Below are 134946 nucleotides of genomic sequence, written 5' to 3' on the forward strand. Positions count from 1 at the left end.
GGTTATGTAAATGCTCCATTAGAATCATTTAAAATTCAATCTATTAAGTCAGTCATTTTTCCATAGTTAGAGAAAAATGGAAAAGCATGTGAAAACCATTGTCAAAGGAGTTGAAACATACAACATAAGCATTTTTTCTTCTTTGACTTATATAAGCATAAAAATTTTATAAACATATTTTAATTAAATTTTATTGAAAATGAATGCGTGAAAGCAATTACAAATCATTTTAAATTATCTTTTTATAAATAGGATAATTTTAAAGGCAGTCTTTTCAAGTGATATAAACTTACTAGTAAGATAATAAAATTAGGATAATTACTAATAGTTGAAGTATAATGTCTTTAAAAACAATTTTTATTCAAAAGAGCTAAAGTGCAAAAAGTAAAGACAATGAGACTACATTTTATTAAATAAAAATGAAATATACTAATTTACTATTAATGATAACATGATGTCAACATTATCTCCACAGAAAGTTGACTTTTAATCATTAGATTTTCTGTTTCCACCTCCTGTACCAGATAATCCATTCCTAAAGATGAATTCCAAATATTTATAACACTAACAACTTATATTAACTTTTTGAAACTTGACAGGATATAGTACATATCATAATACTTTTATCCCTTCAAATCCCTAATTGAATTTTAACTGATTAATCAAAATGGAATAAAGGACAATAGATATAATTAATTAAAAATTTAAGACCATGTAGATTTTGAGATACATTTATTTTGAAAAAAAATACCTATTAAAAAATGATAACCATTAGAAGTTGTACAATTATATCTTTAAAATAACTAAATTTTAAATATTAGTTATTTGCCTTGTATATTTCTTCTGAGGAACTCAGGTATGTTATTAGATGCATAATATAAATCAACAATTTTTTTTGAGACAATAGATACTGAGTGCTCAGAAATAAAATAATTGAAGTGAATAATTCTATTAAGGAGAGTCCTCAAGAAATTTTCTCGAAGTTTTGCACGAAACCTGTAGTAGAATGCAGTAAAAGAACATAGCAGTAGCTTGGTGAGTGATCAACCCTGTTTTCTAAACTTTACCTTCTCCACTTTGGGGGCTGGGAAGTGGAAAACTCTAACCATTGGCTCAGTGGTGAAAGAATTCTCCAGAATGTAATCTGAGATCTTTTAACTAGTACCTTTTCCACAAGCAGTATATGAGCACGTCACGACCCTTGGAGCTCATTCTTCCTTCTCCCTTGTATATTTATATGTGTCACTCAGCACCCTCCTCCTGCTTGGACGGCCATCAAGAACTTTTATCTTAGGAGTGAGTTGCCAGTTCTGTTTAATGAACCAGTCAGCAGGATTCTTGAGAACCGTGAGTGTTAGCCTGTCCGAGCCCTTTTTCTCAGATCAAGAATGCCATTACCTCAAAAGCTAGCCTTTGGGAAATAATCTTAGAACAGCTCACTGGAGGTTATGTAGCCTGAGTCCAACCTAACAGCCTACTTCTGGTACCCAGACTTTCTGTTTTAACTAAGTCTATTCACACTTACTATAGGTTTATCAATATAAGAAAAGTCATTGAAAATGTCTCTTTTCATTCTTATATTCTCTTATCCAGTATGTGGATACTGGAGACATTAAAAAGCTTTGGTTTGCATCACAAAAGCTGTTAAAATTCCCAGGGTCTTCTGACATCTTCTGTCATTTCATTCCTTTCTCATTCCCTCCTCCAGGATATTATCATACTTGGCAAGATAGGGTTCAATTCCACTTAAAATGATAGAATTAAACAGCCAGCCCATATAATATGTGGAATCTATACACTCTTAGAAGCATAGTTAAATTTAATCAGATATTAGGCCATAAAATTAATAGTTCGTACATTCAGAACACAACAGATTTTTGAGTTTCATTTGACATTTTAAGAGTAAGTTAACATAAATATATAGCAGAACACCAAGCCCATTAAACCAAAATATTTAGTGATCATATTTTATATTTTATGGCTTTACAGTAATTCCACTTCAATTTTTGTTTATCTGCATATTATATACAAAACTATGGGAAACAAAGTAAGGAAAGCATTTGGAATATAGGAAGAAGTGTTTATACCACAAATGAAATTTACTACCAGGGAATTAGAGAAAATACATGCAGTATGTAGTTGATATTGTAGTGAATCTTTTTGCAGATCGGTCATGCCTTAAATTGTAATAGCAAATTTCAGATGTTCTATATCAACTTTTTAACAAATAGGATATGCATGTATTCAGGTGGTCTATAACTCTTAATGCTTCCTACACAAGTTAACTATACTGCATAGTACAAACTTCAGAGTCTTGATCTTATCACTTAATCATTTCTTTGACTATTACATATATACTTTGGAAAAGTTGTCCCTATTCAAACTACCCCGAGTCCTCCCATTGCCTGGTCTTACACCTAAGTACACTTTTGTTTTTTTTTTTTTTTTTTTTTTTTTTTTTTTTGGACAATTTCATATATTTTTAGAAAAAAAAAAAAAAACCTGCAAATTTCTGAGACAAAATAGTCCCCTAACTAGTTCATGAAACCCTTCTTGCCAATTTTGATAAATAAATATAAAAATATAAGCTAGCTTGTCTGAAGTATTTTTTAGTACAACTCTCAATTCCAAGAGTCAAAATATGGCTTTCACTCAAACATCACCAGTCATGGTTTTTTATAGAAAAAAGAAAATTTTGTTTTCAGTCATCCATCAAAATAGTAGACATCCATATCACTGCTGTCAACAGAACCTCATTCATAACTTCACAGTTTTGTTTTTGGGCAACATGAATTCAACCTTACATTTCTCCACATTCTTTGAGTTAACATTTCGCCAGTCTGATAGGACCTAATTTTATCTATAAACATATTGGACTCGTTAAAGCAAGTTGGAGGGAATTCAGCAGAGGACAGGTCACCACTAACAAAGGGAGAAGCAACAGCACGACATAAGGCAAATGTCTTTAAATCACAGTCGAAAATTTTGTATCTAGAAGTCATTAAAGGTGATATTCTTTACATTTCTCAGCTATCATGAAAAACCTATGAACTCCATACACATACTACTTACCAAAATAACACTCAGAGGATGACAAACAGCTTATATTCATTTCACAGATAAAGGGACTGAGATTCTGAAAGCTGAAAAGACTTTCCAGTATCTTACCACTGCATCCCAGCAGACCAAGAATGACAATTACTACAGGCACAATATGATTCCCAAGGCCATACACAAGAATGATGTTGCTTTATATACAACATGAGGTAGAATGTAGACCATGGTACAATTTGTTATTTTATCAATGAGAATCTCTTCTAGCTAGCACAGTAATAAGTAGTAACTGACTGACAATGAACAATTGCTAGAACATTAACTTCTGTTCTTTCTAAACGGTTTTTAGATTTGTATGTGTTTGATATTATATGTATTTTGTTCTAATTATTTGAAATTAATCATAGGTGTATGTTAGACTTGGAAATCAGAATATCAATTTCCAAAGCCACACCCGACTTTCCCAGACGCAAAAGGAATATTGTAGAAATGCTGATGGAAGCAGGAAGGGAGGGAGAACAGAAAGGAGCCAGGATTAGGAACCAGAATTCCGTCTTATTTGAACAGGGTATATATGACTATATGAACTCTGTATTCTCATTTTTTACTATAGCACAAGAATTTTTTGATGTTGTTAAATATTCTTTCCATACTTAATTTCTGCAAATAAATGTATTACTCTATTAAATTTCCTTTTGGATTATTTCCACTTCGATATATCATAAATAATGCTGCAACAAATAATCTTATATTGAATTCCTTGGTCCCCTCACCCACACTGAGGATTAAACCCAGGGCCTTAGGCATACCAGGCAAGTGTTCTACCACTGAGCTACACATCAACCATCATATATAAATCGTGTCTGTATTTCTAATGATTATCTTAGCAGGAATTCTTAGGAGTAGACTTATTAGACCCATGGATACAAGGTGTTTTTAAGAATCCAAATGACTTTCTGGAAAGAGTAGTCATAAATAAAACACCTACTAAGTACAAATACTGAGCGCTATTACCTCCAAACACTGAGCACTAGTACCATTACACTGAAGAATCTTTGAAAGAGATCACCTTGGATAATGGTATCATAGTCTTTCCACCCCATTTCCCTCTGTCATGTTCCAAATTTTATATTCTGATATTTCACTGTTACATTTAAGCAGTTTAATGGATTTGATTGGGCATGTGTGACCAAGACATGCAACAATTTGACATCCATGAAGTAAGCTGTGTGATCCTAGTGCTGTAGCAGGAAATCAAGGAAGATATGGTGTAATGATAGGCTTCCTGGAAGGAGAGCTCTGACTGTACTCTGAAGGACTAGTAGCATTCAGGTTGGTGACAGTCTAGAGCAGGAATAGCACAGCAGAAGTCCATGAGGTTCAAATAAGCATTATATCTATTGTTCAAGAACAATTATGTTATTAAACTGAGTTAAGTCAGACAGGGCTGATTTCATTCTAAAATTTCCTTGGTGGTTTTCCACTCTCATCTTGCATTTGGCAGACCTTTGACTCGGCAGAGAACTTTCATAACCTGTTAAGCCGTGCCTGCTGATTTAAAGAAAATCCAATATATTCATGCTTTGTCAATTTGTTTTTCTTAATCAACATACCACTAGGCAAAACCTTTCTTAGGTTGCAGAATCTGAGCAGATAGCTTTCAATTTGGTGCTTCCAATAAAATTCTTATGCTAAATATAAGTTTTTTTCCTAAGTGAACAGAGGGAAGAAAAGTTTTTACAAGCCTGTTTTTAGAATTATGTTTTAATGAGCTAGCTCAAGTACAGAGTACCCCCAATCCATCTGTAAACTAGTATTCAAATCTGACCACCAAATTATGTGCAAACAGTTAGATTAAAAAATGGAAAATAAAAGACAGCCATCTGGATATCTGATATAACACCAAAAGTGAGAGTCCTTAAAACACTTCATGTTTACATTCAGTTTCCTCTTACTTATTTATTCATTCATTTTTGCACTTTTATAGTCTACATCCAGAAAGGATTTGTGGTTTTGCATGATCGGGTCCCCAACAAACCTCCTTTTGTGAGCCAGAATTGCCTTTTTCTCATTTCTTAAAATGCATTAAGGTGCACAAATGTTCATTGTGGCTTTGTAATAGCCACAAACTGAAACTAACCCAACTATCTTTCAAAATGTGAGTGGTTCAGTGCTGAAGTATCTATGGGATAGAGTACTACTCAACAATAAAGAGGAGCAAATTGATGGGTGTGGTGGTGTGCACCTGTAATCCCAGAAGTTCAGCAGCTCGGGAGGCTGAGGCAAAAGGATTACAATTTTAAGGCCAGCCTCAGCAACCTCAGCAACTTGGAGAGATCCTATCTCATAATAACAAAAAGGACTAGGGATATGACTCAGGGGCTAAGTGCCCCTGAGTTCAAACCCCAATACCAAAAAAAAAAAGGGAACAAACTATTCATAACACAACTTGGATGAGGTTTAAGGGCATCATGCTTAGTGAAAAAAGCCAATCTTTTTTCATACCATATTATTTTAGTTATATAACTTTCTCAAAATTAAAAACTATAGAGATAGAGAACAGATTAGTGGTTACCAGAGGATGTGAGGGTCCTCTCTGCCATGTCTTGCGTGGAGGGGAAAAGGGTTAACTGCTGGAGAAGAACGTTGGCAGTTTTTCTATTACCCCAAAAACTTATCTGTTCAATGAACACACAAGAGCCAATACTCTTTTGATATGAGAGGAGGTGTGACGGGTCTGGCCATACCAACTCTGACCTCTTACAACAACATGGAGTTGCCTAACTAGCCTTTATTTATAATATGCAGGTAAAGGGAGCAAGGACCAGGAGGAGTTTCTTTTGTGATGGACAGGATAGGGTAGAGTTAGGGAAGCCATTCTCTTAAGGGAAAATTCCAGAAGGAGACAGGGAACCACTCCCATGCAGCGCCACATGCTTCGAGGCAGTTCCTAAAAGCCAGGCCTCTGCATCCCATGGCTCAACCTAGTCTGATTCCGCTAAATAAAGACGACTCCCCACAAGTGGATAAGGGACAGGGGTGAGGTATTGGTGTGATGATGGAGATTCTTTGTGGTGATGGAACAGTTTCACATTCTGATTGTGATCGTAAGTACATGAATCTTTGAGGGACGCCAGATTGTATAGAATGGCAACACCTGCACACATGTACACACACACTCACACATAACTGCATGTCAAAGACAGTGGAAACAGAACTAGGACCATAGTCTAATTACTAGTATTGTACCCATGTCAGTTTTCTGGTTTTAATATTATACCACAGTTATACAAGATTCCACCATTGGGAGAGACTGGCAAAGACTTCTCTGAAGTACTACTGTTGCCACTAAGAGTATATAGTAATGTCAAAGTTCAAGTTCAAAAAGAGCACATCAGGGTCTTCACCCATGTCCTTCCCTCTGGTGGCATTGATGAATGCCATGTCTCATCCTTTGATTCTTGCCAGGAAAGTCTGATTGGTTCCCCAGATTAGCTTCTTCTCTCACTGTTACACGTTTTCATGGCACGTCCAATTTATTCTTCAAGACTATCAGCATGGCCATTAAATAATTTTACTGGTGTAACATAGGGTTTAACTGGCCTTCCCCATTCTATATACTTTTAAAAGGCACCACTCCGTGTTCAGCAGAGCGTCTTTAGCCTTGGAAATATCCCCCAAAACACACAGGTGCCCAGTCAATATTTACAAGAATGACACAGCACATGAGCAAGCATTTCTAGAGTCATAGGTGGGAACTTAAGTGGCAATGTGAAGACGAGGTCATGGTTAACTCAATCCAGAGCCAAGAAGGAGCACATCATATTTCACACATGTATTTAGGACCACTAGAAATACCAATTCACACCCCTCAAGACAGTTCACATAAAACCAATCAAAACTGGTTATTGGATTACTTTCATCTTGTCAAGAAGAACATTTTGGTCATTTTGTTTGGCCTTGGTACAAGGCACTTTCTACTCACATTCTTTATTCTCTGGGTAATTCTCCCAACAAAACATGTTGGAACAAATTCTCATATAGAGGGCATTACATGTAAAGGTAGTAGGAGTTTTGGTTTTTAGGGACTTTCAAAACTATTACTGCTCCCAGGGCCTAGATAAAACATCAAAGAGATAAGAGATCATTGAAACTATCATACCACCTTTTTTCAACCCTGCTCTGATCTTGGGGAAACTTCATTCTCTCAACTCAAAATATTTCACTTCTTCTTGCTGGTTGTCAAATACCCACACTGTGGCATGTATGTGCATGCTTTCTTGCTGTCTGTCTGTCTGTCTGTCTGTCTGTCTCTACCACACCCTTTTCTTATATCTCCACCAAGTCTCAATTCCTCAGTGTTCAGGTAAACCTATAAAAGGAAAGAAACTGACTATACAGATTAAAGTGATAAACAAGCATAAACTCCTAAAACAATATAGAGAAGACATTTTGGAACAGGAGTGGTGGTTCTCCAATCCTGACTACTATCCCCACTCCCTCATAAGACACAAGAAGAACAGGGATGGGAATGTGGCAGCTCATTTCTGAAAGTTTTCCAATCCTTAAAGTATAAATCAAATGAAAAGTGTAGGAGACATCTGGACCTCCAAAATTTTGCAATGCTAATGTGCATGTTCTGGAAGCAACTACAAAAAGACGAGTATGAGATCCCAGTCTCTTTCACAAAATTAGTTCAGGCTACATAGTGAGGAAGTCTAGTAGCAGAAAACAAATGCCAAGCAGCACCAGGGAAATTCTATAGAAAGCCAAGGGTGGCACTGAAATATTTCTAAAATAAGTTCTTATGTAAGAAAACTTGATATTACTTTATTGGTAGTTTAGTCTGGAGTAGCTAGATAGATATCCTTATTGTAACTTTGCAAATTGAACATTTCATGATACTTTTTGGTTTGCATGTGAAAATTTCAAATATTTTCATTTTCTGCTACTTGAATCATCAGTTTGGACATTGGTGATCCAGGTAAAGGCTAATTTTGGATTAACAACAAAGTTACTCCAAACGTTGGGAAAAAAAAAAAAAAATCAAAGCCAATTTTTTAATTAGAATTTTCCAGACAATTCTTTTCTCATAGAATAGCAATTAGCCTTTTGTGTTTCATTTCTCACTTGGCAATTTTCTTTTGAACGAGACAAGGATTATATTTTAATGTGTTGCCATGTACTAACCCATTGTGGTAGCAAATTATCAAGAAAGGAATAGACCACTTTCCAACTCTCTTTTGTTCTTCAGTTTAGATTATATGCAAACCTCTTTACTACAATTTGAAACCATGTACTGTTCTAGCAAATTAGTTTATTTTCAAGTATAAACCACCCATCTGTCCCTTTTGTTCTCCTTTAAGACATTTTGGAACTCACTATTGAAAATAAAGTTACTAGCTTAAACCTATATAATAACTATCCAGGAAAAAAAAAATGAGTGTAAGGCACATAAAGAAAATGAAATTTTCAACATCTGTTCCATTGCATTCATGACACTCATTATCGGAAGGAGAAAACTATGACAACAATAATACAAATACAACTCCAACCGGCAAATGAATTGTGTTCCCATATTGTTATTTGCAAGAGGGTTGTTTAGAACATTAACACTTATCATAGAAATAATGTTCTACATCATAGTTAGGACCCTCAGGCATTCGCTGAATGTATATTTTAGTCCACCTAGGATGGAGTCATGGAGATCATATTAGATAAATGCATAGTGGGTCCCAGAAGAAGGGAAGGGAAAGAAGGAGTGGATCAGAAAAATCTTATTCCCATCTATGTTACAGGTTATTATTTCAAAATCAGAAGACTCAGCTATGGCCTCCTCCCTTCTCCCCTGTTGCATTCCTTACCTCCTTTTTGCGATGGTTAATTTTCAGTTTGTAGGTTTTTGCACTTTATACTCCCCTAAAACCTACATTATAAAAATCCAGCTGAGTACTGTGGCACACACCTATAATCCCAGTGGCTCAGGAGGCTGAGGCAGGAGAATCTCGAGTTCAAAGCCAGCCTCAGCAACAGTGAGGCACTGAGAAACTCAGTGAGACCCTGTCTCTAAATAAAATAGAAAATAGGGCTGGGGATGTGACTCAGTGGTTGAGTGCCATCCGGAACCCACCAAAAAAAATTCAGACAATTTGTTTACATGGGCCACACGCTCCATAGTGAAAAAACTACCTTATGATTTCACAAAAGGTCATTCTTTCAGGTAATGTTTATTGACTATTATGTCCCTTGCACCTAGAAAAAGCCTGGTATACATTAGGTGGGCAATAAATGCTTGGCTTGTTCAGTGAATAAATAAGGAGTTATAGCCAATATATCATCTCCAAATGAAAGAAGAATTTCTACAGTAAGGAGAACCTACATTTGCATTGGTTCAGAATTCTTAGATCTGTTGGAATTCATCCGTAATTAACTTTGTTCTTGCTGCAGTGTGACGAACTAGCATAAAAACTGATTCTATTCTCCATGTGTTAAAATGGAAGCCTAGTGTCTTTCTCAAATTCTCTTATCACAATATTAACAATAATAAAAGGTAATGATCCATATACCATTTTCTTTGTGTCAGGCACTTGAAGTGCTCCTCTTAATTTATTTAACCCTCTCATTAACCCTAGGATCATGTGTTAGCATTACTCTCATTTTAGAGATTAGCAAACTGAGTCACAGAGAATTTTAACAACTTCCACAACATCACAGAACTACAATGTCTACCACACAGCTACCATGGCTAACAGTTAAGCTCAGTTTGAGTTTTGAGCTCCTTTGCCATCTTTGTGGTGGTCCGGTCTCCTGGTTACCTGGTTCATTCCTAAAATAAAAGTTTCTTCATGTTTTTGTTTCTTTGTTTTTGTACTAGGGATTAGAGCCAGGAAGGTTTTTCCACTGAGTTATGTCCCCACCCCTGTCTTTTATTTTTTATTTTGAGACAGGGTCTCACTAAATTACCTGGGTCGGCCTCAAATTTGCACTCCTCCTGTCTCACCTCCCAAGTTGCTGGAATTACAATCTCCTACCGCACATGGCTATGGAAAAGGGATCATTTTAGATCAATCTGTCTGAGGAATTGATGACATTATACATGCATGGTCAATCCCAAAACGATAAGAAAAAGGGAGAGTGGAGTCACATGTGAAGGGACCATGTCATGCCTTTTTTTTTTTTTTTTTTTTTTAGGTTTCTCAACATTGTTCTCAACACTCAAGAGAATTAACAATTTCTTGCCTTTAAAATTGGTAATTGATATAGGAAGTTTTTCTTTTCAAATGATTTCTTTAATACTGCATCACAACAGGCAGTCTGGTGTGGTGACTAAATATTTTCTATACCAGTTTTATCTCTATTATTGAATTCATAACATTGAGATAACTGGTTAACTTTGGACTTGACTATCAAGACAAAATCCAAACCTGCATATGCAGTTACTACAGATTTACAATACATTGTTTCTTTTGTTTTACTCTTTGATTACTTTTGTGCTACAAAAAGAAACAGAATAATAGTGTAGTGGAAACTCTCTTGAAAACACAATGATTTGGTCTCAAAATCTAGAAACCATAGAAGTTATTTTCTCATTAGCAATACATTCCTTTATATTATCTAACTCACAAAATATTATCTGAGTCAACATTTTGATAATCTTTTGATAGCATCCATAATCCTCTTACTGCTAGCTATGTCTTTATTTTGATATTCTGCATTCTCTCTCTATTAAAGAGAAACAGACATCTATTCAAGCCCAGTTTTCTGTCAAACATATGGAATTTCATCTGTTGGTTCAATAATTAGCCTTAGTGATTGGTACTTGACACTTTTTAAAGTCATAAATCAATTTCACGTCACCCCTCATCTCCCCTGAGAGATTCTCACCAGTCTACTGATTTTATTTATTTGTTTTTTTTAGAGTATAATTGTCCTTTATGTCATGAAACAAACTGACTTGGGGATTTTTTTAAGCAATACCAAAAAGCAGCAATAAACAGAAAAAAACATTTTCATAAGAGAAATGACCCTGCATAAGGAATTGTGAACCCAATTCACAGAACTAAAGAAGAGATTGCATAAGTTCACGATGAATTCAGAGTCAAAGAACTTCCAGTACTCACTCTTGAGTGATACTAGCAGAATATTCCACATGAATGGCATCTCATTTATCTTTTTTGCCAGTATAATATGAAAACCAAAACTGTGACAAACACCTTCCAAAATAAAAAAGAGAAAGGAAGACTCATGCTAAGATAAGTAAAGGAAAAATTCTATCATGCCCTCTTTCTGTTACCTTCTACTTCTTAAAAGCCAAGGAAAGATACATAGAATCCATTTTATACACTAAAGACCAAGCCTAAAGCTACACATAGTACAATATAGATATTTGACATTTAGTTGATTAAATTAGTATAGATAGATAACCTAGATAAGTTCAGTGGTTCTCATTCAAGATATTTATCATCCAGAAATTTGCAAACTCACCACTTCACCTAGTCTAAAGGGAAATCAAGTGGGATCCTCATATATTTTATTTACTCTTTGGACTCATGGGTCTTTGAGCCTTTCTCTGATGGTACTTAGCTGGTAGCATTTTTGCATCAGTTCTGAGTGTCAATATTTATTGCATATTCACCACGACAAATGAACAAGTGAAAGATTAACTATGGACAGATCACAGCATAAGACTCATATGGCTCTGTGAAGGGGCTTAAAAAATAAATCATTGAGAAGAGTTTGCTTTGTCAAATGCAGGATGTAAGTTCTAACTATGGTTTTCTGATTAATCAACTCTGTACCTTTTATCCATAGAATGATATGTTGGGTACTTTCTACTGCAGTGAATGAATCCCTGGTATGTTCAATGTCCTGTCTGTTTCATTATTAAGCAGTGACAAAGAGACTATCATTGACAGAGGGTACTGTGGCATTTCTTCAATTTAGTCCACAAGAACTAAAGAACTACATGCTTCTAAAGAGCAATTTAAAAACTCATAGAATTTAAAAATCAAACTGGAAATTTCTGTGTCACTAAAAGGTTACCTTGTAAGAGCATTAACTCAAAGATATCAGACCTTTAAATAGGTGTGAGCACTGGATATTACAACAGGCATTGAGTTTTTATTGATGCCATGTGGACAACAGCACCAATCTGTTGGCCTGGACTTTGACCCTGGTCCCTAGGGACTCATATTCTAAATGTACAATTCTTATAGGAAAGTTTGAGATTAGAAGCCAAACACAGTAAATGAAAGTCACAAACTGGGTGTTAAAGAAAAGAGATGTAATTTCTGAGGCATTGACTTTATAAAGTTGACTTTTTATCCCTCTTCACTACGACCTCAGGCCATAAAAGAAAAAACAAATATCATTTTCTTACAAGATACTGTGTAATTCAGCTTTTTACTTTGGAAATTCTGACAATAATATGCTGTATTAAAGCAAGTGTTTTAGTACCCAAAAGAGTGCAAGCGAAACATGAATAGTTTATAGGAATTCATAAATTTCACATTAAATATAAAAAAGTCACCAACTTTTGAATGCCAGTATTTGAAATTGTTAGCTGGTATATACAGTAAATCTTTTTTCTGTCTTTTGGGTTTTACTTCTTAGACCTGGTTATAAAATATAAACTGGGCAATTTAGAAATACCCAAGATTATTTTTCTGATTTTTTACCACCCCACAATCTCTGTGTTCTTATGCTTCAATCATAAAATGGAAAAGATTAATGGGGAGTCTAATCAAAGATACAGCACAAAAAGTTTCCCTAAATTGATATCCATAAAATTCATTTCATTTGCTATCGTATAATTCGTTAAGCATTTCCATTGGAATCTTGGGTCAGTCTCCTCACTAATTTGATCTAATGGAAGGCATTGGGCAGATATTTGATCCTGCAAAGACCAGAAACTTAGTTCCACAGCAAGAGATTGCATCATGTATCCAAGTTTTATAAACGAGTGCTGTTGTTTGCACGATGGGGCTCAGAGAATGTGCATGGCTCAAAGTGGTCCTCAGCCTGGTTGTCAGGGTGATGCATCCACCGGGCAGCCTCCACAGGTATGCGTGTTGGTAAGTATTTGTTCATATCTCACTACCCAAGTGTCAGTTGAAGACAAGGTGCCTTTTTCTAACTTATTCCACAGAAGAGCAACCTCTTTTTTGAATGGTCTGTTCAGGGGTCAGATGTGATATCTTTAATAATACAAAGATATCCTGTCAATCATAACCATGGCTAGGTACAAATAACCATTTCACTAGAAAACAATTCAAAATGCATGTCCTGAAAATGAGAGCAGCTTCTCTTTTGCACTTAAAATATGCTGAATTTTAATTATTGTTGAAAATTTAAATAATTAAAAATTTTTCCAATGTACTTAATTGTCTATTACATTTGCCTATATAAAATATATGAAACTAACAACATATTAAATGTTAGGAAATGTAACTTTATATCTATATAAAGATAGGCAGCACCTGAAATATTACTGCTCAAGGTTATCTCAGCACAGGGAAGAGCTAACCTGTTTTTGTTTGTTTTGTTTTTGTTTCTTCGTTTTCTTGTTTTTAGTAACTGCTATATATGACACTGTCTTTCTTCAAGGAGTTGACTTTTGCATCATGCTGGCCAATCAGAATACCCTGAAATTCTATACTATGTTTATTGATTCTATGCATAATGATTGGTTCAGAGGTTCAGAGCTCTTATAGGAGCAAACCGCTGTCAATGTGTGTGTGTGTGTGTGTGTGTGTGTGTGTGAGAAAGAGAGAGAGAGAGAGAGAGAGAGAGAGAGAGAGAGAGAGAGAGAGAAACAAGAAATACCCCTGATCTCTGTGGGTAAAGTTTGAGCGAATTAAAACATCGAATTGCTTCATACATATATTATAAACTGGTTTATCTAAATTTTAGTTTCTATTCTTTCTGCAGTTTTTAGGATTTTAATAAACATATTCATTTTATAACCTTCTTCTAAGGTAGAGAAAAGGATGGAAAAAAGGCAAATGTACAGTTTTTACAGAGCCACTTTTAGAGATTGGTAGTTTGGGAAGAGATAATTTGGGAAGTAACTCGTTATTATTCTTTCATCTCATTTCCAGGTAACCAGAACTTGCCAGTCCACCCTTCACTTAAGAGAAAGCTTCTTCAAATTACATATATTCCAGGAAACAAAAGCTTGGGGTTCAGTATCTCTCTGTAGGGTGTGATTTGGTCACAAGTGAGGTGACTAGCTAATTTGGCAAATTGCTGTTTGAGCTGATTTTGAGTTGAACTTCTGCTGAGAGAAGAAAGAACAAGCAGGCGAGCAGAGAACATACTATATGCATCACTGAAACTTATTGCTTATCTTTATTGCATTTGAGTAAATGCTCTTTTTTTGCTGTTGCCAAGTAAGTCATCATATTTTAGTTCTGCACTGAATCCCTCGGTAGGAGACGAGATTTGAATAGATCCAGAGTGCAGGAAATAAAAAGAATGCACATTTTGGCTAAAATGCTCTCTTCCACCTCCTTCACTGGGAATTTGCACAATTCATACTAAACTGCATGAACTATTTTATAGAAACAATAGTGGGGTTTTATGTTAAGGTTTTCAGCTAGTCACAATTATCATTTATTATTTCATTGAAAAATAACACAAGCTTGTTATTTAAAAAAATACAAAAGCCTTTAAGGAAAAGAGTAGGGTTTACCTGAAGTACCATCTCTCAGAAACCTATTAACATTTCCGTAATCATCTGTTAAAGCTTCCCCATTTATATAGACCTATAAACTACCATTTAAATATGATCATATTATTTTTAAATCCCATGAACAATTATTATATTTGATTCACCTCCTCTCTTTTTTCCTTCTTTCTTTCATCCACATCTTTTTCCTAATCAAACATATGTACTCATATAAAGACTGCTATTATACTCCCCAAATGGATTCATTTTTCTTATACTTCTCTACATCTTAATTTTCCCACCTAGCCACACACTATTGAAATCATTCAAGGGGCAAAATTAACACATTCTTTTGAATGACTGTGTAATAAACCCCATTATGAAGCTACCACAATTTACCCAATAGTTCCCCTTTTTATAGGCATTCAGCATGTTTCCAGTCTTCTTGCTAGTTCAAATAATGATGCAATAGACACCTTTATATGTTGGTGCTTTTACTTTTATAGAAATGTGTCTTGAAGCAGGATTGTCGAAACAGAAGTACAAATGTGTATGTATAAACACATACATATTTGATGTTAATAGATACTGCCAAAGTGCTTCATAAGGGAGCCTAACAGTTCACACGTCTACAGCGATGTATAAGGGCATTCTTTCCCCCATATCCCAAACCAGCAACTGAACATGAACCATTTGTTTTTATAATTTGGTGAGTGAGTAGTGGTATCCCATTGTTGCTTTGTATTCTGTTTCCCTTACTGCTAATGAGACCTATGCAATATACTTTCCCATGTACTCACTGGCCATTTTGGAGTTGTAATCTGTAAAATGCCTACTCATTTCCCTTGCCCATCTTTCTCTGGCTTGTCTTTATTTGACATTACCATTAAAAACCACAAGGATGGTTATTTGAGGAGCCTGAAGGATCCTGTCTGTGAGCCCCATGTTTGTCTTTGCTGACATTACCCCAAGTTCTCATCTCTCCTTACATGTGGCACCATTGACCAAATGCTATCTCTTTAATTATGTTTACTGCCTCTCTGAGGGTCCTGAAAATACTCATATTGGGACAGCTTGATTGTGTTAAAATGGTTTACACTCTCCTTGGCTTTGGAGAATACTACTAATGTACCAATTATCACAAGTAGATTATAAGTCTTTGGGGAAGAAAAGGACTAATTGCAGTTTTTAACATGTTATTTCTTATTTACCCAACTTCTATTTATAGTACAACATAAAAAAATTTTTTTTTCCCCAAAGTCCTAGAATTAGCTGTGAATATTTCCTTGATCCATTCATACCTGGCCTGGGCTGGTGGTCTTCAGGGCTGTTATTTGTAAGTGGGTTGCCTTGAGGATATTGCATGACCTCATTCTTTTAATTTATTCTAGGTCATTGCTAACCTGATGAATTCTAGTCATGTAGAATGGTTAGTTTCTGTGTAGACATGGGTTATGTATGAGATCTGTAGCTTTATTTGGAAGCCCTGAGTTTCTCAGTAAAGCACGTAAAGGTTTGAGGGTTTATGGGCAACAGAAATATGTGCATATTTAGTTCTGTTTGTTCTGGAAAACTTCAGAGCACAGGCCTGGCTATCCCAGCTCCCAGAAACGTGTAGCCAGACTTTACTATGTGTTTGATAAGATTTGACTTTTCGCTTACCTGGCAGATGCCTCATTCTCATTATTTCACTCAAGATGGGCCTCATACGCAATTCCTTACCGACAGAACTGACAAGGTGGCCGATAAATCGTCAGTGTAAATGGCAGATTCCAAACAATATAGCCAAAAGAAGTACGTCAGAGCTGGAAATATAATCTGCTCTCTCATTCTTAGTGCTCGCTTGTAAAAGGTGGTTCGCACATGCTGACAGCAGGAGAACTTTTAAGAAACTTGGAGCCTGCTTGAAAAATCAAAAGGGACTCTGGGTTTCCTCAGAGGCACTCAGGTACACCCAGCTACATGCAGCATGTGGCACCTGAATTGTGAAGCTCTCCTAATTTACTCATAAATCTTGTTTTTTTCTTGAAGCAATTCTTTGCCTTGAAGGGATCTTTTAATTACCATCCTCCGGACTAACCAACCAAGCTGTAAAACCCTTAAAGCAGCTGAGAGAGTCCTCCTTCCAGTAGTCCTGCAGCCTCAGCAGGTTTCCTTGCCTATGGAAGCAATTTCTATCAACCACTTCCTGCCAAAGCACCCAACTGAATGGAGTAAGTTGTTTCAGATGCCACTTCATTATCCATGAGAAAAGAAAACTCAAAAGGGAACATTATCAGAATGTGAAAATTAGCATAAGTCTCTATTTAAACTAAAACAAAAGATCCCACAGGCTGCTTTGGGGTTAATAATACCCAATTCTTTTGAGAGGACATTTTCCCCCCTTTTCTAGTGTGGCAAGATGTTATCATAATAAAAGTCAAATATGATTTGTTATGCAGAAACAACCATGAATTTTCCCTCTCTGTCCCCACAGTGGCTGTGCAGCCTATCTTAAGTAAAGGCATAATACAATTGTAAATGGCAATGAAATAAAGTCACACTGCTCTAATATTAAACTTACGTTCATTAGTACCCTACTGTAACCATTTGAGCAACCACCATGTTGCTGCTAAATATAGGCAAAGAAAACATTTGTAAATGAATTTGGATTATGCATTTTTTCAGGTTTTTGTCAGTATACATTAATATAAGCCACATTATCTATCAATGAGATACAGTCAGCTGGATCCAAGACCCATCTTCATTAACAAAGTTGTACTAATGGCTTGTAGGTTTAAGCTTAATGAAAGGTTGTGATTAGAGTGTGTAATAATATGAGTCACTGCACCAAACTTAGTCATGAAATAGTAGAGCTAGAAGAGGCTTGTAGACAAGACCCAGCATTTCTTTCTGTCTCCATATTAGGTTAATGAAACCATCTAAGGCTTGGTTTTCCAAAAGGTATTTCACAAAACACAAGCCAAGTGATATACTCTGCCAGAAGAAGAACAAAGAGGTGAAGGAGAAGGAGGGGTGGGGGCAGGGGAGAAGAATCTGGGACAAATGGAGAGTCACAATAAATATCACAATGTTTAAAGTTTTGTTATGACCTTCAGCCTAGAATATGATTTAACTTGGTTTAACCTAGTGTTTCTTGAGAGAATTTGACCACAGAACCTTTTTTTATGTGATCCTGTTTAACACCCCATGGAACCATGACTGCACAGAAACACACTCTGAGCAATGTTGATTAAGTGATCACAATTGCTAGAGCTCCAGAAAATTATAAACTGTCCTTCAGAGAGCTCCATCATTCTCTTGGAAATAGCTTCATTCTTGGTTTCAGAAGAAGTTTTCCTTTTGGTAAATTGGCTTATGTCTTAAGGAATGAGGATCTCCTGGCCCTTACACTTGAGGGGAAGCAATCACGCTCATGACTCAACCCCCTATAATTCTCTACAGACAGCAGAACCCTGGAGCCACCCTTCCTGGGAAAAAGCACTAGAGGGGGACACTTCCAATCTGTCTCTCTATGTGTCTATCTTCCTGTCTGTCTTTCTCTTTCTCTTTCTTTATTTCTGGTTATCTTATTGGTTACAACTGTCATAAAATCAGTGCTCTGGTCTCTCCTGGTCTCTTGGTTCTCTATTCATTGAACTACAAGTGAGGTTCACATAAACATTCATGGGCCTGCAGATGTCTTGCCTGGTAGACTCAACTCTCTTTGATTGAGCCTTGGGTTAAGATGTGTGGAGTTGAGTAGTGAACATGGGGTTGAGAGTGGAAGGAAGAAAGTAAGCAAAATAATAGAAAACCTTACTTGAGTCTCAAGCCCAAGTCACACCCTCTAACATGAGAAACCATATCTGTTAAAAATAAAAAAGCTGGTTCTATCCGTGAATTTTCACCCTGTTGTTCTGATCCATTCTCAACTGGGTTCTGGAAATTTGGAAACCGGAAATAAGAAGAAAAATAATTAGTTGGCACCCTCAGTCCCTGGCACCTTTTATCCTTATGATACCCCTTCATCAGTTGAAAATGATTATGAGGTCACCCTGCAGCAATTTCTTCTCCAGATCAAATAATTCCAAGTTCTTTTCCTTTTTGTTCCCCATAAGTCCATTTGCCAATACTAATTATTTTTGTTGCTCTTTCCTGGTTCATTTCCAACTCTCTAAATCACTTAAAAAATATATAGCCCCAAATGGGACAAAGTCTTCTGTGGACCTGGCTTCCTCTGAGCTTCTAGATGGTCTGCTGGCCACTGTAACATTTTACGCTTCATAGTGGATGCAAGTGTATCCATGTTATATTAGCTTTCTTAACAATAGACCGACACCAGTGACCCTATTCCAAAACAAACACTTAATTTTTTAAAATCTAAACTTTGACAGTCTATCATTTTACAGCAGACTTTTAGGATAAATATTTAAGACGTGTAAAAATAATGAAACATTCAGATATGCATAAAAACAGAGATTAGTATAATAAATAAAGTGGTTTCTCAGTATCTTCAGGGATTGGTTCCAGGAACCCTACACCACTCCCTCATACCAAAATCCACAGATGCACAAGTCTCATATAAAATGACATAGTATTTGCATATAACCTACTCACATCCTCTCATGTACTTTAAATCATTCCTAGATTCATTATAATACCTAATCCAAAAATAAACTACACATAATGTGAAGTGTATATGTACATATATATGCAAATAGATAAATGAATAGATTTAAGATAGGCAGGCAGGAGTTGTTCTGTATTTGTGTGTGTGCATTGATGTTTATGTCTTAGAAAAAGGTTAGAATAAACAACAAACTAAAATATAGTTACTTAAGTAAGAGTTACAATTAAATTTTGTTTTTCTTAAACTTTCAAAAATTTTGTATAAAGTTGTAAAAATGTCACTTTAACTTTAAATGTGTGTATGTGTATATGTATGTATGTGTAAGAAAGAAACAAAGCTAGAGATTAGTTGAGTGTTTGAATGTAATTCAATTATAAATGGAATTTTTCATTTCTTTGGCAATCTGAGAATTCCTGGTCTGTGGTCATAAAATCCAAAAAAGTTTTGGCAAGTTTAAAAGAACGGATGCAAAGTGGACCTTTGTCCTGCATTCATGTGGAGGATACCCTGTGTATGTAAAACAGCTACTTTGGGGATTTTAATGGTTTTTCCACTGAATCAGGCTGAATAGGTTACCAATGTGATCAACTGTACATAACTAAATGATCTAGATGGCAAAAAAAAAAAAAAAGATTCAACTAAAAGTAATTGATCCAGTGGCCACATGTAGACAGAATCAATTTCAGGATCAAGATAATGAGAAAATCAAGGTAAATACTTGTTTATAAAATTTATTCAAATACACTTTAAATCAGTAATGGATAGTCCTGATTTTTTAGGACAGCAATTATTCTAATTACTTAATACTATTTATTTATAATGCTTAATGGCTGATCATATATTGTTATAATTGTCATTTTGACAGGTTTCTGAAACTTCGTTTATTCAGTTTTGAATGGCTGTCAACTGTAAAACAGCAGAGAACCAGCATCCCACCTTTCATTCTTTCCTCGCCATACAAACTGTCAGATTTTGAAGCCAGGCCAGAAATGTCGTGTCCTAAAAATTTCATGTGAACAGAATAGAAACTACATTCATTCATTGGGTGAAAGAATCATTCATAAAATGAAACAGGCTGAAAGTCATAACCAAAGTGATCTCACCTTAAGTAAAAATGCGAATACCTCAGTAGATGAACACAAACACATTGCCACTACTAACATATTAACAGACATTAGTGTGCGTTCATAAAATCATAGCTTCTTCAAGGTGAGAAGGGAATTAAACATTGTCCAATTCAATTTCCTTCTCATCTTTTCAGATAAGAAAAACAAGGCCAAAAAAAGTGACATGCTCATACTGTGGCCAAAGATTCTTGAATTTCAATCTACTCTCCCCAACGCCCCAAAACAAACAAACAAAACACTCTTCCAAACAGTTGTGTGTGGTCATTCTTTATATTCAATTGGCTACTGAATCCTAGGGAGGCAATGCCAAGCAGATGCCACATTATAGGAGCCAGCATCTTATGTGAAACAGACACCTCTCTTCAAGCTCCTCTAACCAGAGAACCTTCCAGTCATCCAGTCCACATTGCAATTGACTGAGAAAATTTAGAGTGGACAGTAGGTGAATATGATGATGTAAAAAAAAAGAGATCACTTAAAATCCAATTGCTTTCAGAAGGGCTTCTTTAATATTGAAGTCCACTATAAAATTGGTGATTACTGTATGTCATTATAAGGACACCAACTTTTATGTGAAAGATCTATTTTGTTGATTAAATGAAACTCTTTTGTGTGCCATTGGGTCACACATAACATATGTCCAGTCAATTATTTTAGGAGGAGTTGGAGATTTCTCTTTTCACAGTAATAGTTTTTTTGGCAATCAATAGGGCTTTGAAGAATCATTTTTCTTGATAATGACCTACATCTTTTCTATAGAAGTTTTTTTTTCCCCTAAGATAGATAGAGCTGGGTCATAGGAAGGGGTGATCAAAAATGCTTTATTGTAATTTTTCCAGAAAGATCAATGGTTTTGCATCCTGAAATGATAGCATAAAACAATAGTTTTTTAATAACTTAGAATGACTAAAAACAAATGTGGGTTTGACTTGATAGATGTCAAATAAAAATGTTGATACTAAAGAAATAGCCATTCCTTTTCTAGGAAATTTCATCTCTTTTTATCTTACTAGATCAATAAGATAAATGTAAGCTATATGGTGGTCAATAATCTAGCCAGGTAAAAGACTCAATATTGGATGCTTGAGAATTTAGTTTCAGGTTTAATTCTGATGCACTACTATTCTGTGAAGCAATCTCTAACTTTGAATCCTTTCACGAGTAAACTGTTGGTCTTTAGATACCGTTTATATTTTATGAAAAAAAACCCACAAGTTTACTGAAAGAAATACTTATATTTATAGATGATTTGTGCTCAAATTAAAATAAATAGTTCAGGAAGTTTGTTGATCTGCTCCTCAGTCTGTATAGGCAATTTACAAGAGTAACACTTTTTCCCCTAACGGTTGAAGCTCTTGCACTAAATAACTATCAGGCCCTTGTTGACATGAACAATACTATTTACAATTTGGTTAAACAAGTCTGTCAATCTTTTTTGAATATCACTACCCATTCTGTCTATGATCTAGGGAAGCTTGTTGACCTTGTTCTACCTTGGACCCTTCCTCCTTATTCTTCAAGCAACTTACTTAAGGTTGTAGCTGATCTTCATACTTGGTATGTAGGGACCGAGACACTATAGAACAAAGTTAAAAAGTTCAAGATTGTTGGCTACAATCACTCCTAGAACAGAAGTGGTCAAACTAAAATAATGGGCTATTTTGTGTGCATGCAGCCAATCCAAAAGCCACCCAGCCTACTGAGGAAGGGAGCAGTCCAGGCCCTGCTTTATACCTCATCACAGCCCAAGTGGGGAGGAGAGGTACATGTTCCGCATCCCATGGAATTAAAGCTAAAGGGGTGCCACATCCAATTTTAATCCTTGATGCATGAAATAGCTACTTTGGGCAAGCATTGATCCAATGGACCTAACAACTTTTCTAAAACAAATCCATTTCCAAGTGACTAGGCAATGCTATGGGGATCCAGGTTGGGAAATCTGGTAGCACAAACTTGCATGGGATCACTCTATGCAGGTGATTTTGCTCCTCATGCAAGTCCCACCTCAGCAAGTATATCCATTTTACATATTCAAAGGCATACAGAAAGCTCATGAGATCTCATGGTACTCCTTTTTTGGGAGGTGAGGGGTACTGGGGATTGAACTCAGGGGCACTCCATCACTGAACCACATCCTCAGTCCTATTTTGTATTTTATTTAGAGACAGGGTCTCACTGAGTTGCATAGAACCTTGCTTTTGCTGAGGCTGGCTTTGAACTCCTGATTCTCTGGCCTCAACCTCCTGAGCTGGTGGGATTACAGGCATGCACCACCTCACACGGCCCATGGTACTCCTTTTGAAAAAGAAAAATCTGCTCATTTACCACAAGTTGCCATAATGAAATCCTTACCTATATACTAGGACCAGCTCTATGGTAGTTGGGGGTCATTTGGTTCCATTTGACTCCTGAGTTTTTAATAGCCAAACCTTTGATCTGGGAGAATGACAAAAGGATGACAAGTTTTCAAACTTTTAAATGTTCTGCAATTCCGTGAAGTGTTTCAACAGTTGATTCTAAGAATTCTGGACCAAACAGAATCACAAAAGTTGACACCTTTTGGATGCATATCACTGAGTTCCTTTCTTCAGGTTTCTGATTGGGACTGTTGCAAACATTATGTGAGTATACCATCTCTGCACTAATATCAATAACACAAATTGAGAAGTTCGGCGGTGGAATTCCTAGAATGGCACAAGAATAACTAACTACTCCCAGAGAGGAAGAACAGTTGAGGGTCTTACACTTTCTGTGATTTTTATAAGGACAAACAGTGGTTCACGCCCTACCTTTATGCTCTAACAAACTCAGTACAGATCTCTTCACAAACTGAAATGGATGAACCTGCCACATTCCAACAGGTGTAAACTCTGACTTTCATGATGATATCATCTAACCTTCCCCTGACACTGCAGCTGATGCTACAAGAGCATCCTAACAAAAGACATCTCCTTGCCCACATCTCTAGAAACATTCCTGTCTGAAATCAACACTGCTCATAAAATAGGACATGGTAGCAACAGATGCCAAGTTTCAGCCAAATCTCCCGGCAAGTGATGACAAGGCACCTAAACATTGTTGCTTAGGAAACCCAAGGCAAGCAGGATTCTGTAGATAGGTGAAGGGGCTACATTCTTTAAATGTTTCTACCTGCATATTGTCTCACTAGTGAGTAATCAGCACCAAGCAGACACCAGGTTTCACAAATAAGGTCACACAAAATCTCTCTAAATACTCCTCAGACCTGAGGACCTTCTGCCCAGTGAGACCTTACTGCAACTAACCAGTTCAAATCAGTTTGGAGAACATATAAATGATGGATCACATCAGTGCCTAACCAAGGTACTACCCAGAGTCTTTCCCAGACATTACAGGATCCCTATTATCTTAGAAAAGTGGCAGCATATCCCAGCAGAACCATTAACAACAGCTCCTTATTCTAGGCATGTCCTGGATTCATGCCCAACCCCTGATCTATTGCTCTGCTCTTTGTCTCTCTGGCTCCATTTTCTAGCTCTGGTATCTGTAACCCTTATCATTTGGCAACTTTCCTTTCGGCATTTTGGGCCTTAGGTTCATTCTCATTGTAGCAAAATGAGGGAAAGAAATCAAAAGTGAAAATAATCCTACTTTTCCTTTCAGAGATAATAACTGTAAGCATTTTAGTCATATATACTTCTAGACATATTCCAGGTCTGTTGGTCACACACACACACATACACACAACACATCTAATTGTGTGTATGTGTGTGTGTATGAGATCACACCTGACAGGTGTGTATTACAGTGACTGGCACACACAAAACATTCAGTAAACATACCCTGTTATTATATTTCTGATTTGTAACTTGGTTGCATCACTCAGTAACCTATAGTGCATAGTCTCCATGTTGGCAAATATTTCTCTATGTCCTTATGTATTAATGGATACATGTGCTAAAAACTAACACTTACTTGTTAGACACAGGCTGTTGACACTATTTTGCTGTTGTAAACACAGCTACACTAAACATTACTCTAGTTAAATTTCTATATTCCAGGATAGATTCCTAACAATGAAATTGCTGGTTCAAAGAGTTTGTGTAGTAAAAGTGATAGAGTATAGAGAAAGTGATAGAGTAAAAGAGAGAGCATGGAGTTTGATGTAAAAGTGATAAGCTTACAATGAGTTATACCAGTTTATACTCTCTTCTCAGCAGCACATCCAGAATATCAATTCATTTATTTATTCCCTTATTTCAGGATTATGAAAAGTACTATCAATATTTTTGGAACAAAACACACAAGATTCTTGCTCTCTTGATATTCATTTTAAAAGGGGAGAAAACAGACATCAAATCAATAACAGAATAATCAATGAAAAAGTTCAAAAGATACCATGATTGCATATTTTTGGCACCTTTGTCTAGTATGAGAAAATTGTATTTATTTGGGTTTGTGTCCATGTCCTCTATTCTGTACCATTGATCTACCTGTCTATTTTGGTACCATTACCATGCTGTTTTTGTTACTATTGCTTTGTAATAGAGTTGAAGATCTGGTATCACGATACCCCCTGCTTCGCTCTTTCTACTGAGGATTGCTTTAGCTATTCTGGGTTTCTTATTCTTCCAGATGAATTTCATAATTGCTTGCTCTATTTCTATAAGGTACACTATTGGGATTTTAATTGGAATTGCGTTGAACCTATATAGCACTTTTGGTAGTATGGCCATTTTGACAATATTAATTCTGCCTATCCAAGAACATGGGAGATCTTTCCATCTTCTAAGGTTTTCTTTAATTTCTTTCTTTAGTGTTGTATAGTTCTCATTGTAGAAATCTTTCACCTCTTTTGTGAGACTGATGCCCAAGTATTTTATTTTTTTCGATGCTATTGTGAATGGGATAGTTTTCCTAATTTCTCTTTCTGAAGATTCATCACTTATGTATAAAAATGCATTGGATTTATGAGCATTGATCTTGTAACCTGCTACTTTACTGAATTCACTTATGAGTTCTAAGAGTTTTCTGGTGGAATTTCCAGGTTCCTCTAAATATATAATCATGTCATCAGCGAACAGGGATAGTTTGAGTTCTTCTTTTCCAATTCATATCCCTTTAATATCTTTGGTTTGTCTGATTGCTCTGGCTAGAGTCTCAAGGACAATGTTGAATAGAAGTGGTGAAAGAGGGCATCCCTGCCTTGTTCCAGTTTTTAGGGGGAATGCTTTCAGTTTTTCACCATTTAGAATGATATTGGCCATGGGCTTAGAGTAGATGGCCTTTACAATGTTAAGGAATGTTCCCAGTACCCTAATTTTCTCTAGTGTTTTGAGCATGAAGGGATGTTGTATTTTATCAAATGCTTTTTCTGCATCTATTGAAATAATCATGTGATTCTTAACTTTTAGTCTGTTGATATGATGAATGACATTTATTGATTTCCAGATGTTGAACCAACCTTGCATCCCTGGGATAAAACCCACTTGATCATGGTGCACTATCTTTTTAATATATTGTTGTATGCAATTTGCTAAAATTTTGTTGAGAATTTTTGCGTCGATGTTCATTAAGGATATTGGTCTGAAATTTTCTTTCCTCGATGTGTCTCTGTCTGGTTTAGGTATCAGGGTGATATGGGCTTCATACAATGAGTTTGGGAGGGTTCCCTCCTCTTCTATTTAGCACAAGAAATAAAAGCAAGAATCAACAACTGGGATAGATTCAAACTAAAAAGCTTTCTTTCAGCAAAGGAAACTATCAGTAATGTGAAAAGAGAGCCTACAGAGTGGGAGAATATCTTTGCCGCTTATACTGTAGATAGAGCACTAATTTCCAGAATCTATAAAGAACTCAAAAAACTCTACACCAAGAATACAAATAATCCAATCAACAAATGGGAAATGAACAGACACTTCACAGAAGAAGATGTACAAGCAATCAACAGATATATAAAAAAAATGTTCAACATCTCTAGTAATAAGAGAAATGCAAATCAAAACTACCCTAAGATTTCATCTCACCCCAATTAGAATGGCAATTATCAAGAACACAAGCAACAGTAGGTGTTGGCGAGGATGTGGGGAAAAAGGTACACTCATACATTTCTGGTGGGGTTGCAAATTAGTGCAGCCACTCTGGAAAGCAGTGTGAAGATTTCTCAGAAAGCTTGGAATGGAACCACCATTTGACCCAGCTATCCCACTCCTTGGCCTATACCCAAAGGACTTAAAATCATCATACTACAGAGATACAGCCACATCAATGTTCATAGCTGCTCAATTCACCATAGCCAGATTGTTGAACCAACCTAGATGCCCTTCAGTTGATGAATGGATAAAGAAACTGTGGCATATATATACAATGGAATATTACTCTGCCATGAAGAATGATAAAATTATGGCATTTGCAGGCAAATGGATGAAATTGGAGGATATCATGCTAAGTGAAATAAGCCAATCTCAAAAAACTAAAGGATGAATGATCTTGCTGATAAGCGGATGAGGACATATAATGGGGGGTAAGAAGGGTTAGCATTAGGGTTAGGGTTAGATTTAGGGTTAGGGATAAGGAGGGTGGTAAGAATGGAGGAAGGAAGGACTGTATAGAGGGAAAAGCAGGGGCGGGGATGAAAGGAAAAAAAATAACAGAATGAATCAAACAACATTGCCCTATGTAAATTTATGATTACACAAATGGTATGCCTTGACTGCATGTACAAATAGAGAAACAACATGAATCCCATTTGCTTAAATAATAACAAAAAAAAAAGATACCATGATTATCAAAAACAAGTTCCTATTGGATGGGTATTGTATATATATCTCTATGTAACAAATTACCCCAAAGCATAATGATTTAAAACGAAAATTATTTTCTTACCATTTTTGCGAGTCAGGAATCAGGTGCAACACCGCCACGTCCTCTGGAAAGATATTTTATAAATTTATAATATAATATATATATAAATTATATACATATATAATTATATTTATTATATATACATATTACAGAATAACATGGTGAGAATTAAGGAAAGATTAAATGTAGGTGAAGCATAAAAATCATAAATGATCTCAGGTTTCAGATTTCAGCAATTGACTACAGGCATTATAGACTATTTTCTTGATGTTATTAAAATGCATCAAGCTTATTTGATAGCTAACAATGATTTCTTACTGGGTTTTAAATTTGTATTCCTTTTCATATGTTTATTACTCAAGGGAGTGTTTTGGTTTAATTATTTTATGCCTACTATCATAGTAAGTGTAATGTTATTTTTCCAAATTTTCGAATTCATATTAGCAACTTGGTCTTTGTTAGTAATTTAACCATTAGAAAATTTTAATATATACTAATAAGAAAGTAAAGTATCATAGTGTGTTTATAAATACATATGTAATAATAAATTTGTGTTTGCAAATGCTTAGATTATTTGTAGCAGGGTACTTAAGAAACAGGTATATATATATTTTCCTTAGATAACTCGTTAACTGGGAGACAGATTTACTTTTCTTATATACCTAGTCTATATTTGAATATAATATTACATGCAGATATGATGTTTCAAAAACTGTATCTTACTAATAATAGGTATATATGATGGTTTGTTTAAATGAATATGACAGACTTTGTACCCATTTTATTCTCATCTAATGGGTATTTTAACAAGTGAAAAGGATATCCAAAGGTTTCCAGAAGAATTCATTTCATGCAGTCTCAGAACCATGGATTGTATTATTGTAAGAATTGAATATAAAAAGTCATTATTGGTAGATGGTAGCAGGTAACCAGAAACCGTTAGGCAACAAAAGCATTTTGCTGTGTGTATCAGTGTCCTCTGTTTGTGTATTGTATATACCCATGTATCAATTATTTAGCACTCACTATTGAGCTTGTGCATTATCTAGACTCTTTGCTTCCCATCCTTAGCTCCTCTGCCACCTGCCACTTAATCATTTTCCTACTCATTAACAGCTCCAGTGGGCATGGTCATAAAGGGGAGGCAAAACTCAAATAAATTTATTTGTTATTTTTAATTGCACATATAAAAAAGGCTTTATGAAAAGGTTGAGTATAGTGATAAAAATGAGTTGTTCTAATAAGTATAAATAATTATTATTCTTTTCATTCTAATTCTTTTACATTGATGCATTCTACTTACTAATAAGCACAGGCTTTTCTCCTTTGCTATCCCCCCAAATTATTATCTTCAAAAAAGCCTACTTAGATGCTTACTAGCCACTCATTCAACTTTCTAACCTTTATTTTCAAATATGGACAATAAAAAATGAAGAAACAAATGCAGTAGCAGGTGTTGAAATGTGGTCAGGACTCAGGATGTTAACCAAATAAACCAATGGCATCAAAATTTAATAATACATAAAAAAAAATGCAAATTGGTATGAGCTTATCCAGGAATGAATATAGAAAGGCCAGATGTAAGATGACTGCTCAGAAGCAAACCGTCCCAAAGAAAAACAGAGACAATTGTTTAATGTGCTTTTAAAGAGAATTGGAAAGAGAAAGAGAAAACATTCAAAGATATAAATGAATACAATGGATAACTGAAATGGTATGACAACGGGCACCTATTGTTTAGTAGGTGCTCGGTATTTGTTAACCCATTTTGATTCCTGTTTCCTCCTTGGGTAATCTGCTCCTTCACGTCTTCCTTATGGTCTCAGTGGAGAAAATGCAACCCTGACTGCTGAAGTGGCATGTGACCCAAAACTGGCCTTTCAGAGCATCACATTTTCTTTTCTTTCCTTACCATTTTATTTTTCTTTATAGGATTTTTATTAGTGTGGGGTGGAGAGGAGGGGGGACCTAGGGCATCACGGATGGAGTCTTTGTTTAAGCTCTGCCCTCCAGGCATCCAGGAGAAAGTAGCTTTGAGTTTCTCCTTCACTTTGTTTAGTGTCTTGGAAAACCAATTCCAGGTCTTAGCAGGAATGTTGCTGTTTGATGAGGTCCAAGGTGCCTGGGCCTTGTCTTCAGGGTATTTCCAAACTTCTTCAGCCTCTTCAGCAAGTGCTCCACGGTGCTGGAGAAACCTAGGGGAACCTGGGCTAGGGCTGGGCCTTCCAAAACCATAGACAGGACTACCAGAACCAAGAGTGACAGGATGAGCCTTATGGTGGCCGGAGGGGCACTCTAGATCTGTGGATCTGAGGAGGGATGGCTGGGGTGCCAGAGTATCACATTTTCCCACCAACAGGAAACAGTTCTCAGTGAGCTCATAGCACAAGTAGGCCAATCAAAGCTAGTTATACAAATTTTGGAAAATTTCTCTTGAAATTTAAGGAATCAGATTAGCTCTTTTCTGCCGGACTAGGAATTTGGAGAATTTTAAGTTGGACCACGTTTCTTTCACCTTGTCTCTCTGAATGAAGCCGAAAATGAAGCTAACACGATGAAGAGCAGGGTTCTGCCAAGTGCACCAGAAGGAAGTAAGACCTGCAGAACTCGACTTGAGATTTTTTGCTGAAACCAGTCCTTCCTGAGCAAATCCCTACTCCTGGACTTCTCGGTTACATAAACCAATTAATTCAAGGTTTTTTTTTTTTTGTTTCCCCTCTCTTCATCTAGTTTTGATTGAGTTTTTATTGTACAAAGAAGAGTCCTAATTAATAGGTTTTATTCACAGAAGGCACTGAGGGAAAGAAAGATGGTTTCATTTTTGTTCAACAAACTAGTAGATGCAGGTAGGTTAGTGTCTTAAGGAGGTAATTTGCCATTCACACCCTACACAAACTCAGTCTAACTCTGTTAGGGACATGGGGAACAGCCCCTTATATTGGGCAATAAATATTAGTGGTTTTACTTTCAACTTTATTTATTTGGGATCTCTAAAAAATATCTGACACTGACTTACTTAAAATTTAGAAATGGAAACATATAGACCTGTGAAAGAATGTAGATTCAGGACAAAATAAACAGATGAATGAAGTTGAGGTGGTGCAATAAGACGTGACAATGAAATTCCATGTAGAAGTGTGGGGAATGCCAAATTATTTCTATCCCTAATTTTATTGAAATCTCTGTACAGGCAGTGTAACTGATGCCTGGAAAACATGGTAAATTTCACTGTGACATTGAAACTTGCTGAACTGAAGCACTTTGTTTCCATCACACTTTGAAATCACCATCCTAAACTTGAACTCTTGGGAAAAGTTGAACAAGATCAAAAACTCTGAGTCACTCGTGTGATAACTCAATGCCAGGAAGCGATGACCTCTTCAGAAAAATGGGATGGTGACATCAGTTTGCAATGGGTCACTAAGTATTGCGCAGGGTGGCAAGTTTTTGTGCACTATCCTGTAAGATGCTTCTTACATGAAATATGAGACCTCTAATTTTAACAATGTTATAAACAAACCTGTGCAATTAAGGCGTAGAGCATGACTGGAAACAGAGATAAGCTAATAAGATTATAAACCAACTAAATAGATCCCGAAGTCATATGATGACATCATGAAATTTTAGAAGATACAGCTGGCTTCTAGTGATATTTTTGCAGTTGAAAATATGTAGCATCTGGTGTTTCGCTTATCATTCTTTGCTGAAGTAGTCGTCATCTTAAGTTTCTTTTTATCATGTAGATGTGTTAAGTTTAAAAATAATGTTGGAAAATTTTGATAGAGCCTGTCATCCGATTTCAAGTAAAAATAAGCAAAAATTAGTTAGTTTCATTAACAAATTGTTTATAAGAATAGACTGTACCCTAAGCCCTGGTTTTTTGCACTAAATAGCTTTGTGTCCTTGAAACACCATTAACCTAGAGAATGATTGCCACTTATCAAGTGTGGGACATTCAATCATTCATTTTTGTGTGTTCTTAGTATAAGGAGGTAATATAATATATACGCTAAGGGCTCTGGCACTGGGTATAGGTTTCTTTGGTTCAAATCCCAATTTCACCAACTACTTGCTTTTTAACTTTAAACTATTCAGTCTCTCAAGTTCAAGTTTACTTATCCATAAAATAGGAATAATAGTAACAGCTCTTAAATTATACAATATTTATAAAGTATTTTGCACCATGTCTGACATGTATAAAATAAACCCAAAGTAAATATTTCTTGTTATTAGTCAGTCACTTAACAAATATTTATTAAAGTTTATATGGGTGCTGGGCACTGTGCTAATCCCTAGGAATACTTGGCCAAAAGGAAAGAAATAGTCATTTAACAATTAACTGGTGTGTAGGGATATTCTGTGACATTTTAATTGTTAGAGTTCCTGTTACTCAACTAAATAAATAATTTCTTGGGAAATTATTTTTCTAGTCGGGATGAGGACAGATTGATACAAGCAAATAATGTTATTAAGGTGTAAACTTTAGTAATGCCTCTATGATAGTATATATAGATAGATATAGATATAAATATATATGTATATGTATGTGTATATATGTGTGTATATATATCTGCATATTTATATACATATATATATTCTAAAGATACATAATTGCATGCTGTAATCCAAAGTCTATTATAGAAATGATGTGGGAGGAGACATGGGAATGTATTCTATAGTCTGAGTATGTTCTTAATGCTGGGACCTAAACCAGTCTCACTGACCACTCCTCTGACTCCACTTCTCTTACATCTTCTCTGTTTGATATTCAACCCTACCACCTCTGCCATGGGCCATCTCATCTCCATATGACACCTCAAATATTGCCTTCACTATTTTAGTTTCTTCCACATCTATTAAAGTTCCTGCCTTAGGAGGAATGCAAGTTCAAAATCAGCCTCAGCAACTTAGTGAAGCCCTAAGCAACTTAGCAAGACCCTGTCTCAAAATAAAAAAAAATTTAAAAAAGTCTGGGGATGTTGCTCAGTGGTTAGTGCCCCTGGGTTCAATACTTGCTATCAAAAAGAAAAAAGAAAAAAAGTCCCTGCCTTCTATGAGCTTGCACTCCAACAAGACAAAGGGCATATGGAAATGTGACCATATTCAGACCAAGATGAACCTGACAAAGAAGCTTAGGAGGTATTATACAGAAAGGAAAATCTTATTTAGAGATATTATTTGCACTGACTCTCCAAGTAGAAAAGATCTTTAGAGGCAAAGAATAAAAGGAAGATCATCTGAGGCTATCATAATGGCAAATGCTCCCAAAAAGGTCACCTTTTAGTAGTACAAAAACCCAAAAGCAATGAAGGCTTTCAACATGACACCCGAGCTGCTCTATCTTCTGGATGGGCAGATGCAGGTCAGTTTTTTCACACTTGTTTATGCGAATGAAGCTTTTTTGGTATTACAGAGTACCAGAAAAGCTCAAGGTATGGCTTTTTATTTTTGTATTATTTGTGTATACTAGCTACTTTCCTAACTTGATAGTATACACAAAGCACATTCCAATATGTGCGTGGGGGTATGCTGTGTATATATACATAGATACACTCAAACAAATACATACATAAACTGTAAACAGTAGCTAAGAAATGGGAACCAATTTGATTTCTAAAGCAGTCTAATTTTTACAAAATAATAGCATATTGTGATAATGTAGGTTATTTCTAATTTCTACTGTTTGTTTTCTTTTCCCCAGGGGTTCTCTACCAGCAAGCTACCTCCCCAATCCCTTTTTATCTTGAGACAGGGTCTTGCTAAATTTCCCAGACTGAACTTGAACATGTGATCCTCTTGCCTCAGCTTCCCAAGTAGCTGGGATTATAGGCTCTACTAGTATTATTTCCTGGATTTATTTTGTTTCACATCCTAGAAGTATCGTGTTTGTATATGAACTACCACAGGCTAATTTGAAGAGCATTTACACAGTATTTGAACATTAATAACCAACTTTTCTGAAGGCTTGATTAATATCACTAATACTCATTACTCACCTGAGTCATGGTGCCTTTGATCCAGATAATATTTGGAAACAGAGCATGATGAAATAGGACAGTGCAGGCTCATGATATCAATAAGAAACCTTAAATGCCTCGACAATGATGTCACCTATCTATCTTCACCAGAGTAGAACATAACAGAGCATTTGAAATGCATATGCCCAGGTTTCAGCATTACCATATTAGACTTAGTTGTGCTCAGTTAACTCTGAAGGCTCAAAATACAGGCAAATGATCCACTGAGTGCACTTTATTTCCAAATGTTGTCCAAATTAAAGAGATTATTTTAGCAAATGTTTCATTAGCGTTTGACTTAACAGACAAACCACTATTTTCCCTGTGAGCATGTTTTCATCAAAATGGAGAAGGCAACAGATGCTGTTTGATAGTTTCCAAATCTATACTAAAATTTCTCCCACCATCAAATACATTTCAAGTTCCTTTAAAGGTGATATTAAGAATGCTTATGCTTAAATTATATAGCTCAGTTCACTTCAGAGCTTTCTTGCTATTTTATGTCAATTCTTTTTCACACATCATTCTAATAGGATTAAATTATACATACTTTAAACATACAATGCGTTGAAGTAATGAGAGTCAGCCTGGCTTCCTGGAAAGATTAATTAAGTGTATCAGCTCTTTCCTGGATAGAAAGAAGTTGTAAATTTGGTTCTTTGATACAGTATTGAGCTACTCCCTCCAAAATGGGCTGAGAAAAGTATTGATCAAGGTAGGCCAATCCTGAAAGTAGAATGTCTTGTTCATATTATGTAATTGAGGAAATTTGAAAAAAAAAAAATGGTTGGCAAGAAATAACCCCCCATTGTCTTATGGAATATCTCAAATTTCCACTTTTTAATTCACTCCTTGTGAATTTTCTAAGGACTCTTAATAAGAACTCTAGCACAATAACTTGCAATTATTAGCAGGTATTAGTATATCTGAGCCATTGGTATATCTGTTAACCTAGAAAAGAGCAAGCTTCTCAAAGAGTGAATGAAAGAAAGCGTTTTTATTTGTTCAAGAAATAAAACACTTGTAGCAAAGTTTCTTCTATAATACCCTGAATTGTTGCTCTAGTCAACCAAAAATGACTATATGTTTTTTTGGTAAATCTGATAACAAGTGAAACAAGGTTCTATTATCATAAAACGATAACATAAACTAGGATTAGAGAAAAAAAATATGAGAAAAGTTTGATTTAGAAAACTGATAACTGATTCTTTTTTCCTGCAAATTGGAAGAACATAACTATCATTGTTCTTAAAAAGCAGAAAAATCTTGAAACATTTATTTACAGCATAGTTTGTGGACTGTTGGAGTGCATTTTTGAGTAGGTAGGAAGTTGAGAACTACAATGTAGCTCTACGAATTTCTAAGATGTATAATGATAAGTATCACAATGAAAAGTACTTCATGGTGGATAAAGGCTGGGGATGAATAAAATGCCCCAATATTAAACAGAAAAGTTCCAACTCTATACACTTACTCTGCATCTGTCATTGGGGCTAGTTACTTACTTGGGGAACATTCAGCACTTCATTTGTAAAATGATAATCAATGTCCATCTGATTTATCTTACACTATTATATTGAGACTGAAGAGACACAATGTACACAATAACACTTGGGAAGTATTATCAGATGTCTCTCTTTGATTCTATGTTGCACATCATTGATTTATCTTCTTTTTTGGGGGATGGGAACTGGGAGTGAACTCGGAGGTGCTCCACCACCAAGCTATATCCCCAATACCTTTTATTTTTTGAGAAAAGATTTCAGTAAGTTGCCCAAACTGGCTTCAAACTTGCAATTGTCCTGCCTCAGTCTTCTGAGTAGCTAGAATTATAGGAGTGAGCCACCACACCAGGCTATCATTTTATATTTTAACATCTTTGAAATAGGAATGAATATTATCCTCACTGTCTGGGAGGGGACATTTCGTGTGCATCTACAAAACATGACCAATGGAGGTCAGAGCTTGGGAAAATTAAAATTTCAGAAATAACAACAGAACATTGTTAAGAAAAGCTCTACCAACAGCATTTTTTTTTTTTGATGGCACAAAAAATACAATTATGTTTAAAAACAGTAGATATTAATGGCTAAGTCAAAAAGTGATGCTTAGGAGACAGACTCCATGTGAAAATATTTTAATAATGCCTTAAAGACTGTATTTCACTTATATTGTCTTTTTATTTATACATTAGAGTGACATAAGATTAAAAATCTCTCTATAAATAAGTTTAAATGAACTTTTCCAGTAAGTATAAAAGTACATATGTGACAAGAAAATACTGTGTCATTGTCTAAATGATTGCAATCTTCTTTCTTAGGAGTCCAATTGGTGATGTGTTAGCATCAAAGAAATTTGGTGCATAGATGTACAATGTTATGAAGTCTCTGGGCATCTAAAAGAGTGTTACACTAACAATGAGTTATAAAAAGGTATGTATTGCTATTGAAGATCAGGTTGGCACATTTTTGCAGGTTTGTCTAAGGCTAATTTTGATAACAAGGAAGAGACCATGGACATAACAACCACCACTACCACTAAAGACACCCAGAAAGTTCAAATGTGCATTCAAGTCATTGGGATATTAGAAAATCAGGCTGTATCCAATAGGAGGGTTCTGAATGGACTGAGAACCATGAAACTTCCTGGAAGGGTAAAATATGATTTGACAATGAGTTATTATACTTCGTGTATGAAGGCTAATCAGCAATGATAAAGAGAAGAGACTTGTGGGTAAATTCATCATTCATGATCTTGTTCAAGGAAGAAACCTTTCCTTGAATTCCCAAAATATAAATGATGCTTTCTTTCTCTATAATATCCATCTTTACTATATCTTCATTAAAAAACAAATCAAACCAAATATTAGCTATCTCCACTTGCAGGTGCCACAAAAGTCACCATGGTTTGTTTATTTGATATCAGGAGAACTTGATCTAGTGTGTTTAGTAGACAATTAGTAAATAACTGGTGAAAGAATGGGTATGTTTAATGTATTTTGTATATAAAAACAAAAGCATTAATTTGCACACAGTTTGTAAATAAGATTAATAATGCTGTAACAGTGTCACAGTTTTTAATTGATGTGGTGCAGAAGGTAATGACTGTACTCTAGACATGGGTTTATTGATCTCCCACACCCATCTTACCCTTCTAGTTTTACTGGCCTTATTCACAGGCTTGTGAATGTCAATCCTTTGTACTAAGTGAACTTTTCCTCACCTCCACTGGGAATGGCTGATGAGATCAGCCTGAAAACCTGCCCATAAAATAAGTAGTCCATTGGCTGGTCCACAGTCAAATTTTCTTTTTGAATAACTAACCAATAGACAAGGGTCTGAGTAAATAAAGAACCAAGGCACATTATTGGTGGAACGCCAGGGTGAAAAGCTATGGTCTCCTGAGTACTGAGGGGGTAGCATTTCCTTCAATTCTATCAGTTTTATACCTTAGAAATACTTTTTTTTTTTTTAAAGTAAATTGGCATTAGCCTCTCTTTCTTACAACCCACAGAGCCTAAGAATAAGTATATTTTTCGTATTCCAACAAGATCAATAGATAGGATACTGGCTAACAGTGTTAGTCAACTTTCCAAGAGCTAGAATACAATGAAATAAATTTAATGCAACATTTACCCAAGTTTAATGGTCTTTGGATGACTTACTATTCATTTTACAACCTAAAATAATACTTCCTGTGCTTTAGAAACCTTAGGTCTTATTCTTCCTACTGGACACTTGATTTTGCATTCTCCCTTAATTTTGACCCATGTTTAGCTTCAAATGAGATTTTTCTCTTGCCCTCAGACAGTCCTGATCCTCAGCACACATACCAGCTCCACTATGGTTCCATGCCATCGTCTACTCCTTATGTGTCCCCTGGTAAAAGGATTGGAAAAAAAAGGAGTGCCCCTCATTAGAATAGAAAAGTGTGGGAGTTAACTAAACAGTTTATTCATCTGCAGGAGGGAACATATATTAAATATTTTTGAAACGTTATTAATGACTTTAAGATGTAAAGATAGGTCAAACAAACTACATCAGCAATACAAAGAAAATGAAAGAATGAAATGAATCCTAGATAAAAGGTGAGCTATAATAAGCCAACTTATTTCATGCTATATATTAATTTTACTATAAATGTTTTCATTATTTCTTCAGATTTTAGTATATTAAGTAAAATATTATTAAAACTCAGAAAAAAACCTTTGGCCACTGTGACGGATACTGCAGAATGACAAACTGAACAACTATCAAATCCCTTATTGTGCTTTCCTGATTTCTAGAGGCTAGAAAGCTGAGTGTTACATATAATTCTCATACTTAGTTGAAACTAAAGTTTTTCAGGGAAACTGATTTCCTTCAATCAGAGGCACATACATAACACACTGTGAAGAAGAATCTACAAGTAGCATGGTTGAAGATTTTGGTTCTATAGAGTTGGAATGCAGGTCCTAGTGTCATTTGTTCTAAGTGACAGATGTTGGGTGGAGTTTCCATTTGTCAGACCCTTTCTGTAGTTAGACCTTTCTCCCATGTCTAGTACAAGCCTGGTAGTTGAGTCTCAGAAGAAGTTATATATCCACGATGTCATAATAATCCCATTTCTGCTTAACTAGCAAGAAGGAATTTTGTTTCTTGCAACCAAGAACCATTACCAATGTAGTAATTGGTACCAGAGATGGGATGAAAGCTTCATGTTACCGATACCACTGATTTAGTGGAAGCAGTAGGGCAGTGTGTGACGAAAGTCCACTTTTTAATGTGGTAGGTAGTAAAATATTTGGTTAGGCTGTTAATTGCTTACTTTGAAAAACAGGCTGTAAGATACTATAGTGCTAAGGGAAATAGTAGACAAAATTCATGATGTTGGTAGGTGGTAGTTCACATTTGCTATTTTCAGCAGAATCTTCTGACTTGGATGAACTCTGACTACAAACAAGTATCCTGAAAGCAGAGATGGAAGGAAGCAAATTGACCAAAGAAGGTATTCTCTGCATATGCCTACTAACCATTCTGATGAAGAGTCCAGTGATTTGGGCCTTGGAGTGTTAAAAGTTATCTGCTCCGTACCTAAAATTGAAGACATTTTAAGCTGTGGCCATGAAACTGCAGGCTTAGCAGGAGGTAAGACTCTTGCCTTGTCATAAAGCAGCAGTGATATTGCTGGCAGGAGGTGATAAATTGTATTGCCTCCCCTCCAAAGCCTATTATTTCAGATGATCTCAAGGTAGCCACCATTAATTTAAGGGCCAGAAGGATGGGCAGAGTACAGAGACTATTAAATAAAAACAGAATCTGCAGGCTTGAAAACCATTTCTGGCAACACTTTCAACAATGGTAGCTTTTACATGGAATGAAATGGAAACAAATCAAGCTTGCTACATGTTTGAAGATATTGGTTTCTCAGAGAAATCTCAAACTTTGTCTGCAACAGTTGGTGATTGTTAAAACAATCCTGTGTTGTGATATTTCAAAATCCTTCAGGAAAGTTATCCTCTCCTGTGTCTACCTTCAATATATTTACTGAGGAAAACTGTCATGTTGAACTTCCCAAGGGCAGATCCAGGAATGACAATGGCAAGGCAGAAAGAGAACATTCAAGAGAAAAAAATCAAGGGCTACCAGTTTGGTCAACCAAAGAAATTCCTACAATGCTAGGACAGGGAGTCCTGGCTGTTCCTGCTTAGTAGGTTTTGATAATTACTATGGAATGGTGATTTGTTCTCCCTTTTCTAAATAGACAGGTTTAATGCAATGATTCTATTCCTTCTTCACAACTGAAAATCTAAATGTGCTCATGGTTAAAAACATGTCTGCCATTTATTGGTCACCAGTCTACAAGGAACCCCAATCTGGACCTCTTGAAGAAGACTGCATAACAATCAGGAAACTTCGGCAGTGAACCTCTTCCAAGTATGAAAACATGGGCACGCATTTTCATTTGGGAAACCAAAGAGGGAGTGCAGGGCAGCAAATGCTAAATAGCCTTCTGTTTTGTTGTTTTGCTTTGTTGGTATGGGGGATTGAACCCAGGGGTGCTTTACCATTGAATCACATCCCCAGGTTTTATTTTTTATTTTGAAACAGGGTCTCGCTAAGTTGCTTAGGGACTCGCTAAGTTGCTGAGGCTGACTTTGAACTCGAGATCCTCCTGCCTCAGACTCCCAAGTTGATGGGATTACAGGTACGTGCCGTGCCACCGTGCCTGGCCTTTTCATATTCTTGATGGTATCCATTGTTTGATCTAAGTTCAATATACCTATTTTTTCTTTTGCCACTTGTGCTTTTGATGTCATATCACAGAAAATTTTGTTCACGAAGTCATGAGGACTTCCAGCTATATTTTCTTCAAAGAGTTTTCTAGTTTATTTCTTATTTTTGAATCTCTGCTCCATTTTGAGTGAGTGTATATGGTAGGAAGAAGGATCATAGTTTGATTCTTTTATATGCATATAACCAATTGTCCCTGCGTCATTTTTTATAAAGCCTACTTTTTCCTCATTGAATTATATGAAAGTTAGGGATGTGTGAGTGCATGGTCCCATGTGCTCAAGAATATGTATATGTGTATTGAGGGTGAAGATAACTTTGGTTTCATGTTGTGAAAAGATATGTACAATTTTTGTGTTTATTAAGTAAACAAATCTGAAAGAGGCATGTCAAACAATTGCACAAATAATAAACATGTACATCATGTTTCTTTATAGCTCTCTTCCTTACAGAACCCTGAGTAATTTAGAAACACAGATATGTACTTTGCATTAGTTGAAGACGATCTGAAAATAAAATCTTCAAATATTAACAGGGTCACATTATTTTACTGAATTGATTCATAATGTGTATGTATGTTGGTGAAATCACAAAACAGAACTTTGGTATTCATTTTTGACAAGACCACTTAAGGAAAGCTACATGCCCCATTTCTACATAGAAGGTTAAGATCCATGTAATATTTATATTCAGTCGTTTGGACATATTAAACTGATGTGTCATCAGAACTGACAGGTTTTCCTTGCTTCATTGGGATTTCTTGACTTTTTGGACTCCTTATCCATTCTGAATATTTTCTTGCTTTGAGAAGGAATGAGAAGGCATCATCCACATTTGTGTTTCATTGAAATATTTGCCTTTTTTTTTTTTTTTGCACACTTTCAGCTGCTTGTATGCAATCATTTTCAGACTTTTTTTCTTTAGATCTAGTTTTAAAGGATTCATTTTAGTGTAGAAATTGAATGCCTTGGTTTTGCCTGTCCTTGGCACTCAAGTCCCACTGAAAATAAAAAGGCTCCAATCTCATTAGGGGAAATTGCACAGTAACCTGCAGATGGTGTGTCTAAATATCACTTTAGTTCCTCAGACCTTTCTTAGTATTGAGGGAGCTGCTGCACAGTCTTTCTGCTGTAGCTTCAGAGAGGTGATTGCCTCAAACAAAGGCCGGGTGGATTTTGTTGTCCACAGGAAGTGGCATGAAGGAATTAGGAAGCTATTCCCTGGGCCTCTACAACTTGGAAGATGCTTGACAGTAACTAGCATAGACGTAGTTTTGTGCTTTAGAACTTTTTTTTTAAAGTTTATTCAATCCAAAATTTATAGCATTTTATTTCTGCCATAAAAACAGTTTACATTTACAGTCCACCACCAGAGTTAATAGAGATGGGAGCAGTTGTAACTACAGTATGGTTAATGAAGACAGTACATAAAATGTAAACTTTGCTGATTCTCTAATTGGTATAAAAACCTAGACATACAAAAGTGCGCTTTTTAACATAGCATAGTTAAACACTGGTAATTGACACAAAATTTATTTCCTAAGATTCAGATTTTCATTTTAAGAAAATTTTCTTTGACTATCCCATTACAGATTTCATACATTATATTTATCTGGAGCTGCCCTACTCAGTGTGGTAGTCAGCAACAACATGTAGCTTTTGAGCACTTGCATACTAGTCTTAACTAAGATGTTCTGAGTATAAAAGACACTGGATTTTGGAGGTTTTGTCTTTTAAAGAATAAAATATTGTAAAATATACAATTAACTATTTTTATTTTTATGTTATACACACATTGAAATATTTTGGATATATTGGATAAATTCAAATACACTATTCAAATTAACACTACCTATTTCTTTGGACTTTTTAAAATGTGGCAACTAGAAAAATTTTAAATGATGCATGTAGCTCACACTTGTTCACCTTTTTTTTTTTTTTTTTTTTTTTTTTAACACAGTACTGGGGATTGAACCCAGGGCCTTGTGCTTGCAAGGCAAGCACTTTACCAACTGAGCTATATCCCCAGCCCTCACTTTGTTTTTATTGAACAGCACTGCTCAAGAGACATTAATAGCATAACTATTCTGGGGTTACTGGGGTTCCATTTGCATATGACTAATTATACACATCTTTTCCTCTCAGGTGTCATAGTTCATTGTACAGTGTATAATGTAGGGTCAACCAATTTCAATTCATATTTTTGTTTTCTCACACCTCTCTACTGTTAAATGGTCTATATTCTCTCCAGAGAACCCCCTTTCCCACGTTGCATACTTGGCAAATTCTTACCTTTTAATAGTCAGCTAAAGCTTTATTTTCCCTGTAAATTGTTTTCTGAATTCCTTTTCCCCACATCCATACCCCGAATAGAAATACTCTGTCCTCAGGGCTGAGAGTATCTTGGTGGATATCTACTGATGCCTCCTGTTTCCTGACTAGAGGGATAGGTGGTTGGAGATATCCAAAAGTGAATAAGAGAGAAACGGACATTGTGCCTGTACTGCTCACATTTTAGAGTAGGATGGGATACTGACAAGTAAATACACAGTTTCAAAATGGTCAGGAAAATGCCATACAGGAGAGATTTAGAAAACACATCAAAAGTATATCTTTCCCAGACTATTTATGACAGGCATACTGAGCCTGAAGTAAAAAGATCTGATCCCATAGAAACCATCAGCTAATAACAATACTTACATGTTTAAGTATACAAACTGAATGACATCTTTTTCACATCACAAATCGTTCAAATGGGAGCTGGTTTCAAAATACAAACTACTGTATAGACATTCTTATATTACATATATGTCTCAATATCTTTGCAAAGATTCTCTTAGGCTGGAAATTTAGGTATTAATTTTTTAAAAACAAAGAACAACAACAAAAGAGTCTACACAATCAACATGATTAAGAACTCTGCAATAGATATAAAATTGACTTAAAATTAATGTACTATCAAAAAGAGTTCAGGATTTCAATGACTCTTTTTCTGTGAGGTTGAGCAAATAAATTAATAAGTGTCAGCTTTGGTAAGCCATCTAACATATGGCAATGGATTTTAACACTAATGTTGGAAGGCAGTACCAATACTTGGCTTGGTGGGCAATCTCAATGATTCAAAGTTGGTTAAGAGGCAACAATGTTCTTAAAATCAACATTTGAGAGTTCAAATAGCCATCCTAAAGTCTATGTACCAAGGTGCATGAGCCTTACTCTTTTGGTGAGCACTTCATTCCCCTATATGAAACCCATTCATTTTACTTTAGATAGAATCTTGACAAGTGAGGCTATTTGTATTACCAGTCTATACCAGACTAGAAACTGCCAATACTAAATGCAATAATACAGTTAACAGATAAAGGACACCAGAGTGTCAGTCAAGGGGTAGGGGTGGTGGTGAGGAAGAACTACAAAAGGCAGAGATCATCACTTAAGTTACAGCATCCTAGAATTCTTTAATGCAGCAAATTATAGCTTATGTACCTCCTGGGAAAGTCCTTAACTCTTGGGAAGGAATAGAAAATTAAAGTATTTCTTGAGTCCACTACAACCTTTAATTGCTTTTAATGAAACTGATACTGACTTTTCAAGAAATGCTAAATTAATCCAATACACTGTGTAAGAAAATAGAAACATTTATAATATTTTAGAAAATCTTTTATAACACAGTTTTTCAAAAAGAGAAATCTGACACCCCCACCCCAAAGGGCCAAGCTCCAATTATGCTGATCATTTAATTGGACTAGTTTGCTTTGTATCAATCCTGGATAATGATGCACCATAGAATAGCAGCCTTTACTAATTTGCCTTAAGCAGATTTTGAACTGTGGTATATGCAAATAATATGCTTTTATATGAGGTTTAAATTATATTAGATGGCAACAGATTGCATAGTTGAATCACTAGGGTGATGTAAAGTGTTTAAAAATGTGCCATCACCATTAAGTAAACTGTAACTACCATGTGCCCAGGACTGTGCTAGAAGCTGAATTTATTAAGAATTAATTTGAAAAAATGCTTTCAAGACTGAGAAGGCACTCCAAAAGTCATTCATATTTTCAAAGGTTAAAGGAAATTTTAAATGCACAATACAGCCATTACATAACAGGCACAGAATACAGTTTTATGACTTGGATAATTTTTGTTTTTTAAGTGCACTAGCAACTCTATTTCTGAGTGCCATCAAATGCTTAAGCATATGAACACCTACATATTAAGAATGGAGTACCTCATCCACTCGTTTATCTCATCTAGTAAGTGTTTTAACACAGGCATGCCATTTCAGAGTTTAGGGTGAGATTAATCCACACTTTAGCATTTTTGTGTCAAGCAAAAACCAATTTCGGCAACGGAACTCATTTCCCCGGGTAATTTTTTTTTTTTTTTTTTTCATGGCGAGCTACCAAATGGTAGATGCTACAGTCAAAAAGAAAACTGACATCTGGGAGGTGTTGAGGGGGTGTTAATGGTTCTACTTGGATGTTTGGGGGGCGCTGAGGATACGATTTTCAAAACTGCAAATAGAAGGAGAAGAGGAAATTAGTGTTTCGTAAGATTCTCTCCTCCCTCCACTTTCTTGCCTCACCAATCCGTAGCCCCCTCCCCCCCAATTTAGAGGCGGGTTCAGCGAGACCAAGCTGCAGGAAACCGAGAGGCTTCGCAGCGCAGCCGCCCCGGCCTCGTGATGTAATTGTTATTTCTTACTCGGATACCGAACCGAGGAGAGCTGCTGAAAAAGTGGCAGCCCTGTTCCTTTTGCCTTGTCTAGTTGGGTCAGATCCTTCCCGGGATTGGTGTAGATTGGCTGGCGGACTCCGCTGGAGGTTTCGCAGTGACAAAGCAGCAGAAGATAAACCCTGCTCCTGGGTCCTACGTCCGTCCAGGGAGCTTGAGCGGGCGCTCCTCAGGTCTCCTTCCTAGTTTTCCTCGCCGAGTACTCCACGTTTATTACTGGGTGCCTACCAGGTGCTGTGCATGGGGCCGAAGTGACCTAGCGTTATAGTGCCCGTGCACCCCAAGATTAAAGCAGGACACAGATCACAAGGAGGGGGATTTGGGGCTGGGTGAAAGGGAGCCAAGTGAACGCGTGTTGTGGGGTGAAAAGGGAGGAGGGAGACACTTAAGGCGCCAGCACCCAGGCGGGGACCCTGGAGCGTCTAGGGAGCCCGGATCCCATGCCGTGGCCCAAACGCGTGCCTTGGGGCTTGGGTAAGGAGAACGATCCCCCGGCCCCCAGGGAGGAGCTGTCCAGGCGGCTGGACAGAGCCGGGACCCAGAGAGGACAGCTCGGGCGCGCCAAGCACCCACCTCTCCCGGCCAGCGCGATCCTCCCCCTGCCTCTGGGCCCTGAAGCCCTCGCCCGCCATCCAAGGGGCGGGCGAGGAAGAAGGAAAAAAAAAAAAAAAAAAAAAAAAAAAAACCAGAAGGAACAGAAGGGGTTCCCCACCTCACGCGAGCGCTGGGACCCGAGAGGCTTCCTCCGGCCTGGGTGACAATGGGAGGGAGGGGAAAAAAAGGGTTAAGAAACTTGGCTGAAGAGCTGAATGGCGTGGAGCGGCGAGGGGAGGGACTGGGCCGCGGCGGACTCAGCGGCGGAGGGAGGAGCGCGGCTGCGGGCGGGCGGCGAGCGAGGCGCTCAAAGTCAGCCTCGCAGACATTGCAGCAGAGCCCCGAACTCGGGAGGCGGCGGCGGCGGAGGAGGAGGCGGCGGCGAAGGCGGAGGGACGACCCGGCCCCACGCCCGCCCGCCCGCGCGCACCCGCCAGTGGCCTCGCGTCCGCCGCTGCGCTCGGCAGCGCTGCTGGTCGGAGGGAAGAGCTAGCCGGGCGGCGGGGAAGGACGGGGCGGCGGGGCGCCTTCGTGGAGTGAGCCTGACGGAGCCGGGGGCTCGGAGCCGCGGCGGCCTCGGGTGAGTGGCGACCGCAGCCGGGGGGACTCGGCGGAGCGGCCGCCGGCGCCGCCGGAAACGGCCTCCGAGCGCGGCCCGCGGCAGCGCTGGCGTTGGCCGGCAGGGCCGCGGGGGCGTCGGGGCGGCGAGGGCAGCGCGGCCCGCCAGGGGAGCGAACGCTGGCTGCAGGGAGGGCTCGGCGGCGGCGAGGAGTCCTAGTCGGGGAAATCCCGCCTCTGCTCCTGGGTCTTAACCCCCCCGGGAACTCGGGGTCGGGGCAGCGGCGCCGCAAGTTGTGGAGTTAGCCCGGGGCTCGCCCGCCGTGCGTGCCAGCTCTGGGCCGAGGGGCGGCCGCCGAGGGTCGTGTGCGCCCTGCGTCTGGACGACTGGGGTAGCCGCGTCGCTGGGCTGGGGTCTTGCCCCGCTAGGCTTGTCCCTTTGGCCCCAAGTCCGGGGCGCTTCTCGCCGCGCGGCTGCCGGTCCTGCTGCCCAGCAGCTCCTGGGTGGCGCCGGGCACAGCTCCCCGCCTTTCGCTGGGGTGCCTCCCTGCTCTGTGCCAACCGATTCCCGACTAGGAAAAGTGAATTGGAAAAGGGACAGCGCTCTCAGCCTCAGGCCCGGCCTGCCGGCACTTGTACGTCGCCTCCCGAGGGCGAGGCTCCCTGGACCCGAGGCCTCGGCCCTCGTTCTCCCCCGGAGCCAGGAACCGGCTGGCGTGTAGGGTGAGCCCGGTGGAAGTCCGGGAGGCTGCTTCTCTCTTCTGTGTCCTCACTACTATTGAGTGTGGTAGTTTTAGGAAGGGTTTAATGGAAATATTTCTACGGACTTTCCATCCTTTCCAAAGTAGTTCTCAAATTTTAATCAAGAGTTGGTGTCCAGTCTGGACGAACAAAGGAATCGACTGTGTTTTAGAGACGGATAAGCTGGGAGTCTGTGACACATGTTGATCTCGGAAGCATTCCAGGAGTTTCTATGTTCTATCACGTTAGTAATTTACTTGGATGCCGAAGGTAGTTAGGAAAAAAAAGTGCAGAATTACGGATACTTTTTACGTTAAAAAAGTTTTTAATGGGACGTTTTATTGGGAAAAATTAGGACTTTGTTAGGTTCAAGAACTTTTTAACTCGGTGGAACTGGGTTGGAGTTTGTCTCGGGTAATGTAAGTGTTTAAGTGTGGGATTGTGAGGGAAAAACTAGAGAAAGGCTATCTATAGGTGTCCAAAGTAAAATTAATTATGGGGTTACATACGTGTACGGTGAATATACTTTCTATTTCTTGGGGGAACTCGTGAAGCCAGGGGCTTTGGTAATTCATTCTTTATAAATTGCACTCAACCTGCTTATTAGTGAATCATAGGTTTAGCAAGTGGGTGGCATCTTCCAGATGAGATTATTCAATGTTTAATCATCAGTTTGCTACCTTTGTTGAAGAGACAGTGAACTAAGTACACTTTTTAAACAAATGGTGCTTCATCTGCCTGGCCTCTAAGTGTGAGTTGCTGCCTGGAGTGTGTTGAAATGTTTTTCAACTTCCAAGTCAGTTGTTCTGGTTTTGCCCAGCGGTTTGGTAATGTCCATAGAGTTTAAATGTTTTCAGGGAGCAGTGGCTACATCACCAGTAGTTAACTTTCTATGTCTGGATTTAGTTCCTAGAGACAAAGAAGGAGAATCAATCAATGAAGCAGCTACTACCTTGCAGGCTGTGGGATTGGTTACTTGAAGCTGTTTCATACTTTGGTGGAGAAAAACTGCTTTCCAAATTTACCCTTAGAAGCTCCCTAGATGTGTGAGTAAAGTACATGTATGTATATATTTTTAAAAAAGGACTTTTCCTGTTTTTGCACAAATGAATTCCTTACAGTGCCTTTGAGGTAGCGAAAAGTCAGGCTTAATGCCTATGAGAAGACTTGACTGACTTAAAAACCACTTCTTACATGCATCTTCAAACTTTGTGGAACTTGGATTTTCCTGATTTAAACATCTTAAAACATTGTGAGTTCACAACAAAGATGTGTGTAGAAGAGACTAAAGGCCCTTCTATCTCTTGCAGAAAACATTGTGATAAAAAAATAACCTATACCACCACCTAGAGTCTGTTTGTTAGTTTATTGCTCCTGAAGTTTGCTTAAGTTGACATGTCTCTTGTGGTCTGATATAGTAAAAAAATGATTAGGAAGTGCAGGCTTTTGAAAGGCCATCCAAGAGAACAATTATTTAAGTAATAAATAGCAAGTGCCAATTTAAATTATACGTGCCACCTTTAGAATAGAAAATCATGACATACCAAGTTGAGTGGGCTATTCTCCAAAAGATATTAATTCAAAAGAATTTAAAACGGAATTTTTAGCTCATGCTCCAGGATGGCTCTGACTGCTTTGTTATTAGGTATTCAAGAAATCTTACAAATTAAATGCCATTAGATCTATTTGAAGTCCAGGTAGAACAAAATCTATGATAAAAATATAGGAGAGCATTAAAACTACAGAAATTCTGGAATCTGAGGAGGTTAGAGAAAATGTAAGCTATACTAGAGTTATGGTTCAGAGATGTCAGAGGGAAACCTGTATTAAATAAAATGGTTATCTATTTTGCTGGTAGTTTATGTAGTTTATGTAGTTTCTGTCTGCTAAATGGAAGACCTTAGGGAGGCAGCTTTGTTGCCATGTGGCTTATCATAGTGTCCAAAGAGGAAGTAATGTTCCTTCTTTAAAGGGTAGTCTGAGAGAAAGATGGCCTCCAAGATCTTTAATTAAATACCAGTTGAACAGAGAGAACTAGAGCACTGTATTAATTCTGTCAAACATCACTATTTTAGAACATTGAGGACAACTAAAAATGAATTAACTCATCTCTGAAAGCAGAGTTTTATGAAAGGTGACAGATGAGGCAAAATATGTCATTCTAATGGAACAAATAGGAAGATAAGGAGATACGCCATCCTTGGCTTGCTATGCTAGGAAGAAGGTTGTTTATTGATTGTGCAAATTCCATGCATACTAGCCCTAGGAGACCATGATGGACAAGTAATTTTAAATCATGGTGGCTTAGGATATATGAACTTAAAGGAATTAGGTTTTTAATTTTAAAACATAAAGATTGTTTTGAGTGTTCTAGAAAGGCAATAATAGTTATGTGTATCAAGTTAAAAGATAATTCTGTTCGAATTAAGTTTGAAACATCTAATTTTCATCAAGAAAACGGTTTAAATTGTGATAGGGTTAATTTTGCTTTTCAGACTTTAGATTGTTTGACACAGACTTTAAAGTGTAGTTTCATAGAGAAGAGTTTGATTTCTTTTCCCCCTTCCCTCTCTCACCTTCCCCTTCTCTAAAGTAAACAGCTTCTACATCTTTGAATGTTTTCTTCTCTTCCATGAAAATTGGCTTAGTTTGTAACTTCGCTTTTTGTCTGTGGTGAAATGAAGTGTCTTATGTACTTTCTTTATCTACCCTTTGAGGTGATTGATACACAATCAAGTGGATTTTGTTTTTTAATAATTTACTTTTGCATAGGTAATGACTGAAGAGAAAGCATTTGCTCTTCTTAACAAAGCCCAATGTGCTATTTCTTCCAACTGGAGAAATGTTTTTATTTAAAAAAAAAAAATGTTGACTACTATGGAAAAGAAAAGAACATTTTCAGGAGAATAGGTTGAGTTTCAGGATGTCAGAGTTTTAGTCTGATTTAAATTGTTCAGGATTCATTTCCTTAAGTTGTAGTCCTTTCAGGGGACAGTGAGGGTGGGAGAGGAGCAAACTCATTCAGTAGGATTTAGATAACACAACAATCAGAAATACAATACTAGAATGGTCACCAAGACTTGAGAAGGTGAAAACCAGGGCGTCAGATGATGAAGCCAGTGGACTGGAGCTGAGGATTATGTCCAGAGGTTGGACTAAACAAAAAGCAAATGGAGAAGAGAGATCTTGTTTCCCTATTCTGTTTGCATCTAATGCTGAAGCAGGGACATGAATTGTAGATGGTAATGGATTCCCTTTTATGAGGCCAGCAATATTATATAAATGTTATATGTGTAATATTATATAAATAATTATATTTTATGAGGCCGGTAATATTATATAAATAGTGGTCGTTTGAGGGAGAGAAGTGACAAGTACCCCATTTGTGCATGTGCACACTGTGTTTTCGAATGTCTCAAGTGTATCCAACATAGCGGATAAAAAATGGGCACCATAATGGAGCCCAGAGTTGGAAAAAAAATGAATGAATATTAGGTCACTTTTTCTTTAATCCATTCTTTTAAGATCTGTAGTTTTTCAGGGCTGTTTGTCAACATGGAAAACTATTGGGAGTTTTGAGGTTTGGGTAGTAAACTGGATCATTCTTTTATGGGAACTCTAATAAAGATAATTTGATAAACAACTACAGAAAGAAGTTTTCTCTAAGCACACTGTCTTATTATTCAAGGTAGGGGGAAAATTGAGACCAAACAGACCTGTGATTTTACTGTGTTTCCTTGAAAATTATTATATCGCTGTACATCTTTTTTTTATTCCTTGAAATTTAAGCTTCAATCTGATGGATGCTGAAATATGTAGGGTTCTAAAGATTGGAGTTTATTTAGAAGAACATTTTTCTTTCATTTGCTACAGCTGTGAAAGGTAGTTTTAAGTTTTCTTTCAGTCCCTGAGAGGAGTAGAGAGTTACACTAATTTTTAAAACTGTTATGAATACTCTATCATAGAACTTTGAAATTCAACTTGAACTCATGCTTTCTTGCAACTATTACAAGCAAAGCATTACAAAACTTGTAGTATTATAGGTTATCAATACAAATGAAACAATTTTCCTTAAAGTCATAAAACAACTCAAAGAGTAATAATTTTTCTCCACATTTGAGTTACCAGCCTTTGAAATTCTTCAAATCTGTTTCATTATAATACTGCTAGAGTTCTAAGCTAAATATCCTTTGCGTGGTTCAAGGTATTGATTTCAATAAAATTCTAATACAATGGTAAAAGGTTATCACATTTTTAAAATGTCCTTCTGTTTTATGACTTTAAGGAAAATTGTTTCATTTGAATTTTTTAAAAAAACTATGCCAGGTTTTATGAGGTGTGTTCTTGAAGATGATGGTAAAGATAATTATTTGTTAAAGAAATTAGGATTCATCTTATTTGTTTTGGTTTAAATTATTTTAAGAAGAACATCAGCGTGTGTTGAAACTTGACTGGAAAGATGAATATGACATTCATCCATTCATCTGTTCTCCCTCTCTCCTTCCCACTCTTACTTCTCTAAGTTAATAGAGCTAGGTTAAAAAAGGGTTTTGTTAAGACAGTTGGAAATAGAAATGCTTCTTTTATAGGATTAATAGTTGTGTTTGAAACTACAAGCTTACCGTGGTTCACTGTCCCCAGAAAAATTTTAATTTTTCATACCTCAGGGAATAAAAGCTCTAAATTAAAATCCATCTTGCCTCTAACTTTGTGTTGTTTAGCAGATATACCTTTAAGGATGAAAAGAAGAGATCCTTATTTATCTTATATTCTGTGTGACTAAGCCTAGGGTTTCAAGAAATATTAAACTAGAAGCCTGCTAGGAATTTGAGTCATCAGCTTAAGACACCACTGGGACAGGACAACTCTGATTGACCTGATGCTGGTGTTTATTCAGAGCTTTGGGGGAAAGGAGTCTTTCACCCTTGGACTTTTAATTAAGAAAGTCATTTCTCAGTCACCTGTTAAATGATAGTCAGGGCTACTCCTTGTTTTCAAACCTGTAGTTTTCATCTCCGTAAGGCATTGAGGGCAACTCAGGAACTAAGGAATTTGGAGCTTATGTTGTTAGTAGTTTACTTTGGTTATTTTACTTATATTCTTTATTAGCTGTGTAAGGGGACTGAATAAAGGCTGGTGATCAGCTTTAGACAATAAGAGAAAAGTTTAGTTAAGTCACATAGTGGCTAAAGTAGCTTATGGTTATATGCTTTTAATTATTGAATTTGCCTAAACATGTGTAAAAATGTTCAATGTTTACTGCATTAAAAAAGTCAGATGCTAATTTAGCATTGCAGTAGTAAGATAGTAAATTATAACCAGTCTTAAAATGAGAATAGTATTATGATATTGTGGTGCTTAATGACCCAGTGTGGGTATGTCACAGGGCACTATCAAAATTTGAGAATTAGAAGTTCAGAATAAAAATGGGATTTCTCTCTTGAGGATTTTCTAGAAATGGAGAGAGATGAAATGTTTAAGGGATGGTAACTGGATGGTGAAAAGCACACTTCCTTAAGTTTTTTTAATTCCTGAATTTATGAGTTTATAGTAAGTCTTTAATGGAGGTGAGGACAGAAAAAGGTGGAGGATATCAATAAAATGTATTTGGAAATATGTGAAACACTCCAAATGAGAAGTTAGAAATATCCTCAAAAGGAATTAATCACTGTTGCAGTAACCCCCCCCCCCCGCCCCCAAGGGAATATTTGCACAAAGGGTCATGTAGGCTTAGGTTTGATTATTGAAAAACATAGTATTTGTGTTTTGTTATTTCATGTTTATTTTCCTAGTTTAGGTTCTGCTACTAAATCAGTATATGACATAGGTAAATAGAAAGTCCTTTTATCTCTTTCTTTATCTGTAGAAAGGGGTATATTTTCTTCAATTCTAAAATTCTGATTTTATACATCAATAAAATCAATTTTTATAATAAAAATAATGATTTCAAACCTGTGATTTTTTTTTTTTAAAGTAGAGATGATTGGGTAAGAACTTGGAATGTAAGTTGTTTATTGGAATGTAAGTTGTTTAGTTACTTGCCTTTTGCCTTTCCTTTTTTTTTTTTTTTTTTTTTTTTTGAAAGGAGGAGCAGGAAAAGGAAGAGAAGTGGTATTCTGGGGGCAAAGCATGTGAGCCAGACATAGTGCTGGCTAGTTTGCACGGATTTCCTCTTTTAATCCTTACAATTCCCCTGAGACATTTAAGTATCATTTTCTCTAGTTTGTAGATAAACCCATTCTGAAAGATGCCAGAGTAACTTGCCTGAGGTCACAAAGCTAATTTCATTAATTTGATTTTCTATGAGAATACGCCATCCTTTGAGAAGAAAAGCAGTTCACCATCTGATTTTCAGGAAGTCATTAAAAACCTTGCTTCCCACCTGGTAGCCATGAATCTCAGGCATCAGATCCAAGCCTCCCAGCCTGGGTTCTCAAAGATCAGTTTTACTGGGAAGGCACATTGTTGCCAATTGATTCTGCAGCAGTTTTTATTAGTTCTGTCATCTGTGTGTCACTAGAGAAAAACGTGGTCACCAAGGGCAGCTGTAGGGTGCTTTTTCCTTCAGTGCTAGCTCTTGTGACGTGTACTACAAAATTATTGTAAAAGCAACTATGTTTCTTGATATAATTCATTAAAATAGCTTGTTATGGTCTTAATCCAGGTGTTTCCAAACACTTGAAGTTGTCCACTTCAAGGAACAGTTACAGCAAATTCAGAGCCGACTATTACCATTCTCAAGGTGATTTTTTTGTTATCCTGTCTTCACCTATAATAATTTTGTTAAAAACTATGCTATCCTAATAAACTAGTCTCTCTATTAGAAAGAAGAAATCAATAGTGCATTTGTGAATTATTGGAAGGAAGCACAAATAGAGAAATGAGGAGTAGCTGGCTTCATTTTGGGAACAGACCACAGTGAGGAAGGAGACTTTTGAGTTTTAAGGAGGTGAGTGGTACATACTGTATCTTTAAGTGCACACCAGGCATGTGTTTTTATTGTTGAGGCCATGAGAAGTGGAGTTATGAACCTCCCCATCTCTTTTTACTTGCCTTATTTAAAATTTATGGAATTTAGAACCCCAAAACCACTGTTGCTGAATGACTCCCGGTATCCTAAAAAGTACAAATTAAAACTATATTGTAGACACAGGTTGAATAATCAGATACAGATAAGTAATATTTTCCAGTATGCTTTAGATTTTGATTTGCCAAGTAAATTTTGGAAAAAAAAAAGAAGGGTTTGTATAAAAGCTGCAAAGGAAATGTTTTGCTTCTATCTTTTAATAAGAGAATGTATTGTATTTTTGCCAAATAAGAGAGATACTGACAAAGTGAACAATCTGGGGTGGGGGGAGTCTTCTTTTTCAGATATGTATTTATATTAATCCCCTAACCCATCCATGCCTTTTAAAAAATTATTCAAAATAAACTGAATCTACATAATGCCAAACATAAGGGTTGAAATGAGAGTTTTAATTTACCATCTGGTTCTTTCCCAGTGTCTGGTTGTTTATTACTGAGGCAGAACCAAGGTAATACATAGCTTTGTTGAAAAACTACTCTCACCTCTCCTGGTAATATTTGGCTAATGTGGATCAATGTCTCATTTTCTTTATTTCCTTTTTTAAAAAAAAAAAAAAAAAAAAAACCTTGAATTTCTTTTGCTTGGACTTTCATACATTGAAGTAATTTCTTAGAATCTTTTAGATTTTTCCTGCTGGAAGAGAATTTGATAAAAGCTCTAGGTCTATGAATTTAAGCATACTGGTCTTAAGGCCTCCTGTCCTACTTCCCCAATATCAAACAAGTTATTTTTTAGAGCCATCTTGCTTATGGAAAAGCACCATCAGTATACACGGTAAATCAAATAGTGCTAAAATGTACTGAGCACTTAATGCACCAATTTTTTTCTCTTGATCCTCTTTTGTGTATTTTTGTTTCTTTTTTTACCCTGTTTTCCCTTATAATATGATTTCTCACCGGTCTTTTTAAATTGTTTTTAATTGCCAGGGGAATTCATGTGATATAATTGGGTAAACAATTCATTATCTTCCAGTAGTTTTTGTTATTGTTGTTAATCTAAAATTTCCAAAACAATTATTATATGCATTTTACAGAGGAGAAAATTAAAAGTCATTCATCTAAGCAGTTGGGTATACCCAAAATGAGAAGTCAAATCTTGATTGATTTCATATTTGTTTGTTTTGATTAAGGCTGTTCTAGAAAGAAGGGTTTGTGTACCAGGTGTTAAGAAATAATTAATAACCTTTCCAAGGATCCAGCAGTAAATCCAAGTTAAGCCCAAGGAAAGATCTGTAATAATTGGTACTGAGTCTTGAGAAGTAGTGAGAAGGAGTCTACTACATCATCCCTGTTCTGGTACCTAATTTCTTCTCCTGGTCCCAAGAAGTCCTACGGTTCATTCGTAATTCTAGTACCTAGAACTAGCAATATAACTTCCAGGCTGAGAATTTTAAAGAGGATTTTTATAGTACAGGTGTGTATACAAACTGTTTATGTGTTCTGTACCTTTTGAGTTCTATTTAGAAAGCAGTGGGGAAACTTCCTATTTGTTGATTAATTCAGTCAGGCACTTACAGTTTATTGGTGTGACCAGAACACTTGCAGCCAACTCTACTTTTTTACTGATAAGTAATTTTCTACAACTATCAATGGAGGTGCTTGTTTCTTTTTGTTCAGTTGGGAACATAATGCAAAGGTTATGGACCCCTTGCCTGCATTCTCTTATGGAAAGGTAATAAATAAGATTGAGGGGACACCACTGTGTAGAAGAGTGGTGATAATGTGCCTTGAACCAAGTGTACCTGGGTCCATACCCCTAAGAAGAGAGCAAAAGGAAGGAAACCTAATTGCAGCCTTTTGTATGGGCCACTGACTGGACGTGTGTCCAACCTTGGTAAAGCAGAATGGACAGGAATATTATTATTCTCATGAGGCACTGGGCAAGCGTTTAGAGGCTTACTACAGTCTCCAGTCCTCTTAACAAGATCATGTTTTTCTCTCAGCTTCATGTGCTCCCTGATTGTAATAGTCACAGTTGTTGTATGTCTGATTTCCACAGTGGACTGTAAGCAGGGTGAATAGGAGCTTATTCAGCAGCGTAGTGTCAGCGCCCAGTGCCTGGTACGTACAAGACTGTCTATAAACATTTGTTGAATTGAACTCTACCAATCCCACTTATTGGTAAAACCTGGCTCATTTAGGTCAGGCATAGAACCTTTATATTTTTTTATATAATAGCTATTGATATTATGTGTAACTTACGAATAATAGCTGTTGTACCTTTTTCTTTAGTCTACTTAACACTTCTAAAAGGAATAATAATGCTTTCTTAAAATTTATTATTTTCTTTCTGGTCATTAATTTTGAGGGAAAAAGTGAAACTGTTGATAATTGGCACTTAAAATAATTTGTTTTTTATTATACTGAATTTCTTCAAAAATAAACCAGTTATAATATATTTGGGGGCAATATTCATTTCTTTCTTCCTTTTTTTTTTTTTTTTTTTTTTTTTGATAAGGAAATAAAACAAAGCATTTCAGAATCTTCCAGGTAGTTTCCTTAGTTTCACTTCCAGTAGTCAAAAGGACCCATCAGTTTGGTCCATTTAATTGCATTGGATTTGACTGCTTTGGTGGGTGGAAACATCTTAAAATTTCCTGTCTAGAATTTATTTTTGTGGTCAATAACCTTAGAAGTTAGAGGGTATCAAGAACAACTGATGTTTCAAAATCTGTAAGTTGTAGGACTTAAAGCAGTAAATGAAGCCCTTTAGTTATATTTTAAAATTCAGAATTTGGTCCTCACTAGAGGTGAATTTCTTCACTGTTAGAATGTCATCATTTTCAACTACATTAATATTTAGTTGGTAGGAGGCAGAAAATAAAATTTATATTGAAATGGAGCTCAGAATTTTCTAGATGAAAAATTTCTTTTCAAATGCCAAAAATATAAATTATCTGGATAAATATTTATAGCATTGATTTCAACAAATGCTTTTAAAATAACTTTAACCTAGTTCTCTGTTTTGTGAAGACAAAGATTTTCACCAGACATTACCTTAAATGTCTGTGTAAACTAGAAAAACATCTCTCTTGGCTCACATATTATTCTATGTGTTTACATGCTTATAGGTTATAGCAAAAGAAGAGAAAGCTAATGAACCAATGTTCAAAGTAAAAGGGTAGAAAAATGAGCATATTTATATCTTCTGGTATATTCTACCTTGTGCTTTTACCAGCTCTTGTCCTGAGTACTTTCCCTTCATTGTTCGTTAGGTCAGGTCATATGTTAGAAAGTACATGAGCTTTCGTGTGGTAGCGTAAAGTTCCCATTGTTGGATTCCTCAGCAGATACCCACACTTAATTTCTATTTTATAAACTAAAACTTATAACTAAGACGTGATGCCTCATTTAATTTCGATTGTAGTGAAAAAGGCAAATGAGACTGGATTTCCTGGTTGCCCCTGCTACAAGTGTTTGTTTAGTTCTGACCAGTTATCTACCTCCATCTTTTACATTTTACACATCTTTGTGTTTTCCTTCTCATGATGCCAGAGAATGCTTTTTTTTTTCTAAAGGTATCATTCTAATAACATGAATTCATTCACCTTGATTTTAAACTCTTATGCCATATTCTTTCAGACGCTGTCCACACTAAAAAAGTAGTACATTCTCTCTTTGGGCTTATTCATTGTTTTAGCACAATTCTGGATGATCTTGCTTTTGCAAAATTATATGTTCCATGTAATGGCAGGTTACTTTAAACCTGTAAGGTTTGGGGTTGTTAAAGGCAGAAGCTGGCAATAGAGGTTAATATTGAGCATAGGTAAAAATGAGCCTTTGGGCAGTCGACCAAAAAAGATAAAATCTTACTTTAAACCTTTTGAAAATTTAAATTTAATATGCATTTCCTCACAGCATCTATATAATTTTTAAATTTTATGTTACTGATTCTTAAGTTGTTTCTTGTGGCATAGTGAGAGTGGTAAGAATTTTTTACTAGTTGCATGAAGTAAATGGAAAGAGAAAAGATAACATACAGTATTATATGATAACACTATCATTGTGATGATTACATGTTTGGACTATATTTTATTTTGAATGTTAAATTTTTTAGTTTTTTTTTTTTTTTTTTTGTAAAAGTAAACAGCAGTGCATGTGTATATAGGTATAAAGAAGACATCTTGGAAATATGAACCTGTGAAATCGCCCTATGAGAATAAGTAACAAGCTGTAGTTGCTTTCTGTGGCTTTAGTCATTGACTGTGTTGAATACTTCAGTGAAACATCAGAAAGAAAATAATTCTATTTGTATATATTGCTTTATTACCTTGTGAATGTTGTAGGATTTAGCAGTTTTTAATGGTCATGACTATTTTTAAAAAGGGACAAAAGTAGTAGTGTGGGGATAGGAAGTTTTGGTGTGTAGGAGGAGGAAGGAAAATTTATTTCTAAACTGTATTGAAGTCACCATTTATTTTGTTTTAGGCCTATTTGTGTAATATATTCTAGAGGATGCTGAAAGGTAATAATTTGTGGTAAAAATATTAGTATCCTTAATGCTGGGTGGTTGAACTATTAATCTAGAGATACCGTGGAGAATAAAGAATTAGAGCTAGGGATTAGATAGGTTTTAGCATGGCTTTGTTGTGGGAAAGCTGTGAAATGGACAAGTAATTTTATGTTTTCTGGCCTCACTTTCTTTTGTAAAATAAGGGGGTTGGACTAGAATGACAATTTGATTCCCCTTAACTTAATACAAATCAGCATTACTTTAAAAGTGAGGTTTTATTTTCAATTGCATTGAGTATCAGAGTGCATAGAACTTAAGGCTGGGGGATATCCCTTTTGATTTTTTGAGCTTGGCATTTAATATTTTACAGCAAAGTTTTTAGTTTAACATAATTGAACTTGTACTAGATAGGGTTAATAGGCTAGAACAAAAGGTCAAAGCATAAGGCATTAGGCTTAATTAAGGGAGAGCAGGAGTGGCAGGAGTGTGTGACAGTTAAATGGGTTTCCCACAGACTAATGTCGGTTACAGTGCAACCATGCCTCAACTTAAGTGGGTTATTTTGTGCAAAGGGCAGCAGTGATTAGCAGTTTGACATGCCAGACACTTCTGGCCAATCCCATCTGTTTTAGAGGTTAAAAAAGCACACCTTTATGAGCTGATGGATTGATTTGTGTGCCCGTCTGGTAAAGATTAGAAGTCCAAGGCCAATGCAGTAAATGTCAGTTATAGAATATTGTACTTTCTTGGTTGGCTCATTGTTGTAACCGCCAACTGTTTTATAATGGGGGATAACTGCTGTTTATAGAGTTGAGTGCAAGATGGGTGGGGGAACAGGTGAGGGAGGAAGAAATATATTTCCCAGATGAAATTGTACATTAATATATTCTGTAGCAGGTACTTCAAATTCTGTGGAATCTTTTTGACCAGTTCCTTACAGTTTGAGTCACTTTGTTCTTTTATGTTATCTGAGCAACATTGTCAGTCCAAGACTTAATTGTGTATACAGAATTGATAGATTTCTTTATTTAGGCATCTTTTTTTCAAGCTAATTGATACTTTGTCTTCATATCCTTATATATATTTTTAAAAGTGTAGTATTTTGTTCAGCTACCATCTGGGGAAGGGAAAAGAGGAAATGAAGACAGGCTTGCACACACAGGCTCACATTTATGTGCTTAGTCAGGTGCAATCACAAAAGGAGACACAGAAACTCAAAAAACAAGATTATTATACTCACTCATCCCAGAAGCTATGCCATGTCATGCTATACAGGCTGACATGGGAAAGCACTGGTCAGGAGGCACTACAGAAGAGCCCAGGCTGTGTCCTTTATTGGAATCTCCTAGAAGGGTAAGGCAGTGCAGGGTCACCAAATTTAGGTTTGACTAGTTTGAATAAGCTATAGGTAGATGATAATAGTAATAAACTATAATAGTAATAGTTTAAATATAATAGTAATAGTTTTGAATAACTAACAGTTAACTAATAACTTACAGGTCCCTATTTTACTTGGTTCTTGATCCTTGGGTGATGTGAAGGCAAAGGAATATTGCCCTCTAAGGTGTGTGAGCCAGAAGAAGGAGATATGGTTTGAACTGGTTAGTTTGCATACCAAAGGCATGGTGGGCTGAGCCCTTTGCACAATCTCTTAAGAATTGTCTTGCCCCCAAAGAGATAGTCTACCCAGCCAGTAAGATCTTTCAATTGTCAGAACATCATAATATACAGAAAATAAGAAATAAAATATATGAACAACACACACATGCATACCTGCTTTGTAGGTGGGGTTTACAATAGTCTCCTGAGATTGAAATGTAGCTAAACCTAAATTTAGGCTTGTTTCTTTCTTCATTGAAAGCTGTGTGATGCCATTAATACAGTTATTTCAGTTCAAGATTGTAGCCCATTTAAATATACACAGAGACTAGGTTGTGGTTATAAAAATTGACTTCAACATCTTCTGATCTGTAAGGAAAAGAAAATTGTGATATTTTGTGGTTGAAGTAGAACTTCAGAATTATCGTAAGAATTCAGGAATATAAAGCACTCAGTACCTTGGGGTGGGCAAAGAAATGTTTGCAGGAAAAAGAATGTGATCTTTATCAGAAGTGTGTCTTCAATGTGAGACTTCAGTTCAAATAAAAGTGTAAGCAGAAACATTGAAAACAGCAGAGGAAGCTTCTAGTTGGCCCCACATGTTCTTATCCTTTTCAAAAAAGGTGAGCTGGGAGTTTCCTCATACAGTTACAAAGTTCCTTGTCTGATCCTGAATTGCTTCTTGTAAATTAAAATACCTAAAGAAGATGTGTTCACTGAAAGTCGTATGTAGATAATAATAGTAACTAGTATTTTATAAACTACATGTATACATTTACTTTAAAACTAAGCTAATTCAGAGTGCATTGGTTTGATTTATAGGTAGAAATTGAGAGATTTGGGTTTTAATTTTAAAAGGACAAAGTAACATGGTGTTGGAGTTTATTTAGGAACATGGTCCTTAAATATGTGTTCATACTTGTTCTCTGGGGAGAAGCATCAATTGAAATGGTTTTGATCTAATACATAGTTACCTGAAAAAAAATCTTGCCCTTTTCTGTAGGGAGAGAAGATGAAGATGCATAAATTTTATAATATCATTACTTCTCTTTGACTAAATCATTTTTAAATTGCAAAAGATTGGGTTGAGTAGTCTAAAAAGTGCTTGGGTAGTAAATTAAATAAGGAAGATGTATCTAATTTAATGGACAGAAGCTTCTTCAATGAATCTCCTGGTGATGTTATATTAAACCTAAAATAAATACTTGAAGTTCTATTGTTCTAATACTATAAACATTTTTAAAGTACTGAAGATCGTAGATCCTGTTCTTTTGGTTTCCTTCTTTTTTCTCCAGTTTAAATGCCAATAATATCTAGTTTGTGTTAGAATTGTATTTTACTAATGGTAACTGTTTTATAGGGTTAACTTGTTTTTATGCATTTTAATATATTTTGAGATTTTGAATACACATTATCCTCTGTGATACATGGTAATTTCTGTCAATCCATTGTACTTCCTTTCTTTTTACTAAGGCGGTATTATTGAATTTGAGACAAACATGTAAAGTATGTTTCTCTAAGCCAGTTCATGGAACATAGGATTCTGTAGGTTTTATAAAATGAAAGCAGAAATTCTTAATATATTTAACATCCTGTGTTTGTAGTTGTTTCCCTAAAACTATAGCCTTATAATCTGAGTTTTAGTTTTTAGAAATTTTTTTATGTGACAGTGGAAAAAATAATAGTTCTATTTTGTGTTTTGATCTTAAATGCTGATAGGGTATATTCTTTTCTTCCTTTAGGCAGATTAATAAGAATGCCATAATGTATATTTATATACTTATTGAAATATATAGTCTTAGTATACATGTTAGTTATATTTCTTAGATGTGTGTGTATATATTTTTTTTGCATGTGATATGTTTCAAAGAGAGATGTCTGCACCTGTTGATTGCATTAAGCATTTGATATCTCCTAATGAGGGATGGAAAAAGGTGCTTCACAGTGTTTTAAGTGGATCATTCTTCCTCTGCAAATTGCATACATTCTACTTTTTTGTATTCAGTGACCTTGTAGTCAGTGACTTCAGCCCAGAATAGTTTCAAAGTCATGTAAATGAATGCAATTAAGGTATTGCTTATCATCTTACATAGTTCAGATGGAACCTTATTGGATAGAGAGAGTTGTTTGCTTTATGAGGAAGGTCAAAATAAGGTTAAATTTTATTACATAAAATGATTTGGTAATGTTTTTATTTAGCTGCTGAAAAAGTAGTGTCCTAATAGGAAACGATAATGCTTCCCCCCACCCCCAAACACCTGGATGTCTTTTCAGAGTTGCGTTTGTTTTTTCTCTCTAGTTCTAAACACCATTTTAAGGAGATACCCTTTGTCTACTTCTAAGATCTTGGGAATAGTCTGCTCTTGGTTATGATTTTAGGAGTCTTTGATTTATATATATAGGGGACATCCCCTGCTGCTGATGAAAGGTGGCTTTGGCATTGCTGATGTATGTACTTAGAGGATTTGTGTTAATGTCCAGTTGCCAGCCAGTTGGTACAGGACCTCAGAGTGGTACTAGAGTCCAGCATCATGTACAGAAGGGAGACCTGCCACATATTCAGGGTTGGGAGAGCACTGATGTATATACTTAAAGTCTTACTGATGAAGAACTGTGAGGATGTACAGGAATAAAGTAATTAAAATAAAAACAGTATTCTTCATTGTTATTGGTCCATATACCTCCTTCCTTTCCTTTTGTGGTAATTGTTTTTACTTGAGCGTGTTCTGTTAATTGAATTTAGCAGACATTTAGTAAGCACTAGCTATGATGTTTTGTACCACAGAAGGTATTGGGGGGGAATCAAAGAATAATAAGGGCTCAGCAGTCACGGGGAGAATAACATTCAGCATGATACAGAGAAGGCAATTTAGGTTGAAAAGCCTACTTGACTGGGATGTTCAGGGAGCATAACTCTAAAAAAACTGGTACTTCTGTGTGGTTTCAAGGAGGCTGAAGGACCCTGGTAAAATGAAGTGGTAATAAAAAATAACTATTTTGGGAGGTTAGAATTCAGGTTTATGGGTTTATTTTAGTTGAAGCTATAGTCCTAGAGAACTGATCATGAGTTATGGGCTAGGATTTTAAGAGTTCTAGCAGTGTTTAAGAGTTCTAGCAGTGTAGTTAGTACAGAGCGGATGCAGGTGGAGTGTGCTGTGGTGGGATCTGGGAGTGAATATCACACCTTCCTTGTCACCAGCTAGCTTTGCTGTCCATTGGTCTTTGATCAAGTCAAAGACTCCTCAGACACCATAGTATTAAAGTATAGACACTGTCTCTGGCTGGACAGAAACTTTCACCCACTCTTTTTTTCTGAAAGTGTAAACTTTCCTACATGTCAGTGTCGTTCTTTATCTAGGGTGGTTCTCATTCTGAGTTTGACATTTTCTGTTCTTTTTGGTCTAGAGAAGAAATGTGTTTCAAACACTGTGATGTCAGATAATCCTGAGACTCTTTCTCCAAAAATCCTTGAGGGAAATTTCTCTTTATTCTTGACATTAGTTTCTTGTATCCTTAGGAACAGGTGACAATTTTTACATTAAGGTTAAGTCATGTAGTATATTTTTATGAATAATTCTGTAATACAGTTTGTTTCATCAGATTCAGTCAATAACTATGCTTAAGGAAAGCACATATAAGAATACTTTATATTTTGAAATACATCTTTTTTGTTTTTTTCCATAATGGTTTGAGTAATTAAAATTCCATTTTAAAACAAGCTGTTAATTCTTTGAGGTAAGATATACTAAAGTAATGCACATTTCTCTTCTTTTTCAGGGAATAGTTGGATTGTGAGCTCTTTCAGAACTCTGTTCTCAGGACCTATTATTTTAACATTTGGGAGAAACACATCCAGAGGTATTGTATTTTGTCTTATTGTTCCATTTTTAAAATCTAATCAAGCCTTTCCAATGATAGGAAAGTTAAGACTTTTATGCCATATTGTGTTATTTATTTTTCTTTAGCTTTCAGTTCCGGATAAACTAGTTTGACATTTGTCAAAGAGAAGAGAAATGTATTTTAGTCTTGACAAACTGAATTTTGTGAAGGCAAGTAAAAAAAATCTGATTTAGATCAAACCAGTTTTATCTATTTTAATCATCTCAGTTGTTACCATTTTACCTACACTGAAAAAAGTATAGCACTATTTTAAAGAATGCCTTGATTTGAAAATGAAATATATAAAGCTCCTGTTTTTAAGACAGTATGGAGTATGCATTAAACATTTACACAATATTAGAGCCTTCCTGCCCACAACAGCTCTACCTTCTAGTGTAGGGATCAGCTGCCATCTATATTTCTGTGGATCTATGGATAAGATCTGTGGATGTATTCAACCAGGCCACATGTGTCTGCCTCTGAGGATCCATCTGATAAGTTCTGCCTTGCATTTTCACTGTTTTTATACTGGTGTAGTCTTATAATTGATCTTCTTGCAGACCCAGTAGTAGGTGACATATAAGTGGGAAGAAAGATTATTAAGCAGATTGCTGCTGGGGTGTGGTGGTGCACGCCTGTAATCCCAGTGACTCTGGACGCTGAGGCAGGAGGATCACAATTTTAAAACCAGCCTCAGCAGTTTAGCAAGGCCCTAAGCAACTTGATGAAATCCTGTCTAAAAATAAAAACTAAATGACTTGGCTCTTTTAATGTGAAATAGAGGTTATCATGGACTTACTTTTATAGCATAATTCATGAAATGAATATAGTAGTCCCTCCTTATCCATGGGAAATACATTCCAAGACCCCCTTGGCTCTTCACATAGACTATTAGCAAATCATTTAACTTAGGTTTTAGTTTCCTGATCTGTAAAATAACATACAACCTACATCTTAGGAACATTGTACTGAATAAATAAGGAAATACATAAAGTGTATTATTATCATGGTACTCTTAGAAAGATAACATGTTAATCACAATATTTTTAATTTGAATGCAGTTTTAAGAGAACCAAAATAGGTTTTCAAACTCAATAGCATATTCTTCTGTAAGTTAGGACCTTTTCTTCTGCTCATGTTTTGTTTTTCTTTCTTTGCCTCTGCTTTTTAAGAGTTTTCACATACCCCTAGTCCATGCTTTTGAATTCAAGTTTGAACTAGTTATGATCTGCCACCTACTGACCCAGTTCTCCACTTCCTCCAATTCTTCTCTCCTCATATATACTTGCCTGTTATGTTTGTTGGGTGATTAAACTGACTTTCATTTCATTTTTACAAAGATCTAGATCAGTACAGGGTTAGGAACAAGAATTTCTGGGTTTCTTTGCACTACCAAGCAAGGTAGGGCATCAGTCAGTAATACTATGCATCCCCCATCCCCACCCCAGAAAATGGTTTTCAGAGAAAACAATTAGTAAAATCTCACACAGACTCATTTTTCTTCTCATGGTATGGCAGTTAATAGGTTTTAAAAGCAATTTCTACCCACATATTGAGGTTTTAAAAAGTTTTTAATATAAAGAATGAGTTTGGAAGTGACTCACCACATATGGAACTACTTCAAAATGCATGCCCTTAACTACTATTTGAATTTTTATAGATTTGTAGTTTTGCTGACTGCAGGAAAATAAGAGGCCCAGTGCCAGTTCTTACTGGGTCAGGATTTATTTTGAAGTATCAACATTTCCTCCGCTTTTTGATACTTAGAGTCCTGAAGATTTTCCTGCAAAAGGTTTTTATAGGCTTTATTCCAGTAAGGAAATTCCATGGTGTTTATGCCCTAATAGTAACACAAGTGATATGTTTGGAGAATTTGGCAATAGAAATTGCCAGAGGCTAGACTACCCTAGGAATATATTTTTATTCAGAGAGTCTAGTGAGGTCAGCAAGGACTTGTAATTAAAAACACAAGTCTTTAGCATAGCTCTAGGCACAGAGTATTTAACCAATGATATTAAAAGAGACTATCCATCTCTCATGAAATGATCAGGAGTCTGACTGCCAAGGCAATTAGTGTGACACTGTGGAGGCTTTATTGAGTAGTATTTGTAGAACGTGTTAAAAAAAACAGAATGACCTCAATTTGGATCCCAGATCTACCTGCAAGTTACTCAACTTCTCTGAACCTCATCTGTGAAATTGGATAATATCTGATTTATATATAATGATTTGATGCAATAATGTTTGACTTAGTACTAATGTCAGTAACTGGTATTTACTTGCATCTGCTTTATAAATGCTAATTATAAAAACTGGAAATAATCTACCACATAGTTGTTTTTAAACTATATGCCATGTTGCATCATCATTAGAGTACAGAAGTATATTTGAGGCTACTTAGGCTTTAGGACAACACATTTGAGTCAAAGCAATGTTATGGGTAAGTGGACTAAAGTTGACAAGGACTGAGACATTGTGGTGTGGTGGAATTGAACAAGACTAGATAGTCTAGGTGTGAACTTAACACTACCACTTACTTATTGTTGATAATGGGCAAATCACTTTACCTAATACTCAGGGTTCTCCTCGGTAAAATGGGGACAACTTCCTAGGATTGTTTTGAGAAGTTCTTGGCACATAACATGTAGTACAATTTAATTATTTTTGTTATCCCCACCTCTTGCACATGCATGGCTTTGACTACTTGTGGGAAATATAGTTATGATTTTTTTAATGTCATGATTACTGATAAAATGTTGGGATTAAATACTTTTTATTTTAAATTTAAATAGTGCTTGTTCAGTTGGTTTACCTTAAGATAAGGAACTTCAGAGATGTTTGGTTTAGTTTTTCAGCTTTCTCTGTAACCCTTTTCTGAATTTCCAGCAGTCACAGAGACGAATTTATATTTTATAAAAAGGATTTTTACCTCCTGTATTTTTTTGGCTATTCTGTGGCTTTACACTATTAATACAGGCTTAACTTTTACATTTTTTGTGCCTTCTGCCTCATTTCCTGTATGTGTAGTACCCCAAAGAAGCAGCAAGGGAGACCAGGATGAGGTAAGAATTGCACTTGAGATCAATACACAGTCAACCTTAAGATGATCAGGTATCCTCTCAGTTAAAATGATCCAGTGACTGGGTTTGAAGTTTTATCAACAGAATAATCATTTTTGCTTTTGCTTACTGTTGGAGACTATTGTTGGAGACTATGGTAAGAAGATTTCAAAGGAAATCTCTCCTTTCCCAATGGCTTTAAGTACATTTTTTTTTTTTCAGAACCATAATTCATCCAAATATCTTAGAAAATAACAGTTAAAAAATACATTGATAATTAGTTACCATGTATATCGCAGATATTAAAGTGCAGAGTTAAGTGTATCCTATAGTTTAATTTTTTTAATATTCTTAATTTTGGTGCCATTATTGTTAGAATAAGTTATTTGATAATATGGACACTTCATTCATAAGTTTATAAGAATTTTCAGATTTGTAAGACTTTCATGGAAAGGCATTGTAATGTGTTAAGTTTTACTGGGAACTAGAAGACTTACAATTTTAGACAGTTATAGTTTTGACTTTGTTACTAATACTTTGAGTTAAACATCAAAACCCTTTGACTCAAAATCGGCCCTTTGACTCAAACCATGACTGACTCACTTCTACCCCCACCGTTAAGCTAGTATTGCTTCAAGCTTGAAGGAGGATGTCTCAAATAAATGGTATCCCCTAACTGCCTTCTGGAGTGTGTACACACACGAAGGGAACATAATTACCTTTATTTAATTCATCATCCCCTGAGTTTATTGGTCTTGTAACCCCTTCTTCCCTCATTACCATCTTTCTTTCTTTCTTCTTTCTTCTCTTTTTTCTTTCCTTGAAGTGATCACTTATCATTCTGCAGAACATTTCTAGGCATATGGTGGCTTATAACATGATTTTACTGTTTAAATTATTTTAAATTTCTACACTTGGACTGCCTTTGCTTTGTTCATATATTTATTTTCAATTCTTCCATTAAGAACAGCCACACTTCCAGGCACAGTGGCACACTCCTGTAATCACAGTAGCTGGGGAGGCTGAGGCAGGAGGATCACAAATTCAAAGCCAGCCTTAGCAACTTAGTGAGGCCCTAAACAACTCAGTGAGACCCTGTGTCTAAATAAAAAAAAAAAAGAATACAAAAAAGGGCTGGGGTTATGACTCAGTGGTTAAGAATCCCTGGGTTCAATCTCTAGTACAAAAAAAAAAAAGGAGAAAGAACAGCCACACTGTTTGTAACATTATTACTGTGAGAAAATATCTTAAAATAACTTTTTTATTGTCATATGACATGTTCTGTAGGCATACAGCATAAAAAAAAGGGGAGAGGGGAAGCTCCTGAGCTCCATCAGGTGATGAATCCACCTTCATTTGTTTGATGTAACAAAATAGTTAAATAATATTTCTGTGTTAATTAAAATATAAGTAATAAAAGATGATACTAAAAGTAGCTTAAACAGTAAGTAGTGTATCATCTTACCCACCAGAAAGTTTGGAGTACAGTTAATTAATTGTCAGAATAGTGTTATCAGGTCTGACCCACGTGGCATTTTCCCTTGTCCTCTGCCTTCGTGTCTTGACAGTGGCATTCTTCATTGTTGCAAGGTGGGCATTTTCCCATGCTGGTGTTTTTTTTTTTTGTTGTTTTGTTTTGTTTTTTTTAAATGGGGAAAACATTTCCTTCCCAGTAAGCTTCACTGTACAAAATTATATCATATGCCCATGCCTAAGCCCCCTATTATTAGAGTAAACATTATTGGTCAAAATGAATAATTTGACCTAATCAGGGTTTACCTCCTGAGGGGTAAGAGTGAGTGTTCTGCCCAACAATCAGAAAAGAAATGAAAAAGTGTGTCTTTGAGGAGGCCACCGCAGTGTCTAAACATAGCTGTGTTAATTGCTGCAAACTCTCCTGTGAGACCATGAAATGTAGTCATGTATGGAGGGCTGCTGTATTCCAGTTATTCTTCAAGAGCCTGGGAATGAAATACTGAATAAATGATGTTTCTGAGAGAGCATTGCTGCCCCTCTGGATCTGAATTTTATTGGTGAGATGGATAAAATGAAGCAGTTCACTTTTATAGTATCTTATTAATGAACACTAATAAAAATTGAAACAGAGAAGCCAGTATGTAGGGGGCATGAAATTTTAGATTGTATCCAGGGAAGGCCTCACCCAGAAGTGAAAACTGAGTTGGTATGGGAGCTAGTGATGTAAAATGTCTGAGAAAAAGTGTATTTGAGATCCCTATGGCTGGTGGGGGGTGAGTGAGGAAGTTAGAGGGTTTAGAATGCCACTGGACAATTTTGAACAGAAGAGAACCCAATATAATATTTGTATTAAATAAATCAGTGGGACATTAGAAACAGAAGCAAGGAAAACAATTAGGAGGCTGTTTTATAATAATCCAGGAGAAATGAAGATGACATGAATAGGGGCAGTAAGAAGTTGGATTCCAGATATTTTTTTAGGTAAAGCCCTCAGAATTTGCTGTCGAATTGGATATGGGTGTAGCAGTCAGGTTTTTGGCCTGAACATTTGGAAGACTGGGGTTGATACAATCTGGGATTAGAAGGAACAGGGACTCAGTTGTTGATAGGCTAAATGTGAGATGCCTATCCAAATGAAAATGTCAAAGAAACAGTTGTTTATATTGAGTATTTTTTGAAGATGAAACTATATATTTTCAAAAAGTATGACATTGACCATTAATGATAGGAAATGACTTTTAGTAGAATACAAATTAAAAAAAAATAAAAGAATAGAATTTAAGTGTTACATTTGGGTGGGTATTTTATATTCCACTTAAGTGGGAAAACACTGGAAGTAATTTTAAAATGTTCAAAGAAGCATTTATGCTGAACATATATTTAGTGACTATTTTATTCTAGTCTTAAAATTGCATATAAATGTATTTATTTTTTGAATCAAGCCCTCAATTTTGAAGTCTTAAGCCTTGTAAATATATAATAAAATAAGAAATATACCATAATACAAATGGTATGGACTTAGTTTTATAAAAGTCTCTTTTCACTGTGGCACCGTGTTGTGACCCTTCTAAACAATGTATGCAACTGCCAACTAGGTGATCTACCCCATCCCAACTTTCTAATATTGTGCAGCATATTATATCTTTCAAGCATATCATTAAATAACATTCCAAGGCAACAGAATCAATTCAGTATTTTTATGTGTATTTATTAAGATGAGTTGCTTTTCTCTGACCTTTCTTTTAAATAAGAAGTTTTAACCAGATTATTGTACTTGTTTGCATTTGATAAGAATGCAGCACAGCTAAAATTTTCAATCTTTGTGTATTACATAAAACACACCTTGTAAAGTACCTTTCACATGATAGTTAGGAAATACTTAAAGTAGATATCATTAGCATTTCTAACCAGTTTTAATTTTTAAAGATAATTGTGTTGGATGCAATAATTATCGCTTAATAATATGTGCCCTACCTGTAAAGCAGAGTTGTTGGTAAAACTGAATTGTAATTGTTTTTGAGATAAAAGTAGTATATAATAAATATGAGAAATTATTCATTGGTCGAAGAAACTGCTCTAGATGATTAGGCATTTTTCATCACACTTTGGCCAGTCATGTCATGGTTGACTACTGGCCTGTTTGATGGGCTAGGAAAAAAAACTTGTTTAAATTTAGAGAATAAATGCAGTTCATTAAGAACCTGAAGCATATTGAATTACTCTAGTTTACCTATATCTCATCTTAAGTGATTTTTATAAAATACCCATCTCTCTGTCCATTCTAAATTTGCAGGAAGTAAGCAAACAAGCACTTATGTTGGTTTTCAGACAAAAATGATGGTAGATAATGAATCAGTCTCATTCTTTGAATAAGCTGTAAGTTTTTATCTGTAAGTCAGCTTTCAGCTTCTTTTGAATGTGTCTCTATGTGTTCTCCTTTGTGTTTTATTTTTAAAAGGAGAATGAGGAGAATGTGTTGCCCAGCAGTTAGCATTTGTGTATGAAAATTAAGATGCTTACCTAAACAAGATTCTTACCTAGTAAAGCTCCTATTTGCCACAGTATTGCTGTTATTTTATTATTATGTAACACAGTGTAAACAGTGCGTTTTGAGTATCACTTATATGAAATACTTGGGACCAGAACTGTTGTAGATTTTGGAGTTTCGTTCCATAGACTTTATTGATTGAGCATCCCTAATCCAAAAATCCAAAATCTGAAACTTTAAGCATCATGTCATTGCCCAAAAAGTTCCAGTTTGAAACCTTTGAGATTTCAGATTTTTCAGATTAAGGGTATTCAACCTGTATTTAAAGAACTTCACTGATATAGTTGCTTCTTGCATCAGATTGTGACTCTCCTTTCTTGTTCTTTGCCCTTGCTACCTCACCAACCTGACCACTTTCTTCGATTTTATGTTAGTCACTTACTTTCCTTAATAATACTGTTTTCCTTCCTGTGTGTACCATTTGAAAATGATCATATTATGTATATAGTCTCCTGAGACTTGCTTTTTTAATTCATATTGGTTTTAAATTTTTTAAAATTTATTCTTTTTGCTAAATGTGGTTATGGTTCATTTATTTTAATTGCTGGCTAATATTCTGTTATGTGTTTTTATTGTTTTGGTGGACATGGTTTGTTGTTGAGTGCTTTTGTTGGTTTTGTTTTTGTTGTATCTGTATTGATTGGTTTATTATACACACACAATGTACATACATTAAGTTAGCATTATTTCATATGTGTTCCGCTGCACTTGTGCAAGGCCGAAGGATATATTCCCAAGAGTAGAAGTGTAGAACCTATTCAGCTACATAAAATAATACTAAATTGTTTCCCAAAATCATTGGACTCATTTATATTTCACTAGTAAAATATCAGAAGCTCCTCTTTAGTAACTGTCTCAATTTGATGGACCTAAATGGCAACTTTTTATGATTCTTAATTTGCTTTTCACTGATTAATAATGAGGTCAAACATTTTTTTCATGTGATTATTTGCCACTGGTATGTTCTTTTATGAAATGCTTGTTCATGTATTTTATGTTATGTCCTTTAAACTGTTCATTCAGTACTGTGCATACAAATATGTAGTTTTTATATTTTTAAAAATTTAAAACAGCACATACAGAAAAATTGCAAGTACAGTACAGAATATAAAAAGTAGAGAGCTTGATTTCTGACTCCCATACTGTCCCATTTCTTCTGTGACGAACACCCGATTCATCCTGCTTGAGTTCTGACACCTTTTAGGGCTACCTGTTCGGCGTTTTGCCCGCTTTTAAATAAAATGTTATAGAGTACACACACACTCACATACATGTATTCTGGATCTTAAGTGTTCTTTTTGGATGGCTATATGTATTATGGTTCATCTTCATTTTCCTTTGTTGACAAATGGAAGTTTTTCATGTCAATGCATTTGAATTTATTGATCTCATTCTTTAGAATTAGTCCTAAGGAAACCTTGACCTAATATATTCTTGTGCTTGGATGGTATCTCTGTAATGGGCTTTTGCTGCTCCATAGAAGTTGTAGAGTCAATTTATAGAACTTCTTGAATTTTGATTGGTATAACTCTAAATGTAGTAGTTCAATTTGGAAATATTGTGATTTTTTCAATTCTTTGTATCTTAAAAATGGCATTTCATTTCATTTAAATAGATCATTTATGTTCCATTGCTAATGTGTTCCCATGCATTTTCTTCATATAGAACATGCAATATTTACATGATACTTTTATTCCTTAGTATGCTTTAATGTTGAATTTTTAATGTTACTCTGTTTATTAAGGTACATAAAAATGCTTTACCTTTTAAAAAGTTATCTTATTTAGCCACAACTAACTGAATAGTTAAACTGTTGAGATAAATGTAAAGCAAGCTCAAAAACAAATAAGTAAAATCAGAGCTCCAGTTTCTTATTCTACAAATTACTTTTGATGTTTTAATAAATACCAGTTTTCTTTTTAATGTTTATTCGGATAGAATTCACATGACATAAAATTCATCCATTTAAACTATTTAGTTCATTGATTTTGGTTTTTATGTACAACCACCTCAGTCATCTAACTTTCACAGTCTCTTGATCCTTAAAAGAAACTTTATGCCCATTAGCAGTCAGTCCCCATTCCCATGTTCCCCATCCCAATCCTGGGCAACCACTAATCTATCCCTGTTTATTTGCCTATTCTGGACGTTCCAAGTAAATCAAATAATGCAGTAATAGGATTCATCTGTTGTAGCATGTATCAGTACTTCTTTCCTTTTTATGGCTACATAGTACTTTTTTGTATGGATTTTTCACATTTTGTGTACTCACCAGTTGATAGATGCATGTTTGCACCTTTTGATTATTATAAGCATATGAGTTTTTCTGTGACATAAGTTTTCATTTCTCTACTTTAGGAGTGAAATGTCTATTCATACAATAATTCTGTATTTTTTTTTTAAAACTACTCAGCTGTTTTCTGTAGCAGCTGTACCAGTGTATTACATTCCCACCAGCAGTATATGAAAGAGATGAAGTTATTTTAAGTCTACGTTGCATTCTCCAAAGAATAATTGTAATACCATTAGGTTTGTCTTAAATTATGATTATTATCTTAAATAATGAAGAAAATTGCAACTTATCAAATACATTTTAAAAGTTTTTGAATTTATATGGAGTATATCTTTAATTTCTTTTTTTTAGTTTGGAGTATAATTTACATACCATGTTGTTCATCCACTGTTTAACTATTCAGTTTGATTTTGAGTCAGTTCATTCAAGTGTGCAACCATTGCCACAGTCCAGGTTTAGAACATTTTGGTCACTCTAAAGAGTTCCTTCATGCTCATTCACAAGGTCTGCTCCCATCCTGACCTTGGAAGTGATCTGCTTTATCCTACACTTTAGCTTTTCTAGGTATTTCATATATAAATGGAATCATACAATATTGATATGCTTTATATCTAACTTCTTTCACTGAATATGCTTGAGATTCATGTTTGTTTCATGAGTAATTAGTTTATTCCGTTTGTTTTTTGTTTGTTTTGTTGGCTATCACTTCATATCCTTTCAGCAGTTGATGGATATTTGCTTTGTTTGCAATTTTGGCTATTGTGATTGATGGAAATATCACTGTTTCTAAAACTTGTATGTTTTGGAAATGTTTTTATATTTCACATTTAGAACACGTGTGAAATTGTTGGGACATTATGAGTATAGACATATATAATGAATGCCAAACTGTTCTCCAAAGTGGCTATGCCGGTACACGTAGTCACCAATAATGTAGGAGGGTTTTATTTTCTCCCTGTCTTCCTCAAGGTTTTTTTTGTTGTTGGTTTTTTTTTTTTTTTTTTTTTTTAATTAGAACTCTTAGTGGATTTGTAGTGAAATTTCAATGTGATTTTTATTTACATTTTTCAAAACTGGTGATGATGATAATCATCTTTTTTTTTTTAGCACTGGAGATTTAGCTCAGTGCTGCTCTACCACTGACTTACATTTTCAGCCCTTTTTATTTTTATTTTTTATTTTGAGACACGGTCTGGCGTAGTTGCTGAGGCTGGCCTCAAACTTGTGATCCTTCTCTCTCAGCCTACTGAGTGAGGAGGATTATAGGTGTGTGCCACCATGCCTGACTGAACATCTTTTTTATGTGTTGACTCAACATTCATATATTATCTCTGGTGAAGTGCTTTTAAATCTCCAGCCCATTTTTTTTTAAAGTGGTTATATTTGTCTTATTATTCTTGACTTGTAAGGTTTTTAATACATGATAGATATCATTTCTTCATTGTGATGATGAGTTACAGTGTTTTCTCCCATTCTGGAGATGGCTTTTCATCTAATGGATATCTTTGGAAGATTTTGATAAAATTGAATTTTTCTCTTTTTTATGGATTGTGCTCCTGTTATAGTTAGGAGATCTTTCCCAAACTTTAGTTAATAGATTTTTTTGTTTCTTCTAGAAGTTTTGTTGTTTTGTTTCAGTTTTGCTGAAGTTTATTGCTTCAGACTATAATCCAAATGTAGTTATTTTTGTAAGTACATTTGTGAAATAAGATTTATACCTATTCATCTATTTATTTTTACATGTGGATATCCAACTATTCCAGCACCATTTATTAGAAAAACTATTTTTTCCTCCATTGAATTGTTATGGTACATTTGTCAAAAATAAAATGACCATGGATGTGAGAGTTTTTTCTGGAGACACTATTTTTCTATCTTTATGCCAGTATTACATCGTTTTGGTTTCTCTGTAGCTTTATAGTAAAGTCTCTCCCCCCACCTGCCCCCATTCTGGGGAGAACCCAGGACCTCACACCTGCTAGGCAGGTGATGTACCACTGAGTTATATTCCTAGTCCTTATTTTATTTTCAGATGGAATATCTCTAAAGAGCTCATGCTGACCTCAAACTTGGCAATCCTCCTGCTTCAGCCTGCTGAGTAGTTGGAATTATAGGCGTGCATATATCTGGCTTTAAAAAAAAAAAATCATGGTGGATTTTGATCGATGAATTTGGAGAGAATTCATAAATAAAACAATGTTGAATCTTATAGTCAATTGAATCTTTGTTTTGAAATTTTCTAAACAATAATTTGTAATCTGTTCATTTTGGGGGATACTGGAGATTGTACCTAGTGGCACTCTACCACTGGGTCACACCCCTTGCCGTGTTTTTTACCTTGAGACAGGGTCTCGTTAAGTTGTCCAGGCTGGCCTCAAACTTGTGGTCTTTCTGTGTCAGCCTCTGGACTTGCTGGGATTATATGAGTGTGCCACTGTTTCTGGCTATCTTGTACTTTGGGGTATACGGGTTTTTCACATTTGTTAAATTTATTCTCAAGGTTTTTTTCTTTTTTTTTATTTTACTACTATTATAAGTGAATAAAATCTATTTCTGTTGCTAACATATACATGAAATGCTTTTGATTTTTGTAAAAGGTAAATCTGGTTATTTACCTTTCTAAATCTTATTGATTTTAAAAGTTTGGGGATTTCTTTTAGGATTCCGAGGAATTATCAGTCCAGATGATCTTGTCAATCTATGTGTCTTCATATTTTTTGCTTTATTGTATTGAGTAAACCGCACCTTAGGCATCCTTGTCTTTTTCATGATGTTAGGGGGCAAAGCATTCGGTCTTGGACCATACATGTGATGTTAGGTAAAGAAAGACATTTATCCTGGAAAGGAAGGGTTGCTTTGACATGGAGAATGTTAATATAACATATATTATTGCTAGAATAAAGGACAAAAACCCCATGGTTGTCTCAATAGATGCAGAAAAAGAATTTGACAACATCTAGCAAATTTGTAATAAAAACAAGTGAAAAAATTCCAAAACTAGAGGTAGAAGAGAATGAAAAACTACAGCTAATACCATAATTATTAGTAAAAGACTGAATGTTTCCTCCCTAAAATTTGGGTACAATGCAGTACACTTTTCACCACTGATTCAATACTGAATGAGAAGTTCTAACCCTGTTTTTTTCTTCACTGTAATAGTTGTACAACTTATTTTGGAACATGTGAGAAATGTTAAAGGACAAAAAACTCTTCATTCATAATCTAGAATTAATCACTTTTAACTGTGATTTTTTTTCCTTTTAGTACTGTGTGTATACATGAGTGTTCAGTAACTTGTATGTAACAAAAAACGGATTTGAGTTCACATTTTATGCTTACTCTGAATGCATTTCTTACCCTTTTCTTCCTTGCTCATTGCTACCCATTCAGTCATCTTTTAGTTCTTATAGTGGGCAAGTCTTTTTTTTTTTTTTTTTTTTCTCTTTCCCCAGGTCCTTTGAACATGTTATTCCTTCTACTGGAAATTTTCTTCACTTAATTTATTATGTTTTTATGATTAAAACTTCAAATATTTAGATATCTTAAATGCCATTTCTTGGAGTAACTGTCCCTTATCTTTTTATGTAAGGTGGCTCCCTCTCTCTCTCCGTTTTTTTAGATGTCTTTATTATTTCTTATTTTTCTGTTTCCTTGTTTTGGTCTGTTTCTTGTAGGTACTGAAGTTTTTCTTGTTTATCTTATAATTCCAGCACATAGTGTCTAGTCTTCTAATTTGTTTGACAGTTTGTTAAACAAAAGTGAATAGTATCTTGATTTTTTTTCAACATCATATTCTGATTGTTTTGCCATATCATTTCCATAGTATAAGTATAATGTTATTTAAACATTTTCTTTGCATAGACCTAGTTTCTGTCATCATGATTCAAAACACATCTAACACATTCACTTTCATTGACTTGTGTATGAGATTAATTTTACCCATTTGTTAATATAAGAAACATTGAAGTAATCTGTGAAAGTAGTTTATATTATCTTCTGTTAATTTTTCTTTGTGAGGTCATACATTTAGCTCAAAGGGGTTATAAGAATGCTGTAATGAAGACAAACCACTAAAATAAACGATTCTAGAAAGTGGCAAAATAACAGTAATTTAAGTATTAGGGGCTTAGAATATTTTTAACCCCTTAGATGGAAAATGTAGACTCATGAACTTCATACAATACTGTTAGCTGGTGTTGTTTTTGTACCATGTGAACTAAGACGATTGTAGATGTATAGCACTGGAGAAAGTCCATATTTATCTTCCAGATAACTGTTGAGGCTGCTGCTTTTGTTTTTTCTTGCCAAGTAAAATATTCTACTAGAGCCTCTTGCTAGCTTTGCGATTTGGGGTAGTTTAAACTCAATTTCCTCATTTATAAAATGGAGATAATAATAGTCCCCTCATAAAAGGCTTAGTGTTGTGTTTGGCACATAGAAGCTGCTCAGTATCAGGTAGCTATCATTAGGTAAATTTAGTGGTTCTTGGTCCTGGGAGTGTTAAGAATAGCAGTTGTAAAGGTTTCTTAGGCTTCAGGGCATCATCTGTAGGCACTGACCAGCTCTTTCATAATAATGTTCCTCTAAAGATGTTGGCAGCTTTCTTCATTGAATATGCCTGTTTGGGGACTGGGTTTTTTCTATACCTATACCAAGAAAGACTTCACTGAAAGGTAATGGAGTTCCATCAAGTTAAATCCTACAACAGGTTACTATTTGCAGCATTCTTAAATATAGTAATGTTTATTTTCTTGTTCCAACTTTAATATATAAGGTAATAGCCTGGTGAGGTGACACAGGCATGTGATCCCAGCAACTCAGAGACTGAAACAGGAGGATTGCAGATTCTAAGCCAGCTTCAGCAAATTGGCAAGACCTTGTCTTGAAATAAAAAATAGAAAGGTCTAGGGCTATAGCTTAGGGGTAAAGTCCCTTGGTTCAATCTCCAATACTACCAGAAAAACAAAACAAAAACAAATTTTTTTAAGAAGGGAAGAAATGTCACGGAAAATAGAACAATTCTAGAATTTCAGTTGTTTGGTAGATAATGTTGACAAGGGGCTTGTCTGGGCTTTGGCTTCCAAGGTTGTGGATTGGGGATTTAGGAAATTCCCAAGGTCCTAGGCACATTCCAATAGGAGTACTAATATAATTGCAAACGTGGATATTTTTAAGTTCATGTGTGAATCACTTCCTTCTAGGTATAAATAGAAAAGTAATTGTTTTCTACTCCTCTGAGAATTTCTGTCAGAATTTATAGTCAAGGTCCAATCTATGTTCAGGATCCTTAGTTTGGGTCCTTGCTTAGTGCCTGTTTCTCTTCTATAAAATGGGATACTGCCTTCTATGCTCATTTTACTGAGTTATGAAGGTCAAATAAAATCATGTCCATGAAAGTTCTTTGGAACTGAAAAAGCAAGTAGCTTACTTTAATGATTGCTCCCATTTTTCCAGTCTGTTTTCCTGCCTTTTTAGTAGGTCACTGGTGGAGATGGCATGGTAACCCAGAACTACATCTGTCATGTGTACTGCCTCTTAGAGGTTTTTTTTTTTATACTTGTATGAGGGAGTAGTCAGTTTTAGATTGTTGCTTTTCTCATTCTTTATTTTGTTACAAAAATAATACATATTTATTGAAAAGAAATTAGAAAATATAAATCAAAAGAAAAATATTTTTAAATGCATTAAAAGTATTGCATTTATTTTTATAATTTTAAACAATTTCAATTATGCTGAATGTTTCCTGTTTTTAATCACTTTATATATCATTTAATATAACAGTTTTCTTCTATATTTTGATGACTATATGGTATCCTATGATGAAATAATATTCCATGACTTGTTTGTTTTTACTTTGACATTTAATAATATTTCTGATTTTTTGTGATTAGAAATGCTGCATATAATGAACATCTTTATGGCTGAATATTTGTACATATATTTAGTATTGTTGTTTTTGTTTGTTTGTTTTTGAGACAGGGTCTCACTAAGTTGCTTAGGGCCTCACTAATTTGTTGAGGCTGTTCTCAAATTGGTGATGATCCTCCTGCCTCAGCTTCTTGAGTCACTGGGATTACAGGTGTGTGACTGCACCCAACTTTTTTATTTTTCCTTGTTTTCTTTTATTAGAATAAATGATAGGCTTGGGATTGCTCTTATCAAGGTACAGAAAACATTTTAAAGCATTGTTTCATGTTTTTACAGCTTTATTGAGGTGTAATTGATGTGCACTAAGCTGCTCATATTTATGGTATGAAACTGGATAATTTTTGACATGTGTGCACCCATGAAACCAATACCACAATTTAAAATAACACACATTTCTAATCCTTCCCTCTGTACCTTCCTTCTCCAGACAACAGCACTGATCTCTTTTCTTGCACTATAGATTAATTTGCATTTTCTAGAATTTTATGTAAATGAATCACAGAGGATATGTATCTTTTTATCTTGTTTCTTGCACTAAGGATAATTACCTTAAGAATCATCCATGTTTTTATTATCATTATTATAGCATAGTATATTGTTGCAGAATAGTAAAATTACATTGTATGGATATACCACAATTCTTTTGCCTGTTAATGGGTGTTTATTTCCAATTTTTAACTATTAAAAGTAGAATAGATTTGCCTTATACATTGGTGTGTAACTTTTTGTATAGATATAAGGCATAAGACATTTGATATTTCTTACCAAATTTTGTGTTGGAAAGGGTACACTGTTGGTTGTTGATGTCTTTCTTTTCTCTTTCTTTTTTTGATACTGAGTTCCATGCCATCTCCCAGGCAGGTCTTGAACCCTTGGGCTTAATGTGATCCTCCAGCTTCAGCCTTCCAACTAGCTAGAACTACAGATCTGCACTACCATGCCCCAATCCGTTGTTGGTATTTTCAGTCTGAAAATTCTTAATATGAGAAACACTATAGGTCTTATTTTTCTCCTTTCTTTTCTCTTTTCTCTTCCTTTTTTTTTGGGGGGGGGGATATGTATTTATGAGGGTTAAGGATTTTTTAATAAAACATAATTGAATTAATTTGACAGAACCCTATTAGAAATTTGAAATTAACAAAGGTTAATATGCACATCCTAGCAACTACAAACATTTTCATAGTGTATTTTGTTGAAGCACCAACTTTTATTAATTAAGTAAATATGTTATCTGGGAAGCAAGGATCTTTTGCTCTCCTTTGATGAACTAATATTCTTAAGCAATTTCTATTTCTCTGTCAAATGGCTCCTCCTGCATTGAATTTGAACAAGAAAAGTTTACTGAACTTCACAAAAGATATTCCTGAATCTGATGTGGAACAGTTGCCAGACTCTTTTCCCTCTTCTTAAGGTGCACAGCTGACTGAAGGAGGACCCAAGACTCTGCAGACTCCAGATGACGTCAGAGCTACTCTTCAGCAGCCTTCTCAGTTTCCTTTCTCAGAAAGCAGAGACTCAGACCTTGGAGACAAATAGTGAGAATATTTTTCCTGAGTTCATGGGGATTAACCATTGTGATTTTAAGGTTTCACATATTTTTTTCTTAATTATACATTAGTTTATAATCACTAGATACGTGTTATGTGCTTTATCTCTTCACTAGGAAATTTGGTTAAAATCCTACCTTTAAGAAACTTATAAAGAAAGAATAAATGAAACTAAATAAATGCAATCAAGATTAAAGGAGGTTAAATGCCCTAAAAATATTTTCTTGAGAATTCATGGGTGAATTACTACTGGAGAGAGGGAATTTTGAAGCTTGAAAGAAGAAATGGTATTTGCATTGATGATACTTAATTTGTTTTTGCAAAGTCCACAGAAAATGAATAGTTAATATGAAATGTGAAATAGAAATTTGATTTCAGATAAAAAGTTAATTATTGTTTGAGGAAAAAAGAAATGTGCTTTATTATTGTGGATTCGTTGTAGTGTAGGTGATTACTTTTAGAATTATGTAAAAGTGGTTACCTCTTCCAAGGCAGTTCTGAGAAATGATAAAAAAAAATTGAATTAAATTCCCATAAGTAAGCGGGTACTGAACAAGAGATGAGTGAGTGGTTAATTTTACTTGGATTAACATGCCCGTTTTCTAGTGTTGCTACAACCTAAATAAATTTGTCTTATTTTAAGTTCTTGGACCTTATGCTGTTTATTCCTGGGCAGAAGCAATCCAAGTCAATTGGGAAAAGGAATAGTGGTTGTTTATGGTCCCATAATTACTTGTGCAGAGTTCCCTTTCAACTAACTAACTGAAAACTTTGGTCAGAAGAGAGAGAGCAGATACAGCATTCTAAACTTTACTGTTTTAATTGACTATGATGTTTCAGAAAGGGAAAGGTAACTGATCCATATTTGTTCTTTACCTCTAGCTTGTGTCTAATGACAAAACTCCCTTTTTCTTTATTATCCTGATTAAATTCAGAAAACCCAATGATTTTTTTATTTTTTATTTTTTTGTGGTATTGAGGATTGAACCCAGGGGTGCTTAACCACTGACATGTCTATCCCTGGGCCCTTTTTTTTTTTTTTTTAATTCTGAGATAGGATCTTGCCAAGTTGCTTAGGGCCTCACTAAGTTGCTGAGGCTGGCTTTGAATTTGTGATCCTCCTGTCAGTCTTCCAAGTTGCTGGGATTACAGGTGTGCATCATCACTGTACCTACCTATGAAGTTATTTTAATTGCTCTTCTTAAAGCTTAGATTGTCTTGTAATTTCACCAGAAAAGTTTTAAAAACATTATTTTTAAAAAGACTGCATAAATCTAGTAGTAATTATTTAGTTGTTACTTACTTTTAACATTTTCCTATATTTTTTTCTCTGTAAATTAGAATTTACATCATAGTTTATATTTGATTCAGGTATAATTGTGCATTAATGACTGGTTGATATTCTGAAATCTGCTTTATCTGTTTGACAAAACATAGTGAACATTAATCTCCTTTCTCAACTTTTAATTTTGTTAAAGTGAACATTATAACAATATGCGTTCTCATTATCTGTTATAATTAGTTCTTAATTTGTCTTCCCTTGTTTTATCAAATAACCAGAATGGTAGGCAACATCCCTTAATGATAATTGGATAAATAAAATATAGACAGTCATCCAGGAGTGATATATAACCAATGAGTTGCTGTTAGAAAATAATCAAATTTAGGTCTTTCTTCTAGATAAAAAGGATTGTTTAAAACATAAAGTGATTTTTCTATATTCTTTACATGTATTCAAAAATTTTTTCTCGATTTTAAAAGCTGTGAATCTGTCAAGTATATTTTTTGTAAAATGTATTTTGTTAAACAGTTCCTCATTTTAAATGAGAAGCCCGAGCCCATGCTCAAATAAGCTTAGAAGATGTTGGGGCAAACATTTCTTTTCAATGGGTTTTCTATTATTCAGTGAACCTTGGTGGACTGGTATTTGACAAATTGAAGACTTTGAGCTAATGTATTTCATGAATTATTTCTATTGTTTGTCATATAGTCATACTCTAAAAACACTCATATTTTTAAGAATAGTAATATCCTTTTGAATGAAAACCCAGAGAGGAGGGTTGGGGGTGGGGAGAGAAAAGATTTTGGTTATTGAATATTATCAGCCATATAAAGTATGAAGTGTTTATATAGCTTTTCAGGCCAGATTTTCCTTGCTCACTTGTTAGCTCCTCCTTGAAAGAGATAGTTGCCCTATCTAGTAACTAACAAAATAACTTTACCCTTTATTTTATTTTATAGGACTTCATATACTTTTGGTGCTGTTTGTTTCAGTGTATAATATTTATTAGCTAATGTTGACAAAAATCGATGACACAAAAGCAATAAATATGTTGGGTAGAATTAGATAATTGATCATGAGTCACTTTAGTTTAAACACTTGAATATACTGATTTTTTTTCCCACTGAAAGGCGTTTTTATTTTTACGTGTCTTGGTTTTTCACTGAAAAAATTCTCTTGTTTTGGTAAGAGAGATTTAACCCAGGGGCACTTTACCACTGAGCTACATCCCCAACCCTTTGTGTTTTATATTCTAAGACAAGAGCCTCACTGAGTTGCTTAGGGCCTGGCTAAATTGCTGAGGCTGGCCTTGAACTTGTGATCCTCCTGCCTTGGCCTCCTGAGCCACCACACTGGTGGTTTATAGACATGCACCACCATGCCTGTTGGAAAATTCTTTATAATATTTTTTCCTTGTTTTTTTATATTGTTGATAATTATTTTAACAAATATCTTGAGTGTTAAAACTTATGTCACACACAGAGTTATCTATGTATGACCAGTGACTCAACTGGCTCTGACAGTTGGGTTGCCACATTGGTAAAGTGAAGTAAACGAACTCGTGGAAATGCTTTCCCCACACTCTAGAAAATATTCCTCAAAGAACGTGGGATAGAATCCAAGTTCCCCCTGGATGTCTAAAGACACAGATAGTACAGAATTCTAAATGTACTTATGAAAAATTAGGCAGTGTAAGAGGTGAATAGTAATAATAAAGAGTAAAATTAAATAGTTGTAACAGTGTACTGTAGCAAAAGTTAGGTGAATGCAGTATGCCTTTCTCTCAAAATATCTTACTGTACTGTACTTACAAAGGTTGACCTCAGGTGAATAAAACTATGGAAAGCAAAACCACAGATAACAGGGGACTAATGTAATATTTTTTGTTTAAGAAATAACACTTTTTAGTAAGTGTTTAAACTTCTAAACCAAGTTTTCAGGGTGAACATGGTACTAGAGAAACCAAGATCCATCCCTAATCTTAATGAGTCACTTCAGTTGGAATTAATTGCCATAAACCAACTTGGCTGCCTCATTGGTGTTTCCCTGGCTTCATGGACAACCTTGGTAAGAAAATCTGGATGCTTGGCTCAAACCAAGTGTTGTTAATTTCCAGCATTGCTTCCATCCCCTCGTAATTCCCTTTCTCACAGCCAGCCATCTGATTTCATAGTCTTATGATTTCCTCTTAACTGATGTCCTTGCCTAAAGCTCTCTCAGCCACCAGATCTTCCTAAAGTCCAATTTATTTGTGTAACTTCTCTAATCAAAAATAATGTAATGATTCCAATAGCAAAATGAGCATAGATAACAGGCCTTGCTTAGTCAATTGTAACTACTGTTGCAATGGGAAGCATTAACCTGATTAACATTTCTTTAAAATTTGGTATCTTTAAAGAATAGACTCTCTTTAAGTCTTTTACTTAATGTTTTAATTAATATAGCTACTGTTTGAGGTAGAGAATTTTTGCTATATCTTCATATCAACTCAGTTTTTTTTCCTCTTTCATGAATGGTTTCAAATGAAATAACTTAAATAATTTTTAATATTTCTTGATCAAACTGATAATTCACTTTCACTTCTTACATAAATCCTGGTCTTTTTCACTTAAATTAACTGTGGTGAATGTGATATTCTCCTCTGTGTACATTTGCCCTTCAACCATGTGGTCAGAGGTTTGCACATCTGAAATTGGTATTATTCTAACAGTAGAACTTAAGATGCATTTTATTTAGGTAACAAGAATTTTCCCTTTCTGGATTAGAGATACCCTGGTAATTTCCAGTGCCCCTTGATGACCATTTCTGCATTTACCCATAAGACTGTTCATAGTTAAACCTGGCAAACATCTAACTTGAAGCTGTATCTCCTGCTATTGCCACTTCACTCGGCAACCTCCCTGCCATATTGCAGACTGTCTAAGCTAGTGCATCTCAAGTATCTGAAAGGAAGGTCCAATTTTTGTTTGCATGTTTTTATTTCATTTCATTATTTTTAGTAACTCGCTTTTACTGTACCTTTTAAAAGCTTCTGTCTTTGACAGATTGGAAATTAAGGAAAAGACATATAGAATGTAAGTCCAAATCTTTCATCATTAAACTCAACAGACATCAAATTACTCTGTCACATTCCATAAAAGTTTCTAATTACTGACAGTTTTGTTCCTGTGAGATGACTTAAAGTTTCAACAGCATACTATGCTACTATGCTTTCTTTTGACTGATGGCTCCTCTCATTCTCTGATGAATGCTAAAACTTCTTTTTCACTTGGTGAAACCTTGATTGTTCCTCCAGTCTATTCACATGCCACCTTTGTAGAGTGTGTCCATTAAAAACAGTTTCCTACTTTATCTCCTGGTCTTTTTCCTAAAAAATTTGTCCTTCAGTTGCTTTCTTCATTTTGTTCATGTCTTGGCTTACAAGTATCTCACTAGGTTGTTGATTTTTTTTTTTTTTTTTCCTGACAAGATTGTTAAACCCACTAAAGGCTAGTTGATCACTTAATTATTCTTGTAGCTTCTTCACACATCAACTTCTTTATAAATATTTTTAGATTTGTTATCTCTTGTCTGATAAATTCAGAATAGTGACTGTGTAAAAATGAAAGCTATTTCAAGTTCTCCTTAGCCAACTAATCTTGTCAAAAAGTTAGTTTGGGCACAGTGGCACATGCCTATAATCCTAGTGACTTGGAAGGCTGAGGCAGAAGGATTGCAAGTTTGTGGCCACTCTCAGCAAATTAGGGAACCCCAAGACCCTCAACAATGTAGCAAGATCCAGTCAGAGAGAGTGGAAAAACAAAAGAGTGGGGAGGTGCCTCAGTGGTGAGGTGCCCAGATTCAATCCCCATTACAAAAATTCTTCTTTTCCTCAACTGTGTCTTGGGGACCTTTCTGTATCAAGAACATTCCTTATCTTGCATAGTTACAGTGGAAATTCATGAAATTGATAAGTAGGTATTTTGTTTAAAGACAACCAGAATTGCCCTTCTTGATTAATTAATTAAACCAGGAGTAGTTCTCAAAGTGCTTATAATCCCCTTTGTATTCTTAAATCATGGAGGACCCAAGAGAGTTTTGGTTTGAGTGTCATCACCTGACATTGTTTTAGAAATTTAAACTGAGAAAACATTTTTAAAACTCAAGAATGCATGGGGATGCATTTCACTGGCCATCAAAGCAGTGACACATTTATGGCCTCTGTAAGACTGCCCTACACCATCATGAAAGAAAGATAACAAAGGGGCATATATCATTTTAGTATTCGTAAAGAAGTGTTGACCTCGTGTGCCTCCTGAATGGATCATGGGAACCTTTTGGGGTTCCTGGACCTCACTTTGAGATTTGCTGTTTTATAGGAATTCATTTTTCTAAATTGCCAGCAGAATCTTTTATATTTTTATTTCAGTAATATAATCTAGCTTTTATGTGTGTAGATTAGGGTTTTTTTTTTTTTTTTTTTTTTTTCAAGCCTTATCATATTACCCACTCTTCTATTAATGTCTAGACATAGAATGTACTGGAACTTATTACCAGTGTTGGTTTGGCAGTCATAAGACAGAGATGCTTACTCAAGGAGAAGTCATTTTATTTGTGGATACTCGTAAGGTCATTCCTAGTTATGCTCTGTCAGTAACCCTGGCTTTCAAGTGCTAGCCTTTTTTATGACTTAGGAAGCTCTAAATCCTTCTCCTGTGATGAGTCTCCTAACTCCAGAGGTTTTGGAGGTTTGATTATTTTTGTAATGGTTTTACAGAATAAAGTTGATGTTTTCTTTTGGGAGAGTGACAGGCTTCCCTTCAAGTCTCTCTTCAAGTCTTTCCTTCTCTCCTTTGTGTGACCTTCCCCTCCAGTTGCCTCAACCTGATCCCTGATGCTGGCACTCCTTTTCTGAGAGTACAGTCTGCTCTCTGGCAGATATTTACTTGGCCCTAGTGACTCCAGTTCTTTGTCACTCTTTACCCTTTTACCTTGGCTGATACTCTGTTAAATTCTTTCTGAGGTCTTAGCAGGACAGTCAGTCTCTAGGGTATTTAACGACTCTTCAAATTACATGGGTACTGGGTCTTCCCTCAAAGTTCTGGGAATGCATTGTGTACCTGTCAGCAGGATGGGAAAACCAAGATGGCTGCTAGTCAGACTTGATTTACTAACAGCTCTTTTTATTCTCGGTCTTTTTATCATGTGATGATATCGTGGTGTGAACTGCAATTTGAGGAATTAGTATCATTATAAGTGATAATCTAGAAGCCCAGTGCTCACAGAATGTTGGGAGTTTTTATATTTTAATTCTGTGTCCAAAACATAGTAGGCGCTCAGTAAATGTTTGCTGAGTTAATTTTTTTCTCATTAGTATTGGATAAAACTCTTGGCTGTAGTGACTTAAGCCAGGCATCTCACTCTTACAGCCAAAGGAAATAGCCCTCATACTGTTGTGAAAAGTAAATGGTGCTGTCTTAATGAGAAAACCCTCACCTAATACTTAGTGATTGATATTGAGGATGTACAGAATTCAGATTTCAGATGGAACATGATTCTGTCTCTGTTAAGTACCTCTATGGTAATAATTATTTTATTATTAAAATTTTATATTAATCATTTTAGCAGTGGAATTGCTAAACACATCTGGAATTATTTTAATCATTTTCATTTTTCCTTGATAAGTAATGCTCTATTGTATGGCACCAACAGATTGCCTTCCAGGTATTGAAACCAGCCTTCTTTGTTTCAGAGCTTTTTCTTCAACTTTCCTTCCCTTGCCTTATTTTGAATGTGATTTCCCTTCTGCATTAACTGACCCACAATTTCTTCTCCTCTCTAAGCCATCAACAACCACACAGCTTCTGTTTTAATTTTTTTTAACAGGCACTTAATCATATCATTACCTATAAACCTTCCTCAGCCCACCAGATAAAGACCAGCTTCTTGTCATGGCCCTGACTCAAAGTCCTTGGTTCCAATAGTATTTCCACCCTAATCTCCAGTCACATTGGACAGCCTCCCTTCATCACGCTCAGATCTTTTCTGCCTTTAAGTGTTATTCCTGTAGCTTAGAATAGCTGCCACTCTTCTGTCTGGCCCTCACTCTTTTCTTTACATACATATATGAACTAAAAACCTACTTATAGCCTACTATGTTCCTAGAGCACTTCTAAATGCTTCATTCATAGCAGTTGACACAATATATATTTATTTTCCTTTTTGCATGGTAACTAAAGAAGAGATTCACATGAACTGTGCGTGCTCATGTGTTATGTACTCCCTTGGTATTCACCATGCTACCCCTTTTCCTGTGCCATTTGGAAAAATATGTCCAAATACATTCAAGTGAGTGATCTTTATTTGTTCTATTTTTTAAAAGGGAATACTTTGTAACCTATTTGACCTTAATAAATTCCATACTTTACATTAACTACTCTTTAGAACTATTTATGATATACCTTACTACCATTTGAAATGCTAGCAAACTAACATCATAGATGTTAGGGTATTGCATTTTAAGTATTACACCTCTTCATTCCGCTGGACTTTTTATTTCTGAGAGTTAAGACTGTTTTGTTAACCATTTTCTTGTTGTTTTTGAGTAATGATTTAAAAACTTTCTGACTGTAACTACCAAGTTAAATTTTGAGGGCTTGCCAGGGAAGAATCAAACGCCCTTGTCTATTTCCTGTTGTTATAACAAAATACTCATTGTAACTTATAAATAATAGAGGTTTGTTTACTCATGATTCTAGAGACTGAAATCCATAAGCATGGTGCGTGTATGTGTTCAGCATCTAGTGAGGGCCTCTTGCAGCATTGTAACATGGCAGAGGGAATCAGGTGGCAAAACAATCCTGCTAGCCAGTTGCTTTCCTTCTTATGAAGCAACTAATGCCATTATGGGGGCCTCACCCTCATGACCTCATCTAATCCTAATTACCTCCCTAAGGCCCCATCTGCAAATACCATTAACATGTGAATTGGAGATTAAGTTTCTGACACATGAATTTTGGGGAAACATATTCAAACCATATTATCCTTGTTTTGGCAGTAATACTTTCTCTTGGCCCGTGCATCGGAACTATAAAAACATAATAACAAAATGTCATTATGATTTTTTTTATAACAAGATTGAGGTTGTTTTACTCTGTGATGCTTCTGTCCACTTTTGATATTCTGATGATTTTTTCCCCTTTCTTAACCCTATATATCCATCTCATCAAGAATAAGAAATTTAGTAATCATGTGATATAATTTTACCTTTAATTTTAGTAACTTACGTAGTATGCAGGAAATTTATGATTCAACCAGCTAAAAGATTATTTTATAAATGAATTCTAGAGATTAATGTTTATAGGAATATTTCCTTAGTCTTAACCTGTCACTTTGCTACAGATCTAAAAGATACTAATAGAGCTCTAAGTTTTACATTCAGTACTCTAAAATGTGGTTAAGAAAAATTCAACATGAATTCCTTAATAAGCATAATGGAACGGTTGTTTACTTTTGAGAACTAATAGCTGCCTCATCCTGTGTGATTGCTTGCTTACATAATTTGTTATGAAAGAATGCTTCTAGGTAAACCATCTCTCCCAAATGCTTGTAATTTGTTCTATTCTGCTTGGGAAGGGTTAAGAGGAGACAACATCCTGTCAAAGACCTTGTTTTTAATTTTGCTTCTCACACTGGCACAGATCCTGCTAAGAGCAGCCCAGATTAGTTCGGAAAACCTTTGAAGAGATTTAAGATGTCCTTCAGCCAGTTTGAAGGTTTTTGTCTTGCAAATCCAGTACAAGGGCGCCTGCAGGCATCTCGACCCTTGCTGTGCTGCTGATGCAGCTCAAGGTCACACTAACCCGCCCTGTGACATTCAACAACAAAAAAAAATTATGCAGTGAAAACTGCTTCAGCGGTTCAGCCAACCAACAACTTCCTTTAGTGAGGAACTGAGGAAGAAGTCTTTTTTTCCCCCTCTTCCCTCTTTTTCTTTTTTTGGGGGCTTTGTGCATTTTTGCTGTAGGAAATAATCCCGGATTTCTGGTGTGTGTGATGACAAGGTCATTTCTTAATTAGAACACATGTAAAGAACAAAGCTAAATGGCTTCAAAACAGCTTTGTAGTTGATGGAGAGGATTTAAATTATTTAAAGAGATAGTCACCCATGTATGATGGAAACTGAATTCTAAAGGCATTAACTCCTTCATTCCTGTCTGCTTGCCATTTCTTTGATTTATTTATGTCTGACTTTGAAGGGTAGCATTGTAAACTTAAGACACTTTTTGCAAATGTCCAATTTTTACCAGGGTAAAACATAACTTATAGATCAAATTTTCATAAACTTTTAATGGAGAAGTTTTCTCCCTATGACATTTATCTTCTTGAAATTTTGACTTGACTTAGGAACTAGGAATTACAGATACATTTCCCCCTGGCAAGTGTGATTTATTTATAATATGTTGGGGCGTTGGTGAGTAAAGTATTTCTTTATTGCCTCAACTTCTCTTCTTCACTTGAACTAGTTGGTGATTTAGATGTCTAGTTGAGCAGTTTGGCCCAGCTTCTTAAGGGGTTCCAGCACATATCATTCAGGTTTCCCAATTTTCAAAGAATTGGATTAGAAGACAAGCTTTTTTTCTAAGGAGCAAAAAAAGCAATTTTAATTTAAAATAAACTTTAAGAAAGTTGTTTCTCAACATGTATGACTTTCTTGGGCATGATGAAACATGTTCATAAACACAGGATGGCCATGTGGGTTTACTGTGCTTGTGGGGCATGTTGTTCCTCTTGTTGCCTGCTTGTGCAACTGCCAAATACGTTAGTTGGAATCATTCCAAGTGAATTGACTTTCTGTGCTTGAGACATAATGCATATCACCTCTGCAGGACTGGAGCCGAATAATCTGAGAGTTAACTTTATGGTTCACATTATCTTTATATAAATTATATGTAAAAACACACGGCAGTTATTTCTTTATACACAAAATCACATCATGTAGATAAATTTTACTTCAATATTATTATACTAGCTGAACCATTTTTTCAGAATTCATATCCAGTTGCTTTCTCAAGTGGATGTTTTGTGAAAATGTGATTAAAGTACAATTGGGTCATGTACTTTATAAAGATGTATAGTATTTTAAGTGTGATTATTTGAAATGATATTTTTAATTTATAAGCCATACTTAAAAAATTTAAGTCTGAGGTGATAACACGATGGATTGTCTAAGAACAGTTTAGAATTTACTAGACATACTCTGAGGGATTTTCTTCTTGTCAAGAAAAAATTTCTTTTAAGTTCATGGAAAGGAAAAGGACACATATACATTAAGATACATACTTTTAGATAGAGATTATTTTAAAGGTTTTCAGGTTTGCAAAAAGAAAATGTAGAAGGACAAATCTGTATGCAAGAAAATGGTTAGTGTGATTCAGTGCATTTTGCCCTTGCCTGGAGTCTGGTATGCCCTAAATGTCATGTATGACCCAAGCTCACCTGCTAGTAATTTCTAATTTACTGTCCTAATTCATCGATTTGTTATCACTAATTGTTCTTCATTTACTTCTGTGTAGTTTCCAGTACCTAAAGGGTTGAAAGGTTGCTGTAATTGGCACCCGCAGCTGCTCTTTCTTTTGACAGGGGATAATTTTGCAGCCTATGCTTTGTGTGACAGCTGCCTAATTGGGCATTCTCCCCTTGTAGCAAGCCTGCCTCCTCCAGCCTCCCTGCTGACAAATGGTGGTGGATTACAGATGAGGACACGCTGACCCATTCGACCTTGCTGAGACAGCGGGGAGGGGCCTCCTGCTACTTGAGGGAAGCTTTAGGTCATTTAGAGGACAAGGTCATGAGCCAGGTGGAGAAATGACATGATATCACATGACAGTAGCCTGATGACATGGTCAGTGTGTCAAGGACAAATACATCAGTATCGATTAAACATTATTGCAATACTTCATTGAATTTCCTAGTATTTCTTAATTGTTCTTACTGATTTTTTTTTTTTAAGGAAAAGGAAGAGTCAGAATAAGACGTGATATTTTAACAGTGGTAAAGCAGTTGTTTACATACAAATAGAGTTGGTCTAGGAAGCCTCCTCCTAAGTTTCTTCACTTAGAATGTTTTTAAATTTTTGCTTAGTTTGCAACCTTTTAACTTTCAGTACTTTTCAATAGTTATTTGGAAATTAAAGCAGGCAAATTAAAATGAGGTAATGTGTGATGTCAAAAAAAATACTTTTCTCATCACACTACCTTAATGATTGACATAGCTTTTCATATTTTGAATGAAAAAAAATAAGCCAAGTGAAATGTCTAGTTGAATCTCTAGATTCATTAGATCAGATATACTACCGTTACCCTAATTATAAAGTGTTAAAGATGCTTTTAGATCATTTTGAGACTTGAAAATATTTTTTAAATAGCATAAGATTATACTTAATGTAAAAACTTCAAGATAAATGGAAACCTTGTGTATTTTTTTTATTAATGGTAATGAGATGCTTTTCTTGAAGTAGACTGGAGCTGTTACAATATATGTTTAAGTGTAAATCATAAGAATACATGCTGAGTTTATTAACCCTATGTTAATACTTGAAATTATAAGTCCATGAGGACTGTATTGAGTAGTACAGTTTATAAAAATGTCTTGTTTTAAAAACAGTGAATGTTTAATTCAGAGAATACTGATCATGATTCTCATTTCTGGAAAAGCAGTTGTAGGGTACTGTTGGACCTAAGCCTTTAGTTCAACAGGAGGTAATTTTATGCTTCTGAGATAAAAAACGAGGAGTGGTAAAGTGTGATGAATTAGTTCACTGAAGTAGACACATCTGTATTTTCATGACACGTGTGTGTATGTGTTTAATTTTGACCGTGCTGTGCATGTGTTTAGCTGCTTTCAAACCCTGACTCAAGCTTGGTGGAGGTTTAATCCTGTGCCCTTGCACACGTATACTTGATTAGTAGTTGTGGTTATCTCAGCAGAAGACATACCGCCCTCCTCCTTGTATTGGTCGGGACCTGGGCATTGGGGAGTCAAGGCAAAGGAGAAAGAAAAGAGCTTTTGCATTAGTATTCTATGAAAGCCTTACTGTCTGCAGAACAAATTGATTGCTCCGGTGTACCTGTGCTTGGCACCACTGCTGTGAAAGAAAGGTAGGGCTGTAATCTGTTTTATTGTATTACATATTGTGACACTCCAGGAATATTTAACGTGCACTTTTTCTATGGCACGTGCTCTAACTCTAAGTAAAGAAAAAGGAAATAAATGAATGAAAAGTATGTCAGAGCTGTGGGCTACAGCTTTGTTTACTTTAGTCCATGAGTTCATTCGAATAAGATAATTTTGCTGAAAGCGTCCCTGGGAACATAACCTGATTGATAACGAAACCCTAAAGTGTTCTGAGGTGCTAATCTGCTTCTTGGCTCGAAATGTGTCAGACAGAGATGAAATTCACGCTAATATTGTAAGATTTAAACTACAGAATGGGAGAAGTCATAGAGGTGGTTATGGATATAATCAGTTTAGGAAATTATTTCAAATTATTTTTCATATTTTTAAAGGTCCTATGTGGTGCAGAAGAGAAGGAAGAGATTTTCATTAAAAAAAGAATAAAGGTGTCCAGTATACTACCTTAAACTATACAAAGGAAATTAATAAATGTGTTATTTATCTTTTTTCTATTTTGATTTGTATATTATAAATTCGATTCTGTTGCAGTGAAAGAAATTACATTATTTCTTTTCATATAGTTTTTTTTTTCTGTGAATGTTTTTCAGTCTTATACAGTTTGGGATTGCCTATTTTGAATAGAATAAGTATTTTAACTTCTACAAAATAATTAAAATATCTGTGTTTACAGTTAGACTCTGCAATTTTTAGGATTTCTTGAAAGGTAACTGTAGCAACACTTTTTAGGTTGCATGTACATCTGTGCTGTGAGGGGAGAGAAGACATTCCTCTTGTCCAAGCAAGCCTCCTACTGCATGTGAACTGCAGGCACCCTTTGCTGCCTGTCCCCATTCTGATCCTTCAATTACAATCAGAATACTTGATTTAAGGGAGAACAAAATAGCTCATAGTAATACATTCATGGAACTAAATTTGTTTTCCATTGTTTATTTTTATATTCTTGAATTAATATAACTGCACATTGTTCAGATTACATTTTGCTTCCATTTAAGTGTGTAGATGACTATTCTTTATATACTAATTATAAAGATAGGATACAGATTGCACATAGGCTAAGGATATGCATCTAAACTTTCTCATAGGTAACTTTTATAGAAAATGGACAAATAGAGAAGCATTTTAGACATAGTTAATAACAAGTATAAATATACCAACCGTGACATAAAACAGTGACTATAATTAACTATTTCAGATTATGTTATCTATCAAGGATATGGGTGTTTCAAAGAACTTTTGAATTCCACTGTGTTTTAGATTGAATATAGATATAAACTTATTACTAATGTGTATTTATACAAATAGTTTTATGAGCTTTTTTTCTTATTGAAAAAAATATTTCTTATTGAAAAATTGTGGAAGAAAATAAACCATAGAACTAAGAATCAGAATATATTATTTTCCAGAATAAAAAATATTCTTAAAATTTTTCCAGTTTTGTTTAGTTGTTAATTTTTGTAGTTACCTTAAAATTTTGAAAACCTTAGACTCTTTTACCCTTTCAGAAGAAATATTTGGCATGTGTATTTGTGTGTGTGTGTGTGTGTGTGTGTGTGTGTGTGTGTAATTAACTAGAGAAAATAAAGCATAGACTACCAAGAAGAGAAAATTGATGTTTACTTTTTCTTCTTCTTTTCTTTTTTTTTTTTTTTTTTTTGGGTGAATGTAATGGGAGATGTTTTTAACAGACAAGGACTTTATTTTGCTTTATTTTGTTTACCAAATTGTCCACAATGCTTGGCACTATATCCGGCATGTAATAGTTGCTCAGTAAATATTTGTCAAAAACTTGAATAACAAATGCTCACCCGCCCCCCATATTTCTCTCCCTATTTATAATTTCGGTTTGTGTTGTGTGCATTTAAGTGAATTTTTAACATCCACCTGTCTTCTGAAAGTATTATAGATATTGATGGAACAAGAATTCATTTTTTCAAAACCAACCTGAGAACCAGGTATACAGACTATATTTCCAGAATAGTTAAGTGTTTGAGCTTTAACGTTCTTCCTCTTGTGTACCTTAAGAGTTCTACACTTTCAGTTGCCTCCATTCTTTTTGCTAATATGTTGACCTATGGTGTTGAATTTTTTAAAAAGCTATGAAATCTGTTTCTTACAGTTTTATTTTATGATGTTTGATCCATTGTGCTAACAAACCAGTATCAGCATTATTCTCGCCATTCAAGAAAGTTGTATGTTAACTTTAGTCAGAGAGATCTAAGTAAATTGAGTAATGGAGAGATAAAACATATTTGACATGCTGACAACTAGTAATCCATGAAATTAAAGTTACACATGAGAACAACTTTATGTGGATGACACTTCTTTAAGCCCACTTAACAAGCAAACTTTTTATTTTGTTATTCAACATTAGCTAAGCTTGAACTGGAGTTCTTTGAGCAGTGGGAACCTTAGAAATTTCTATCAATAGCTCATTTAACTGATGAGAACACTGGGCATTATATAAGTTGATACTTAGTCACTTTTATAAATCTGCTTAGTACCTGAGCCAGAGCCAAAACAGAAACTGCCTGGTTTTAAGTAAAAAAGATTGTTTTTTCCCCATGGAATCAACTTTATTTCATTTCAAACTTCTAAAATAACACTGTTAACATTACCCAACCAGAACACCTGTAGAATTTATGAAAACTCTTTAATTTATAACCAAATAAAATGCACATCAAAGCGAAACTAACGTTGTTTTGATTTGCAGCACACACACCGAGTTGTAAATTGCTTCCTATGGATGTGGACCCAGTATGTTTATGCCAAGAATGGGTGACAAAATATTGGATAATATAAAAATTCAAAAGATTTTTATATAGAATTATATTGTCTGAAATAAATTTGCGAATAGTGCAGTCACAAATAGCTACTTTAGATACTTAATATTTTAAGGCAATATTTTCTTTATTAGTATAGTCATGACTAGACTGAGGAAGGAAGCAGGTAAATGTGGGTACCCACCCCCTCCCCCCGGGGGGCATACTAACTGGACTTGACCTCTTTTAAGGATGACTAAATGTGAATTGTCAAATTCAAGAAGTCTTCCGATTGCTCATAGAGAGATTATAGACTCCAGAGGATAGATTGGTACTTGCAAGTATATCCCCACAGAGCATGTCATATAGGAATCCAAGGAAGCTGATCCAAAAATCTAGTGCCCAGTTGAATGGCTGACAAAACTAGTTGAGTGGGTCAAGCCTTCATCCACCTGGGCTAAGATTACTGACTAGGTTTTATTACAGGGGAGAAATGAATAAGGAGCTAGGGATCCTTTTAAAAAACCATACTGAGCAACTATGGAGGCTGTGGGGAAACTAGTGAACATTGGAAGTGTGGATTAGGAATGTAGCTTGTTTCATGTTCACAACTAAGTTTATAAGTTTTCAGGTCACAGGAATGGCAGTTAAACTGTTTCTAGCCCTTTCCACCCCATTAGTGGAAAAGAAATCTCCAGCCCTGGACCTTTAGTTCAATAGTTAGGCACAGTTTACAAGCAAATGAACAACTCTAAGTGCAGTTTCCCCATATGCAAAATGGGAGTGGTTCATTGTATCTACCTCTTTTAAGGTTCTGAAGAGACATCTATAGTACTTAGATCATTATGATGATTTTTTTTTTTTTGTGGGTTCATGTGTCTGAGTATAGTCATGCCCCCTCTTCTGATGTGTTTTTTTTTTAATAATAGAGGATTTGACTAAGCTACTATAATATGATATACTAGAGCTCTTTGACATTTCAGAATTATTGGTATATTCTTTCCATCCTGTGTTCATAAAATTCTTAACTCCTGTTTTTAAACTAATAATGTATTCACAAATTTTAACCTAACATACTTACTCTGTGATTTTAATAATATGATTTCCTCTCCCATGGCATGCACTGTCCTGATTAGTTATTTGATTTTTATTAGTATGGAATTTATTTGTATTATTAACGATTAAAATATGTATCAAACTACATCATTTTTTAAAAATGTTCTGTTTTGTTTGCATTACATTGTTTTGTTTTGTTTGCATTACTGGGGATTGAACCCAGAGGTCCTCTACCTCTGGGCTTCATCCTGTCATTTTTAAACTTTTAATTTGAGACAATTGTCTGAAAATTGCCCAGGCTATTGTTGAACTTTTGATCCTCCTGCCTTAGCCTCCCAAGACACTGAGATTACAAGCACATGTCCCTGTGTGCGACTCTGTGCATAATTTTCAGTGTCCACCTTTCCACCTGAAAGGGTAAAATGTCTAAATGAATCATGAATCTCATTAAGAATATATTGAATGATTTGGAAAATGAGAGACCAAAGCAGATAGGGTAATTTTAATTTGTTTAAATTTTAGCTAAACTTTTTTACTTTGTTCAAATTCATTAGTAGTTTCCAGATTTTGTTTTCTTCCTTTAATTGTAGAAATTTCTTGGCAATTACACTTTTATTAGTTTTGTTTTGTTTTGTTTTTTTGTAGATCTTTAGGATACTGGGGTGACCTAAAGTCACCTTCACAGGAGAAAATGTCAAATGGAATAGCAATTAGCATGATACTCCTCTGAAAAGCAGAGGAGGAATATTCAACATACCTTATGATTTGAACTCAGTTTAAAACAGTGTTTTACTTTTTAGTTAGATAACACTTAAAGGAGGTACTCATTTCTTTTGATCTCTATAAAACGTATTTCTTGCATGTAAGAAGGATTTTTTAGTTATATCTTACAAGCTCTTTTTTTTTTATTAGTTATTGATTAACATTTATTTATTTGTATGTGGTGCTGAGAATCGAACCCAGTGCCTCACACATGCTAGGCAAGCACTCTACCACTGAGCCACAATCCTAGCCCCTTTTATTTGATTTACATTGTGTGTGTGTGTGTGTGTGTGTGTGTTTGTGTATGTGTGTGTGTGTGTGTGTGCATAAATTGTGTATATGTATGTGTGTATGTCTGTATTCCCTGCCAGTTTCCCAGGATTGTATATATAAATAAGTGGTGAGACAAAGAACATGATTAGTTTTTTGTTATTGAGCAAAAAGTTAATGGCTCAAACATGCCCATAGTAAACAGAATAAAAGTAGTCTCTCCTCATACAGTAGTGGTGGAAGATGGGTGATAAATACCTATAAAAAAGGAAAGCAGGCAAACAAAAAATAATTACTGAACAAGAGAAATTCTAAAACAACTGTGTTCTCAGGGTTCCCTGCAAGGAATAAACAGGAGGCTGGTTTATTGAAGACCACTGGAAAATGTTGTATTAAGTGGTGTTTAAACTGAGTTATGGAGGGAGGCAAAGAAGTCAGTCACAGAAAGAGCCAGGTGTAACTTTCCAGAAAGAGGAAACTATACATAACAAGCACAAAAGGCTCCATCCATGTTTTGGGATCTGTGGAAGCCTAGGTAGATAAAGATGTGCCATCCAGGAGAGAAGCCACCAGCCACATGTGGCTTTTTCCACCTGAGCTGTACAGAATGGTGAAATGAATACATGCTAATGTACAAGAGAAATATGAATTATCCTGAAATTTTTATATTAATACCATCACATTTTAGATAAGTTGGGTTAAATAAAATATACTTTAATTTTACCTTTTTAAGTTTTTTAAAGTACTGCTACTTTACATACATACATGCAGTGAGATACTTACGAATGCATGTATGTGTCTCATTGCATTGTTTCTGCTGGGTATTGCCTCACTGGAAGAGTGTAATAAGCAAGAGACTGAATGACGTGTGATAAGGCTGGTCAGATTCACTGGAGCCATTTAGTGCCATGCCTTCTAGATCTTAGGTTAGAGAGGAGTTCAGACTTGATTCTAAGTGAGTTTTTAATCAAGGAGTCCACCATTACAAATAGCATTGGCTATAATTTGGAGACTGTGTTGGAGGGGGAACTGGTACAATAAAAATATAAACACAGATAAATGAGTTATCACAACAGTTGTCAGATAAAGTTACCTAAAAAATAGTCTCTAATTATCTGTGATTTCTCAGTCTTTTTTGATATAATTTCATAAGCTGTAGGTGTAGGTACTGGTTTGGGTTTATATATGTTTAAGAATTGTGTTTTTATCATATTCATGGAATATTAAAATTCTTATAAAATTAAATTTCTGCCAACCATCTAGAACACTGTTTTCCATAGAAATAGTAATACTTTTAAATATCTTTGAGTTTTGAGAAACCTGCAACATTTTTTAATGTCTTGGGGTTCAACTAATTATTTGGTGTTTTTTTGGCCTTAGATTCCAAGTTAAAGAAACCTTGTCATACAGTCCAGCCTCTAATCCTTTTACTCTTCTCTGCAGTAGGGCTTATCTTCCTGATTTATGCAAACAACAAACAAACAAACACCTGAGACTTGAGTAATTAAACTAAGTTGCCAAAGTTAATATTGTAAATACTGATAGACCCTATGCTAAAACTCAGATCAGTCAGGTGTATATTAGGATTTCTGCTCATCTGAATTTTTTTTTTTAATATAGTATGTATGTGTGTATCTGTGTGTATGAATGTGACTTAAGTTTGCCATTTGTTTATGTGGACCAGAGTCTGTATTTATAGTACCACCACTTAATTTGAAACTGTAATAACTCATAATCTTTGGCTTTTTGTTGTTACTTACTCTACTCTCTGATGGTACAAGGTTTTGGATTACAGTAGTACACCCCAATCCAAGGTTTTGCTTTCTGTGTTTTCAGATACCCAAGGTCACTTATGTTCTGGAAATGCTAAGATCAAAATTCCAGAAATAAATAATTCACAAGTGTAAATTGCATATCCTTCTGTGTGATATAATGAAATATTGTGCCATTCTGTTCCATCTTTGTCCAGTGTATCCATGTTGCATACCCTATCCTCCTGCTATTCATTTAATAACGGTCTTGTTTATCAAATTGTCATTATGTCATAGTGCTTGTGTTCAAGTAATCCTTACTTTGCTTAATAATGTCCCCAAAGCACAGTGATGCTAGCACTTTGGGTATGCCAAAGATGTAAAGTGTTTCCTTTAAGTGTAAAATTGAAAGTCATTGACTTAATAAGGAAAGGAAAAAATCATTCTAAGGTTCTAAAATCTGTGGTAAGTTATCATAAATCTCTTATAGTGCCTAACTTTAAACTTTATCATGAATATGTATTTATAGGAAACTACCAAGTGATAATAAAATATATAACGTGGTTCTACTTTAGATATCAGATTCCATTAGTGATTAGGAAGTATCAGGTACTTGGTATATGCTATTATATAGAAAATAGTTTAAAATACTTGAGTATCTAAAATGTTTGCAGTGTAGTACTCCTTTAGTTTCCTTTATATTGCTTGATTTTAGAAAGAATAGATTTTGCTTAGTTACTTACATTAAAGCAGTTATATAAATCATGATAGATATCTATCATGGATGTAAGTAGTAAAAAGTGAACTGTTTCTTTGAGGACCACTATATTGGATGTTGTACATACATTTCATCTTTTATTTTTACAACTGCTCTATTAAGCAAGTTGATATCATACATACTAAACTGAGGTTCAGACAGATTCACCCAATCACATAGCAAATGGATGAGTTCCATTATAGGTTTTTAAAGCTCCTGGTATTTTTTAGAAATGAAAATGTGGGAAATTTTTTATTGTAGAAATTGCTGAAGAGTATAAAATGAAGCTCTTTCAAAAGTGAGCTGCAAAGAATCTGGATTTCAGTTTTAAACTGTTGAGATTAAAAAAAATAATAGTTAAATATTCAGATTGACACTTGGTGGATTAGAGGGGTGTCTAGACCTGTGAGTAACCAATACAGTGAAATATTCTTATGAAATAAAGCGTGAGAGTTTTCTTAGCCCAATTTTTTGTTGTGATTACTGGTCTTGGTTTTGTTATTTCTCACCTTTTGTCTCCAGCCTCATCATTGTTAACATGAAGATATCAATACTCAGTATTGCCAAACACAGAATTCCCCTCTGGAGTTTCAGAAGTGTCTTTCTTACCAACATTTTTGTAATGACTAAAAATTAGTTGTTGAACAGAGTTTTTTTGTTTTTTTTTTTTAAAGGAGATTTAACCATTTTTTTTTTTTTCTCTTCTCAATTATGCTTTTGCTAAGATTTGGCAAGTGTCAGCTATCTGCTGACTATTTTTTAAAATTATATAGTTAAAAGTAGAGATCCAAGGCAAACTTTAATTTTTGTGAGTTCTGATCTCATTTTTGTTCTTCCTTTTTTCTGATTATGCAGAACTTCACTTCAACCTTTTATTCTGAACAGAAGTTCCATCCAGTTTATGCTATTGAATATATTTGGAAGGAAAATATTGCCAAATTTAGGGACTTCTTGTTAGTACACTCTCATAGATGTTTTTAGTATATCAGGTACATATTTTTCTCCCCTTTGTGTCATGCTTCCTATAATATATATACTTTTGCGGGGAGGGCCGTCCTTGATAAATCAACTTCACTAATTATTTTGTAGCGAATCCATTATTATTACTGGGGTTGTTGTTGCTGTTTTGGAAAATAGGTTTTGATAGTGAAAATTTGAATGATATTTTATATAAATGGAAGGCAGAAACTTATCAAACATTTCTAGCAATAGATTATAAACCACACTCAAACTGAATATATGATTATGTTGTTTAAATGACATCCTTCGCGTTGTAGTTTATTTCAAAAGTAGAGCTCCTCCCTTAGATTCCATAAGACATTCAGAATACAGGGGAAAACATAGTTAAAGAAGAGGAAAAAGAAAAAAGTTCTTAAAGAAAAAACAGCTTTTTAATCCTGGATGTGGTTTCTTACCATCTTAAATATTCAGTATTTCTATAGTTATTACAGTATTTCTATAGTCATTTTCTAGTATCATACTAGGGGCTATCTTGGTCATTCTTTGTCATGTCTGAGCTCACTTAGAATGTTGTAGGAGGGTAATGAAATGGTGAACACCATGTCTCCTTTTATTTCCTCCTTTCCATAGAAAAGTATATTACTTTCTATATCCTGTTTATTTTTTGAGAATGTGTTTATTTTACTTTCCTTTCATTGTCCATGGTTATTACCTGAAAAACTCAAATGTAAAAAAATCTGGAGTGACATTTGATCTCCCTTTTTTGTGGGTAAGAAAGACGTACATTTAAATGCATCTACAATGGGGATGTATACTTAGTCCTGAAAGGACCATCAGTCCTAAAAGGTAGAGAGCAAAGAAAGGCAAAGTGATTAGGTTTAGCTGTACAAGAGATTCTCAAGAAGACCTTTATAATATGGAGCCCAGGAACATGTGGCAGAATCTTAATGAGGCTCTTGCTGAGACTTGTGCTTTCAAAATGAGTAAAGTAAGGCACAAATAGAAAAATCACATGCTTTTTATTTATTTTTCTTAAAAATCCTTCACATCCCCAGAGTGCTGAGAGTTGGACCACATGGCCAGATTTCATCCTTCCTCTGTTGATCCTATCCTGGTCCTGTTAATAACAAGAGGAAAGAACTGAGTGAGAAGTAGTTGCAGAACTATAGGAGTAGACACTCCTGCCTTTTTTTCTTGATTGTTCCACTGCAGAATAATTAAAATTATTTTTGACTTCTTCCTTTAGGCAGTTGTTAAAACATTTTGGACCAGGGATGTAATCTAGGATCAGGATCTGCCAGAGTTTACGAAGAAATGGAGATGTGAAAACTCAGTTTACAGCATGAAAAGAAACGAGAAGCACTGGCATTGGATAGCTTGGGTACAACTGATCTTTCCTGATCCAGGGTTATCTTCTAAACCTCACTGAAAACTTTCACTCTAGTCTGACTGCAGGCTGCTTACTGTTAAATGCTATGCACATTTCCACTAGAATTAGGAGCATATTTGACTAGGGATGGTAGAAGTTAGCTGATTCAGGATCCACTTATCTAATATTTTGTTATCTAACCCTCTGAGAAAGTAATATCTGCTCTTTGTTTGCTAGCCAACTTATAGCATTCACCCACTCTTTGTGCTGGGTTTCACTTAGGAATTCATTTCCCATATCTGCTCACATACAGCTTCAATACTAGCATCTCCCTTAAGATGTAATCACCTCTTGTCAGGTTCTTGCTCTTGTTTCCTCACATGGACCCTTTTCTTCTAATTAATAGACATAGTACTGAGGTTGCATGTTAGGTAAAGATATTCCCTCTGAGTTTGCTTTTCTTTAATCCATCATTCTCAAGGTTCTCTTGAACTTGTTCAAGGTTCATCATCTACAGCATGTACAACCAGCTCTGATTCACAGTTGGGCATTAACACTGGTATTGTTTAAGTGCAGTCACCCATGTCACCCTACTGTACCATTCTCAACATAAAGAATGTGGCCTTCGTGTCAGAGTCAGGATCTTTTGTGGTTCTGAATACCCAAAGTGTTCATATTCAGTTCATACGTTAGATAGGTAGAATTAATTTAAGCCTTGAGAATTGAAAGATGGAAAAAAAGAAGAGGAAGAAATCAGGAAGCAAGAAGGAATGGAAGGGAAAAAATGAGTGCTTTATGGGCTGGAGTGCTCTTAGGCTAATGGCAATAAAATCATGCTTTGAACCCACTTGATGAATGTGCCCCTGATTCTGATGTATAAAAAAGTACTCTTGAATTTAGTGGTCCAGATTTGTTGTCATTTAGCAAAATTCTGAAGTGGGAGAAGTAAAAAAATAGAGTACTTGAGCTATTTCATGGCTCATCTTTTCCTTGATTGATGGGAAGACTATTTTTTTGTTTTAGATTCCATGTGGAAAGAATTGAGTTTTTGTGGTTTTTTTTTTCTGTTGACCATAGTCTGAATTGCCCTCCTTTTGAATATGAGACTTTTTTTTTTTTTTTTTAACATCCAAACATTTCAGGCTGCATCTCCCAGCACCCGCTTGTCCCTGTGTTCACACATGCGCACATGCAACAGTATTTCTATTCATGTATGTACAGTAACTTCACAATCAGTGAAACTGCCTGACTAATATTGGAAATAAAGATTTATTGACTTTTAAATTTAATAGAGAGAAATAGTAAAACAATTTAAACCGTCAAGTTCTTCAACATCAGTAAGTTTCACACAGCTGTAGGGATAACTTGACGAAAGGACATATTTAGCCAGATGGCCTGTGCTGGCCTCCTTCCCATTCCTGCAAAAGATATGTTATTCACTCCCAGGGTAGCTCAGGGAAAGAGCTGATTATGGAATTAAAACAACCAATGTCCAATTAACCCCTGTTTTGGTCAATGTTTCCTACACAGTTTGGATAATTGACATACTTTAGTTCCATCAAGGGAAGCAGCTGGTTTATTGGTTAGTGCAGGCCCCTGGGAATAAGAAATCTGAAATTCTGTTATCAGCTCTGCCCCTATAAACTTAAGTATGACCTTGGGCATCTTACCTCTTCATGTGTTAGCCTACCTCCTTTGAAAATCAGAGATACATGTTGCTCTTTAACCATACATAGGATGAAGTTTACTATAGAAAAAATGAGAAAAAAGAGCATTGATATTTACAGAGTTCCTTGGGACCATGAATAAAGGGTGCAGTTTAGCATACACCTTGTGAGCACAGAATCATAGTGATGTTATGATGACATGGTCAGAAGCCCCCTCAAGCAAGCTCAAGTACCAGGGGATTTAATAGAGGTATGCAGCAGCCCCTTCAGGAACCCAGTGGCAGGTGTGCTCTGTACCTCCTGGAAACCCCTCATTCACCATTTCCTCGCTGCCCTTCTCTCTTTCATTGGCCCTCTTCATCTCTGCTTCTCACTGCTTTCTTCTTCTCTCTGAGCACACTGATTCCTCTGTATCCTGCCTATGAAATGTCCCTTTATGGCCACCCTTAATGAAGTCTTCTGTCTTTCTTAGAATTCCAGGTCCTAGGAGCAGAGATGACTGGTCCATTTCAGGCAGGTTCACAAAGTTGGTCCAGTTCCCTGAAGGTCAGGGAACAGGTTCTTTGAAATTATTCTATGCTTTAAGTGATCCAGTGTCAGGATCCTCTCTGCCACATCCCACGTGGAGGAGGAAAGGATTAACTGCAGGAGGAGGATGTTGTCGGTTTTTCTATCTATCACCCAAAAATCTTATCTACTAAATAAACACTTGAGAGCCAATACTCTTTTTATGAGAGAGGGTGTGACTGGTCTGGCCCTACCAGTTCTGGCCTCTTTACAACAACTGAGTTGCCCAACTCTCCTTTATTTATAATATGCAGGTAAAAGGGGGCAAGGACTGGGAGGAGCTTCTTCTGTGATGGACAGGATAGGGTGGAGTTAAGGGAGCCATTCTCTTAGGGGGAAAATTCCAGAAGGAGACAGGGAACCACTCTCACACAGCGCCACATACTTCCCAGCAGTCCCTAGAAGCCAGGCCTCCGTCACATGGCTCAGCCTAGTCTGATTCTGCTAAATAAGAACAGCTTCCCACAGTCCAGTATTACAAGATTATAAAATTAAAGATTTGGTTTAAGTAAATTATTTCACATGCCCAAACTTTTTTTTTTTACCTTATACATAAAATATGCTAAAATACTTAACAGATAATTTTCAGTACCTCTGAAATACTGAAATACAAAGACCAAAATAGTCTTAACCATCATGGAACATATAGAGTGATAAGCAAGCTAAAAAATGTTAAGAAAACTCTCTGGTCTAGTTCTATGTCTATAAATAACAGAATACTTTCATTAAGTGCCTAGAAAATGCTAGATATTATACGAAGTGTTTTATATATACATTTCATTTAATAAAATAGCTTTATGGGGTAATATTATTATTCTACTTTTACAGCTAAAGAAATTGAGTCCCAGAATGGAAAAGTGAATTGACCAAAGTCATGCATTGCTGATTGAAATGTCAGGAATCCAGAGATTGTTCTTGAACTACTGTACTTTGTGGCTTTTCTAATAAAAACAAGAGACTTAAAACAGTAGAGACAAAATTTTAGAGTATGAAAAGTAATACAAAATTTTCAGAGTGCTCCAAAAGTGTGTGATCTATTAAATGTTTTCAAATCCATTTTTATTATTGTCTGTGACAGTTTAATAGGAAAGGCTAAAATTCAGAAGATCTTGATTTGGTTTTGGATCAGCTACTTACTGGATGATTAGCCAGTCACTTAGTTGTTCTGTTAGTGCCCTTATTTGGTAATGAGGAGAATCAAAGAAAATATATCCTGGTATTTCATTTGAGAAAATGGTAAGGTTTAAAGCACCGTGAAAAGGCAGAGCTTTCTAATTGCACAGTACACTTAGTAGGAGTCAGTATTCTGTGAGGGTCCTCTAGGAGGTTTTATTCACAACAGTTTGTATCTTTGCAGTACCTATCACATACTGACCCAGGAACATTGTCTTCCTTTGTTTGCCCTTTGCTAGGCTCCTGTCAAGGATGGGTTTTAACTGTCTTATCTAGACCTTACCATGGTGAGAGAGCCAGTCAGTGGAATATGGCACCTGTGTTGTAATGTTTGAAAGATAACTGAAGGATTTTTCTTGTTTTGTAAGGACCAGTGATCAGACCAAAGAGACATTATAGCTCTGTACAAGAAAGAATTTTATATTGTTACAGTTGTACAAGTACAGAGCAAATTCTTTGAATACGGGCTAACCCTTATTGGCACTGTCCTGTGCCCAAACTGTATGAGTATGGATATGTACATTTCCCCAGATGGTTGTATGAAATAAGTATTCATTTTTGTGTACTTACAGATGATAAAAACTTCCGAGAGTAATTAACTTGTTACCTCGTCTAGTCCTGGAAAGTAAAGATGACAAAGACATAATGCTTGACCATGAGGAGTTTACACTGTAGTCAGGAGGCAGGCAGACAAAAACCAAAATACACTTTTGTAAGGATGATTGAAAGATCCCCTAGATGCTATAGAGGCACAGAGAACTTGCCCCTAGACTGTAATTTGGGGAATGCTACCTGAAGAGGGGGTATGCATCCTCAGCTGAGATTTCAAAAATGAAAAGGATGTATCTTAGTTTTTTGGCTTGATTGTAAGTAAATGGGATTTAATATATCATTCTCCAAGCATTGTTAATTCTGATATATTTCATCAAATGATGATAACAGTAGGGATTAGATGGACAAATGGGAGGAAGGCTAAAAAATAGACGAGTCTTTACTTTGTTATCTGTATTACATGTTTTCTCTCCTACTTTCTTACTTATATCCTCACTTATCATTATAAGAATTTAGATATAAAAATATTCATTTTATATAAATGCTATAATTGAAAGCACAGTAAAGAGCAAACCACAAAACAAAATATAAACAGAAAGAAATGGCTACAAAGATTTAAATAATTGATATTGAGTTAAACTACTAAGCAGTGAATTGATCAGTATAGTGTATATGTATATTTGCACACATCATTATTCTTTCTCAATAAACAAACCAACCTGGAAAAGTGGTGCAAGGTTCCTATAAAGCTAGAGTATATAGTTCTTTAGTATTAAAACAATTTAACTTTATTAAATGATATTAATAGATATTAAATATTTGTTTTTGATGATTTTAAGTGTTAGATAAAATGTTGTTCTGAAATATTTTGGGTCCAGTGAAGTCAGAAAAGTCCTGACCTATGTTACTTTGACGTCTGCTGTTCCTGTTTCTTCTCCAGTTCACTGGAGTCTTCTTCTTAAGCTTGCTACTACCTCAACTGTATCTCTGTGTCATGGGTGCCATGGTAAGTCCTGTGGCAAGCCGTCACTGCTGCAGGAAGTGAACGTGTCAGAGTTGCAGAGCAGCAAAAACTGTATCTCTGATTAGCAGTTACTGGCTTCATTTAAACTGATATTATTACTCCAAACACTTGGTTATATGCACAGGTGAGCAAAAGAGGTCAGGGGCAAGTATGCATGGAAATTTCTTAAATATATGTGAAACCATTTAAAGTAATGGCCCAGTGATGGTGTGCCAGTAGCTTTATCTTCCTAGTTGAAGGGCATATTTTAATGTTAGCTGTTAATATTTAAAGAGACAGAACTCGTGCATATAATATTTTTGTTTTTGTTTATTAATTATCCACAATGGGACCTTGTCATATTTATTGACTTCTTCCCTTTATAGATATTTTTGCTGCAGCTGTTTGTCCATGGATTGTGTCTGTAGAGATAATTATCTTCCACATCCTGCTGAAAGTTTGAATCTAAAAATTTTTGTGTTCTGAGCCAGTACTGGCAAGAGTGATGTCACATAATGTTTGTCATTTCTGGAAAATCAAATCAGGGTACACGGTCCATTCATAGTAAGTCAGCATTTTCATCCAGATGACAAGTAAAGAATATTTTTGTCAATTGATAAGTGATTCCTCTAAAGACTTTAATAGTATATTTTATGAAGAATTCTGTTTTCAAAAAGAATTTCAATGGAGTTTCTGATCAAAGTTTAATGTACAAATTATCATCCATTTTCAGTAATTTCAGTATACCCACAATCACTTTTTCATAGTAAAGTTATATTCTCAATGATATTTAATTTGGTAATTTGATTTGATATTTTCCCTTTTTTATTTGAGAACATTTACATGTCTATGTATCATAAATAATTTGCAAATTATATAAAGCCATAGTAGTTGTTTAACAAGGAAAGCTTTTATAGTATATATTTGCCCTGACAGCATTATTCATCCTTAAAATGGTTTCTTAGATCTAGGGATGTAGCTCAGTAATAGAGGATTTGCCTGAAATGGGTGAAACCCTGAATCCTATCCCCAGCATCAGGAGAAAAAGAAAAAAAGAACTGGTGTCTTGATCAGAATGCTTCAACAAGAACATTTATTATACAATACAATTTAAAATAAGTTCATTATCTTGTTTGAACACTGAAACAAAGGATGGTTTTATTAGATAATTGAACTCTTCAATAATATAGTCAATTAAAAATCACTTTTGTTGCTCTTGCTGATAACTGAAGCTTCTTTCCCTATATGTATGACTTGGAAATTGTCATAAAAGACTATGGATGCAGTATAAAACTTTTCTGATTAAAGCAGTACTTTTGCAGTTAAATCTGTATGTTTAGGAAGAATTTATAACATACTATTGATTTCAACCTCGAGTGGAGCACAGGCTTGAAGATTTGTGGGAGTATGGTTTATTCAGGGATCTGCAAATTACATTAATTTCAAAATTACAACATGGCAAAGACCACTCCTAACAAATACGCAGATGTGCATGGTATGCATACATTTATACATAGACATACATAAAAATTCAGAATTTCTTCTCTTTTTGTGATTCAGTACTAGTAGAACACACATTATAATAAAAAGTAAATGAAAATCTTTAAGATGGGGAGAGTATTTTTAAAACAGGTTGTACCCTCCGAGTAAATGAGGAGTGTCTTCTAAGTGTACTAAAAACCCTAGCAGCTTTGATCAAATGCCAGCTGTTATATCAGTTCTGCTGGTAATCGTTCTTGATGATCTGTGACCTTGACCTTGGGCTTCTGTCTGTGTGTCAAATCTATTTTAGGGATAGGGAAACCACAGTTGAGTTTAATAGGATTTATTCACCAATCTCAAAGGATGTCCCTGCATGTATACTATAAACACTCAATTCCAATAGAAGAAAGGACCATTATATTTTCCATTAAATTTCTTATTTTGAAAGAGATTAGAAAATACTATAATTTCAAAACCTGATAGAAAGCAGCATTTACTTCAAGGAGCTACTGGGAAAGATCAGGAGAAGCTGTTAGTTTTACAGTTAGACTCCACTTTTCTTTTATATTTATGTACTACCAAAATAATTTATAATGATTATTTTGTGTTCTTTTAGAGAAACTATTTAAAAACAGCAGAAAACAGTAAATAGACACTAATGCTAATGATAAATCTTGTCTCTATTCTCTGTAAAAATTGTTTTTTTCTGGAGTTTAAAATATTGTAGTTAAAATTAATTTATTTAGCAATACTCTAGTTTCTGTGTTTTCAAGACAATGCAGTAGTACATTATCCAGGCAAGTATTATGTTATTGAAATAGAAATTATAGCAATTTATCACTTTTTCTAGCTCCTTCAGTTCCTTGATTTTTAACTTAAAATCTTCAACTTTTTCATGCTAATTTAATTTTGATTTAATTATTTTAGAGAAACTATAAAGGCAGAATAAAGTAAGTAGTAGATTTGTTGAATCTCTCGTAAATATATTTAAACCTTGTGAGGGTAATTTAAAACAAAGAAACCTACTTTTATTTTGCTGTGTCAATCATGGGGATATTTGTTTCTGTCACCAGGACAATTATTCCTCTTTCTTTTGCATTTATCTATATCCTTAAGGAGCTAAATCTTTACTATTTTTCCTGCATTTTATTCAGTATACAGCCCTTATTTTATGAGCTAATAAGCAAAAGTACCAGTTTGACTATAAATACATATTTAGATTTTAAATAAACATGTACTTGAAATTTTTTGACCTACTTTAAAAAAGAGTGATGATAAATAACTTGGAGGATTGGGCAGGTAAGGTCTATGGCTATTACAAAACCACTTACTTCCCCTAGAATTCACTAAGAAGACAAAAAAACAAATTGGCGAGAGTTATTTCCACAACTCTGACAGTATGTCATCTTTCTGGTTAAAATGCTTGTCATTTTTATCAACTACAGTTTGCCAAATTGGAATCATGGGAATAAAGTTTTGGAGTTGAAGTGATCTTATCTATTTGTATCCTTATGTTGAAAACTTGAGTTAGTCAAGCAGTAGTGTCTCCTTGTCTTTTTTAATAGCAGTTGTGAGTGACACTATTTTACTCCTATGGAAGCAACTGATAAGCGAGTTAAAGCTGGTGAACTTGGAATTTAGGAGCAAATTTTGCTCTGGGCAAAAATATGTAAGTCCCTCAGGTTGGAATGGAGAGCAATTGTGTGACTGCCTTACCTGCTGTAGCATCAGTCAGTGGCTTCCATGTTACCTTTTGTGCAGAGTATTTGTATACCTAAAATGTGAACCCCTAGGAGAAGGCAAGAAACTCTCAAGGTCCAATTTCAAAAGTTGAGGTCCTAAGTTGAGCAGAATGTTATTAAATAGGTTCATTATCTTGATACTCATTAAACTATAAAACCACACATTTATCTTTTGATAAAGGTAATACTGCAGAGAAAGTCACGATATTGAAATTCAAATTCTATCAGAAGACATACAAATTTTGATTCATTTTTGCAAGAAATTAGAAATATGTTCTAATAAATGAAATTTCAGACTTATTCTTTTGCTCTTCTGTTGTGATTCTGTTGAATAAAGAATTCATGGTAGTCTTTACTTTTAATGAAGCTTCAGGACCTTTACCATTATAATGTTACTTTTCCTTTCTTCTGAGAAATTGAAATATTGCTTTGTAGGTATTCTAATTTTTCATTATCCTTTGGTTTGGAAAGCTAATTTCATCCATTTGGGTAAAATGTTTGGTGTTATGTCCTGCTATTAAATTAATCTTGGGTTTGTGTTTCCTGTTCAAATTTTAAAACATTCTTGTGAGACAACACTAAGCATTCTCTAAAGCGTTTATCTGGATCTATATTATTTAAAGAAAGCGTTTAATAAGTAGGACTTTGGAATTGTCTTCATAATATTAAGTGAATAATATTGAGTGAAACATCTCAGTGGCTTTCTTACCCTTTCATATGAAAAACACCCATGAAATAATCTAGTGTTAGGTAGGTGCTAGGTTCAATTCCAGTACCTCCCTCCACCCCACCCCCACCACATACCACACACACACTATGTAATATTGTCCAAAAGGAGCTACTATTGAGTGACACAACCAAGTAACCCTTTTGCTCTTTTAGTAAAGATAAGAATCCAAATGCTTCTGAAGCTGCATTGCTGAAATCCCTTTAAACTTAATACACAAAGAGGTATTGCTTGATAATGCAGAAAAAAATTGGGGAAGATTTCCTGGAAACAATTGAAAGTCATGAGATAGTTCTCAGCATTTAAATAGCATACCAAGTGACTTCATACATGTTTAATCATTTAAATGAGTTTTTAAGGGAGAATTTGATTGCAAGTAAGATATTGAATCCAAAAGCAGCAGGATAAAAACCTTTGTTATTATTTACCTATTCTCAACCAAAAGCATTCCCACATAAGTAATTCTGTTAAATGCATCTTTCATTTATTTGAGTAAAATTTCATTACTTCATTTGCCATTTTAAAATTATAAAAAGTTCAGGAAAGTTTCCCTTTGCTTAATGAAATATTTCCAAACAGAGAATTTGAACACATTGAAATGGAAATAGTTGAACTAGTTTAAAGACTCATAGGGACCCATTTGTAATGTTGGTATGCAAATTATGAGTCTTTTGAAATTTCACACTCCACACCTAATTTCACACACCTAATTTCATACTTTTTTTTAAATGCAGCTGAGTGGGGTGGCTGACATGTTTATAATCCCAGCCACTCCAGAGGCTGAGGAAGAAGGATCACAAATTGGAAGCCAGCCTAGGCAATTTGAGGCCCTGTCTTGAAATAAAAAAAATAAGGACTGGGAATTTTATTTAACCATTGAATGACCCTAGGTTCAATCCCAGTACCTGCCCGAACCTCTCCCCCCAACCCCCGCCGCACACAAAATTGCACCCCTATTGAAAATATAGAATTGTAATTCAAGCTAATTACAGGATATTTAAGATTTAATTTCTTTAAACTAGTCTGTGTATTAACTTGGATCTTCCTAAAATCTGTCTATGTTTGTGGTCAAAATTCCATGGAACTCTTTTATTATTTGGTTTCTTTGATGATTGTCTCACCAAGCAATATTTTTTCCTATTTCATGCTAATAAACCAGTAAAATCTCAGTTTTATCAAATTTAAAAGACTTTTATGCTTATAATTTAAAATTAATAAAAGGGTTTAGTTTATAATTTTTAATATTGTTAAGTAGTTAGAGGTGAATTTTATTAAATTGTCCCAAAATGCATTAAAGCTTGGAGAACTATCAGGGTTTCTTTGGATGTAGCTTGAGTTTTTAAGAATTTTTAAAAAGAATATATTTCTAGGACTGGGGATATAGCTCAGCTGGTGGAGTGCTTGCCTCCCATGCACAAAGCCCTGGATTCAATTCCCAGCACCACAAAAACAAACCAAAAAATATTTTCCTAACTATTAGGAAGGATCACATTATGTGACTTATTTTCTTTTGAAAAATTATAGTGAATGTGTTTTTAATAGAATAAAACATTGTATCTTGTTATTAGCATATGTGTCCATTCTAACCTTTCATAAATTAGAGGTACGTTATAGAATTTTAGTGGTCTTACTTTTCTTATATCTTAAAGCCAGTTTACTGTCTTGGCAATCAATCCATCACTTATTTTCAAATGCCCTAAAATAGACAAAAGTATTTGAAGTGTATACAAAGATGACATAGTAGTGAAACAAGTCCTCAGTATGATGCCATATTTGTGTCCTTTTGCATGTCTTATAATGCTGCATCAGCTTTCCAGAATGTAAAAATAATTGGAGGTAAAGTCTTTGAATTTTGTTTTATTTTTATTAAATGCAATTGAGAATTCACAATTTTTCATTTTCTGTCCAGAAAGTTAAAGAGAAGAAACGACATAGGTAGTTTTTTCAATCAGAAGTTGAATGCAAAGAGACTAATAGCCCTGTAGACATGAATAGTGATGGTGCCATCAACTTGTGTAAGCAGCATGGCTGGGTGTTGTTTTCATATGACAGTATACTAAATGGGTTTTCTTCCGCTCAAGAATCAATCAGCAAACACTACTGTTTTTTTTTGTTTGTTTTTGGTTTTTGGTTTTGTTTTTGGTACCAGGAATTGAACCCAGGGTTGCTTAACCACTGAGTCACGTCCCCAGCCCTTTTATATTTTATTTAGAGACAGGGTCTCACTAAGTTGCTTAGGGCCTTGCTAAGTTGCTGAGGCTGGCTTTGAACTCATCAGCCTCTTGCCTAAGCCTCCCAAGTTGCTGGGATTATAAGAGTGCACCACCATGCCCACCAGCCCTTACTGCCCTTTTTAACTTGAATGGTATTTGAAATTATTATTAACTATGTAAATTATTTGTACATTGACTTAAGTATTAATAAAGTATCTGTTGGACCCAGATATTAACTGGTTATGTCTGAATGCATATCTTAAGAATCACTCTCTTTAATATTAAAGTCATGGTAAATACTATAGTAGCTTGATAAATTTGTGATTATATTATAATGTTTCTGGATATGATTAGGACTGTCATAAGTTTGCACAGGCCCACAAAATAAAAAATCTTCAAATTCTTAGTGCTTCCTTTTTTAAAAAAAATTCTGAAAATCAGATATTGGTTGTCTGTTGTGGTTGGGGAATAATGTCAGAAGTGAATGTGTTCTATTGGTCTCAGCCACTCATCAGACTTATCAGATGAGTCTGTATCACATGAATCTCTTCCTTTTTCAGCACATTTAACTTTTTTTTCTTCCAAAGTGTACGGTAACGTAAGGACACTAATTCTAGCTCCCTAATAGAGCTATAAAATTGTAAAGGAAACTTAACATTCATATTACTTTGCAGAAAGGTGCTTATAAAAATTCAAAAGCTTGGCAGACTTTTGAAGACAGTTACAAAACATTGAAGCATTTTTTGAAATGATTTGATCATTTTAACAATATGGATTAAGTCATAGGATTTTCAGTTTGCTAGGAATAACAGTAAAATAAATTTCTAAGGAAGCAACTACAGTGCATGTTATATATGTATATCTGCAGGTATAAACTTGTAAATGCTGTATTCTTTTCTTATAGATATTATAGCATGACCCTATCTTTGCCCCTCCTTAATGATTTTTATTTTTATTTTTTTAGAATACTGATATTTGCATTTAATGAAGAACAAAAGATGAAGATGGGAAAGCAATATATTTGCTAAGAATTATCTGCTTGCTACTACAAACCTTTGTATTAAGGAATTCTGCAACTTCTAAGAAGTTGATCAACTTCGTGGACAGACTGCATTGGAATTTGCCTGCCTTTTATCTTGTCATTCCAAAAGAAATCTTGGTCAGAATGTAACAGCACCTGTCTACCTAATTGCTATGGAAGGTGATAAACTGACACTTACTTATTAAAGTTGCATCTCACTCACCTACAGAAAACCATCCTTTGAAGTAAATAGAAACCAAGCCCTTGTGAACACTTCTATTGAACATGACTCATGGAGAAGAGCTTGGCTCTGATGTGCATCAGGATTCTATTGTTTTAACTTACCTAGAGGGATTACTAATGCATCAGGCTGCAGGGGGATCAGGTACTGCTGTTGACAAAAAGTCTGCTGGGCACAATGAAGAGGATCAGAACTTTAACATTTCTGGCAATGCATTTCCCACCTGCCAAAGTAATGGTCCAGTTGTCAATACACACACATACCAGGGATCTGGCATGCTGCATCTCAAAAAAGCCAGACTGTTGCAGTCTTCTGAGGACTGGAATGCAGCAAAGCGGAAGAGGCTGTCTGATTCCATCGTAAATTTAAACGTAAAGAAGGAAGCTTTGCTAGCTGGCATGGTTGACAATGTGCCTAAAGGCAAACAGGACAGCACATTACTGGCCTCTTTGCTTCAGTCATTCAGCTCGAGGCTGCAGACTGTTGCTCTGTCACAACAAATTAGGCAGAGCCTCAAGGAGCAAGGATATGCCCTCAGTCATGATTCTTTAAAAGTAGAGAAGGATTTAAGGTGCTATGGTGTTGCATCAAGTCACCTAAAAACTTTATTGAAAAAAAATAAAGCTAAAGATCAAAAGGCAGATACCAGTCTTCCTGATGTAACTAAAAACCTCATCAGAGACAGGTTTGTAGAGTCACCTCATCATGTTGGACAGAGTGGAACAAAGGTCATGAGTGAGCCCTTGTCATGTGCTGCAAGATTACAAGCTGTTGCAAGCATGGTGGAAAAAAGAGCTAGTCCTGCCACCTCACCTAAACCTAGTGTTGCTTGCAGCCAATTAGCATTACTCCTCTCCAGTGAAGCCCACCTGCAACAGTATTCTCGGGAACATGCTTTAAAAACACAAAATGCAAATCAAGCAGCAAGTGAAAGACTTGCTGCTATGGCCAGATTACAAGAAAATGGCCAGAAGGATGTAGGCAGTTTCCAGATCTCAAAAGGAATGTCAAGCCATCTCAATGGTCAGGCACGAACATCAAGCAAATTAGTGACCAGCAAAAGTAATGCTACTGCATTTCAAAATCCAATGGGTATTATTCCTTCTTCCCCTAAAACTCCAGGCTATAAGAACTCACTGGAAAGAAACAACATAAAACAAGCTGCTAATAATAGTTTGCTTTTACATCTTCTTAAAAGCCAGACCATACCTAAGCCAATGAATGGACATAATCAGAATGAGAGGGGAAGCATTTTTGAGGATGGTAGTACTCCTACAACTATTGATGAGTATTCAGACAACAATCCTAGTTTTACAGATGACAGCAGCGGTGATGAAAGTTCTTATTCCAACTGTGTTCCCATAGACTTGTCTTGCAAACACCGCATCGAAAAACCAGAATCTGACCAGCCTGTTTCTCTTGATAATTTAACTCAGTCTTTGCTAAACACTTGGGATCCGAAAGTCCCTGATGTAGACGTCAAAGAAGATCATGATACCTCAAAGAATTCTAAGCTAAATTCACACCAGAAAGTAACACTTCTTCAATTGCTACTGGGACATAAAAATGAAGAAAATGTAGAAAAAAACACCACCAGCCCTCAGGGAGTACACAGTGATGTGACAAAGTTCAGTACTCAGAATTATACAAGGACTTCTGTAATAGAAAGCCCCAGTACAAATAGGACTACGCCAGTGAGCACTCCACCGTTACTTCCTTCGACCAAAGCAGAGTCTCCCATCAATCTTTCTCAGCATTCTCTGGTCATCAAATGGAATTCTCCACCATATGCCTGCAGTACTCAGTCTGAAAAGGTGGCAAATACCACATCTAACCACTTGATGGACCTTACAAAAAGCAAAGAATCGCAAGGGGAGAAACCAGCCCACAATGAAGGTGCGCAAAATCCTGCAACTTTTAGTGCCAGTAAACTATTACAAAATTTGGCACAATGTGGAATGCAGTCTTCCATGGCAGTGGAAGAGCAGAGACCCAGCAAACAGTTGTTAAGTGTAAACACAGATAAACCTATGGGTATGATTGATAGACTAAATAGCCCTTTGCTGTCAAATAAAACAACTACAGTTGAGGAAAATAAGGCATTCAGTAGTCAACCAGCAGGTTCGGAACCAGGACTTTCTGGTTCTGAAATAGAAAATCTGCTCGAAAGACGCACTGTTCTCCAGTTGCTTCTGGGAAATCCCAACAAAGGTAAGAGTGAAAAGAAAGAAAAAATTCCTTTGAGAGATGAAAATACTCAGGAACATACAGAGAGAGCTTTAAGTGAACAGATATTGATGGTGAAAATAAAATCTGAGCCTTGTGATGACTTAAATATCCATAATACAAATGTGCACTTGAGCCATGATGCAAAGAGCACCCCGTTCTTAGGTATGACTCCCACCATGCAGAGAAGCGCAGCTGCCTTACCAATGTCTGAGGACTTTAAAGCAGAGCCTGTTTCACCTCAGGATTTTTCTTTCTCAAAGAATGGTCTGTTAAGCCGATTGCTGAGACAGAATCAAGAGAGTTACCTGGCAGATGATCTGGACAAGAGTCACAGAAATAGTGAACTGACACCACTAGAGTCAAAGAATCTTTGCATGGTCCCTAAGAAAAGGAAGCTTTATACTGAGCCATTAGAAAATCCATTTAAAAAGATGAAAAATAACATTGTTGATGCTGCAAATAATCACAGTGCTCCAGAAGTACTGTATGGGTCCTTGCTTAACCAGGAGGAGCTGAAATTTAGCAGAAATGATCTTGAATTTAAATATCCTCCTGGTCATGGTTCAGCCAACGAAAGTGAACACAGGAGTTGGGCCAGAGAGAGTAAAAGCTTCAATGTTCTGAAACAGCTGCTTCTCTCAGAAAACTGTGTGCGAGACTTGTCCCCACACAGGGGTAACTCTGTTGTTGACAGTAAAAAGAAAGGACACAAAAACAGTGTGACCAATAGCAAACCTGAATTCAGCCTTTCTTCTTTAAATGGACTGATGTATAGTTCCACTCAGCCCAACAGTTGCATGGACAACAGGACATTTTCATACCCAGGAATGGTAAAATCTCCTGTGAGCCCTCCTTTCCCTGAGCACTTGGGCTGTGTGGGGTCTAGACCAGAATCCGGGCTTTTGAATGGGTGTTCCATGCCCAGTGAGAAGGGACCCATTAAGTGGGTTATCACAGATGTGGATAAGAATGAGTATGAAAAAGACTCTCCAAGACTGACCAAAACTAACCCAATACTGTATTACATGCTCCAGAAAGGAGGCAATTCTGTTACCAGCCGAGAAACACAGGACAAGGACATATGGAGGGAGCCTTCCTCTGCCGAAAGTGTCTCACAGGTTACAATCAAAGAAGAGTTACTTCCTGCTGCAGAAACTAAAGCTTCTTTTTTTAATTTAAGAAGCCCTTACAATAGCCATATGGGAAATAATGCTTCTCACCCACACGGCGCAAATGGAGAGGTGTATGGACTTCTGGGAAATGTGGTAACAATAAAAAAGGAATCAGAATAAAATGTACCTGTCATCAAGCTTTGGATCTTTTTTAAACTAATTAGTATGAACTTGAGATCTGTATAAATAAGAGCATGATTTGAGAAAAGCATGGTATAATTGAAACTTTTTTTCATTTTGAAAAGTATTGGTTACTGGTGATGTTTAAATATGCATACTAATTTTTGCTTAACATTAGATGTCATGAGGAAGCTATTGAACTAGCAAACTGGTTGTTTAACACTTCTGTATGCACCAGATAACAACTGTGAGTAGCCTATGAATGAAATTCTTTTATAATCATAAATAAGAGGCATACATTAAAATGTAAAATTCCATCCACAGTGGATTAATGCATTTTCTTGCCTTTTGCCTTCATCAGGGTACTTTATTTTGCATTTCAGAAGTCAACCTGCATATAACACATGTTTTTAAAGTCCAAACTCTTAACTCTTTAAAGGGTAATTATCAAATTAAACAAAAAAAGTACTAGTGATGATTCACATCTCATTATCCAATTCAAAAGCAAATCAGAAAAAATATGCTTACATTTTTTCACTTTTGCTAAAAAACATATTTATTTTTAATTCTTAGAAAGGGTTTTGTGGTTTCCAATGTGTCTGTCCCTGCCCCAGACCTTTTCAATATACATTTCTTTAAACCTTGTACTATTTAGTAAAAATTGATTAAACTTGAGGGACGTTTGATAGATCCTTTAAAAAAAAAAAAAAAGGCAGATTTCCATTTTTTGTATTTTAACTACTTTACTAAATAACTACTCCTTTTACAGAATTAGGGAAGTTAACATTTATCTTCAGGTGGTTTCCTGAATAGTTGACTATTTAAGAAATTTTTTTTAACAGAAGCAAAAATGGCTTTTCTTTGGACAATTTTTGCCATCTCTTGTAAAAGTTGATTCTCACCATTTCTGTGGTACCTGTTGAGTCTAACCAGGATTTCTTAAAGCTGGACTCAGACCACCTGCATTAGAATCATCTGGAGCACTTGTTTTAAAATGCAGATCCATAGGCAGCATCTCAGACCTACAAAACAAGGATCTCTGCTAAGTGGACTTGGGATCTTCCATCTGCATCTTAACATGCTCCCTAGGTGTTTAAGAACCATTACTGATGACTTTTCTCAGAACATGAGTCTGTAAAGAAACTATCTGATGCCTATATTTTCCCCAGTAGTCATACGTCAACTCAAAATTTGCAGTATCGTGATTCCTATATTGCCGTTATGTCTTTGGAAATCGGGTTCAGAATACTTTTTATGACACAAAAATTGGGTGGAGGGGACAACTTTCATATCTGGCTCAACATCTCAGGAAAACCTATTATTTGTGTGTTCTAATGAGTAACATCTACTTAATTAGCCTTAGGGATGGAATAACAGGGCCACTTACCAAACTCAGGTGATTCCAGGATGGTTTGAAAACTTTTCCTGAATACATCCTTATCTTCTATTAAAACCATTGTCCTAAGAATAGTGCTGACAAAAATTAAAACATTTATTTCAAACATAAGAAAGGCACTAAACTCAGATTGACTTATTAACAAAAAAGTACAAAGGGCATATCCATGACGATGTACACAATCACTGTTGGATTTATTCTTTATAAATAGTGATTAAAAGCAAACATCCATAGTGTTTTAGAAGAACTTCATAAATATAATTGAGCCACATGGGGTTTTAGTCTTAAAAAAAGTCTATTTTTAAGTTCAGTTTTATAGTCCACAGTTCATTTACCAGGTAATGTTTCTGTTTTCAGTTGTGAGCCAGGTTAGCGATTGACCTATCAAAAATTATTGTACTATTAATTAGAAGGAAATTTATTTGAAATTGTTCTACTTGAAATTGTTTCTAAAATTTTTGTATTAAAAATGGGTATTATTTCTTAATATGATCTAAAACCCTAAAATGGTTATTTTTTTTTCTCAAAATGATTTGTAAATAGTTATTATATAGTAATCGGAGCAAATATACTGCATCAAAAGGAGGTGAAGTCATTTGCTTATTCTGACATGACGATTCCACTGGCCAGTGAATTAGTTGATTCCATGTCTATTCTGTGACAATCTCATTGTCTACACTCAGAAATAAACTTTTTAGCAAGTCATTTTTCTCAGTCATTGTGAAAGGTCTGGAACCTTAGGTGTATGTCAGGAAAAAATGTTAGTATTCTCCCTTAGTTAGGGAGAAAGGGACTTTTTACAAGGGAGTGACATTTAGGTCAGGGATAAGAACGTCCAGAGCCAGCATTGCTATTTTTTTGTTTGTTTGTACTTTTGTTTGGATGGTTGGTTGTGTTGTTGTTGAAAAAGGGATGAGAATATGTAATACAGAAATAAATATGACCACAAAGAACACTGTTCTGATTTACTAGAGAATGTCCCCCAATTTGAGTTTAGAATGATTTTAAAGAAGAGCAGTAAGAAAGGGCATACATCCATAAATTCACTTTATTTATGCATATGTAGATACAAGGATGCACATATACACATTTTCAAGGACTATTTTAGATATCTAGACAGTTTCTTCCTAATAAAGTCATTTGTGAAAGGGTACTACAGCTCTCATTGACATCAGTAAGGTAGCATTACCTGTTTATTCTCTGCTGCATCGTACAGAAGAGTAAACTGGTGAGAGTATATATTTTATATATATATATATATATGTAATATGTATATATATATATTGACTTGTTACATGAAGATGTTAAAATTGGTTTTTAAAGGTGATGTAAATAGTGATTTCCTTAATGAAAAATACATATTTTGTATTGTTCTAATGCAACAGAAAAGCCTTTTAATCTCTTTGGTTCCTGTATATTCCATGTATAAGTGTAAATATAATCAGACAGGTTTAAAAATTGTGCATGTATGTATACAGTTGCAAGTCTGGACAAATGTATAGAATAAACCTTTTATTTAAGTTGTGATTACCTGCTGCATGAAAAGTGCATGGGGGACCCTGTGCATCTGTGCATTTGGCAAAATGTCTTAACAAGTCAGATCAGATGTTCATCCCAACATGACAGTATTCCATTTCTGGACATGATTTCTGTGACTTAAGCTTTGTGAAAGAATGTGCTTTGAATCCAAGGGTCTTAAAAATTTTTTTAAATCAAGTCAACCACTTTTCAACATAAAGAATTCACGCAACTACTTTCATGAATTTTTAAATCCCATTGGAAACATAATATTATACCAGGTGTCTGCCAGTATTTGTTAATACTGGAACACAGGCACATTACCGTCCATCGTAAGAATCTGGGGTTTACACAACCAGCTTTGATGCAACCTGCTCAGTAATATAATTTTTCATTTTTATTAGAAATTTAATTTCTTCATGTGATGTCATGAAACTGTACATACTGCAGTGTGACTTTTTTGTTTGTTTTTTAATCTTTTAGTGTTTACTTCCTGCAGTGAATTTGAATAAATGAGAAAAAATGCATTGTCTCTGATTTGAAATGATTGTTATTCTGTTGACTTTCTCTGGGTTTCAGCTTTTTCACCCCATAAGAAAAGTTCCAGGTCATGAAACTAACAATAGGTCTTCAAAGATGTTTTGCCCTTCTTAGAAAACTAAGGGTGGTGGTGGTGGAGAACACAGTGGCTGGGAGCTAAGGAACTTTAGAAACAGGACTGTTTAAAAGCACACCTCAAAATGACAGTCATCCTATCCCCACAATTATTAGCATGTTGAAAAATTAGACCTTACTCACTATATATCTGCACCATCAGAATGAGATGCACAACTATTTTATTTCTTTATAGTGAAAGAAAACATGACAAGTACATCAAGTAATGAATTGCCTGTAAGGGATTTTTAAGGAGACTCATCAGCAACTTTTGACTATAAAGTGTTATTGACTTTAATATGCAGAGACTTTAAGAATCAAAACAGATTATAATTACTCTTGCTATACAGGGTTCTATTTCAAGCCTATTAATGCCAGTGTGGGAATTTCATCAACGAATAATTTTGATATTTCTTTTCCTATCAGTTGGGATCACTAAAACTTGACCTGTTTGACTCCAGAAAATAGGTTTGAAGTGCTCATTTTTAGGAGTATATTTTTTGTTTGTTTGTTTGTTTAGTCCACAAAGTTTTAAGACAAGGTTTCTAATATTTCTTCACCTTTTAAGGATTGGTAGAACATTACTAGCATTAATTTACTATTCCGATTCTCTTAGTGACTGGATTGGTAATATTCGCATTTTCAAGATGACATCTTCGTGGTAAGACCCCTGCTTTAAAAAATTAATGTACTCTTGAGTTAGTAGCAGAACAATTGGAAATTAAACCCCACAAATTCTGTCGTACTTTCAATGCCATCTCATGAGTGTCTACCAGTAAATAAATCATTCCATCAGCAACTAAAATAGTATACTTAGATTAAAAAAATTTTTTCGAGCCATTTTAAAGTCTTTACGGATTTTGTATTGACAAAAAGACCTAGATAAGCTGCTATTTTTCCTTTTATTTTCCCAAACTTTATCACCATGTGTTCCAAACTTTGAGAAACATCTACAGTCCCTTTGGACCCCGTGTTTTGCTCATTTTTGCTTACAAATTTTATCACCTCTAAGAATGCATGTGGAATGGGAAGTGACCTAACAATATATGCTTGCCAGAGTGGGTATTTCTGGAAAGTTATGTGAACAGTGCTGCAGAATAGAGCCATAGGGCAGATACATTGCCCAAGGATTGTATTTTCCCTTAGCTAATTGAGAGATATAATTCAAGAAAAGTAATAGGATGATTTTCTTGTCACTCGAAAACTTTAGTTTTCTCCCATGACTGAAGGGCTGCCTCTAGCAAATAAAGCTGAAGTCCTTGGCCAGCCATTGGTGTGCCATATTGCCTCTACCTTGGTCTAGTGAGTTTTCTTATTTCCTTGTTTTATACCCACAAGTGTCACCTTTGTAAAGTTGTTTAGCTAAATCTTGAGGGAATAAATGGGAGACATCCTCTTTCCCCTTCGTAACTTTACAATCCCCTTCAAAACCAAAGTTGTAATGCTAACCTTAGGCATTTCCTCCATTCCAAACTATGCTTTTCTCTTTCAATTCCCTTTCTTCGACTGGGGTGGGGGTGGGAGGGGGCATCCATTTAAAAAGTATTGGGAGTGCCGGGATCTAAATGTGGATAAAACTGGGCCGGTCAGGGACTGAAGAAATAATGCCATCAGGAAGAACGCTGCAGCACAGCTCATCAACAAGCTCTGGATTTCCAGCTGAGGGCTTCTTCTCTTCCCTAATCAGGTGCTTATTACTAATAAACATTTTCCTTCACAAGCCCATGCCTTTCCCACCCCACTTCAGCAGTAAAGTGCTTCTTTAAAGGTGTAGTGGTCTTTCCATATGTCCATTAGAATCTGGCCATTTATCCATAGGGCCGTTTACTCTTCTCTTGCTTCTCCAAAGGCAGTTGGTGATGACATGATCCTTCCATCCACCTGCAACGTGCACAGATTTTTATCTCATGAGTCTAAAATGGGAACTCAGGTGGAAACTCCAGGGCTAGTCTGACAAGAGGGTAGAAGAATTCAGGGCTTCGTGGGCTCAGGCATCATTACCTGCTCTTTCATACTTTTGCCTCCATAATCACATGCACTACTGTTTCACTTTATTTAGTTCTATGCTAATAAAAACAATCGTCATAATCTTTCCAACGTGAGTCTCATGGTGGGGAGGCTGTGGAACCCCTTCAACCAGCCCTTTCTATTTTTTTTTTTTGGCGCTGAGGATATGAACTCAGGGCCTTGTGCTTGCAAGGCAAGCACTACCGACTGAGCTATCTCCCCAGCCCCAGCCCTGTATTAAGTCAGGTCCACCTCCTGGAGTAGATGGCCCCCTGAAGGAGAAATTTCTTGCTGTAATCTACTCTGCCTATTTGGGGAATAGAGGTGCTCCAGAGTGCTTCAGAGTTGTGACCTGTGTTACATAGTGCTTTGCTGGAAGGTATGTAATAAGAACATAACGATCACTAGAAATTAAAGACAGCCAGCTTGGAAGATGGGCAAACCTGAGTCAGAATTGGAGCAAGTCCTGATACTACCTTCCTTTCTGGCCTGGGTAAGTCACAGACATGGGATCTCCTTGGTTTTCACTACACAGTATCTTCTAGTCCTGTTCGTATTGCTAATTTCATATTGCCTCCTAACAGGTTCTTTTACCAAAACTTTGTGTTCTCTTATTACAGATCCCTCTTCTTTCCATCTACGTCTTTGGCAATACTAACCTGTCTTGCCACACTTTAATTCACGTTCCTTCTAATTGTCTAATTGTTTTATTGTCCACTGTTCCCTACCACTTGTGGATGTCCTGTCCAATTACTAATATCTGAATTTCAACTTGCCCTAATTTTGAATTCAGAACACATTCCTTCTCCTAATGTACTTCCTGTTCCCTTTGTTGGAAGGTTCATTCATTTCTAAAAATGTTGGTCCTCAGCAGACTTTCTTATAGTAACCACTGTCATCCATTGCAAACTTCCTTCATCTGTAGCTTCAGCGAATCTCCTGTGCCTTCACTCAAAGCTTTATCGTACCTTACCTCTGTTCTCGCTCCAGCATCTACTTGGCCTGCCTGCCTGCCTTCTCTCTCTTTCCCAGTTGTAAGAGACACCATTGCTAGAATAATCATTCCAAAGTACGAGTCCGTTCAATCTGCCTAAAATACTCCGGTAACTTTTCATTGCTTATGAGATTCACATTCGGTTATCTTTAGAGCCTGTCAAAATAATAAAATGTGTAACACTTCTTTTGGAAAACAGTAGGAAATGTTTGATCTACATGGAGTAGCTAAAGATATTCTAATTAAAAAAACAATACTGTTGGCCAATGGAAACTGATGTTATTGATGTCTAATTTGAATTCAGGAAGTAAATTCCATGTTCTCCAAGGTTTTTTACCTTCTAGCTCTGCCTATTCACATTTTCGACTTATTCCCCACCCTCTGATACCCTTCTGTCCATCATCCTCAACCATGCAAATGAGAACTTTTGAATAAGAACTCACTGTTTCTGTGTACATCTGCTTTCTTGGCATGGGTGCCTTCAGTCATGCAATGTTCTTTGCTTAAAGTGCCTCCTTCATTTGACCTCCCTGTTCCCTTTCTCAGCTTAGTAAACTTCTGTTCACTTTAAAAATCTGACAGGTATTAACTCTTCAAAGAAGTCTTCCATGGCTCACTGATGGAGAGCAAAGTATATTGTTCAGTCCTCCAGAGTGCCATAAATGCTTTGGACGCCTCTCATTGCATTCATTAGAATGGCTAACAATGTACAGTATTCCTTCTTTAGAGGCAAGAAGTTCTGGTGGCTCATGCCTGTAATCCCAGGGGCTCAGGAAGCTGAAGCTGGAGGATCGCAAGTTCAAAGCCAGCCTTGGCAAAAGCAAGGCACTAAGCGACTCATTGAGACCCTGTCTCTAAATAAAATACAAAATTGGTTGGGGATGTGTCTCAATGGTCGAGTGCCCCTGAGTTCAATCCTTGGTACCCGCCAAAAAAATTAAAGGCAAGAAGGATGTCTTCTTAATTTCCTTACATTTAGCACCTACTACATATCTTGATTCACAGCAGTTTATAAATGGATTTCCAATCAGAGAATAAAGGAAAGGTATTGTCTTCTCAATTTAAAATAAAATTACCAGTCTCTCCCTAGTCTGTGAAGGAAACAAAGTAACATAAAGTCTAGATTCATCCATCTTCCAGAAACAAGGCCAAACCTCCCTGGCTACCTCTAGCCTGATTCCTCGAATCTACCTGGGCTAGCACAAGCATTCTCTCTTCTACTTTCTCAAATCTCCTGCAGAAATGCAATCTCTACTATGACATTTCTGATGAGAGGGACTGATTCCTGAAAGAAGAATGCAAACTTTGGAGATTTGCCTGTAAAAATCTAACTACCTGCTATATCATCCCTTTCTACAAACAATACCAAGAACTCTTCCACACTTTGCCCTTAGCAGGCAAGCTACCAATTCTTCTAACCACCACTGTGTGGATAGGCCTGACATTAGCATTCAAGGTCACTCCTGACAATTAGCTTAGGAATATTTCATGTTCCAAAGTACTGCATTCTCTCAAACTGTCAAGAATCGAACTGAGGCAGAATACACTTTCCTGGTGAGCTTGGTAAAACTCATGGCTTGATGGTAAGACTCTCACCATTGTAGAAGTTGAAATAGCATTAGGTTATTTCTGATACCCCAAGGAAACCTAGGTCTCTGAAGTGTGGAAATCCAAGAAACCAATACCAAATATTAACTAGTTGCCCAGTGTGAGCATTCATTCATTAGAGGACTTTGAAGGAACCACTTACCTATTCTGACCAAATCACCAGGTTTGGGTGATTAAAATTTGATGTGAAAGTGAAATCTCATCTCTTTCTTATCTGTGGAGCTGGGCTGATAGATATGATTTTCTTTTATTCTGATGCCATAAATTAATCATAATTAAACATTTTATTTTGAAGTTATTGCATTTTATGTACCTGGGGGGAAAAATCATTTCATAACCCTACCCCCCAAGAGATTGGTTGAAATAACTCTTATACTCTAAATCCTTTAAAATGGCAATGAAGATTTTAAATCTTGAGCCTTTTCAGGATGAGGAACAATGGAGATGAAATAGTCCTTTCCCTAAACGAGTAGTTCTGATAAATGTGACTATCTGAGATTTCTACCCAATATAAGGCTGTGGGGAAGAGGGAGCTTCAGGTCTGGGCTTCAATGCTGTATTTTCAAAAAAGCAGACATTTTCAAGAGGGTATTTATTTAACTAGAGGGTCTGTGAAAGCAGCTAGGTGTATTTTGGAGGACAGGGAAGTTTGAAGTACAGTGTCATCTTTGCTAAGGATAAAGAGACCCCTAAGCTATTATATTTCTGTAGGTACCTTTCCAGCTTGAGAAAACCAAAAAGGTGTCTAATCTTAACTACATGGAGGGTAATCATACTCTAATTCTTGAAGATAAGGAATTTGTTGTGAGCCTAAAATATTTAAAATCAGTTTTCTTTCCAGTGTCTCCTCATACATGGGTAAGGGGTAGACTTGGTGAATTGTGTGTGACGTGAAACCACAGACTGTACAGGAATAACAGGCTTTATTGTTATAGTTTAGATCTAGAAACTGTCCAAAGGCCCATGCATGGTTTGGTCCCTGATTGGAGCAATTTGGATGTGGTGGAAACTTTAAGAGGTGGGACCTAATGAGAGGTCTTTAATTCTTTGGGTCATGCCCTTGAAGGAGACACTGGGACCCCAGTCTCCTCCTTTTTTTCCCAGAAATGAGGTGTTTGGTTTGCTTCACCACATGCGCCCACCATGATGAGCTGCCACAGGCCCCAAGCAACAGAACCAACTGCTCCTGGGCCAAAACCTCAAACCATGAGTCAACATAAACCTCTTCTCCTTAGAAGTATTATCTCAGCTATTTGTTTCAGTGATGGAAACCAGAGTGTTTATTAGTTTTCCATTGCTGTGACAAAAATGTGCCATAAACTCACTTTTTATTTTTTTGGCCAAAATGAAGTACATTTTTTCTGATTAAATGTTTCTTCATTTGCTGAATGCCCTTAGGAAGTGTTCACAATCCTGTGTTTGTTTGTTTGGTTAAATTCTCATCAATTACCTGTTACTCTTTAGAATGGATTCGCAGGGCTCCTCAAACGGCCATTTCAAAAGTGAATATTCTCTGCTTGTCTCATTTCTGATCACCAAATAAGCATATGCTCGAAGCCACATTTCTCCAAGTTTACCTGCTTAAGTAACATTGTGATTCAGTATTATTTCTGACCCTGGACTGTCATATACTTGGCTTTCTGATCTAAATCCCATGCTACTTTTAAAGCCTATTCTGCCTCCATTTTATCACTAGGAGTTAGTTACCCGAATCTTCTGTCCTCCGTTGTTCAAGAATTTTGTTCATTTTTTTTCATTTCCTCTCCTAGATAATATTCAGATTCATAACTCTTTGTGCCCATCAAATGTTCCACAGCTGAATGCACCAGATCATCTTTCGATACAACAACCTATGGGTATTTGCATATTCACTTTGTAAATGGATGGTTCTTTGTTATTTAGCACAGTAAAAGCATTCTTTTTTTTTTTTTTTCTTTATAGAAAAACTGAGGAGAAAGAACAAAGATTTCCCATTGACCTTCTCCTTGAGTTTCTCTTGAAGTGTTAATGTCAGGATTAGTGTGGCATATTTGTTACAATTGATGAATCCATATTAATATGTTATTAACTGAAGTCCATTGTTTACATTGGAGTTCCCTCTTTATATTACATGTTGATGAATGTGTAACGTGTGCCCATCGTTACAGCCTCAGGTAACACAGTTGCACTGCCACATAGCCCTGTGCTCCCTGCACCCTTGCCTTGACCTGCCACAAGCACCTGCCAAACATCATTCTCTCGGCTGTTGCCATAGTTTTTTCTTTTCCAGAGTGTTCTATACTTGAATTTCATCAGAATGCAACCTTTTTGGAGCGACTTCTTTCCCTTAGTAATATGCATTTAAGGTTTCTCCATGTCTTTTTGTGGCTTGAAAGCTCCATTCTTTTTAATTGCTTAGTAATAATCCATTTATGATACCCATTCACTAATTGAAAGCCATCTTGATTGCTTCCAAGTGAGGATTATTATGAATAAAGTTGCCACAAACATTAGTGTGCAGATTTTTGTGTGGACACAAGTTTTCTTTCCTTTGTTTTAATCATTTTTTTCCCCATAATTTAAATTTCCCAACACTCCTCTACTCAAGAAAAGCTTAACCATTCTTTGTAACCATCCATTGATTTGGCTCAGGGCAGACTAAGTTATGTAGCAGTGTCACACACTAAATTCTCAGGGAGAACCACAGGTTTATTTTATATTCTCAAGAGCTCTCCATCTTGGTCCATTCATTCCACCTCATCCTCACTCTGTCATCCAAGAGGGTGGAGACCCCAGTATCTGGAAATGTTTATCATGCCAGAGGGGAAAGAGCACTGATCTTTAAAAGACTTAACCGTTCTCACATCACACTAATCAATGCATTGGTCTGCTTCACTTTGGAGTTGGGAAATGTCATTATAGATTGTACATGGAAAGGAAAAACCAGAAATATTGAATAACATTGAATATTATATTTTTTAATACCTGATTTTCTGGCACATAGAACAATGATCTTTTAATCTGTAAGTTATATAAATGTTACTTGATTATATTTTAATATTTGCCCTCCCTTCTCTGACTATAGACAATAGGTTAGAATCTAAAATTAACTAGTTTTATGGACTCAAACAACATTTACTAATCCAGAGGAAAAGGCATAATTTGTGAGATAAACTCTATAGAGTTACTGGAAGGAAGATGAGCAGGACTGAGTAATTGTTAGGGTTTGGCATTGCTGACACTGACTCAGAATAACTGACAATGAGTTGTTTTCATCTAGGCGCCGTGTAAGAATATTATAACTATAGATATCCATATATATATATATATATAAATTGATTTTATTATTTTAGTTTATTTTATTATTTATTTTAAATTTTATTTCCCAAACAGGATATTCCATTTGAACCTAAACATATCCTGAAGCAGATTTAAACTCAGAAGATAATTTTGGTGATCATTTTGATTCATTTAATTTCCCTTGAATTTTTAAGCTAAATTGAAACTTTTTCAAGATGTCTCCTCTTCACATACTTTCCTGAATTTCCCATCAATTTTATAAACAAACATAATTTCTGTGATTGAAAATTCCACTTTCTGAAAATCCTGTTTCCACATATGAACAGCTTCTAGAACTAGGTATTCACTCCTTGAATAATCCATCTCGAGAAACTTCCTTGCTTAAACTGTTGACTGTGAGAAAGTTGTTCTCACTTCCTTTTTTAATGTCTGTCTTATATCACTGTGGTCAACAACCTAGTCCCTACTACTATTTAGGCCTGTACTCAGCAGGATCCAGAATCATCCCTGTACTTCTTATATTTCCTACTTCAACAGAGTTCTCTAAAGTTCCTATCTCAAATCTCTATTTTCCTTGTTGTCTTTCCTCTGAGCCTTTTCAGAGGTTTCTTCAGGGTTTTTTATCCTTCCTCCTCTCAACCCCTACCTCCGGGGGATAAAAGAGGTGGCATGGAGACCACATCAATCATCCTGTGATGCTATGACCATGACAGTGAGGAACAAGATGGCAGAAGAGATTGTCCCCTACAGCATGACACACATGGGTTGCAGTTTCCCACCCATTTTAAGGAGAAACCCTGGGAACTTGCATTCAGTAGAAAGCAAGACATTGAAATCAAGCTCCTGATACTTAAGATCCAGATCCACCATAAATCAGGCATGAGTTTGTCTTGAGTCTCAGATTCTTGGTCTGAAGAAGAGTTCAGTACTCTCGTACACTGGATTGTGACTGGGATCACAAGGTGGATTAAACATGAGAGCATTTTATAAAGTGCTAGTCACATGTCTCTTTTCCAAAAAGTGTGTTTATATTTTCAAACCACAGCAATTATACTTGTTCATACAACTTATGGGAAATTCAGAAAAATGCACAGAGAAGAGAATAAAAATGACCTATAATTCTAATGCCAAACACAAATGCTGTTAGTTATCTCTACTAATATAAAATGCTATTACTACTTTCTTCTACTTGTCTAGCAATTATGCATTTGTGTTTAATATTGTCAGGATTATGTTCTATATATAGCTTGTATCTTTATGTGGCAGATTCTATTTTTTCAAAAACAGTCACACTTTATTTCTAGTGTCAGAACGTTGCCTCTCCATACCAGATCAGGTCTTATTTTTCCCTCCACATGTAACTGGTCAGACATTGTGATTGCATGGTGAATACAAAAAGGCAAAATTCACATTGCAAGGTCATAAAAGGTGATGTGGCTCCTATCTGGCTCTCACTCTTAGGAGACTGACCCCTGGGAACCCAGCTTTGGTCACAGCTCAGTCACATTGAGACCCCGTGTGTAGATGTTCTCACCAACGATATCAGATGCTGTACAGATGACTCTAGCCTCTAAGCTGCTCTATGTGATGTCAACTCTAGTACAAATAAGTGTCTCTATCAAGCCTGCCAAAATTACAGATTTATGAGTGAAACAGATATTGCCATTACTTCACTGAAATGCTGTATGCACATTTTTTATGTTTTTAACAATTTCATATCAACAACTTGATCAAATTGTGTATATGTATGAATATGGCATAATGAATCCCACTACTATGCTAATTGTAATCTACCAAAAACATAAAAAATAAAAACCTTAATTTTACATCAATTTCATATGTTGGCACATCATTCACATCATAAATTTTTTTTAAGTTGTTGCATATTCAGAGTCTCTCCTCACATCACTTTTTATGCGATGGTACATGTTATTAAAAACATTTTTGCACACACATTTTGAGTTTTGCACTTCTGATTATTTCCGTAGAACAGATTCTTAGAAAACAAAATTAAATGATTTGGGGCTGGGGTTGTGGTTCAGTGGTAGAGTGCTTACCTGACATGTGTCATCCTCGGCACCACATAAAATAAATAAATAAAATAAAGGTATTGTGTTGTGTCCATCTGCAGCTAAAAAATATTTTTAAAAAATTTTTTAAAAATATAGTAAATGATTTATGAACATTAATTCCATCTAATGAGCTTCATTTAGCTTTCTAGAATAAAAATCACCTTAAGTATTATTTTTTCTATAGAAAAGGGACCTAAGATCCAAACTTGAAACAACTGACTCAAAATTTAGGACAATTCTTTTCCAAAGTCAGGAACATCTTCCACGTTGCTTTCTGAATCACAAGCTCAGTGTGAGATTTTTATTGAGCATGATTACTTGTATCACAGCCTGTATCTCTCATCTTTGGTTCCTTTGGGTTGCTGCATGCCAGAAGTTTTCTTTCACGTGGCCTTCACCACCCAGAGCTGACTATCAAGTCACAGGTTGACTGTGGTCCAAGTGAATGTCCATCTTCTAATCCCTGCAGCCTGTGAATATTACTTAAATGGTAAAAGATAACTAGTAGTTATGGTCACACTTAGGATTTTTAGATGGGGAGTTTCAAATGCAATCCTAAGTATTCTTGTAAGAGAAAGCAGTAAGAAGTTTTGATACAAAAGTAAGAGGAGAGGGCATGTGGCTACGGAGGCAGGGATTGGAGTTTTTGGGCCACAAGCCAAGTTATGCCAGCAGCCAACAGAAGTTGAAGAAGCAAGGGACAGAGTATCGTAGAGCCTCTGCTCATACCTTGATTTTGACGAAGTGAATCTAAATGAAGAAGTCTTGTCTCTAGAATAGTGTAAAAGTGAATTTCAGTTGTTTAAGCCACAGTAAATTTCTGTTGTTTGTTACACAGCCATAGGAATCTAAAATGTTGCTTTCTACTAGGTAGAAAATAAATGAACTACAGAGGAGTCCATTTTAACGCTCCAAATTCTGCTCCTCAAGTATCTTCCTAGGGTAGGTATAGGTTCCAGGAAACATGCAGAAAATATATTAGAGATATTTGTCTTTTTTAAGTGTGTGTGTAAAAATTTGTTAAGTATCAAATGTTTACTGTCCTGTGGAGAATACTAAAGCAAAGATAAGATCTTGTGCTTGAGGTATTTATATTCTAAGTTGGGACACACACACACACACACACACACACACACACCTATCGATATCAACAGCTGGAGCAGAATACGGAACCTTGTATTTTCTCAAAGTCCTTGCGATATGCACTTTGAAATATGCAGGAATTCAGAGCACATACACATGAAAAGTATAGTTTGATTCTTCCCCCTTTGGAGGTATAATCGTAATCATGGAATGGAAAATAACAAGGAGTCACAGATAAGAGAGTCCCAAAGATCCTAAAGAAATAGGTTAATCTCACTGTGACTCCTGGCATGTCATAAAACATCAGTGTGCACTAGCTTCTCTTCCCCCTCCTTGGTTAAAACTGTCCCTTTATTGTCAAGGTCTAAAAAAAGGCAAGACATAACGAATGAATCTGCAGTGATGTTTGAAAAATATGCCCTGACACATTTGGAACATACCCACTGTTCAAAATCTGCCAGCTAAGAGAAGCTGATTAGAACCCCCGATGGCCCGTGGGGAGCCCCGTCCAGGTGCCTGTTACCTGCTGCTGTCAGCTCTGCCTTGGGCCAGCATGCAGCCAGAATATCCAGTTGCCTCTCATCTTTATGTAAACATCAGACAGGGAGGCAGCACTGCTGTGGATATGAGCAGGAAGGGAAGTCTCTGCTGTCTGGACAACATGACGAGACACTCTCTTGTCCTTGGCTATAGACTTCAGTTAGGTCTTTTCAGAGATGAAGGCATCTCATTTCCTTTATGGACAGCTTTGAATTTGGTCATTTTTGCATACCTTTTCATTTGGAAGCAAAAAATATCTACTCCACACCTCCCCCTAGAAGCTTAGAACCAGAAGAGACTTAAAATGATCACATCTCTGTCAGTGTGAAAGTAAAACCAAAAAGCATAATTCTAAGGTTGTTATTGTATCACCACAGGATGGATTTTAAGTGAATACTCCCATTTCCTTCCTGAGTGTAAAAAAAGGGGGGGGGGGAATACCTGCCAGATTTCATTTAGCATGTATCTTTTTTAATACTTCAGTACATTCTGAAATAAATCATTAATGTGATTATAAATAATAAAGCATATGAAAAGTTCTTAGGAATGAAATAAGTCAAAATGAAGCAAATGATGTTGTAAACCATAGACAAGCCATGGTCCATGGTGTAGAGAAATCCTAGTTAGAGGAAAAGCAATTCATACATATATTCATTAATTGAACAAAATATTTATTAGCACCCACTCTATAACAGCATAGTATAAGGTTCTAGAACCAAGAGGAATAAGACAGACCTGGTAACTGTTCTTAGAATTTAAAATATGATTTGTTTACAGACTAATAGGGATTAATATGGTGTACATGCCTATAATTCCTACTACTCAGGAGGCTGAGGTAGAAGGATCACAAGTTCAAGGCTATCTTCAGCAATTTAGTGAGACCCCGTCTCAAAAAACAAACAAACAAACAAACAAAAAACCAACAAAACAAAACAAGAACAACAGAAAACTGGGAGTGTAGCTCAGTGATAAATCACCCTTGGGTTCAACCCCCAGTACCCACCTCACAAAAATAGACTAATGGGGGGACAAACTGCCAATTAGTGCTCTGGCAGGGTATGGTAGGACAGCATCTACCACCCAAACCTGAGAGGTAGAGGAAATACTATTTTCCTTACAACTTTGAGTATGGAAATGTAAGCAACAATTTAGAAACAAGAGAGAACCTGTATTCACAGTGCCTGTGCTATGAGACTCTAAAGGTAAAAAGAAACCTCTTGACATGAATCTTGTGGATAAAGACCATGGAAGTTATTTGTGTTAGTCAGTTTTTTGTTTCTGGGACAAAAATATCTGAGAAAAAACAAGTTAGAGGAGGAAAGATTTATTTTGGCTTATGGTTTCAGCGGTTTCAGTCCAAGGATGGCTGGTTGGCTGGTTCCAGGCAGAAACATTATGGTGGAAGGGTGTGGCAGGGCAAAGCAGCTCAGCTCAGGGTTGCCAGAAATCAGGAATGAGAGGAAGGGAAGAGGGACAAGGCACATCACTCCAGGTCATGCTCTACTGACCTGCTTCCTCCAACCAGGCCTCACCGCCTCTGGTTTCCACCACCTCCCAACAATGCTATGAAATATGACCCCTCGAGGGATTAACCCATTGATGGGGTCAGAGCCCCCGTGATCCGACTACTTCCCCAAGTCCCCACCTCTGAACTC

General features: G+C 35.7%; 1 protein-coding gene across 5 annotated transcripts; it reads left to right on the forward strand.

Annotated features, from left to right (window-relative positions):
• The first annotated feature begins 45236 nt into the window (after positions 1 to 45236).
• Positions 45237 to 121591, forward strand: NRIP1 (nuclear receptor interacting protein 1). Of its 5 annotated transcripts, none has more exons than XM_079156316.1 (4): positions 45237 to 45503; positions 63138 to 63218; positions 79955 to 80078; positions 114322 to 121591. In XM_079156316.1, exon 4 carries the CDS (start codon positions 114664 to 114666, stop codon positions 118138 to 118140), a length of 3477 nt encoding a protein of 1158 aa, XP_079012442.1. In that variant the 5' UTR covers positions 45237 to 45503; positions 63138 to 63218; positions 79955 to 80078; positions 114322 to 114663; the 3' UTR covers positions 118141 to 121591. The 5 variants fall into 5 exon arrangements, with proteins under 5 accessions (XP_079012442.1, XP_079012444.1, XP_079012446.1 ...); XM_079156318.1 differs by having other exon boundaries at positions 79963 to 80078; XM_079156317.1 differs by lacking the exon at positions 45237 to 45503 and adding an exon at positions 45901 to 46204.
• The last annotated feature ends 13355 nt before the right edge of the window (positions 121592 to 134946 follow it).

The sequence above is a fragment of the Sciurus vulgaris genome (genome assembly GCF_902686455.1).
Source record: "Sciurus vulgaris genome assembly, chromosome: 10".
Classification (NCBI taxonomy): domain Eukaryota; kingdom Metazoa; phylum Chordata; class Mammalia; order Rodentia; family Sciuridae; genus Sciurus; species Sciurus vulgaris.

Excerpts from the sequence above, each read along its gene's own strand:
- NRIP1 (XM_079156316.1), top strand. The coding sequence starts at position 114,664 with ATGACTCATGGAGAAGAGCTTGGCTCTGATGTGCATCAGGATTCTATT.